We start from the raw sequence: 144179 nt of genomic DNA on the forward strand, positions 1-144179 counted from the left end.
ATTTGGGGTGCGGGTCAGTTGCTAACACTGGCTCTCGACATGTGATAGAATGTAGGAGGGCAAAATTAGTAGTTCTAGGGCTATATGGCTGCTAACCACGCCTTCGGCGAGCATTATAGGACGTAAGAAGACAAGCTGCCACACCCTTGGGCCTTGGGGCAAGGGAATTGCTGATCTCGGGTTCATCGATTGGAGCAGTTAGTAAGCGAACAAGACCAACCACGGTTCTGGGACGAGAAAATTGCTGACCACTGGCTTGTTGGGTATGGAAGTTGGTAGGTGAACAGGATCAACCATGTGTCTCGGAGGACAAAGTTTCTGACCTCTAGCTCGCCGAGTGTTGTAGCCAGTAAGTGAAGGGGATCAACCACAGTTCTCGGACGAAGAGATCGCTGACCTCTGGCGTGTTAACTATTATAGGTTGTAAGTCAACAAGATTAACCACGGTTGTGGGGCGGGGGAATTGCTGACCTCTGGTTGCGGAGTGTTGTAGAGAGTAAGTGAACAAGATCAACCAAGGTTCTCGGTCGGAGAGATCGCTGACCTCTGGCTTGTTGAGTGTCATAGGGTGTAAGTGAACAGTATCAACCACGGCTCTGGAAGAGAAAAATTGCTAACCTCCGGCTCGCTGAGTCTTGTAGACGGTAAGTAAACAGGATTAATCACAATTGCGAAGCGAGAAAATTGTTGATTTCTGGCTTGCTGGGTATTATAGATAGTACGTGGACATGATCAACCGCAACTCGCGGACGGGGATACTGCTTACCTCTCGCTCTCTGAATGTTGTAGGGAGTAAGCGAACCGGGCCAACTACTGTTCTGAGTCAAGGAGATTACTGACCTCTGGCCTCTGGTTTGCTGGGTGCCGTAGCCGGTAGGTGACCATGGCCAGCCACGGTCCTGTGATGAGAAAATTGCTGACCTCTAACTTGCCGAGTATTATAGTCGGTTAGTGGACAGGATCAACCATAGCTCTGGCACGAGAAAATTGCTGACCTCCGGTTCGTTGAGTGTTGTAGGATGTAAGTGGACAGAACCAACCACAGTTCTCGGACGAGGAAATTCCTAACCTCTAGCACCCTGAGTGTTGTAGAGTGTAAGTGAACAAGATCGATCACAACTCTCAGACGAGAAAGTTCCTTACCTTTGGTTCTCTGGGTTTTGTAGGATGTAAGGGAACTAGATCAACAACAGTTCTAGCACTGGGGAATTGCTAATACCTACCACCTTGCTTCATTCAGATGGTAAGTCGACCTGCACCCTCTCCGCCATTTTGGGTTTCTCCTAAATTAATCAATCTCTTCCGACTGTATAGATTGTATTCAATCCACCATTCCTCAGGTTCTCGTTCCCTCCGTTGATCTCAGACTAATCCCGCCCTTGCTTTCCTCAATAGCGTGTAAACATTCCCACTCTCATCACAGTACCTGTTCAGAAAGCTGACCAATCACTGTTTGGCCGCTTTAGTTCGTATGCAAACCTCTATCCCTCCCCTGCGAGATTTCGCTGATACGTACCCGCTATTGCGCTATAGCTTGTTAGTTAATCTCTTGCTCCCACTTTCCCTCCTCCCAGAAAAGTTGAGCATGTCTTACAATCATTTCGTCAACATAGGAAGTGAGTAATATGATTTTACAACTACCACCTCTCTTGGCACGTATTATCTACTGACCTTTCTTGTAGCCCGTGAGCCATTCCAGTTTGCTATTCTCACCTTTGTTGCGGATTGCCATTGACCCCGCGGTAGTTTTGTATCCCGGACATGCCAGAACCGCACACCTGGTCCAGCCAGTGCATGACCTTCTTGTCGTGAAGGGCTAGTCTCGCCAATGGTGAGTATTTTGCTCTGTTTTTCCTCCTCTAATAGATACCTAAATTACTTACTTACTGTTTAACGGTATGGAAATCGCTAGTGCGTTATTTGCTGGAGGCCCGTTATTTATTCAATTTGTTTGCAAGCTCGATGCCGGCGTCGTTTTTCGCTCACCATATTCTGCGCTTGGTCTAAAGGTTTGGCTGAGCGAGGGGTATGATAGCTGTCTCAGGATGTAGGAATTTGTGGGGGATAACTGTTTGTTCTTTTTGTTACTCTTGCACTGTACTCGCGTCTTCACAACCTTATTGCTCCGCAACTTTATAAACCCCAACAACCAGAAAATCATGACCGAGATATGACCCGTAAAGTAGACAATTGGGTGGGAAAATGTCATCATTAAGAGAACATGCTATAGTGAGACGACGATACCAATCATGATGTAACCAGTTGACCAAGATTGCCCACTCCAATCATCCGTTAACTTCAATCATATAACAGTATTACTAATCAAATGTCGGGTTATTTGGGAGGGGTTGATGAGGGGTTTACTGGGAAATTGAGAAGCGAAGAGAGGGGGACAAAACTGGATGAGGAGACATCCGGGGACGCACCGAGAGCGTAGGACTGACCGGACACCGTCGCTTATCTTGTATCATAATTATTTGTTCCCCGGGAACTTCCATAAGTAGGATCACAGCCCCCCCTTTCGTGGTGGCAGGATTTCTAATCCAGAGCGATTCATATTTCCCGGTATATTGAAGGTTTCCAGATGACCCTCCTAACGAGATGTAAGTGGTGTTTGTTGGTGGTGGTCGCGGGAAGGTTTGCGAGGACGGCCTTGACCTGTTCCACTTCGTAATGTCATTAGTCCCTACTCTTTGGTGACCGAGGTGCTGGCGCGATATTTTCGCGGGTGGCGTTATCACTCGGTGAGATTGGGCCGGGGTGTGGTGATAATAGCTTTGGAGAAATTCTCACACAGAGTTTCATATCATATTCCGGCAATCTCGAAAGAAGGCTCGTGGCGATGAGGGGAATCCGTTGCGGGAGAGTAAAGCTTTCCGGGAAGCCATTACCCCTAGAGATCTCGAACGCCGCGCTCCGCTGCGGGCTCCTGTTCTGGTCCGGATTCGGGTGACCTTTTCTTTCTTGGGAAGATGCTGGTAAATATTTGCTCCCTAGTTGTCGGATTTACATTCGGGTTTTATTCGGGTTCCACTTTCGCTCGTGTTCTCACAATCTGAAAAGCAGAGTGACACGGAAGGACTATCTCGGCCCAGCGTAATCGTGCAAGAAAATGTCTTTCGCAATGGGTATGTGCTAGGCGATGAATTGAACACATGAGGTCGTGATACCCAGTGATATTCTGCAATCGGACTTTACCCCCCCCCCCACCCGGCCCGCCTGCTTGACATGTTACAGCGAGGAGGTTGGCCAAACAAAGTGAGGGATGGAGGAACATCTGTGCCCATCAATTGAGGTGCTTGGTTCGTGCTTTCCTTCCTTTTTCTTGTTGTAGGTCGGTTTTTGAGTCAAGAAGCTGTGGGATGCTGAATTATGTAATGAGCCTCTGTATGTGTGCCGAGTGGAGTGTGCTTTGTACTATATTACCTTGCCCAAGCTGATTGCTGGGGATTGAATGGGGCTTTGTGGGCCGACCGATTAAGAAGGGGAAACAGAAAAATAAATTACAGTAAATTGTATCCTCTTAAGTGCCCGGAGAACAGGTAGCGTAAACATTTTAAATTTAATCCAGTGTGGGGTACAGTTCCCGCGACACAGCAGAAGACCAGGTCCAAATTTATAACCAAATTCCCAAGCCACCACATAACAATAGCAGGGTATCACTCTAAAGTGGCGTCAGTCCTTCACCATTTCCTCTTTTATTTTTATCGATCGATCCTACTCCATTGGACCAAGATTAACCTCGCACCCCTTGGCATTTGATGTGGTGCTTACCTAATGCGAGCACAAACATACTGGATGACAGGATGACAGACTACTGCGTGAGTATGTTTAACCTGTACACTCACGTATAAACAGAGGCTGCTGAAGCATGAGCTTGTGTTTCATTCAATCCCTACCAATATATGCACACGCCTGGGGAACTTCTCAAAATTTGGGCAATCACACTCGATAACTCAACTACAGGCAAATATCTGCAGTCTAGCTAGGAGGGTACCCGAAAAAGCCCAGGCCTGCTCCCCTAACCTGGCCGGACTGGCCACTTGAGAACACTGACCAAAGGGGGCAGACGCTGCTAGGACGCTGTGTCATACGCCCCCATTTGCAAAGTCCTCGCGGAGTGAGGTGCTGTGGCAATGTTTTGGTGGCAACATGGGTACAGGTATAAGGCTATACTGCATATCAGCGGTTCTAATGATGCAGTGTAATAGATACTCGTAGTGTTGGCCACGAGCAGAGCATGCTCGATTACTTCTATATATATCTGTCTTGGTAATCATGTGATATTATCATGTATTGATATAGACACCATCTACCCCGCACACTCAATACACTATCCTCCGCACAACCCTCAACCACTGATTCTTGAACCTTTATCGGTTACAGCTTTGCTATCTCAAAATGTCCTCATCGCTCGCATCATCCCCCACCCCTTGGCAAGTAACTGAAACACAATCCGACTCTCCGAGTGAAGTAAATAGCGCAAATGACTCAGGCTCTGTCACAGATTTTCGTGACACCTTGAGCGGCAAGTGGGGTAGGAATTATCAGGAACCCCAGTGTCAATATTAAACTACTGACAATTGGTCTTGTAACTGTAAATAGGAGACTTGGTTAATGATCGCACAATTAGTGGCAAGGAGGAATTGCCATTCAATAGCTACCTATACGAAAAGCGATTAATCATCCGTGAAACAATGAATGACGACTTTGGACGACATATGGTTTATTGCTGTCACTGCCACCATAGTTGGGGCCCGTATGCCCCAAAATATACCACTACCTCCGCCTTTCTAAACCACTTCCGTACGCGTCATCCAAGACTTCCATCTCGGGAAAGCGACTATAAGAGTGCAGTTAGTCGTCTAAAGGGAAAGCAGAGCACTACATTTCGAATAGGATCCGAACTTAGTCCTTTCACACTCGCTAAGCAAACTGGTGGTGCCCGAGCCCCTGGGGAGTATTTTGATATTACTCAGTATAGGAAACTACTTGCTATAATGATTGTCGAAACAAACTCCAGCTTTAGGTTAGTTGAAAGTACTGCCTTCCGCACTCTATTGACATACTGCAATGGGAGAGCTACTCCAATCTCCCGCCAAACCCTCAAACGCGATATCCAGCAAGTTCTATATAAAGAACTATTTGAGAGTTTACTCCTTCGCCTGCAAGAACATATCTCGAGCGGTGCAAAAATTAACCTCACACTCGGTGCCTGGACGTCTTCAAACAAGCTTCTATTTTTGGCCATCACAGCACACTGGATGGATATAAGGTACGAAAGATGCAATACCCTGATTGGATTTGAACAATTGCATGGCTCCTGTAACGTGTTCGCAAGGTGCTAATCACGTTATCGGTATTAGATACGATAGTTGGCAGGTGGCCTGCTCTTCCAGAGAGGAGGCGAGAGCTGAGAACTAAAGGAGGCTTCGAGGGTGTACTGGGGAACAAAGAAGTAACTGTTCAACCAAGTATGTTGAAATACTGTCTGTCGAAGTCTGCCTTTTCTATCGTAGAAACATGCGGTCTTTAAATACACAAATCTGTTCATGTCTAGCATGAACGAAACTAATCAAAGGTATCAATTGATACTCTTTGGTAAAACTCCTTAAGTATAAAAGCGATACTTAAAACAAAACATCAAACAAAACCAAGTATCAAAACGATACTTAAAACAAACCAAGTATCAAAGCGATACTTAAAACAAAACATAAAACAAAACCAAGTATCAAACGATAGTTAAAACAAACCAAGTATCAAAGCGATACTTAAAACAAAACATAAAACAAAACCAAGTATCAAACGATACTTAAAACAAACCAAGTATCAAAGCAATACTTAAAACAAAACATAAAACAAAACCTAGTATCAAACGATACTTAAAACAAACCAATAACCGAGTACCCATACCGGTTACATTCCCCAAAACAAAACAACTGTTTAAAACAAACAAAACCTAATAATCATCAAAAGCGGATTCCGAGAAACTGATGGCTTCAGTTTCTGCAAGAAATTCCTCATCATAAGTATCACACCAGGGGCAGGAAGAAACCCCAAGGAAACACTTAGACTCAAAGAAATGAAAATCACAGTAGTCACGAATACCAGATTCGCGTTGTACATCAACCCAAGCGTGATCGCAATCAGGACAGTCATCTATCAAGAGGATTTCGAAATAGTCTTCAACTTGGATAGCATCGCGGTTCAACTACAGTCCAACAATCTGTTGTCGCAGCCTCACATTGAGCTCCACATAGTTTGACATCGTTATTGTATTCGGATAGTGATTGGTGACTAGATAAAGTTGTCGAGAGCCTGCTCCATAGCTTGATTCTCCTCATCGCTGCTTTCGAACTCCGACTCAAAGTGTGGTGCCCAAAATCCATCTCTAGTTTCGAGTTCTGCGTGCCATCGCTCAGTTTCTGGCATTGTAGGTGTCCAGCACATGGTGATATAATTGATTGTTGGGGGGAGGGATTCGTTTGGCATGTTGTCTTTCCACCATCCGTTCACCATATCCATAGCGTGCTCTAGTCCTTCCAGTGGTTCCCAACTGTTTTCGCTTGTCGGATATCCTTTCCATTTGACTAGGAACTGATCATTTCCATGCCAAAGGCGGTAGTCTCTGATTTCTTCAACTTCCCATTCATCCTTCTTATCGATGATGATAGGTGCAGGCTGAGAGTGGGTTCTTCCAGGAAACTTCGAGTCGTCATTTGGATGGAATCGCTTGACAGCTGAGGTGTGGAAGACTGCAGTATTGCGGCGGTACATGCGTCCATCCATCTGGACAGTGTAGTTCTCTGTATGCTCGTCAAAGGATATGACTTTAAAGAGTCAGCGCCATCGGGGTTGCAGTTTCTTGCTGCGTCCGACATTGGTAATGAACATGTTACCATGTACTATGAGAATGTCTCCTGGTGAGATGGGGACATGTTTGCGTCGTCATTTCTGGGCAGTAGTGGTGCTTCGGAATCAGGCAGCCTTAACAGCTTGGAAGGCATCGTTCCGAATTGCTTGGTGGCAGTTTAGATGGTCATCAGAGGCAGGGACTGAGGAGTTCTTAAATAGTGTTGTAGGTAGGAGGGGGTATTGACGGCCAAATACTGCCTTGTATGGTGACATCCCCAAGGTATCTGAAAATCCGGCATTGATATATGCAGCGAGCTCAACAAGGGCTGGTTCACAGTTGGTTTGTCATTCCTTGATTATATTCCTAATTCCAGTCTTAACTTCACCAATCTTTCTTTCTGCTTGGCCATTTGTCTCATGATGTCCAGGGGCAGCCATAATGTGATTTATTCCGAGAGAGGTCAAGGTTTGCTTCCAGAATCTGGCGGTAAAGCGGGGATCAGCATCACTGACAATTGATAAGGGGTACCCATGGGGAGTAAACAGGTATCGTTGGAGGTTATTCCAGGTGTCTTTGGAGGAATCGGTAACCTTCATTGTGATGAGCCATGTATATTCAGACAATCGATCCACAGCTACCAAGATGGTATCATATCCTGCCGACTTGTTGAATGGTCCTGCGAAATCGATGGCATATGATTCGAATATTTCACATGGTAGTTGGAGGGTCTGTGCTTTTCCTTCAGGTAGTTGTGTTCGCTCCTTGTTTGCCTGGCAGAGTTCACATTGTTTGACGAAATCGCGGAAATCCTGGCGCATCTCAGGCCAGTAAACATATTCTGAAGCATATTGAAGGTTGCGGTCTGCGCTGTGGTGTCCTTTGTTGTGAATCTCGAATATGACATATTCTCTAATAGTCATTCCATTGAACATATGACCCTTTGGTATGTATAGGCTGTGTTCACCATAACGGGTGCTGGTATAGACCATTCCATTTGATATGTTGTAGGGGGCGAGGTCTCCATGCCAGGAGCTATCCATGGCTTTGAAGTAAATCGGGTCATGGCGGTATCCTGCTATCATTTGGCTTCGGAAAGAGGAGGTTAATTTTTCTGTGGTCGATCTAACATCTCGTTCATCCTTGATTAGGGATCCTCTTGTTGGTTCGATAGGGGCTTCCTCTTCCTCAAAGGTATCGTAGAGTTGACGGCGATGCTCAGGAATAGTAGGGGGTATGACCGACACAATGGTTTCGTTGTTGTATACTCGTAAGGGTCCACTATATAGTGGTCGTGAATCGATTATGGGAGGAGAGGATGGCGGGGCTGACTGTGGGGGGTGTAAATAGGATATTGCATCCACGGAGGCTGCTGCTTGTTCGAGTTCTTCAAGACCTTGGTATCGTGTTGGAGCAGGGTTAAGGATATGAGGAGATTGGGTTGACTCATTTTCATCGATCATCTCTTCTTCTCCTTCTGTGGTGTCGAAGCTGGTGTCTTTGGAATCGTCAGCAGGCATATAGTACGGTCGCTGGTATCTGTTTCCGAGCTTAATTTCAGTCTGGTGAAAAGGGCAGGTGTCATGGTAACAGTAGGACCAGTGGAGTCTGCTTTGTTCAAGTTCGTGAGGAGGTGTGCTGCGGAGCGTGCAATTGTCTTTCCATTCTTCGTCAATGTCCTTTCCGCGTTCCGTTCCGGCAGCGCTATACATGGTGTAAGAGAAGGGATTGGAGGGAGCGGCAGAGCTGGTGGTAGCCATCGATGGTTCTTGTTCATAGGAGGTGTCATCAGGGCTGTCCTCGCTTTGTCTTGTGTGGTCGTGAACAAGAGGAGGATCTGCGAGATCTTGATTCTGATATAGACGGGAGAGAGCATCAGCTAAATAGTTCGTTCTTCCAGGGGTATAGATGATTTTTGCATCGTATTTGCTGATTTCACCTATCCATCTTGTCCTTCTTCTTCCGGGTATCTTTTCTGTTTTAAGGTTAGTGAGAGGTTGGTGGTCGGTAACAATAGTGAAGGTATTGCCCATCAGGATGTGGTTGAAAGTGGCAAGAGCATCAATCACAGTAAGGGCTTCCTTGTCTGTTGTTCCATAGTTCATTTGTGGATCAGTGAACTTCCTGCTGTGTAATGCCGCCAGTCTTGCCGTTTCATGGGAGGCCCCTTGCCCAACCCATGCTCCAACTCCAACATCTGATGCATCAGTAATAGGCCATATCGGTTCTGGTTTACTATAGTCGATAAGTTGAATAACGTTGGCGTTTTTAATCAATTCCTTGATGTTGGTAAAGGCTTGGTCATGAGTGTGGGTCCAGACAAATTCTGCATTGCCGGTAAGGTCTGTAAGCGGCGTTGTCACAGTGGCATGGTGTGGGAGGAACTGGGAAATATAGTTGACTAGTCCTAGGAATCGCATGAGATCCTTTTGATTTCCGGGTGTCAACTATTCCATTAAACAGGCTATTTTTCCAGGGGCTGCATGTATTCCTTCATCATCTATAACATGTCCTAGGATATCAAGTTTATCGGCAAACAGAATTGATTTGTTTCTGCTAGCGTAGAATTTAGCTTCCCTTAGTTTGGTACAAACCAATCCTATATAGTAGGCATGTTCTATTTTGGTGTTCGAGAAGATGAGAATGTCATCAATGTAGACCCAAACAAAATGGTGGAGGTATTCGCTCAGGAGGTTTTCCATAATTCGCATAAAGGTGGCGGGCGCATTCATATCACCTTGTAACATAACTCAGCTAATGAAACTTTCGAAGGGTGTTTTGAAACTGTTGTAGCGTTCGCTTTCTGGATCAAACCTTGTTTGGAAGTAGGCATCGCTTAGTTCAATCTTACTTCAGAATCTAGCCCGTCCAACTGCATTTAGGATCGGGGTTTGGTTTGGGATAGCAGAGCTGTCCATAACCTTGTCTTCATTCCGTAGATTGAGGTCAACCAAGGGGCGGATTCTTTTGCCATCTACTTTGGGTTGAACAAACATAGGAACGGCGCCTGGGGCTTCTGCCCGGTAGATGACTCCTCTTCTTTGTTGTTGGTTGATCCAATCACAAAGTGGGCTTTTGTATGCATCAGGAATAGAGTAGGTGGGTTGGTTTTTGAGATTAGAGGGGTCTCGGAGGCGAATGTGGTGGTTCACCTCTCTCATAGGTGATAGTTCTTCGGGTATTTGATCAGGGAAAATATCAGAGTAATCATCCAATAGTTGTTGGGTAGTTGCTTCACAGACTGCAGCTCGGTACTCTCCGCTTGTTGGCTTGCATGAGACTCTAACCTTCTGCTCTGCGAAATCGATAGTTGATTCCCCACACCTGATTATAGCTTTGTGGCGATTCAGGAATGGCATGCCTATTAGGGCATCGTATTTGGCTAAATTTCCAACTAGCATTTCCTGGGGGGGTAGGACTGCAGAACCAAGTCATATGTTCGCACTGCAGGTTTTATGGCTTGTGGATCGTGATCCTTTTACTGCCATATTGACTGGTATGGGTTGGTTAAGGTCTCGAGTGGGGAGTCCGTGGACAGAGACAAAGGCATTACTGATCATATCTCTTCCGATTGCGCCAGTGTCGAATAGGACTCGAGCCCTTTTGCCATTGATCAGGATAGTACCTTCAAGAGCGGTGTGTACTTTGAATGTAGCCGGAGGTCGAACACTGTTGCATTCTATATCGATATATCCGATATGGATCTCTTCATATTCATTAGATTGGGTGTTATCGCTTTCAACATTGTTGGCCGAGGCCTCTTACTTAATTGCCTTTCCTTTTCTTTTCTTCGTAGAACAGTTCTTTGCCATATGTCCTGTTTTTCCACATTCAAAACATTCTCCTTTTTGCCGTCTCGATTCTTTGGAGGATTTTGTTTTCTTCATAAGAACCCGTGGGGTATCGTCTTCAGAGTTGCTGGAGGCTTTGTGTCGTGGCTGGCTGTTCCTACTAGACGATGTCTGTGTTTTGTAGGCCTTGGTCTCATGGAGAATGGCATCCTTTCGTTCTGCTCTTGCAATTATTACTGCAATATCATCGCCGTCTTCCTTCAGTGGTTCTACTTCTCGCCAGAGGGTAGGGTGCATGGTGTCATAGAATTGTCGCTTCAGGATGTATTTGGAGATAGTTCCTCTCTCCATCCGGTCCTTATAAATCTTTAGGTCCGTAGCTACATCGGTGATTTGCTTGACATGCATTCTGTTAACTTGCTGGAGCTGGTTGAATTTGTTGTATAGGAGGACTTTGGTTATAGAGGATTGGAATCGTCCTTTCAGGTAATTGAGAACTGTAGTTCCTCTTAATCTTACATTCCGGCCGAAATCCTTATAGCATTGGTGGTATGTGTCGGTTGCCTTTCCTTCACAGAATGATCCAATGATAAGTCCGGTTGTAGGGTCTTCCACATCTTTTCCTTGTAAGAGTAGGAAGTGTGAGAGTTCTGTTGCCCATCGGTCAAAGGCTTCAGGTTTGAGGTCTTTTCCTTCTCCTGTGAACTTCGCTGGGAGGTGGAGTTTAAACTTAGGGGGTTCAAATGCTGCGGGTACCTCCTCTTCTTCAGGCCTTACCCGAGATTTCCCTCCTCCAGAAGGCCCTCCTCCTGTGCTAGCCATATCTGATTCGCTACTGGATTCAGGGTCGTTTGGAGGTTCAAAGGAAGGCATCTTTGCTGGAGTAGAAGGGAATTCTCCTGGAGGTTGTGTATCTTCCGTGTTTGCAGGATCGCCTGGCTCTTTAGCAGAGTGCCGGGGTTGTTTCTTTCTTGTAAGATCGTGCCGTGGGATTTGCTTCCCACTCCTGGTCGTCAAAGACTCTATCTTGGGTTTGAGATGAAGCCGAATGTGCTGTGATTCTGCCGCTTCTCTCCGCTAGCATTCTGAGGTGGAGATCGATAGGTTGATCAGGCCTAAATCCGGGGACAGGTTCTTAGCCACTTGCTGAGGTTAAAAAAATGTAACCTGTTCGCAAGGTGCTAATCACGTTATCAGTATTAGATACGATAGTTGGCAGGTGGCCTGCTTTTCCCGAGAGGAGGTGAGAGCTGAGAACTAAAGGAGGCTTCGAGGGTGTACTGGGAAACAAAGAAGTAACCGTTCAACCAAGTATATTGAAAAACTGTCTGTCGAAGTCTGCCTTTTCTATCGTAGAAACAGGCGGTCTTTAAATACACAAATCTGTTCATGTCTAACATGAACGAAACTAATCAAAGGTATCAATTGATACTCTTTGGTAAAACTCCTTAAGTATCAAAGCGATACTTAAAACAAAACATCAAACAAAACCAAGTATCAAAACGATACTTAAAACAAACCAAGTATCAAAGCGATACTTAAAACAAAACATAAAACAAAACCAAGTATCAAACGATACTTAAAACAAACCAAGTATCAAAGCGATACTTAAAACAAAACATAAAACAAAACCAAGTATCAAACGATACTTAAAACAAACCAAGTATCAAAGCGATACTTAAAACAAAACATAAAACAAAACCAAGTATCAAACGATACTTAAAACAAACCAAGTATCAAAGCAATACTTAAAACAAAACATAAAACAAAACCTAGTATCAAACGATACTTAAAACAAACCAATAACCGAGTACCCATACCAGTTACAGCTCCCATACCGCAGGCAATATGTCGGATGTTACAGTTAAGGTATTAAATATGTACGGTATGCGGGAGTCAATTCACTGCATAACGGCGGATAACGCCTCTATCAATGATGGTATTTTTACAGATTTAGAGTTGGAAATGAAGAAATGGTCACAAGAGGATGGGCAAATATGGTGTTTGGTACATGTATTAAACCTATCTGCACAAACCGTGCTTCAGACATTGAAGTCAGAAGCAACGGAGGCAGAAGTGGATTTAGCGAGTGATGACCTACAAGAGCTTGGCAACAACTGTGACGTTAACCCAGCAACAACCCTACGGAACCTTCGTCAAATCCTGGCAAAAATCCGATCATCAAACATTCTCTGGGAGACACTTCAGGATGATGTACGGCGAAAGGGGCTAAATTGGCTGGTTCCAGTCCTTGATGTTTGTGTACAATGGAATTCAACACATAAGATGATTCAGCACGCGTTATACCTCCAGCCAGCCCTTGAACGTCTCCTCGCTATTGACAATACACGCAAGTTCAGCAAAGGCCGAAATTCCCTTACACTTACACTGAATGATTGGTCTACCTTAACGCGGTTGGAGAAAATACTTGGTATTTTTGTTGAGGCAACTAAATTTGCAAGTGGTTCCTCATATCCAACACTAAGCTCCCAGCTTCCATACTACCAGTTTCTGCAAAATTGTTTGCATGACCTGATCGAGGATGAACGCGCTGCTTCTATCGACCTTGATCCCGACTCCTCCGGTTATAAGATTTGGGCTGCAGCAGATAATGCATACCGAAAGCTGAACAAGTACTGGGTAAAAACAGATTCACATACGGAGCAGGTTATTGCCACAATTCTTGACCCACGTATGAAGCTCCAACTCTTTCAGCATTTAGATTGGGAACAGGACTGGATCCAGAACGCGAAAGAACAGTTTATACGCGTTTTCAATCAACGCCATGCTCAACTCCTAACCCGAACCCCAGCAAGTAGGTTTACTGAATCTGCGCGGTGGAGAGAAACACCACAAACTAGACCCAATACCCATGATCCTATCCAAATCAGCACTCTGTATGAAGACTTAATTTTTGGTACCGATAACAATGAACTAGATGATGATCTGGTGGAATCGCAAGTGGAAATTTACTTACGCGAGCCAAGGGTTGACCAGAATATCGATATTATTCAATAGTGGAAGCTTCATGAACAGCGGCTACCAAATCTTGCCTTGATAGCACGCGATTACCTCTCCGTTCCTGCAACAAGGTATGTTCATATAAACCTTCTCTAATAGCCTCAGCCTTTGCACTAAAAGTTTGTGTAGTGTCCCATCTGAGCAAGCGTTTTCCATGGCTGGTGATATTGTTACAAAAAAACGGAATCGGTTGGAGGCTAATTCAGTCAGACTCCTCATGCTTACGAAGGCATGGTTGGGTATTGTTGACTATGAGAAGGAGGAGCTAGAGGAGGAATTGCTGGGAGAGGAGGCAGATTATGAGGCCGATGATGATGAGAGTGTTGCAGATATCGAAGAGACGGAAGATTCACAGATCTTGTCATAGTTGTTAGAAATGCTGCTCAGCATGCTACTGTTTCTTTTTTTTCTTTTGTTTTATGAAAGCACAGAGTTTATGAAAGATGTTTTATTGATGCACGGATATGAGGATGGAAAGCATAGATGCTACGGGAATGAAAGAAGTCTTTGTGGACCATTTCTTTTGTTTGGAAATAACACAGAATGTTTACTTTTTTTGTTTCTTTGATTGGTAGACAAGATGATGGAAAGACATGTGTCGATTATCGACTAGACTCGAGCATAATCGACTAGGATCGATCATGCTCGAGCATTCGAGCATAGGGGTCCCTCGAGCATACTCGTGGCCATCACTAGATACTCGTATACCTATCATTCTTCAATATTCAAGTAGTGCCTTCACATATCTCAGCTCCTATGAGTGCGGCCAATAGATACATCCCTCACGTGGGTCTGATAAAAACTATCTGGTGAGAAAGCCTCGCCAAAAATCTCCTACCAGACCCACGCGAGGGATATATCTATCGGCCGCACTCGTAGCATGTGATACGAACGACGACATTTTCTTACTGTATTGTCCTATCTTGGGAAGAGCTATCTACTCTAAGATTCGGGCTGTTGATAGAGAGTAAATTCTTGCACCAGTACCTTCGTTGCCACCAAGACATTGCCACAGTACCTCCCTTTCCGCGATGGCCCCGCAAAGCGGAGTATACTGGCCGATGGGCCGGTGGGTATCGGTGCTCAAGCGGGGGTTTGTGCAGATCCCGCTAAAGAGAGTGGATCTAGGCTGGACGGGAAGTTTGGGAGGGGGGGAAATGTAAGGCGAAGTTTTGGTGTAACCTCTTCGCAATACCAGACTCCCTAATTTGCTGGTTGGTCAAAAAGCAATCAGAGAAGGTTCGCCTCACGTACCCTCAACCCCTGGGTACATGATTGACAATACTGGTTGAGACTGGGAGAGGATTGGCAAAGGATATTTGTCATCAGTACTAAAATTTTGTTTATAAACATGAAGGACAAAACAGCAAACGCGATTCAAGCAGGAACACAACCCCGTTCACAAATCCAGACAGCAGCACTAGCACCAAGCCGAACAAGATCGAGAGGAATTTCGGTATCGGAGTTTATCCCCGGTGGGAAATCCCCCGCATACAATTCGTCAAAGGAAATTGTGGGATTTTTGTGTGGAATCGGGGGCGGCGAAAAGATTTCCTTCAATGAAGATCAACGACTTAATCAACTTACTAGGGGTCAGTAGGCTGTATATTGAAACTTACGTAGTGATTATGGAGGCTGGGATAGTGATGGCCTAGATCATGCCTAGATAATGATCGAGCAGATCATTGGGGTTCTGCTCGATCATGATCTGATCGGGGCGACCTCATGATCGAATGATCGATCAAATTGGTAGACCCTAATCGAGCATGCCCACTGATCGAGTATAGTCGATCATGCTCGAGTCTAGCCTGCCACGGTCAACTTTTCTTCACCATGGGGGTATGCTAATAGCACGCGGAAAATCCTTACTCTTAACCAATTTAAAACTTGAGTTGGTTTCGACAATCATTACAACTATCAATATTCTGTATTCCTTTATACCGAAGAACCGGCTAGGTGTCTGGGGACCCCCCCGCTTCCTCTATGAGTATGAATGGACTTGGTTCGGGTCACTTCCGTATTGCGGGTCAGCTGTTTGCCTTTAGTTAACCGACAGGATCCTTATGGTCGCACTCCGGAGGCGATAGCCTTCCACCACGCGTTCGGAGACGGGCAAGAAGTGTAGATGTTATCAGATATTTTGAAGCATACGGACACCATCTAGGACGCCCGTCATGTCGTAGGAGACTATGAGAGCGAGGACATTTTAGGAAAGAGAAGTGAGAGGTAAAGCGTGTTAAAGAATCAATAGTAGAGTTTGGTGTCGAGGATATGTAATCGAGTGTGCGGTCTAGAGAATTTTTATATAAATAGGTAATATCACATGATTACCAAGATGGATATAGGCATAACATATATAGATAGAGTGATAAAGCAGTACCCCTGATCGAGCATGATCTGCTCGAGCGAAACTCGATCATGATCTGATCGTGGACATCACTAGGCTGGGACGCCCATCGGGGTGACAACGAGAAATTGTAAAAAACAAAACGAATTCGGTTGTTCTGGTCTTTCGGGTAGAATTTGGCAAGTAGCACCCAGTGATCCCAAGCGGCAAGTCCGTCCGGCTTTTGGTATGGCCGGACTGACCCACCACCTTTTAGGGGATGGCCTGACCGGACTGTGGGAAAGCGGCTTTCCAGAAAAAAAACCTGGCCTGGCCTGGGCATTTGACGGCTTTGCCTGGGCACATGACTGCTTTATCTGGGCATCTGGCGGCTTTGCCTAGGCATTTGACAGCTTTACCTAGGCATTTGATGGCATTGCCTGGGCATCTGGCGGCATTACCTAGAAATTTGATGGCTTTGCCTGGGCATTTGACGGCTTGGCCTGGGCATATGACTGCTTTATCTGGGCATCTGGCGGCATTACCTAGAAATTTGATGGCTTTGCCTGGGCATTTGACGGCTTGGCCTGGGAATTTGACGGCTTGGCCTGGGAATCTGGCAGCTTGGAGCCTGCAATGAAAGCCATCCAAACCATCGGGGAATTAGTGCTAGAATAGTACCATACGTTACCGTATTGTGAACAACTGGTACTATACTGTAATTTATAGCTGCAAAGCATGACCGGAAAAAGTGTATCTCTACTCCAAATTTTAATCCGAGGGAAATGTGTCCCTCGCCATAGGGGTTTATATTGCACAAAGTTCTGCTGAATTAACCCCGCCTCCCCCTCCCCCAAAGCAGCTGACTCTGCAGGCCAATGGGCTGATATTGGAGGATGTAGGAAAAAGGCTTAACGATGAAGCCTTGGTAACATATCAGGACGATTGAGCACACTAGAGCGCTGCGGACGAGGGGTCAAGGTGGATACACGATATTGTGATCCGCAATGCCGGGGCTACTTGTGTATTTAAGCCTGAATTGGGGGGGGGGGGTTGCCTCCAGTGTAAGTAATGTGTAACTACCGAAGGCCTCTTGCGTCTTCACCGAGATCTAAATTGTTTTTTTTTTCACTTTGGTACAGCTAACAGCGTTCGGCATGTTTACGGTTAGCTATCGTACTGGACTATGTTGTGTTGTATGCATCGACTACCTCTGCATTGCTAATAGCCCCCCCACTACATCTACCGAGCCCTCACCTTGCGAGCTGTAGTCCCCTACAGTACACTAACAGTTCAAGCCATCAACGCAAACGAGTGACAATTTATGAAGTCACAATAAAACAACTAGGGATAGAGTGGTAATATTGTAGCAGCGTGTATGAACAGACCGACCGAGAATTAAGTTTTTTCCCCTCCTTGTACGTACGGGACTAATTTAATTGCCAATGGTCCCAGGCTTGGACAGCGGGCAAATATGGACTAAATGGGAATCACCTGTTCGAACAAGAGAATCATGATAGCCATGGTTGCTTATAACTCCGCTGTCTTTAACATATCCATAGAAGGCAAGAGTAATTATACAGAAAGATGAGAGGTTCCGAAAGAATCTCCAGTTCGCTACAGGACCTTCTACTTTCCCATAACATTCAAACCAATAACAAGGGAACGAACATATTCTCAGACCCCCTTTAACAAAAAAAGAAAGGCTCTCAGTCCTCGTAGCTTTCCAACAATAACACTATCACCCTCCGGTAATGTCTACTATCACCTCCCCAGACCTAATGTTGCTTATTCCACCCTTCAGCATTCATGCAAGCATATATTGCCTTCAAGCACCAACACTAATAATAGTAGTCGAGTTTATGTTTTGGCACGGATACCAAATTGTCGTCCCTTTGGTAATCCCTCTCCGAGCTCTTCAGCGGGGACCACCCTCCTGCCTCGGGTATGGTGAGGGCCGCATCTCTAGCGCTTAGAAATGTACCCTAAGAACTCTAATAAACGATCCTTGTGCTAGGTAGTCCAAAATTTCCTCCTCTGGAAAAGGGGCAAAAAACACACCAAAAGACCCCTCTCCGAGACAAATGAAAATGAAAAAAACACCAGACTTTACCCATAGAGGCAAGTCCAACGTCCTAGCACAAGGATCGTTTACTCGAGTTCCACGGTAGTGGCTTATATAATCAGGGCTAGGGGTATTTTTATAACACCCTTGAATCTTAGAGGTCTGAAATTTAAGTTCTATCATGGGCCCGGCACTCGGGCGCCTTTGCCGAGAATACCTGCGCTAGCAGATGGCCCTGCCGTTCCGAGGTCCAGCCCGTGTCGTCGAGTAAAAACCCTTTCAATACCATGCGCTCAGCAAGAAACCCCCCGGGTATCACATGAAATTTCTACATCCACAACCAGAATGGGAGTTGGACCCGCAAACCTTCCTGTTAGTATTACTTATGACCAGCCCTTTAGTCACTAGACTACCAAGCCCGATTAATAACATGATGTTTTTTTTTTTTTTTTTCCGAAATTTCACAATGTTGTGACCAACGGATGGAATCTGTTCACGGGTACCTTGGTTTACTTAGTTCAGGTCTCGCAAAGGTCTTTAGATTTCCCTGGAATTTGCACTAAAACCGAGGGGTGGGGGAGATATTCCGGGATACATTGATGCCATGATAGTTAAGCATCTATTTGAAGACGCAACAGTCCTTTGTACTCAATGTCTAATAGATCACCGTGTGGGGAGGGTCCACCAGCGGCCACTTGCGATAGCGCTCTGACATCTCGCACACGAAAATCATCAGTCACAAAGAAATATATGTCCTGTAACTCCCTCTACTGTAACTTATGCTGCTTCCTGTCCCTTCCATCTCGTACCCTTACTTAGGCAGATCTTCCAGTTATTACTTAACTCTACCCTCTACGGAGAGGGGAAAGCTCAGGCCTACGGATTCGGAAGTCGTGATGGGGGGGGGGGCATCGTAACAAATACCGTCGTTTGTTAGTGCCTAATAACGGTAACTTAAGTTGATCCATTGCCTATGATGCCTGAACTAGAAGTGACCAAGGGTGATGTGGATTTGGGGGTCCGGGGTGTATATATATGCGACCACCCGGGTGAAAAGGTTAGACTGCTAAAGGGTGTGCACTAATTCCATTCCTACCTTTTTCTGGAATGTATAAAATATGAACTTGATTGTTGCGGCGGTGGCCTGTTTTCTTGTCTTCAGGTCTGATACGAAATCTCTCCTACCATCTTCTTTTATGGACAAATTTGCAAGGTATCATAGATTTTGGCTGATTTACCAAAGGTAGCCGGGTAAAACCGTGTACTACCGTGCTGGATTGAGGTCAAATAGCCTCTGTCGAAGCTCAAGGGTTAAATGATAAATGGCGCAGTGATAAAGTGAGAGGAATAATTTGTGGCCTTGCTTTAGGTAGCAGCGGTAGGAACGGTAGAGCCATAAGCCCACCCCCACTTGATTCTCAACTAAACTAATGGTAAAGGTACTGTAGGAGTATATTGTGTAAACAAAATAAATAACTTTGATCCTTCCATGGACCACCACAGGTATAATACCCCTACACTTCTACACATGTTCTCATCCCTCTACGTGCTCCGGCGATAAGGGAGGAAAGACATGGCTGGAAAGGTTTCCTCGTAAGCCACGATATTCTCAAAATAATCCACCGCACCTCCGAAAAATCCTCGCACTGGCCTCCTCTCTCAGCTCAAACGGACATGGGGGTATTGTTAATCCCCGGGTGTGGCGATAGGATATCTATACCATTCAGGCAATATGCTGTATCAATAGAAGTATTTATAAACATTAACAGCGCCTAAACTGGCGTAACCTACACGCAAGCGTGAAAGAAATTTCTGCAACAAATCTCATACAAATATATGATACCTCCTTTTGGTAAATACACCAAGGCAAGAGGGAGCAAAGGCGCTCTAAAAGACTATTTGCAAAAATACCAAAAAAAAACTCAGCCGACCCCACCCCCCCTCACTGGGAGCTATTACCGTTTGTTCATTATATTGACTCACCGTTTTACTTCCCCTTTTCTTACTAATCCCATATTTAACTCCTCCTCTACTGTGCAAAGCCTAGATGCGCGCCTCGCACATGCACCCTCATGTTATCCACCAGAGCCATTTCCAGTTCCACACGAAGTAGTTGAATCTCTGTACAAATCTATGTTTTGAAACCTCGCATTCGCCCTAACACTTACGTGTAGTGAAGGCCGGACATACATCGCATCCTAGGAATCGGCATCACAGATGCTTCTTGTAGATGGCGTCATTGGCGGTGTGGTGGTGGCAGTGGTTTGACAGGATAATGAGAGGGGTCCATGAGGGGGGAATCAAGTGATGCTGGTATAGCCGTGGGTGATGTCCTCCAGTTGGCGGGGGCGGGGTTGAGAGGTTGGCGTTGGGGGGAAGGGGCGAGAAGGTGGGTGGGAAGGCTGAAGCTGAGGATGCGGAGTGTGGTAGCGATGACGGCGAGGTCGAGAAGATTGGTCGTGTGAATAGCAGGTCTAGGAAAACTCCCATCGGACCTTTTCAGACCAGTAGTTGTGGTGTGGATGTCTGTAAAGAGGCCGTCAAAGGATTGTCTCACGGCTGGCAGCGAGAGTGATCGAAGGTGACGCCGGCAACAAAACGCCCCCGTCCTATGCCATGGGGTCAAGGGCCATATTCTTGTAGATGATCAGACACGCTACAGTCTCACCGAGGGAGAGGCTACCAAATAAAGCTATTGCAAGCAGGTCGGGCGGATCTTTGGCGATGTGGACGGCTGGGTGAGAGACATTGATGGTGGAGCACTAATAGCGCGAGAGCCAGGAATGCTTGGAATAGGGCAGAGATTTAAAACCGCACTTGATACACTTGACAAGATTCCATGCCCTGATCCCGGATCGTTGTTGCTGTTGTTTCTGCTGCTGTCCCCCGTTGCTGCCACTGCCGCTGTCGCGACGGGGTCTGTGGTGACCGAAATAGACTGTGTGGTTAGTGAATCGACTCGTCCGGGCCGCGGGTTGGGGGACGCAGCGGCGTTGCTTAGGGCAGCGCTTGGATATTGCTTCGGGGGTGAAACCAATCTGAGGGTCGGAGGTGTCACTACCGAGATATGCGACTAGGAGTGGGTAATCTCCGAATATTCGGGCAAGCGACCGGACGGCGGGTGGGGTTTGGTCTATAGCGGTTCGAGTGGCGGGTGCTCGGGAAGCCGCTAGCTTCACCGTAAAATTTAATTAATCCAGCACCGTTGGGCGGGTCCTTCGTGTTCACAGTAGCTCGATGCGAGGAAATATTGCAGTCGAATCTATGGAACGATACGGAATTGGGGTATTCTCTTCGCCAACCTAGTAGCCCGTAGCCTCACAGCCGGTCACGCAAGATGATCATTTCGACATCTCGGTTCGCTGAAGAGGCTCTCTCAAGCTAGAACGCCTCCCAACATGTCGGGTGGACCGGCAGGGATCGACTCGTCACCAAGACGATAGGCCGATACTTACCTATCCTATGGGGAAGGCTGGCTTCCGGCAACTTCATATTCATGTAATGTACTCGTTCACCAGAGCAGCTCCCCTCGATTCAAGTCTAGACAGAGCAAAAGTGCAATAACCGAAGAGGGTACACGCAGGGGGCGAAGCTGGTCGATTCCTTTCCGCAAATCTCAGGAAGTATTCACATGCCGAGGTATTTGGATTAATTGGTGAGTTCCAGAGTGTTCGAGAGTTTCGGGAAGCACCGTAAGGGCAGGCGTTCGAGCAGAGAACGCAGCAGTGCAGAACGGACGGACAGATCGCGGGGAATATCCTATATGCTGGCGCCGAAGCAGAGCATTTTGATAGAATTGTTTAACAGTTGATGTGTCTGCGAATCTCGGGAACAAGGTTGGGTAGGGTTTTGAAGCAAGTGTGAGTGTCTTCAGTGTGGAGAAAAGGGAGCGTCGGCCTACAAAAAGAATTTTATCGGGAGCCCATGGGTTTAAAAGGGTGTACAGTACAGTACGAGTACAGTACAGTACAGTACTTGGCTTTAATTATGCCTCAAAGGATGTGTCACGTTGCACCCAGAATAGGGGGATTGTTTTGAGTGGGCATCAACCAGGATGTAGTGTTGCCAAGCCCACACCGCATGGGGAATCGGCCTTGCTGGGTGGTTACACGAGTATGTGTCAAGCTCTGGTAGGGTTTTATTTTTTTTCGAGGGGAGGGCACCGCAGCCTTCTACCTCCATGACGACCTCATGTTGCAAGCACCGAGGGTGTAAGAGACCGCAACTAGTGTTCGCCACGAGCACCCTGCTTGTACTGTACAGTACGGCAATATTTCTGGGGGTGGGTGTATTTGGCGGTGCTGGCATTTTGCGGTGCGGTGGTGGTCTTCTCAGAAATATCATACCCCCGTATTTGTGGCATGCCGAGCAGGGCCTCATCCTAGAGGTCTCCTGCCTCGCCAGGCAGCTTACCCGTTGGCCTCGAGAATCGACTCCTCGTACCCAACACCAACCGCAATCATACAACGGGTTGGTGAACTTCTAAACCTTCTGTATTACCGATAGTTTGCGACGAGTATACTTGTGAGCCCCTAACCATTCGGGGAATAATTGGCGAATGGATTTGTGACTGAAGAGCTCTCGCAGCTCATAGCGGTTGCGTTCGCAGCTCGGGGCATACCGGGTACTTCACATCGCGTTCCCCCGAATAGTTACCGAGAGAGGCCTGCATTCGAGTATCGTACGCTACTGGTTACACGCTACAGCGCTATTGGTGCTGGGATGCCGTTATCTCTTCAGCGGTGAAAGCCTGCGCCTCCCCTACCACAAATCCGCCGACAAATGTTAGCGGAGAAGCAATAATCATGCCTTGCGAATTGTAGAGCATATCGTGAGAGCTCCGGTGATCCACTATCTCAGTCACACTATCATCCCAAGGCGGGTTCGGTTTGACTGGTTAACAAAATTGCGGGTAGCTTACCAGTTAACGAGATCCAACGCATCTAGTTGGCGATCTTATACTACACTAGGAAAAGGCTTGTTGTTCTCACGTGGGTCTTATCTCGAAATCCGGAGATCCCTGGGATGACGGACATATCTTAGAAACTTGAACAGCCGGTCCATGTGCTGTGTAGTCAGAATTCCCCCGCTCTGGAAATGCGAACTTCCCAGGCCTTCTGACAGACATAAAAAACAAAGTGTATCAAACCATACGAGAGGAGGCGAACCCAAGGACATACTGAGGCATTTGGTCTAATTGCTCGAGTTTATGCGAGGGTGGATCTCATAAACCTTTACACTATAGTACGAACTCAAGGGTTGGAACTCGCGCCAAAAGGTCCAAAATTCGCACTCTTGGATGAGGAATCAAAAATATCATACCACGAAACCCGTGAACCTCAGCCCCGCAAAAACAAAAAGCGTCCGACCTTGCTATCATAGTAAAGGCAATTCCAACGTCCTAGCGCGAAAGTGCCAATTATCTGAGTTCCTATGATATGTAGCGCGGAGATTCCCCCGAGGTGAATCATGACGGTAGACAGCCCATGATGTGATCCTGGAATGGAAGAAGAGCAAAAGAAAACTTGAATTCCCAAGGTTTTAGAGGCCAAGAGGCCTAAAACGAAAAGAAAAAAAACCAGGTTTGAGTTCTTGAATCGATCATTCAACCGGCCGCAGTAATGCTGTCAAAGTGTAGAAGTCTGATATTAGAGTATGGCATCGCACTAGTTAAAGTGCAAGTGCCGAGGGTCGCCGGTATTAGACTAAAAGTTAACATTTGCAAGCGGCACTGTAGGGTACCGCTCTACCATATGACGCAAATTAACTCCAGACACCCATATCAAAAGACAGTACTCGGGCACTGTAAGAACTCTAATAATTGGGCTGCGCGCTAGGACGTTGGAGTTGCCTTTGCTGGTATGATAAGGTGAGGCGCATTTTTGCTTTTCTGGTGAGGCTGAGGTCACGGGTCTCGCATCATGATATTTTTGATGCCCTATCGAAGAGAGCGAATTTCGGATGTCTTAGCGCGGAGTCCAATTATATTTGAGTTCTTACTATACACTTTTCCCGGTTTCCGCCTAAGGATCCTACACCACCACCCAACTAGATTTATCTACATCTTGCTAAAAGTGCACTACCGGGCTGTCGTGCGACCCTAGGGCACCATGTCCAAAAGACGAGCGAGCAGAAAACCACTCACTAGGAGGACACTAACTCCCCGATATAGGACGCTTCGGGGGTTTGACTTTCTATAATGCTACGTCACCTTCGTGCGGGGTCAACCGAGCTGCTACCGGTACCGGTACCGGTACTCGAGTAGTTCGCATGACACAAATTGTTTCCGTGGCTGTTCTTAATCCCACCAGAATCCTTGTTGTCCCTCTGGCACCACAAGGCGCACGTGGAGCAGAAACCTCGCTTCTGTTCCCCCACAGATTCTTCGGGGATCCGCGGAAATGGCCTCTCGACCCCTACCATGGGTACCAGTACGGTACTCGGATACCGGTAATGCGCATTAAATTAGAAATGTGCTAGTCTAATCGGACCTTGTAATTGCAGCTCCCGGTGCTTTTAACGCGAGGTGGATCTTTTCTTTGTCCCCGCCTCAAGCTTGCGCTGATCCAACCCCACCCCCGAGGCGGATTCACGGCGAAGCTGGGATAGTGACGAAATGGGTATTCCCGGAGCCAAAGAGAATCGTGAAAGTAGGGTAACAAAAAATTACATGTTGTTAATCCCTGCTCATCGCGCATGGGTACGGTACTCGGGTGCTGTTACCGCTGCAAGAGCAGACCCTGGCGCCACTTGGTGTTTACCTATTTGCATTTTTCCCATTAATTGATCGATTAGGCGCATGGCCTCTAATTTAATATTCGAGTACCTCTATCAAAGAAGAAAAAAAAAACCACTCCCCAAGTTCTTATTGAGCAATGGGTGACTTGTATTTTCGGGCGGGCTGGTTACGGCGTACTACCTACTTTGGCCAAAATCGACATCATCGCCCTTACTCTATAGAACATCTTCCTCTCCCCAGCATCGGCCTCATAGCAGTATGGAAATTAAATTGTGTGATCTACAGTAGGAAGCATCACCACGCGCGAAGGTGAATCCCCCTGAACCGCAGTATGATACTGTACGAGTACACATCCTAGATCTGAACCGGCGGGTTAGTGTCCTCGGTTGGGTCGAGGGGACAGGCTGAATCACACGAAAGATTGGGGCTTTTACGCCAATAGAATTCGCCTAGTGTTAATTAATGCTTTCGCTGAGAGCCGAGGATACCTGCCAAGACAGGAGCTTTTTGTAAGCAAAAGACGAATTTGTTAACGGCCCATATAACTCTAAATGCCTACCACATCATCTACCCTGGGGGTCGAAACTGGAGAAAGTCGTATTATATATTCCCAATGATTGTATATTTTTAAACCATAATATTATCAAAGCACATTTTTTGGAATCCGCAGAATAGCAGTAGCTTGAGAACTCATTCCCTGGCGTCACCTGGCTTCTGTTCCGTAACACGACAGCGAGTACCATTATTACCATTACTTGTTTTTCCTTCACCAATGCCCTGCGTCTACACCACCAAGATTGATTCAAACATCGTTGGTTGTGGGCCGGTTGGAGCAGTATTGTGCGAAGCATTTTGAGCCTGTATGAGCCAAGCGCGTTGCATGGTATGATGCCACTATTTTATGAGGGTGTAGGGTTATGGGCGGGACCAATGATCTTCAAAGAGCCTGGATTCAATTTATGTCTGGGTCAAGAGGGAATTTAAACTATGACAATAGATATCCTGTATTGTAAATCTGATATTATACTTTGGGGGGTTGTACTGTACTTCCAAATTTCTTGAAAACGAATAAAAGTAAGAAAAAACCTTGAGTTTATCATAAGTCGAACTTGGGATCGTTAAAGGTCATTGTTCGGGCATATGACCCTGTGTCCTGGTGAAATAGGAATATTACACGATGCAAAAGGCTTGGTATGATCTGATACGGTACACGTTCATAGCACTTCGCACAATTGTTCGCTTTGCTGCACACCGTACACAAAGCCTCCATTACTATTCGCCGACTAGGGATCTGTGGCGAGGGTAGGGTCTAGGAGGCATATTACTCGGAAAAACCCGAACGTGATGTGATATCACAGCTCACATCCTATCTACGGCATCATACTTCGCACCACGCAACATTCGTTCCACGCCAAGCATTGCGCTTGGGGCTATAATAAATTATTTGTATCACCGGGCAGGCCACAATCAGCATGAGGCAAGCTTACTCTAACCGGTATCTTGCCAACACTGATAAGGCTAGTCGGGTGGTGCGATAGAGCCGCATCGCTTTTATCTACTCGTACTGTACAAGTACTATCACCCGCCTCGCTCTCTTCTTGTCTCGCTGCGGTGGCGAAACATCTTTCTCGGATTTTGTCTGGTAAATCTCAAGCCAACCAATGCTTTTTGGGATGATATTTTCTTTTGTATTTTTTGCTTTGTTGGGCGATATCCTTTTAATCCTTTGCTTTTTTGGTAAGATTTTCTCCTTTGTTTACCACCAATCAATACATTCTTCTTATGGCTTGTAATAAGGTGGCTTGGGGGGCACCTGGACTCGGAGCACCATTACTCTACTTCATGGATCTTCATCATGTTTGAAATGACGTATATTATAATCGACATAGAGGTGCAAGTGTAGTTGTGCTCTCTTCTGAACGTATGATACGAATTTCCGCTGGGCCCCGAGAAGTGGTTCCGGTGCCTATGAGTGATATCCGATGACTTGAAGGATATCGTCGTATGTCATAGGTAGATGGGCGGATAGAGCAGCTATATATCTCTCCTCCCGCTCCGCCATTACTCCTCCTCCCCCCCCCGCCACCTTCGGCCTTGGGTACCCCGCGGGAATATTCACGTTAAGCAACTTTCACCTCACTTGCAAGTCAACACTTTTCACCCCACCCGCACTGCTTTACGCACTATCGGGTAGTATAGGACTTGTAGTCTAGTCGAAACCCTCCCACTAATTCTTCTATCTACCCTCCACTAGAACTGACATACCGAGTTCTATTCCAATCCCACCTCCATCTCCACACAAAGAGAACAAATAGTCCCCACCGTAAGCAACCGGTTCACAAACCCTACGACCATGTCTCACAATCCCCGTGAAGGCGTGTCCGGACGCTACGTGCCCATCGCCGCTACTTCATCCTTCTCCTTCAAGGATGGAAAGACTATCCGGCGACAACACAATTCCTCTCTTTACCCCCCTCACACCCTGCTGAACCCCACCCATGCCAAACCCGGGCCGCCTGTGCTAGCCTGTCATGTTCAGAGCTGCCCCTCTGTTTTTAAGGGGGAAATGTCCCGTAGATATCTTTGGAGGCACCTCAAGCGCCCCAGGATGTCTAGGCGTACCGGCGACGAGAAAGCTGCTTGGCTGCGTCTCCACAAGATTGAGCATGACCGCCTCTTAGCTTTAGGCGGTATACCCCCCCCCCCTTGCATAAACCTTGTGCCGGCGTCTTAATAACGAATTAATATAGTCACACCTGCACAGCGTAAGCGTGAGGCAAGGAAGGTGAGAGATCTGAAGGCATCAAGAGCTGCTGGATTTGAGTTGTGGGCTAGAAGCATGGGGATTACAGAGAAAAGGTTAATCGATCAAAAGGTGGCGATTTGGGAGGGGATGTATACTGCCAAACAGAGCGGTGACAGTATCGGAGTTAGTATTCTTTATTCCTTTCCATTTTGGAGATTGTAGTGGAATTGTTGCTGATCGAAAGGGAAATTGGCTAAAGCATGGCGCTTGGGTCCTCTTGGATTTCTCTACCAGCACGTAGGATCTCCCCCGAATTCCGTAAGTGCTCACAGGTTGTGGGTCGCGAATTTTACTAATATATCCGAGTTAGCATCTCCTTGCTTCCTCGCGAATAAGAAAACACGTTATACTGGAAAGAAATACCGATATAAAAGTTTCATGCACTCATTCTGATCGTCTTCCGACTGGCCGTTGTCCAAAACTTTACGTTTCCCGTCCTCAATTTGTGGCATCATTTATCTGGTTTTGATGTTTTGCTCGTCACCGGAGTTACCTCCATTCCATTGCCTTCCTGGTATTGGCCCGGGGGCAAATCACAGAAACCCCTGGACACCACCGGGCGATGACCGTAGTCGGGCTGCTCCTGACCGTTACCAAATTTGAAATAGGTCAGCCCTGTTGAAGATAACCGACAATCCACGCTCTCGTACTTCAGTGTACTGTAGAAGAATATTTTCATTTGTACCTTCCTATTTGTAACTCTTTTATTAGTTTGTTTCCTTTGGGCGCCAATTTTTTATTGAACGGGAATGGATACACCTTGTTGCCACGCTTGTTGTCGTGCAGGGCCGGGAATATTTGGGAACTGTGGAGGGGAATGTACTCGTGTGGGGTGGAAAAAGGCACCCGAACTCTGGTATCCCCGGAAGGATTTCTGCATGGAAGGGACTTGTGTGTAAGCTTTTTTTTATCACAACGGCAGGATGGTTGAGTTGGGGGGGGGATGATTGTATTGTCTATATAAAGCCTCTCGTTCCCGTATATTATAGATCAAAAGGGAACAAGAGGTGAAAATACAAGAATCGGGACTATGATATAAACTAGGTACAGTACCTCCTTGTCCTTATTTTTCTTTCCCGGTCTCTGGTTTCCCCCATCGGTATCTCATAACAGACCCAACATGGGTTTCGCCTGAACTTTGTTATGCTCAACTTGGCCCTCAGGTGACAGAGAGCTCAGAAGAGTGGGAGCGGTTAGAGCTAGTGCTTCGCTACGCTCAATAAGAAATTCTAAAAAATATTAAGTTCAAGTTATTTGGAATGCTGCTCATCCTTTCTTGCATTTCGCACGATACAAGAACCGACCATGGTACTGGTATTCTACAAGTATCTACTCGCAATGTATCGGTAGAAATTTTAATAGGGTTAGGGGAATACCGCCAGGGATGTTTACTCATATCCTGAGCAAGATAGAAAGCTATCTTAATGCCAATTCCCCTGATAGTATACCTCTGGTGCTCATACTTGTAAGAAAGATAAACACTTGTTTGTATGATACAAGTATATATAACGTTGCCTATAACGTGTGGAAGGCACGTGACAGTTGGCTCGAGGTTGAAACTTACCGGCAAACGCTTACTAATCAAACAGTCTGACTGGCCGCGAAGCAAACAAGGCGGCGTAAGGTATGATAGAAGGCAATTCGTAGGAGCGGTAACCTGTTACCATCCAATAATCCGAGCTCTGACGTGTTTGAAAAAACCGCGGGTATGATTCCGGTCAATCCAAATCAACCCCTCAACCAACCCCAAATATGGCCCACTTCAACCTTCTCCAGGTCAACAGCAACCCATAAGCTCGGGGGCTTCTGTAAAAGTCTTCGCTTCATGATTTTCTGGAGAATTGAAGTCTTTTAAAAAGGTATTGACTTGCTGTGGTGTTAGAGTAGTTCAAAGTTGCGGAACTATGGATGGGAGCTGCCAAATGAACACTGCTCAAGTTGACTGTAATAGGGGATATCTTAGCGGTGCCAGGCATGATGTCGCCAAGATATTCCTTATATCGCCGATCACTGTGCGATGCAAGATAGCCTAGGAAGATGATCACTCGGCTAATAAGCTATAGCGAATTAACGCAAGTTCCCAGCACTTCTCGCAATATCTTGACGTGTGCGAACACAACTGCTCTTGCATAAGCGCAAAAAATCGCTCGGAGCCTCAGGGTTTTGGTGGTGGTCTATGCTATCGGTCGCTGTCACAAACCTCAGGGCATTGCTAGTATCCCTACCGGTAGGCTGCTGGGACATACAGTCCAGTTTTAAATGTTGAGCACTAACCTGTTTAAGAAATCGAAAGTAAATCTACTCGGACTCACTTATTTCGGAAATGGCCATGCCCACCTATACGGATCCCGAGGTATTCTGAGCACTACCCCACCATATCGCCCCGTAGTTGCTCCTATCACGATTCCCTAAACACGTTTGTATTCAACATTTAAAACTGGACTAAATGTCTCGGCAGCCAAAGGGATACTGCACAAGTAGACCTCACAGCGTCGCATCTCCTCTCACCCTGACTGGGTCCTGGCGTGCCTCGTGGTTCTGGTGGGGCGGTATATTCGCATTTCTTTCGTGGCTTCCGACTGTCTCGGGTCCGGTGACTAGCTTAGGGATTCATCTAAAGGCATATGTGAGATAAATAATATAGAAGATATAGATGCTCGTAAATCGCCAACAGACCTCTGGGTATAAGGTGGTCATGGTCTCGGTAGAAATTCTCCCTTGCCCAGATTCCCCTTCATCATCGCAGCAGTATCGTACAGTTCGGAAAAAGGTATCTCGCACTGTAAAATTTGATCCTGGGTAATGCTTTATTTTACCATATTAAGCTCGTGTCGAACAGAATGCTGATGGTTTAATTTTCTTTGTAACAAGCGGATTCTCGATCGATAACTTGAAAAGATTAGAGCATGGTTAGACAAAAGACTCAACTATGAGGATTCTGGTAGCATATGAGGAGAATTATGTGTAAGAAGGCAACGGGGATGGGGGGTCAAGTTGGACCCGCGGTATTTTTCTCTACGGTTCCGGGGATTAATTCTGTATTTGAACACTTAAACTTGGCTTTCCTTTTCTGCCCTGTGTGTCATGTGTAACTCCCCCCCAGTATATCTTCATTGAGATGTAAAGTGTTTTCGTACAGAGGCCCGGATGGCAACATCAAGTGAATTTTTGAAAATTGCCATATGAAACTGTATCGTATTGTGCCGCATCATACACTTTGTAAACTTACCATTAAAGTTCCAACACGAAAGATGGACGAGTGACAGTCTATGACTCGGTTAGAGAGCAACCAACGAGGGAGTGATGGTAAATTGGGTTGCCTGCTAGGGGGTGGCTGCGGGCGTGGCAGTGTGTGGAGACAATCAAACGAGTGTTTGTGTCTCTGCGCGGTAAAGTACTGTGCTGTACTGTACTGTACGTGGGGTTTCGTACATGTGGCAATTTCTTTCAGAGTTCACCAGGGATTCACTCTTCTAGTCAGTTTAGTGGTAAATCGTTTGGATCCCGAATTATCCTGGATTCTGATGAAAGTCCATTCAGCTCCACGGGTATACCGGTGTTCAACGACACTTTGAAATACTGCTTGGGTTAGCCGTTGGACTGTATTTTGTTTCGATGAATTTACTCCGTATCGCTGGAAATATGGGGGTAGATTAAGGTAAGAGAAGCTACCGCACCGACCGTGACACCGCACTACGCTGTGCTGTCAAGTACTATAGTTGGAGGTCCCAAACTCCCAATGAATTTCAAGAAATTACAGCCTCTAGGTTTTCTGAGCCTTGTATAAGTATGGTACGTGTGGGAAGAGCCTTCTAGCGGGTGTCGACACCAAAAAGCAATGCGCTGCGATGCTTCGAGTGAGGTGGTGTGTAGTTCAGTGGATTCATTCCTTGGTACGGTACGGTACTCGGATACCCGGGTACCGCGCTTGCGTGCATTATGCCACGCTGTCTGACACTGCCGGGTGTCTCTCTTGAGAGGCGAACGCAGAAATTTGTGCTGTGTCACAAAATCGCACTTCAAAAAGTATACCAATGCGGTAGGTGCAAGCAGTGTGTTGAGACCAATTTGCGGGGAGATTGATTGGACTATCTAGCGGTATCCATGAGCCTCCACAAACACCCCGCCTTACTCTAGCCCCCAAGAATTCCAGCAGTCGGCCTGCTCCATTATTCATCATCTTCAGTATCCTAATCAGCTGGAACAGAAAATGTCACAACCATTCGGTCATAATGTCAACTTTTGGAACTCTTGGAACACAACTATTTGCGAATAACCTTAATAGTACTGATGACCGAACTGATATCCAGGCCTGGCTATCCCCACTAGATCCCAAGTTAAGGCATCAGAATATTCAAGACTACCGTGTCGAAAATATAGGGGAATGGTTCTTACAAGCGGAGGTATTTAGAAGCTGGTACACCAGTGGTGACGGACGGGAATCCAATAAATCGATATTGTTTTGCTATGGAGATCTGGGAGCGCAAGACTTCCGTTAGGTAATTAGGACTATCAGCGAGGAGTGGAAGAAGGAGGGCAAGCGCTGACAAGCCGCGATCTTAGCTCATGGATGATAGATATCTTGTGTGATCGGGCTGAAGGATAAAATGCGACGGTTGCTTGTTTTTAATTAGACTTTGCCGTCCAGAGGAAGCAGTCTCTCACGAGCGAGCTAGGCGCCTTGCTCAAACAGATAGTTGTCGGATTAGGAGAGACCCCGGAGATGTCAAGGGCGCACCAAACCAGAAAAATGCGACCGGTGAGCGGGGACCGCGACTTTCCGATATTGCGAAAATTTTGTAGACTACCTCTCCCGAACAGCCCACGTTCATAAGCGTCGACGCTTTGGACGAGTGTGCGGCGGGGTGTCGAGTCAAGCTTCTTAATGCGCTGAGCGAAATTCTCCGAAAGCCTCCCGGTACCCTAATATCCATGACTGGAAGACAGCGCATTCGACCTGAGATAGGAAGGCGTCTTGCTGGAAGAGTGAAGAGTGTACCCACAAGCCCCAAGAGAGATGACACTACTAGATATCTTCGCTCCAGGTTGGGCGAGGACACAACCCCGGATGCCATGGGGAGTAGCCTGGAGGCAGGTATCCTGAAGAGGATCTCGGATGATGTCTCAGTAATGTATGTGTGGTAGGAGAAATGTCACTACTTAAAGCTACTTACTAACCCAATAAATATCTAGATTCCCCCCCGGCTCGTTAAATATCGATGCGATCCTGCAAGAAACCACAATCAACCGTAGGCGGCAAAAGCTCCGTGCAATAACCGACGGATTGGGTTTGGGGGATGCTTATGGCGCAGCGCTGGGCCGAGTAAAGGGAAAGGGGTGGGGAGAAGGCGAGTCGCGGCATGGCGGCTTTGATGTGGATTTCCCACTCGGAGAGACCCTTGACGCCCGATGAGCTATCACGCCCTAGCAGTAGAAATATGATCTCTGAATCTCAATGGGGTCATTGTTTTTTCAGTAGGGAAATTGCTACCTGTTTTCAGGGTCTTGCTGTAGTAGACAAGGAGGCCTCTACTCCGTCTGGTTAATCCACTTCACCCTGAAGGAGTACCTCCGAGCCCAACCCGAGCTTTTGGGTGTAGGCAATGCGACAATGGCAGAAACCTACTTAAGTTATCTAAATTCATGGAAGGTCAAGGCCCCTTCGGCCGGTCCCTCTTTTGATATCCAAGGGACACCCTCTTTTCGATATTCTTCACTATATTTGGAATGTAGGCACAATGTGACCTTTCCGATTGAGCGAAATTGGCTGCTCTGCGGCTATTTGACGACTACAAAAATTATGGTGCGCGCCATTCAAAAATGGAGGGTTGGAACAACCCATTGCCAATTGGGCAAAGCACATTAGAGCCCACGCAGGGGTAGGAACCTCGACCCGGTTTCTAGCGGAAAAAGGTATTCCCGGTTGCTGGTCCAGGGCGGGGTCATAGCCCTGAGACCGCAATCCACAGACCCCCAATACATACTCTAGCTCCCAGCTTCCTGACCACCCGATCACCACGCTTCCTACAACCCGCTTCCAACACCTCGCGTTCTTTATTATCTCCTTCCCGATATACCACAAAACCGGTCCTCAACTCCTTGTTTTAACCCCTCACACCCTATAATCAATCCCAACCACGGATATAATGGCACCCAGGAGATTAGCAGCACGTGGAGGACACGCTACACATGCCAATACGCAAAGGGCTCAGGGAGGCATTTGAAAGAATATGTGTAGCCAGCAACAGCCTAACCGCTATGGCCAGGACCAGGCAACCCCTCTCATTGGCCTCCAGAGCGAGATCACCAATGATGCTGGAAGTGATAGTAATGAAGGTGAACCAAGTACCCCCGAGTATTTAGTCTCCTCCTGGGACAACACAGGAACCCGGAGTCAAACTCTGAGGTTCCTCAGTAGCACCACACTTGCAGAACCAGAAACTGTCGCGACCACACTACATATGAGAGACAATGAGCCTCACCCAGTCTCAACACCGGAGCAATCTATTAACCTCCATACCATGAGAGAACTACTTCGCTCTCATTAACAGGATATCGTCGATCAAGTTCTTGACTAACTGAACTCCCGGAACCACAGCATACCCAGCCCAGCTCCATCTACACTGCACTACCATCCCCCAGGCACACAGCCATCCCCTGCAAACCCCACCCTTGCAAAAATAGCCCAATTAGAAGCACAGCTAGCCCAACTGCGAGCACAGAACAGCCAACAGCCAATACCTACTGAGGCAAGAACCAATGGTATGTTGAACCCCGCTCATCAAATGACACTAGTTGAAGGTGAGAGCACATCTGGGATTGCCGAGTCGGTTGAGACCTTGTTCCCCGGGGTGGAACGGAGCACTCTGGTCCAAATTATAGACAACTGATTCGAACCTACCATGATATATTGCCTGCTGGCTAGCGAGAAGGATAGAGCTGAAACCAATCGAATGATTAATATCGGAGGAATCGAGTTTGAACAGACTGAAAGAGATGGAAGAGAGAGTGATTACCGCATGAGCAATTTTTTCAAAGCATGGGCAGCCTATACTGGAATCCTAATCAAGTTAGCACACTATTGTCTCCAGTGTGAGCTGGCCACCTCCCTATGCATCTATACTATGAACCTCTACGACCTATTGGAGAAATACACCTGGGATGGAGTGAAAGCATACCACTTTCAGTTCCACAGGAAGAGGATTTCTAGCGGAAAGAGCATCTATCAACCAGCAGAATGGCGACAGCATGATAGCCAACTGATCGCGTCAAAATGCTTCGCATACCCACTACCCCAGCCTGCCTGGAACCAAACTCAGAAGCCAATGATGATCCCATTGCGAAGAGTATTCGAGCTACCTATCAGAGAAAGTCTTCCCCCATGGCTGGAGCACCGGACCAGCTATCCCCCCTCTGCCCAAAATCATCCAAATACAACCGCTTCCAGCATGGAACCGGGAGCTACCACAGTGCAACCCTGTCGGAACTGGAACTACAGAGAGTGTAGCTTACCACAATGCCGCTTTCAACATGCTTGCATCAACTGCGGCAGCAGCTACAGCATACACCAATGTTGTAACCAGTACAGGTACTCAGTTATTAGTTTTGTTTTATGTTTTGTTTTAAGTATCGCTTTGATACTTGGTTAGTTTTAAGTATCGTTTGATACTTGGTTTTGTTTTATGTTTTGTTTTAAGTATCGCTTTGATACTTGGTTAGTTTTAAGTATCGTTTGATACTTGGTTTTGTTTTATGTTTTGTTTTAAGTATCGCTTTGATACTTGGTTAGTTTTAAGTATCGTTTGATACTTGGTTTTGTTTTATGTTTTGTTTTAAGTATCGCGTTGATACTTGGTTTTGTTTATGTTTTGTTTTAAGTATCGTTTTGATACTTAAGGAGTTTTACCAAAGAGTATCAATTGATACCATTGACTAGTTTCGTTCATGCTAGACATGAACATATTTGTGTATTTAAAGACCGCCTGTTTCTACGATAGAAAAGGCAGACTTCGACAGACAGTATTTCAATATACTTGGTTGAACGGTTACTTTTTTGTTCCTCAGTACACCCTCGAAGCCTCCTTTAGTTCTCAGCTCTCGCCTCCTCTCTGGAAGAGCAGGTCACCTGCCAACTATCGTATCAATTACCGATAACGTGATTAGCACCTTGCGAACACGTTACATTTTTTTAACCTCAGCAAGTAGCTAAGAATCTGTCCCTGGATTTAGGCTTGATCAACCTATCGATATCCACCTCAGAACGCTAGCGGAGAGAAGCGGCAGAATCACAGCACATTCGGCTTCATCTCAAAACCAAGACAGAGTCTTTGACGACCAGGAGTGGGAAGCAAATCCCACGGTAAGATCTTACAAGAAAGAAACAACCCCGGCACTCTGCTAAAGAGCCGGCCGATCCTGCAAACACGGAAGATATACAACCTGCAGGAGAATTCCCTTCTACTCCAGCAAAGACGCCTTCCTTTAAACCTCCAATCGACCCCGAATCCAGCAGCGAATCAGATATGGCTAGCACAGGAGGAGGGCCTTCTAGAGGAGGAAAATCTAGGGCTAGGCCTGAAGTAGAGGAGGTACCCACAGCATTTGAACCCCCCAAGTTTAAACTCCACCTCCCAGGGAAATTCACAGGAGAAGGAAAAGACCTCAAACCTGAAGCTTTTGACCGATGGGCGACGGAACTCTCACACTTCATACTCTTACAAGGAAAAGATGTGGAAGACCCTACAACCGGACTTATCATTGGATCATTTTGCGAAGGAAAGGCAATCGACGCATACCACTAATGCTATAAGGATTTCGGCGGGAATGTAAGATTAAGAGGAACTACAGTTCTCGATTACATGAAAGGACGATTCCAATCCTCTATAACCAAAGACCTCCTATACAACAAATTCAACCAGCTCCAGCAAGTTAACAGAACGCATGTCAAACGAATCACCGATGTGGCTACCGACCTAATGATGTATAAGGACCGAATTGAGAGAGGAAGAATCTCCAAATACATCCTGAAGCGACGATTCTATGATACCATGCACCCTGTCCTCCGGCGAGAAGTAGAACCACTCGAGGAAGAAGGTGATGATATTGCAGTAATAATTGCAAGAGCAGAACGAAAGGACGCCATTCTCCATGAGACCAAGGCCTACAAAACACAGACATCCTCTAGTAGGAACAGCGAGCCATGGCACAAAGCCTCCAGCAACTCTGAAGACAATACTCCATGGGTTTTCAAGAAGAAAACAAAATCCTCCAAAGAATCGAGACGGCAAAAAGGAGAATGTTTTGAATGTGGAAAAACAGGACACATGGCAAGGAACTGTCCTACGAAGAAAGGGAAAGGAAAGGCAATTAAGCAAGAGGCATCAGCCAACAATATTGAAAGCAATAATACCCAATCCAGGGAATATGCAGTGATCCATATCGGATATATCGATGTGGAATACAACAGTGTTTGACCTCCGGCTAGATTCAAAGCACACCGCTTTGGAAGGTACTATCCTGATCAATGGCAAAAAGGCCCGAGTCCTATTCGACACTGGTGCAATTGGAAGAGATATGATCAGTAATGCCTTTGTCTCTGTCCATAGACTCCCAACTCGAGACCTTAACCAACCCATCCCACTCAATATGGCAGTAAAGGGATCACGATCTACAAGTCATAAAACCTGTAGTGCGACTATTCGACTTAGTTCTGCAGTCCTACCCTCTCAGGAAATGCTGGTTGGAAATTTAGCCAAATACGATGCCCTAATAGGTATGCCATTCCTGAACCGCCACAAGGCTATAATCAGGTGTGAGGAATCAACCATCGATTTCCCAGATCAGAAGGTCAGAGTCTCATGCAAGCCAACAAGCGGAGAGTACCGAGCCGCAGTCTGTGAAACAACTGCCAAACGACTATTGGATGAATACTCTGATGTTTTCCCTGATCAAATACCCGAAGAACTACCCCCTATGAGAGAGGTGAACCACCACATTCGGCTCCGAGACCCCTCTAATCTCAAGAACCAACCCACCTAATCTATTCCTGACGCATACAAAAGCCCACTTTGTGATTGGATCAACCAACAACAAAGAAGAGGAGTCATCTACCGGGCAGAAGCCCCAGGTGCCGCTCCTATGTTTGTTCAACCCAAAGTAGATGGCAAAAGAATCCGCCCCTTGGTTGACCTCAAGCTACGGAACGAAAACACGGTTATGGACAGCTCCGCTATCCCAAACCAAACCCAGATCCTAAATGCAGTTGGACGGGCTAGATTCCGAAGTAAGATTGACTTAAGCGATGCCTACTTCAAAACAAGGTTAGATCTAGAAAGCGAACACTACAACACTTTCAAAACATCCTTCGGAAGTTTCATTAGCCGAGTTATGTTACAAGGTGATATGAATGCGCCCGCCACCTTTATGCGAATTATGGAAAACCTCCTGAGCGAATACCTCCACCGTTTTGTTTGGGTCTAAATTGATGATATTCTCATCTTCTCGAACACCGAAATAGAACACGCCTACCATATAGGTTTGGTTTGTACCAGATTAAGGGAAGGTAAATTCTATGCTAGCAGAAACAAATCAATCCTGTTTTCCGATAAACAAGATATACTAGGACATGTTATAGATGATGAAGGAATTCATGCAGCCCCTGGAAAAATAGCCTGTTTAACGGAATGGTCGACACCCCAGAATCAAAAGGAACTCATGCGATTCCTAGGACTAGTCAACTATATTTCCCAGTTTCTCCCACGCCACGCCACTGTGATAGCGCCGCTTACAGACCTTACCGGCAATGCAGAATTTGTCTGGACCCACACTCATGACCAAGCCTTTACCAACATCAAGGAGTTGATTAAAAATGCCAACGTTATTCAACCTATCGACTATAGTAAACCAGAACCGATATGGCTTATTACTGATGCATCGGATGTTGGAGTTGGAGCATGGGTTGGGCAAGGGGCCTCCCATGAAATGGCAAGACTGGCGGCATTACACAGCAGGAAGTTTACTAACTCACAGAAGAACTATGGAACAACAGACAAGGAAGGCCTTGCTGTGGTTGATACTCTCGCCGCTTTCAACCACATCCTGATCGGCAATACCTTCACTATTGTTACCGACCACCAACCTCTCACTAATCTTGAAACAGAAAGAATACCTGGAAGAAGAAGAACAAGATGGATAGGTGAAATCAGCAAATACGATGTAAAAATCATGTCTACCCCTGGAAGAACGAACTATTTCTGATGCTCTCTCGCGCCTATATGAGAATCAAGACCTCGCAGACCCCCTTCTTGTTCACGACCACACAAGACAAAGCGAGGACAGCCCTGACGACACCTCCTATGAACAAGAACCATCGATGGCTACCGCCAGCTCTGCTGCTCCCTCCAATCCTTTCTCTTACACCATGTACAGTGCTGCCAGAGCAGAACGAGGAAAGGACATTGACGAAGAATGGAAAGACAATTGCACGCTCCGCAGTACACCTCCTCACGAACTTGAACAAAGTAGACTCCACTTGTCCCACTGTTACTATGACACCTGCCCTTTTCATCAGACTGAGATCAAGTTCGGTAACAAATACCAGCGACCGTACTATATGCCTGCTGATGATTCCAAAAGTACCAGCCTCGACACCGCAGAAGGGGCAGAAGAGATGATCGATGAAGATGAATTGACCCAACCTCCTCATACCCTTAATCCTGTTCCAACACGATACCAAGGTCTTGAAGAACTCGAACAAGCAGCAGCCTACGTGGATGCGATATCCTATTTACACCCCCCACAGTCAGCCCCGCCATCCTCTCCTCCCATAACCGATTCACAACCATTATATGGTGGACCCTTATGAGTTTACAACAAGGAAACCATTGTTTCGGTCATACCCCCTACTATTCTCGAGCATCGTCGACAACTCTATGAAGCCTTGGATGAAGAGGAAGCCCCAATCGAACCAACAAGGGGATCTCTCATTAAGGATGAATGAGATGGTAGATCAACTACAGAAGAATTAACCTCCTCTTTTCGAAGCCAAATAATCGCAGGATACTACCATGATCCGATTTACTTCAAAGCCATGGATAGCTCCAGGCATGGAGATCTTGCACCCTAGAACATATCCAGCGGAATGGTCTATACCAGCACCTGTTATGGTGAACATTGTCTATACATTCCGAAAGGCCACATGTTCAACGGGTTGACTATTAGGGAATATGTCATCTCCGAAATCCACAACAAAGGACACCATAGTGTGGACCGCAACCTCCAATATGCCTCAGAATATGTTTACTGGCCTGAAATGCGAAAGGACTTCCACGATTTTGTCAAGCAATGTGAACTCTGCCAGGCAAACAAGGAGTGAACACAACTACCTGAAGGAAAAGCACAGACCCTCCAACTACCATGTGAAATACTCGAATCATATGCCATCGATTTCGCAGGACCATTTAATAAATCCGCTGGATATGACACCATCTTGGTAGCTGTGGATCGATTCTCGGGATACACATGGCTCATACCAATAAAGGTTACCGATTCCTCCAAAGACACCTGGAATAACCTCCAACGATACCTGTTTACCCCCCATGGGTACCCCTTATCTATTGTCAGTGATGCTGATCCCCGCATTACCGCCAGATTCTGGAAGCAAACCTTGACCTCTCTCAGAATAAACCACATTATGGCTGCCCCTGGACACCATGAAACTAATGGCCAAGCAGAACAAAAAATCCGCGAAGTTAAGACCGGAATTAGGAACATGATCAATGAACGACAAACCAACTGGAAACCAGCCCTTGTTGAACTGGCCGCATACATCAATGCCGGATTTTCAGATACCTTGGGAATGTCACCAGATGTTATGAACGTGGCTTAGCGAGGAAAGGGTTTTTCACGTGACACATGGTAATGAGTCACAGGTATGTTATTGTTTCATGCATATGACCTATTCGGGTTATATGATTAGTTATGTGTGGGATTTGTGATGCTTTCGCACATGGCTCAAGTATGAGTCATGGGACATGCGCCTGACGAGTATGCCTTACGAGTGTGCCTTACAGGCAAGCCTTGCTCATATGATTTATGTTTCGCACATGACCTCATTATGATGTCATGGGTTTCGTGCATATGACTCAGTCGAGTCATATGACTTGTTTATTGCGTTATGATTGGTTTATGAGTTTAGCATATAACCTCGATAGGAGGTCATGGGTTTTGAGCATGTGATCACTTTGGTCACATGACTAGTTTGTTGTGATTTAGTTTCGCACATGTGACCACTTTAGGTCACATGACTAAAGGAGGGAAGACCACTATATAAGGAGGCCGATGCGGCCGAGGAAGATAGGTTCTTCACGCTTTGTTCTAAGTACTTTTCCTCGTCTTTGCCGTCGCTTCGCCCCGCGCGTTTCTTTTGCATCAGGATGGGCCTTGATGCCTTTGATTCTGGGGGAGATATCTGAGTTCGCTCAGTAGTTCCTGGGGTCTTTGGTATTGAGGTCTGTTAGGCGTTGCGTGGCGGATAACTTGTTTGCGTCTCGTTTCGTTGGACTGGTTATCTCACGATACTGGCACTTCGAGCACTCATCACGGTCGCATACGAGCCCCTTTCGGTAAAATGTTTACGGCTTCCTGTATATCTTCTACTCGCAGGTTTCGCGTTCGATTGGGGGGATTGAACATTGTGTTTGGGGGGATCACCCGTGTCGTTCTTTGGGCCAGCTCATGTCTTTTGTTGGGTTTTAACGGAGTCCTTAGTTCTCGCGATACAAAACGCCCTTGGGTTAGACTGATGACCTTCCCAAGTATCAACTCGTCATACCGGCCGCATCATTTCCTTAAGGGAGGGGGCCTCACCGGCCCCTCCCTGCCTCGTTACTTTATGTTTCTACGGTCGGAATCCTACGATGTTGTTTATCACCGTTCCCTTGGAAGTTTTGTCCTTGCGGCATATACGGTGGTTCAGTCAGGTGTCACCTCCTAGCTATGGTGGGGATGGCTTTGACCCTGAAAAACCTTACCCCCTGGAGTGGTTTTTCTTTGCTGCCTGGGGTGGTGTGGGACGATTGGCTGCCAGGCACTCGCGTTGTCTGTGCGTCTGGGTGGTTCAGTTGTGGTCTGTGGTTGGCGGCTTCACCCATTGCAAGTGGGGCCTACCTTCCGTTTGTCTGCTTCAGTTCGATTCGCCCTTCCCCTCTTGTCGCGTCAGTTGGGGATGCCTCTTGCCTGTTGTTCGGTCCGTGCCTGTTGCCGGACCTGTTGGGCTGGCTTTGGCTGGCTCTGCTTACTCTTTCCCGACTCGGTTGGATTTCGGTTCGGCTGGGTTGGATGGTGTGGCTAGTGCCGCCACCTTCGGGTGTTGGTGCTGCCTCCTTTGTGGCTCCCGGCTGTGGCTGGTGGGCTCCCCTCGGCTATATGGTGCTGGGGGTTGGGGCTCTGTTCGTGTGGCCAAGATCAATGGCTGCCTGGCGGGGCTGGGTATAAGCTGTCCTATGACCGTCGGATGGTTAATCTGTCTGAGGGGCTGGGGGGGCTGGATGGGCTCTGTGGCGTCTGGTGTGTGGGGCTTGGGGGGGGCTGATTGGGGGGGGAGAGGCACCTACGAGCACCGGTCGGGCATGCGTCAGGTTGGGCAATGTCTAATTAAGTGTTTCCGGACCGGTTTGGGCTGCTGGGCGAAGCTGCTGAGTGCTGTAAAGCTCCTCGGCAGACCGCTGGACTGATGGCCACCTGTGCGGATAGTGGGTTGCGACCACCTGGTTGGACTTGTTTGGGTTCTGCGTGCTGGGTGTTGTGGAAGTTTGTTTGGTTTCTTTGGTTTGGCAATGGGCACGGCTGGCAGGGGCAAGGCACCACGGGTGGGAAATAGGCCCCACTGACTTTTTCGGTCTGTCACCACCTCTATGTATTTCCTTTGTTTATTAGTTTGTTTTGGGGGGCAGGCAGCGGGTACAGGTCCTCCTCACCATTACGCTCCTCGGAGGCACTTGGCAAAGTGGGTTTATAGGGTCGACGGCCTGGCATGCGGATGCGAGAGGCGGACATGTTGGTCACCTCCTCTCTGCCATTGTGTCGCCTGTAGTTTATATTTTGGTTTGTTGTTGGTTTTCTACTGTGGTGGAGGTGTTGCGGGACGGTATTTAGACCGGGTGGTAGTGGTTTTAATTTTGTTAGACGAGGAACCTGGTTGGGTCGGTCTCTTGCTCGGCTTCGGCTACGCTTGGTGCTGGTTGGCTTCATACCAGAGGGGCTACGGACTTGGACCGGGAAGGGCGCTGGGTTGTTTGATGGTCTTGTAATTAGTTTCCGTGCGGGCATGACTCGGGGATGACAAGTGCGGGACCGTAGACTTAGTTAGCCTAGGATTAGTGGTATGCCGGTTAGCGGTATCCCTGTGCTGGCGGGGGCTCGTCATATGCCAGTGTTGGCGGTATGAGTTTAAATAAAATTAGATTGACTTCTAAGTACTTTTCCTACTTATTACTTTGATGAATACCAAACATCTTTACGATTTTTATCTTTAGTGCAACAATATCATTACGACAAGAAGCGCTCGTCACGAAGACGAGTTAGAGAAAGCTTACGATAGGCGTTTCCGATAGAAGACAAAGGTCTTGTACTATCGGTAATGTAGGCAGAGGCCTAGTGCTACCATAAAGACAAAAAGGAAAAGAAAGACAGGAAGAGAAGTATCATTCCCCGTCGCCAAGCACTAACTATCTAAAGAGGGATCGTTACATCATACAAGGCAGTCTTTGGCCGTCAATACCCCCTCCTACCTACAACACTATTTAAGAACTCCTCAGTCCCTGCCTCTGATGACTATCTAAACCGCCATCAAGCAATTCGGAATGATGCCTTCCAAGCTGTTAAAGCTGCCCAATTCCGAAGCACCACTACTACTCAGAAACGACGACCCAAACATGTCCCTATCCCACCAGGTGATATGCTCATGGTACATGGAAACATGTTGATTACCAATGTTGGACGCAGCAAGAAATTGCAACCCGGGTGGCGAGGACCGTTCAAAGTCTTATCTTTCGACGAGCAAACAGAAAACTACACTGTCCAGATGGATGGGCGCATGTACCGCCGCAATACCTCAGTTTTTCATACCTCTGCTGTCAAACGATTCCACCCAAATGACGACTCCAGGTTCCCTGGTAGAACCCACTCGCGACCTGCACCTATCATCATTGATAAGAAAGATGAATGGGAAGTTGAAGAAATCCGAGACCACCGCCTTTGGCATGGACATGATCAGTTCCTAGTCAAATGGAAAGGATATCCGACAAGCGAGAATAGCTGGGAACCACTAGAAGGACTAGAGCACGCCATGGAAATGGTAAACGAATGGTGGAAAACCAACATGCCAAACGAATCCCTCCCCCCAACAATCAATTATATCACCATGTGATGGAGATCTAAAATGTCAGAAACTGAGCGATGGCATGCAGAACTCGAAGCTAGAGATGGGTTTTGGGCACCATACTTTGAGTCGGAATTTGAAAGCAGTGATGAGGAGAATCAAGCTATGGAACAGGCTCTTGACAACTCGATCTAGTCACCAATCACCATCTGAATACCATAACGATGTCAAACTATGTGGAGCTCAATGTGAGGCTGCGACAACGGATTGTTGGACTGTTGTTGAACCGCGATGCTATCCAACTTGAAGACTACTTCGAAATCCTCTGGATAGACTACTGTCCTGATTGTGATCACGCTTAGGTTGATGTACAGAACGAATCTGGTATTCGTGACTACTGTGATTTACACTTCTTTGAGTCTAAGTGTTTCCTTAGGGTTTCTTCCTTCCCCTAGTGTGATACTTATGATGAAGAATTTCTCGCAGAAACTGAAGCCATGAGTTTCTCGGAATCCGCTTTTGATGATTATTAGGTTTTGTTGATTTAAAGCGTTGTTTTGTTTTGGGGAATGTAACCGGTACGGGTACTCGGTTATTACTTTTGTTTTATGTTTTGTTTTAAGTATCGCTTTGATACTTGGTTAGTTTTAATTATCGCTTGATACTTGGTTTTGTTTTATGTTTTGTTTTAAGTATCGCGTTGATACTTGGCTTTGTTTATGTTTTGTTTTAAGTATCGTTTTGATACTTAAGGAGTTTTACCAAAGAGTATCAATTGATACCTTTGACTAGTTTCGTTCATGCTAGACATGAACATATTTGTGTATTTAAAGACCGCCTGTTTCTACAATAGAAAAGGCAGACTTCGACAGACAGTATTTCAATATACTTGGTTGAATGGTTACTTCTTTGTTCCTCAGTACACCCTCGAAGCCTCCTTTAGTTCTCAGCTCTCACCTCCTCTCTGGAAGAGCAGGCCACCTGCCAACTATCGTATCAATTACCGATAACGTGATTAGCACCTCGCGAACACATTACAAATGTCCTCAAAGCAATGCCACCCCCTCCTCTCTTCCCCGCAATAGCCACTACAGACGTTAGCATTCCTTACCCCCCTGACCCTGCCTCCCCCTGCGCCCCCCCTGCCACACAACTATTATGCCCCTCCCAGCATATTCTATCCGCAACACTTCCTCCTGCTTTAACTCCTGTAATCTTAATACTAAACCCACTCCTACCAAAGAAATTTCTCCCATCATCATAAAACCCTACATTGCCCCTACTACAAGTTACCATCCCTCCGGCTGCCCTGTTAGCAAACAACCAGCCTGCCCAAATGCCTCTATCTATTATACACTCTTTACCTGACACAACATCCCAATGCCTCCTGGCCAACTAAAACTGACAGGATGGTGGCAACTTACCAGCACATTCCCCGAGCAGGCTATAATCTCTGCCATTATAGGCATATACGAATTCGGGGCAAGAATCAGCCATGAGGAGCCCCGCCAGCCAATGACAATTCATCCAAACCTCAAATCTGCAACAATAGAGGCCGCACTTGTATGCTCTGATATTAAAAAGAGCTGAGCAAAAACCGCTTATAGGTATTCTTGGATATCACTTCCCTGCTCCCGCAGTACATCAGTAACGTGTTCGCAAGGTGCTAATCAGGTTATCGGTAAAGGATACGATAGTTGGCAGGTGGCCTGCTCTTCCAGAGAGGAGGCGAGAGCAGAGAACTAAAGGAGGCTTCGAGGGTGTACTGAGAAACAAAGAAGTAACCGTTCAATCAAGTATATTGAAATACTGTCTGTCGAAGTCTGCCCTTTCTATCATAGAAACAGGCGGTCTTTAAATACACAAATCTGTTCATGTCTTAACATGAACGAAACTAATCAAAGGTATCAATCGATACACTTTGGTAAAACTTCTTAAGTATCAAAGCGATACTTAAAACAGAACATAAAACAAAACCAAGTATCAAACGATACTTAAAACTAACCAAGTATCAAAGCGATACTTAAAACAAAACATAAAACAAAACCAAGTATCAAACGATACTTAAAACTAACCAAGTATCAAAGCGATACTTAAAACAAAACATAAAACAAAACCAAGTATCAAACGATACTTAAAACTAACCAAGTATCAAAGTGATACTTAAAACAAAACATAAAACAAAACCAATAACCAAGTACCCGTACCGGTTACATTCCCCAAAACAAAACAACTGTTTACACAAACAAAACCTAATAATCATCAAAAGCGGAGTCTGAGAAACTAAAAGCTTCAGTTTCCGCTAAAAACTCTTCATCGTAAGTGTCATACCAGGGACAAGAGGAAACTCTAAGGAAACACTTAGACTCGAAGAAATCTAAATCACAGTAGTCACGAATACCAGAATCGTGCTGTACATCAACCCAAGCATGATCGCAATCAGGACAGTAGTCAATCTAGAGGATTTCGAAATAGTCTTCAAGTTGGATAACATCGCGGTTCAACATCAGTCCAACAATCTGTTGTCGCTGCCTCACATTGAGCTCTACATAGTTTGACATCGTTATGGTATTCGGATGGTGATTGGTGACTAGATAAAGTTGTCGAGCGCCTGCTCCCTAGCTTGATTCTCCTCATCGCTGCTTTCGAACTCCGACTCAAAGTATGGTGCCCAAAATCCATCTCTAGCTTCGAGTTCTGCCTGCCATCGCTCAGTTTCTAGCATTGTAGGTGTCCAGCACATGGTGATATAATTGATTGTTGGGGGGAGGGATTCGTTTGGCATGTTGTCTTTCCACCAACCGTTCACCATATCCATAGTGTGCTCTAGTCCTTCCAGTAGTTCCCAACTGTTTTCATTCGTCGGATATCCTTTCCACTTAACTAGGAACTGATCATTTCCATGCCAAATGCGGTGGTCTCGGATTTCTTCAACTTCCCATTCATCCATCTTATCGATGATGATAGGTGCAGGCCGAGAGTGGGTTCTTCCAGGAAACTTGGAGTCGTCATTTGGATGGAATCGCTTGACAGCTGAGGCGTGAAAGACTGCAGTATTGCGGCGGTACATGCATCCATCCATCTGGACAGTGTAGTTCTCTGTATGCTCGTCAAAGGATATGACTTTGAAGGGTCTGCGCCATCAGGGTTGCAGTTTCTTGCTGCGTCCGACATTGGTAATGAACATGTTACCGTGTACCATGAGCATGTCTCCTGGTGCGATGGGGACATGTTTGCGTCGTCGTTTCTTGGCAGTAGTGGTGCTTCGGAATCGGGCAGCCTTAACAGCTTGGAAGGCATCGTTCCGAATTGCTTGGTGGCGGTTTACATGGTCATCAGAGGCAGGGCTGAGGAGTTCTTAAATAGTGTTGTAGGTAGGAGGGGGTATTGACGGCCAAAGACTGCCTTGTATGGTGACATCCCCAAGGTATCTGAAAATCCGGCGTTGATATATGCAGCGAGCTCAACAAGGGCTGGTTCCCAATAGGTTTGTCGTTCATTGATCATATTCCTAATTCCGGTCTTAACCTCGCGGATTTTTCGTTCTGCTTGGCCATTAGTCTCATGGTGTCCTGGGGCAGCCATAATGTGGTTTATTCTGAGGGAGGTCAAGGTTTGCTTCCAGAATCTGGCGGTAAAGCGGGGATCAGCATCACTGACAATAGATAAGGGGTACCCGTGGGGGGTAAACAGGTATCGTTGTAGGTTATTCCAAGTGTCTTTGGAGGAGTCGGTAACCTTCATTGGTATTAACCAGGTGTATCCAGAGAATTGATCCACAGCTACCAAGATGGTGTCATATCCGGCGGACTTGTTGAATGGTCCTGCGAAATGGATGGCATAGGATTCAAATATTTCACATGGTAGTTGGAGGGTCTGAGCTTTCTCTTCAGGAAGTTGTGTTCACTCCTTATTTGCCCGACAGAGTGCGCATTGCCTGACAAAATCGCCGAAGTCCTTTCGCATTTCAGGCTAGTAAACATATTCTGAGGCATATTGGAGGTTGCGATCCGCACTATGGTGTTCTTCGTTGTGGATTTCAGTAATAACATATTCTCTAATAGTCATTCCATTGAACATATGGCCTTTTGGTATGTATAAGCAGTGTTCACCATAACGGGTACTGGTATAGACCATTCCATTTGATATGTTGTAGGGGGCGAGGTCTCCATGCCTGGAGCTATCCATGGCTTTGAAGTAAATCGGGTCATGGCGGTATCCTGCTATCATTTGGCTTCGGAAAGAGGAGGTCAATTCTTCTGTGGTCGATCTAACATCTTGTTCATCCTCGATTAGGGATCCTCTTGTTGGTTCGATAGGGGCTTTCTCTTCCTTAAAGGTTTCATAGAGTTGACGCCGATGCTCGGGAATAGTAGGGGGTATGACCGAGACAATGGTTTCATTGTTATATACTCGTAAGGGTCCACCATATAGTGGTCGTGAATCGATTATGGGAGGAGAGGATGGCGGGGCTGACTGTGGGGGGTGTAAATAAGATATTGCACCCACGTAGGCTGCTGCTTGTTCGAGTGCTTCAAGATCTTGGTATCACGTTGGAACAGGATTAAGAGTATCAGGAGGTTGGGTCGATTCATCTTCATTGATCATCTCTTTTGCTCCTTCTACGGTGTCGAAGCTGGTGTCTTTGGAATCGTCAGCAGGCATATAGTACGGTCGTTGGTATCTGTTGCCGAACTTGATCTCAGTCTGGTGAAAAGGGCAGGTGTCGTGATAACAGTGGGACCAGTGGAGTCTACTTTGTTCAAGTTCGTGAGCAGGTGTGCTGCGGAGCATGCAATTGTCTTTCCATTCTTCATCAATGTCCTTTCCTCATTCTGTTCTGGCAGCACTGTACATGGTGTAAGAGAAAGGATTGGAGGGAGTGGCAGAGCTGGCGGCAGCCATCGATGGTTCTTGTTCATAGGAGGTGTTGTCAGGGCTGTCCTCGCTTTGTCTTGTGTGGTCATGAACAAGGGGAGGGTTTGCGAGGTCTTGATTCTCATACAGGTGGGAGAGAGCATCAGCTAAATAGTTCGTTCTTCCAGGGGTGTAGATAATTTTTGCATCGTATTTGCTGATTTCCCCTATCCATCTGGTTCTTCTTCTTCCAGGTATCCTTTCTGTTTTAAGATTAGTGAGAGGTTGGTGGTCGGTAACAATAGTGAAGGTATTGCCCATCATGATGTGGTTGAAAGCAGCGAGAGCATCAATCACAGCAAGGGCTTCCTTGTCTGTTGTTCCATAGTTCATCTGTGAGTTAGTGAACTTCCTGCTGTGTAATGCCGCCGGCCTTGCCGTTTCATGGAAGGCCCCTTGCCCAACCGCATGCTTCAACTCCAACATCTGATGCATCAGTAATCAGCCATATCGGTTCTGGTTTACTATAGTCGATGGGTTGAATACCATTGGCGTTTTTAATCAATTCCTTGATGTTGGTAAAAGCTTGGTCATGAGTGTGGGTCCAGACAAATTCTGCATTGCCGGTAAGGTCCGTGAGCGGCACTGTCACATTGGCATGGTGTGGGAGGAACTGGGAAATATAGTTGACTAGTCCTAGGAATCGCATGAGTTCCTTTTGATTCTCGGGTGTCGACCAATCCGTTAAATAAGTTATTTTTCCAGGGGCTGCATGTATTCCTTCATCATCTATAATATGTCCTAGTATATCGAGTTTGTCGGCAAACAGGATTGATTTGTTTCTGCTAGCATAGAATTTAACTTGCCTTAGTTTGGTACAAACAAATCCTATATGGTAGGCATGTTCTATTTCCGTGTTCGAGAAGATGAGAATATCATCAATGTAGACCCAAACAAAATGGTGGAGGTATTCGCTTAGGAGGTTTTCCATAATTCGCATAAAGGTGGCGGGCGCATTCATATCACCTTGTAACATAACTCGGCTAATGCAACTTCCGAAGTGTGTTTTGAAACTGTTGTAGCGTTCGCTTTCTGGGTCTAACCTTGTTTGGAAGTAGGCATCGCTTAGGTCAATCTTACTTCAGTATCTAGCCCGTCCAACTGCATTTAGAGATCTGGGTTTGGTTAGGGATAGCTGAGCTGTCCATAACCGTGTTTTCGTTCCGTAGCTTGAGATCAACCAAGGGGCGGATTCTTTTGCCATCTGCTTTAGGTTGAACAAACATAGGAGCGGCACCTGGGGCTTCTGCCCGGTAGATGACTCCTCTTCTTTGTTGTTGGTTGATCCAATCACAAAGTGGGCTTTCATATGCGTCAGGAATAGAGTAGGTGGGTTGGTTCTTGAGATTGGAGGGGTCTCGGAGGCGGATGAGGTGGTTCACCTCTCTCATAGGCGGTAGTTCTTCTGGTATTTGATCAGGGAAAACATCAGAGTATTCATCCAATAGTTTTTGGGTAGTTGCTTCACATACTGCGGCTCGGTACTCTCCGCTTGTTGGCTTGCATGAGACTCTGACATTCTGATCTGGGAAATCGATGGTTGATTCCCCACATCTGATTATAACTTTGTGGCGGTTCAGGAATGGCATGCCTATTAGGGCATCGTATTTGGCTAGGTTTCCAATCAGCATTTCCTGGGGGGGAAGTATAGCAGAACCAAGTCGAATAGTCGCAGAACAGGTTTTATGGCTTTTGGATCGTGATCCCTTTACTGCCATATTGACTGGTATGGGTTGGTTAAGGTCTCGGGTTGGGCGTCCATGGACAGAGACAAAGGCATTACTGATCATATCTCTTCCGATTGCGCCAGTGTTGAATAGGACTCGAGCCCTTTTGCCATTGATCAGGATAGTACCTTCCAGAGCGGTGTGCTTTGAATCTAGCCAGACGTCAAACACTGTTGCATTCCATATCGATATATCCGATATGGATCTCTTCATATTCACTGGATGGGCGTTATCACTTTCAACATTGTTGGCCGACGCCTCTTGCTTAATTGCCTTTCCTTTTCCTGTCTTCGTAGGACAGTTCTTTGCCATGTGTCCTGTTTTTCCACATTCAAAACATTCTCCTTTTTGCTGTCTCGATTCTTTGGAAGATTTTGTTTTCTTCTTGAAAACCCGTGGGGTATCATCTTCAGAGTTGCTGGAGGCTTTGTGTCGTGGCTGGCTATTCCTACTAGAGGATGTCTGTGTTTTGTAGGCCTTGGTCTCATGGAGAATGGCGTCCTTTCGTTCTGCTCTTGCAATTATTACTGCAATATCATCGCCGTCTTCCTCGAGTGGTTCTACTTCTCGCCGGAGGGTGGGGTGCATGGTGTCGTAGAATCGTCGCTTCAGGATGTATTTGGAGATACTTGCTCTCTCCATCCGGTCCCTATACATCATTAGGTCTGTGGCCACATCGGTGATTCGCTTGACATGCGTTCCGTTAACTTGCTGGAGCTGGTTGAATTTGTTATATAGGAGGTCGTTGGTTATAGAGGATTGGAATCGTCCTTTCAGGTAATCGAGAACTGTAGTTCCTCTTAATCTTACATTCCCGCCGAAATCCTTATAGCATTGGTAGTATGCGTCGGTTGCCTTTCCTTCACAGAATGATCCAATGATAAGTCTGGTTGTATGGTCTTCCACATCTTTTCCTTGTAAGAGTAGGAAGTGTGAGAGTTCTGTTGCCCATCGGTCAAAGGCTTCAGGTTTGAGGTCTTTTCCTTCTCCTGTGAACTTCGCTGGGAGGTGGAGTTTTAACTTAGGGGGTTCAAATGCTGTGGGTACCTCCTCTTCTTCAGGCCTTGCCCGAGATTTCCCTCCTCCAGAAGGCCCTCCTCCTGTGCTAGCCATATCTGATTCGCTACTAGATTCGGGGTCGTTTGGAGGTTCAAAGGAAGGCTTCTTTTCTGGGGTAGAAGGGAATTCTCCTGGAGGTTGTGTGTCTTCCGTGTTTGCAGGATCGCCCGGCTCTTTAGCAGAGCGCCGGGGTAGTTTCTTTCTTGTAAGATCTTGCTGTGGGATTTGCTTCCCACTCCTAGTCGTCAAAGACTCTATCTTGGTTTTGAGATGAAGCCGAATGTGCTGTGATTCTGCCGCTTCTCTCCACTAGCGTTCTGAGGTGGATATCGATAGGTTAATCAGGCCTAAATCCGGGGACAGGTTCTTAACCACTTGCTGAGGTTAAAACAATGTAACGTGTTCGCAAGGTGCTAATCACGTTATCGGTAAAGGATACGATAGTTGGCCGATGGCCTGCTCTTCCGGAGAGGAGGCGAGAGCTGAGAACTAAAGGAGGCTTCGAGGGTGTACTGAGAAACAAAGAGGTAACCGTTCAACCAAGTATATTGAAATACTGTCTGTCGAAGTCTGCCCTTTCTATCATTGAGACAGGCGGTTTTTAAATACACAAATCTGTTCATGTCTTAACATGAACGAAACTAATCAAAGGTATCAATTGATACTCTTTGGTAAAACTCCTTAAGTATCAAAGCGATACTTAAAACAAAACATAAAACAAAACCAAGTATCAAACGATACTTAAAACTAACCAAGTATCAAAGCGATTCTTAAAACAAAACATAAAACAAAACCAAGTATCAAACGATACTTAAAACTAACTAAGTATCAAAGCGATACTTAAAACAAAACATAAAACAAAACCAAGTGTAACGTGTTCGCAAGGTTCTAATCACGTTATCGATAATAGATACGATAGTTGGCAGGTGGCCTGCTCTTCCAGAGAGGAGGCGAGAGCTGAGAACTAAAGGAGGCTTCGAGGGCGTACTGAGGAACAAACAAGTAACCGTTCAACCAAGTATATTGAAATACTGTCTGTCGAAGTCTGCCTTTTCTATCGTAGAAACAGGTGGTCTTTAAATACACAAATCTGTTCATGTCTAGCATGAACGAAACTAATCAAGGGTATCAATTGATACTCTTTGGTAAAACTCTTTAAGTATCAAAGTGATACTTAAAACAAAACATAAAACAAAACCAAGTATCAAACGATACTTAAAACAAACCAAGTATCAAAGCGATACTTAAAACAAAACATAAAACAAAACCAAGTATCAAACGATACTTAAAACAAAACATAAAACAAAACCAAGTATCAAACGATACTTAAAACAAACCAAGTATCAAAGCGATACTTAAAACAAAACATAAAACAAAACCAATAACCAAGTACCCGTACCGGTTACATTCCCAAAAACAAAACAACTGTTTAAACAAACAAAACCTAATAATCATCAAAGGCGGATTCCGAGAAACTCATGGCTTCAGTTTCCGCCAAAAACTCTTCATCATAGGTATCACACCAAGGACAAGAGGAAACTCTAAGGAAACACTTAGACTCAAAGAAATCTAAATCACAGTAGTCACGAATACCAGATTCGTGCTGTACATTAACCCAAGCATGATCACAATCCGGACAGTAGTCAATCCAGAGGATTTCGAAGTAGTCCTCAAGTTGGATAACATCGCGGTTCAACAACAGCCCAACAACCTGTTGTCGCTGCCTCACATTGAGCTCCACATAGTTTGACATCGTTATGGTATTCGGATGGTGATTGGTGACTAGATAAAGTTGTCGAGAGCCTGCTCCATAGCTTGATTCTCCTCATCGCTACTATCGAACTCTGACTCAAAGTGTGGTGCCCAAAATCCATCTCTAGTTTCGAGTTCTGCGTGCCATCGCTCAGTTTCTGGCATTGTAGGTGTCCAGCACATGGTGATATAATTGATTGTTGGGGGGAGGGATTCGTTTGGCATGTTGTCTTTCCACCATCCGTTCACCATATCCATAGCGTGCTCAAGTCCTTCCAGTGGTTCCCAACTGTTTTCGCTCGTCGGATATCCTTTCCATTTGACTAGGAATTGATCATTTCCATGCCAAATGTGGTGGTCTCTGATTTCTTCAACTTCCCATTCATCCTTCTTATCGATGATGATAGGTGCAGGCCGAGAGTGGGTCCTTCCAGGAAACTTGGAGTTGTCATTGGGATGGAATCCTTTGACAGCTGAGGCGTGGAAGACGGCAGTATTGCGGCGGTACATGCGTCCATCCATCTGGACAGTGTAATTCTCTGTATGCTCGTCAAAGGATATGACTTTGAAGGGTCCTCGCCATCGGGGTTGTAGTTTCTTGCTGCGTCCGACATTGGTAATAAACATGTTACCGTGTACCATGAGCATGTCTCCTGGTGAGATGGGAACATGTTTGGGAGGTCGTTTCTGGGCAGTAGTGGTGCTTCGGAATCGGGCAGCCTTAACAGCTTGGAAGGCATCGTTCCGAATTGCTGGGTGGCGGTTTAGATGGTCATCGGAGGCAGGGACTGAGGAGTTCTTGAATAGAGTTGTAGGTAAGAGAGGGTATTGGCGGCCAAAGACTGCCTTCTATGGTGACATTCCCAGGGTATCTGAAAATCCGGCATTGATATATGTGGCTAGTTCAACTAGGGCTGGTTCCCAGTTGGTTTGTCATTCATTGATCATGTTCCTAATCCCGGTCTTGACCTCCCGGATTTTTCGTTCTGCTTGGCCATTAGTCTCATGGTGTCCTGGGGCAGCCATAATGTGGTTTATTCCGAGAGAGGTTAAGGTTTGCTTCCAGAATCTGGCGGTAAAGCGGGGATCAGCATCACTGACAATAGATAAGGGGAACCCGTGGGGGGTAAATAAGTGTCGTTGTAGGTTATTCCAGGTGTCTTTGGAGGAGTCGGTAACCTTCATTGGTATTAACCAGGTGTATCCAGAGAATCGATCCACAGTTACCAATATGGCGTCATATCCGGCGGACTTGTTGAATGGTCCTGCGAAATGGATGGCATAGGATTCAAATATTTCACATGGTAGTTGGAGGGTCTGAGCTTTCCCTTCAGGAAGTTGTGTTCGCTCCTTATTTGCCTGGCAGAGTTCGCATTGGCTGACAAAATCGCTGAAGTCCTTTCGCATTTCAGGCCAGTAGACATATTCTGAGGCATATTGGAGGTTGCGATCTGCACTATGGTGTCCTTTGTTGTGAATCTTGGATATGACATATTCTCTAATCGTCATTCCGTTGAACATATGGCCTTTTGGTACGTATAGGCAATGTTCTCCATAACGGGTGCTGCTAAAGACCATTCCCTTGGATATGTTGTAGGGGGCGAGGTCTCCATGCCTGGAGGCATCCATGGCTTTGAAGTAAATCGGGTCATGGCGGTATCCTGCTATCATTTGGCTTCGGAAAGAGGAGGTTAATTCTTCTGTAGTTGATCTAACATCTCGTTCATCCTCGATTAGGAATCCTCTTGTTGGTTCGATAGGGGCTTCCTCTTCCTCAATGGTTTCGTAGAGTTGACGCTGATGCTCGGGAATAGTAGGGGGTATGACCGAGACAATGGTTTCATTGTTATATACTCGTAAGGGTCCACCATATAGTGGTCGTGAATTGATTATGGGAGGAGAGGATGGCGGGGCTGACTGTGGGGGGTGTAAATAGGATATTGCATCCACATAGGCTGCTGCTTGTTCGAGTTCTTCAAGACCTTGGTATCGTGTTGGAATAGGATTAAGGGTATAAGGAGGTTGGGTTGATTCATCTTCATTGATCACTTCTTCTGCTCCTTCAACGGTGTCGAAACTGGTGTTTTTGGAATCATCAGCAGGCATATAGTACGGTCGTTGGTATCTGTTGCCGAACTTGATCTCAGTTTGGTGAAAAGGGCAGGTGTCGTGATAGCAATGGGACCAGTGGAGTCTACTTTGTTCAAGTTCGTGAGGAGGTGTGCTGCGGAGCGTGCAATTGTCTTTCCATTCTTCATCAATGTCCTTTCCTCGTTCTGTTCCGGCAGCACTGTACATGGTGTAAGAGAAAGGATTGGAGGGAGTAGTAAAGCTGTCCGCAGCCGTCGATGTTTCTTGTTCATAGGAGGTGTCGTCAGGGCTGTCCTCGCTTTGTCTTGTGTGGTCGTGAATAAGGGGAGGGGTTGCGAGGTCTTGATTCTCATATAGGCGGGAAAGAGCATCAGCTAAATAGTTCGTTCTTCCAGGGGTGTAGATAATTTTTGCATCGTATTTGCTGATTTCGCCTATCCATCTTGTTCTTCTTCTTCCTGGTATCCTTTCTGTTTTAAGATTAGTGAGAGGTTGGTGGTCGGTAACAATGGTGAAGGTATTGCCCATCAGGATGTGGTTGAAAGCGGCGAGAGCATCAATCACAGCAAGGGCTTCCTTGTCTGTTGTTCCATAGTTCATCTGTGAGTTAGTGAACTTCCTGCTGTGTAATGCCACCGGCCTTGCCGTTTCATGGGAGGCCCCTTGCCCAACCCATGCTCCAACTCCAACATCCGATGCGTCAGTAATCAACCATATCGGTTCTGGTTTACTATAGTCGATAGGTTGGATAACATTGGCGTTTTTAATCAATTCCTTGATGTTGGTAAAGGCTTGGTCATGAGTGTGGGTCCAGACAAATTCTGCATTACCGGTAAGGTCTGTGAGCGGCGCTGTTACAGTGGCATGGTGTGGAAGGAACTGGGAAATATAGTTGACTAGTCCTAGGAATCGCATGAGTTCCTTTTGATTCCGGGGTGTTGACCATTCTGTTAAACAGGCTATTTTTCTTGGGGCTGCATGTATTCCTTCATCATCTATAACATGTCCTAGAATATCGAGTTTGTCGGCAAACAGGATTGATTTGTTTCTGCTAGCGTAGAATTTAGCTTCCCTAAGTTTGGTACAAACCAAACCTATATGGTAGGCGTGTTCTGTTGCGGTGTTCCAGAAGATGAGAATATCATCAATGTAGACCCAAACAAAATGGTGGAGGTATTCGCTTAGGAGGTTTTCCATAATTCGTATAAAGGTGGCGGGCGCATTCATATCACCTTGTAACATAACTCGGCTAATCAAACTTGCGAAGGGTGTTTTGAAACTGTTATAGCGTTCGCTTTCTGGGTCTAACCTAGTTTGGAAGTAGGCATCGCTTAGGTCAATCTTACTTCAGAATCTAGCCCGTCCAACTGCATTTAGGATCTGTGTTTGGTTTGGGATAGCGGAGCTGTCCATAACCTTGTTTTCATTGCGTAGTTTGAGATCAACCAAGGGACGGATCCTCTTGCCATCTGCTTTAGGTTGAACAAACATAGGAGCGGCACCTGGGGCTTCTGCCCGGTAGATGACTCCTCTTCTTTTTTGTTGGTTGATCCAATCGCAAAGTGGGCTTTTGTATGCGTCATGAATGGAGTAGGTCGGTTGGTTCTTGAGATTGGAGGGGTCTCGGAGGCGGATGTGGTGGTTGACCTCTCTCATAGGTAGCAGTTCTTCGGGTATTTGATCAGGGAAAACATCAGAGTATTCATCCAATAGTTTTTGGGTAGTTGCTTCACAGACTGCGGCTCGGTACTCTCCGCTTGTTGGCTTGCATGAGAATCTGACCTTCTGATCTGGGAAATCGATGGTTGATTCCCCGCACCTGATTATAGCTTTGTGGCGGTTCAGGAATGGCATGCCTATTAGGGCATCGTATTTGGCTAAGTTTCCAATCAGCATTTCCTGGGGGGGTAGGACTGCTGAACCAACCCGAATGGTTGCACTACAGGTTTTATGGCTTGTGGATCGTGATCCTTTTACAGCCATATTGACTGGTATGGGTTGGTTAAGGTCTCGAGTGGGGAGTCCGTGGACAGAGACAAAGGCATTACTGATCATATCTCTTCCGATTGCGCCAGTGTCGAATAGGACGCGAGCCTTTTTACCCTTGATTAGGATTGTTCCTTCCAGAGCGGTGTGTGCCTTGAATGTAGCCGGAGGTCGAACACTGTTGCATTCCACATCGATATATCCGATATGGATTTCTTCATATTCACTAGATTGGGTGTTATCGCTTTCAACATTGTTGGCCGATGCCTCTTGCTTAATTGCCTTTCCTTTTCCTCTCTTCGAAGGGCAGTTCTTTGCCATGTGTCCTGTTTTTCCACATTCAAAACATTCTCCTTTTTCCTGTCTCGATTCTTTGGAGGATTTTGTTTTCTTCTTGAAAACCCGTGGAATGTCATCTCCAGAGTTGCTGGAGGCTTTGTGTCTTGGCTGGCTGTTTCTACTAGAGGAAGTCTGTGTTTTGTAGGCCTTGGTCTCATGGAGAATGGCGTCCTTTCGTTCTGCTCTTGCAATAATTACTGCAATATACTCGCCATCTTCCTCGAGTGCTTCTACTTCTCGCCAGAGGGTAGGGTGCATGGTGTCTTAGAATCGTCGCTTCAGGATGTATTTGGAGATGCTTCCTCTCTCCATTCGGTCCTTATACATTATCAAGTCCGTAGCCACATCGGTGATTCGCTTGACATGCGTTCCGTTAACTTGCTGGAGCTGGTTGAATTTGTTGTATAGGAGGTCGTTGGTTATAGAGGATTGGAATCGTCCTTTCAGGTAATCGAGAACTGTAGATCCTCTTAATCTTACATTCCCGCCGAAGTCCTTATAGCATTGGTGGTATGCGTCGGTTGCCTTTCCTTCACAGAATGATCCAATGATAAGTCCGGTTGTAGGGTCTTCCACATCTTTTCCTTGTAAGAGTAGGAAGTGTGAGAGTTCTGTGGCCCATCGTTCAAAGGCTTCAGGTTTGAGGTCTTTCCCTTCGCCTGTGAACTTCGCTGGGAGGTGAAGTTTAAACTTAGGGGGTTCAAATGCTGCGGGTACCTCCTCTTCTTCAGGCCTTGCCCGAGATTTCCCTCCTCCAGAAGGCCCTCCTCCTGTGCTAGCCATATCTGATTCGCTACTAGATTCTGGGTCGTTGGGAGGTTCAAAGGAAGGCTTCTTTGCTGGAGTAGAAGGGAATTCTCCTGGGGGTTGTGTGTCTTCAGTGTTTGCAGGATCGCCCGGCTCTTTGGCAGAGCTCCGGGTTTGTTTCTTTCTTGTAAGATCTTGCCGTGGGATTTGCTTCCCGCTCCTGGTCGTCAAAGACTCTATCTTGGGTTTGAGATGAAGCCGAATGTGCTGTGATTCTCCCGCTTCTCTCTGCTAGCGTTCTGAGGTGGATATCGATAGGTTGATCAGGCCTAAATCCGGGGACAGGTTCTTAACCACTTACAGAGGTTAAAAAAATGTAACGTGTTCGCAAGGTGCTAATCACGTTATCGATAATAGATACGATAGTTGGCAGGTGGCCTGCTCTTCCAGAGAGGAGGCAAGAGCTGAGAACTAAAGGAGGCTTCGAGGGCGTACTGAGGAACAAAGAAGTAACCGTTCAACCAAGTATATTGAAATACTGTCTGTCAAAGTCTGCCTTTTCTATCGTAGAAACAGGCGGTCTTTAAATACACAAATCTGTTCATGTCTAGCATGAACGAAACTAATCAAGGGTATCAATTGATACTCTTTGGTAAAACTCTTTAAGTATCAAAGCGATACTTAAAACAAAACATAAAACAAAACCAAGTATCAAACGATACTTAAAACAAACCAAGTATCAAAGTGATACTTAAAACAAAACATAAAACAAAACCAAGTATCAAACGATACTTAAAACAAAACATAAAACAAAACCAAGTATCAAACGATACTTAAAACAAACCAAGTATCAAAGCGATACTTAAAACAAAACATAAAACAAAACCAATAACCAAGTACCCGTACCGGTTACACCAAGTATCAAACGATACTTAAAACTAACCAAGTATCAAAGCGATACTTAAAACAAAACATAAAACAAAACCAAGTATCAAACGATACTTAAAACTAACCAAGTATCAAAGCGATACTTAAAACAAAACATAAAACAAAACCAAGTATCAAACGATACTTAAAACTAACCAAGTATCAAAGCGATACTTAAAACAAAACATAAAACAAAACCAATAACCAAGTACCCGTACCGGTTACAACATCGCCTCACCTCTAGGCTTGACCGACAAGGCAGATGGTAGCAAGAGACGCATACACCACCTCTCCTATACCGCATCAGGCTCCACCTCAATAAATAGTGCAATCCCTGAAAATTACAGGACTATAGCATATTCTTGTATAACAGACGCAGTAGCAGCTGTGCAGCAATGGGGAAAAAATTGTATCCTGGTAAAACAAGACTTTGAGTCAGCCTTTCGCCATATACCAGCCTCCCCCCTGGACTCCCCACTCCTAGGCTTCCATGGGCAGAATGTATACTATACTGAGCTTTTCCTCCCCTTCAGACTGCGGACAGCCCCATATCTTTTTAACTTATTTGCCAAAGTCTTCCATTGGCTATTGGAAGATCAGCTCAAGCGACTAAACCTACCGGTTTCCATAATTCACTACCTAAATGACTTTTCCTTAGTCCTACCACCAGGGTCACAGCCAGAACCCTACACAGGACTATTTGCCAGCTTATGTGTTGAGGTTGGACTCAGTATTAAAGATTCCAAGAGCGAGGAGGGAAGTAGAGCCTGCTTCGCTGGGATCGAAGTTGACACAGGATTAATGGTCATCTAGCTTCCCTCTAATAAACTCCTCAAGGGACGCGACATAGTCCAAACAGCACTAGCAAAGCGGTCCGTTTCTCTACTCGACTTACAACACATTACCAGATACCTTCACTTCGCCTCAATCATGGTACCACTCGGCCGCACCTTCCTCCGGAGACTATATAACATGGAGCTGTATTTTCCCCCTGGAAATGGATACCAGCGGCGGCGGATATCGGGTGAAGGAAGGAAGGACTTGGATTGGTAGGTGGAGGTACTTTCTGGGACACCGGAATGGTCTATCGCTATACAGGCAAGAGAGACAATTTTGGTCTGGACAGATGCAGCCAGCTCTAAAGGCTTAGGGGCCTTCTATACAAGCCAAGCCCAAACCACTGCCCAACCAGACTCCGCATTCTCAATAGTACTACCAACCTCTCATACCCACGGCAGAGAACACATCAATACCCTAGAGATACGCGTTGTTGAACAGGCTATCCTGTACTGGGGGAAGATTTGGCAGAGTAAAAAAGTGGTTATCCACATTGACAACCGGGCTGTAGCCCAAAGGATTAGCTAATGGTACCAGACGTGGTGCATCAATGCAGGTCTTGCGAAGATGTTGTCTGCTGGCAGCCGAGTACGACCTTGAGCTAGAGACACAATGGATTTCAACTAAAGAGAACGCTTTAGCAGATGCGCTCTCATGTTTAGATACTCAGAGAATCGCTGACATGGCACCACAGTTGATATACCCAACATGCAACCTCCAGAAATGTGGATTGCTAACATTCAACAATCGGGACTCTCCGCCACTGCGGCCTACTACCTCTGGCGTGGTCTTGCACCTACAACACGGCGCAACTACGATACTCCCAGGGCCCGCTTTGCCCTCTTTTGTACCCTTTCCAATTTCCAGCACCAGGGCGGCGGTTGCTTCCCAGTACGGCCCACATGGCTGATTGAATAGCTCTGCACCTTAGCCGGAACTGTGAAGGCAAAAACTATGAAGCTGTATCTCGCAGGAATAAAATCATACCAACTCGATCTTGGTATCGACTGCACAGCCTTCGGAGACCCCATATTAGAGAGAACAATTCAGGGAATTAAAAGGGACCATAATAAACCAGAGCACCGACTACGAAGCCCACTCACCCGTCCCCACCTCCTGAATATCCTCCGCCACCTACGAGGATCAGAATATGACCACATTGTACTTCGGACTGCGTTTACCCTAGCCTTTGCCACATTTCTCCGTGTAGGAGAATTCACATACCGCGAGATCGATAAGGAACCCGGCCATTCCTTTTCCCGTTGGTTCTTAACAAAGCAGAGTATCAAAGTCGCCCGCGATGAGACATACCTAGAACTGACTATCCCTGCATCAAAAACAGATCCCTTCCGCAAAGGCATTACCCTCACTATTGCAGCAACAAAAGATGAGGGGTGCCCAGTACATGCCATGATGCAATTCCAGGCTAGCGATACACACCGACCCCACCACGCCCCGCTTTTTTGTATTGGAAAACACGAACAGCATGCCTTCACACGCCAATACATAGTCCAACAACTACAACATCTAGCAACCATGGCAGGCTTGGGTCAGGGTAAGTGGAACGGGCATAGCTTCCGTAGAGGGGCGGCAACGTGGGCCGCACAGGTTGGACTCGCGGACACCGAGATCCAGACACTAGGCAGGTGGCAATCCGATGCCTACAAGGCGTATATCGAATATACGCAAGAAGAACGAGTCACATTGTCCCGTCGCTTTCAGCATAACCATACCGCCCAGTAGCCACACCGACGAGCCTGCCTCGATTTTGGAGGGAGAGGTTACCCCCAGCACGGCAGGCTAGTCCTCCTGCCTCACCCTGGGATACATCGGCAGTAACCATCTCCCATGGCAAGGGCAGCGGCTACCTTCCCAAAAGCCTCCGGCAGTGGAACAGCTCGAATGCGGAGCAAGAAGATAGTAACAGATTTTTCCTTAGATTTCTTTTGGCGTTATTTATTCGGGACTTAAGTTGTGCTTTCTTTCCTTTCTCGCTTAGCTATCTTCAATATACTGGTTCGGCTTTGGAAAATTGGCGTGCATCAGGTTTTTGTAGGGCTTCAAATTGGCAAGGCGATTTTCTTATGCAGTCGAGTTCCAAGCTTCTGCTTAAAACCCAGAGTTTGGACTTGGTCCGGTGCCGTTTCGATTGCGTTGAGATCTGCCCGGGTAGCTTCAAATTTCCGTTATAATATATTATTTACCTTTTTCTGTTGCTCGCTGGTTCCAAACCCTGTTTTCTCGTTTGGTTTTTTTATTTTGCCTCCAGCTCTCCCCCCTTCCCTCCGCTACCGTGTAGAATTGAGGGTTGTTTAGATATGGAGGGAAAAAAATTAAATGCAAGCATCTCTGACATCCGCGGGACATAGCATAAAAGTTAACTGTTAGCTAAGGTATGGTGGTGACATGTTTCCAATATGGACATGGTTTAGCGAAGATCGAGCTTGTACCGCATAGCTTTATGGTGAAGATGGGGGGCCTAGTGCCCGTATCTTTTAGTCCTCATGGAGGGAAATCAATATGGTGAGGATCCTTTGGGGTGTAAAATTAACTCTCTTTCCACGAGTAGCGTATAACCGGAAGAGCCCGCCTTGCAGCCAGCACCCTTCACGAATGGTTTTAGACGTAGGCCATGTACTACTATACGATACGCCGTGAGCCATTCCGGTGGGTAGTGGTTAGGTTACGATGATATGTCTTCTCCACTCTGCCCACACTCAGCTTGGTCTCATTATCCTGCCAAGCCGGCTCCTCCGAAAGGGTTTCAACAACTATTGCTGTGGGTTCCATCTCACCCAGCAACCAGCGTATGGCTCAAATGCCCGATATCAACACCCGAAGTTCCTAGGTTCATCGAGGGTTATTCGGGTTTATGCGGAATCCCACCCCCACTTGCCATGGGCGACCGGATCGCCGACAGCCATATGCGGTGCCGACTTACCACCGAGCTGGGAGGGATGCCCCACCCCCATAGTCTCCTTTTTCAAACCACAACTTTTTGCTCAGGTAAGATATTATGAACCCTGAAAGGGGGGGGCATGCCATCTCCTGTCTGGGACATTAGAGTTAGAGCGATGAGGCACCTTCCCCTGTTGCGGGCAACTTATGCCTTGTGGAAATTCCAGACGCAATGTTCGATTCCCCAAGCCTGTATCTCGCACCGTAAGATTTGATGACTAGTAGGGAGATCCTTTTCCTAGGGGTTGACGTTACGAAAATCACGAATAAACCAAGTTTCCTTATAACCAGCGGATTCTAAATCGCAAGCTTGCAGAGGTTAGAAGATGGTTAGAGAGGGTAAAAATAAGAATTGGGTAGTATATGAAGGATCGTGTGCGGTAGGACTCTACTGGTCGAGATTCAAGCGGAACCCAGGAGATTCTGATGAGCAATACCCTGGGTTAATCGAGTGTTTAAAACCAAAATTCTGGTTTCTTTCCTCCACCCGAACGCCATGGTTAACCTCCCCTTCTTATATCTTTATTGGGATTCAGAGTGGCTTTATTATTGTGCCCTTTGCAAATTTGCCATTTGTTGAAAATGACAGTTAAATACCCGTGGCTTGAAACTACGGTGGTGCGCGTATCTCTCATATGTGGATACGTAAGCAGTGAAAAGTTTTCACCTTTATTTTCCCTTCTCTCTTTCTCTGAAATCAATCATCTCCACTCCTCACTTCTCTTCTCTCTATCTACACATACAATACAAAGTTCTCTCATCCTCACCAAAGCCATCTCCATCAGCTGTGTAAAACCCCCTTTTCAATCATTACCTCTGCAACAACCACCTGTTTTATCTCCTCCATCCACTTCAACTTCCAACACCACTTGAGTCCTGTTGAACGAGTGATGACAGGTGATTGTGGCCTCGCCGCTCATGACTTACAGTTTGCTTTCTCGAATATAGATCACATTTTCCAACAGTGTGTATCCTTTGCACATCCCTCTATCATATGCACCAGCCATTGTGACATCGGGTTATACTGCCCCGGCCTTGTGGTGGGGTGTCTGGTTCTGGGTTCGCGATGAGTAAATTACGTTAGGGCATACATACCCGTCTCCACGCGATGTACTGCGGATGGAATTTCCCCAGAGCTGTTGAGTTACCAGGGGGACTAGCATTGAGTTACCGGGTATGGCAGTATTCGTGGTATGGCGGAATATCAACCACGTAGAGCATCTTATAAGTTCTGCTATATCTGTGTTAGGGACGTAAGCGTGGGTGTTGGTGATAGAAACTAGCAGAAATATTGTGAGCTATTGCTCGGTAGAAGGTTGTTTTTCCTGTTCTTGGAGATGTCGTGGATCCTCGCGAAGAAGGAGATGGCTGTTCTCTGTACCCGAGCATTGTAAAAGGATGCAGTTTTGTCCCGTGAACCCAAGAGGCCAGCCCTTCCGTTTTTGGGTACGGCCGGACAGAACGATCCTATTTCAGGGACGTCCTGGTCGAACTACTGGAGAGTGGTTTTTCAAAACCGAAGCCCAGCCAGGCCTGGACATCTGAAGACTTTATATGGGCATCTAGCGGCTTTACTCGACATCTAGTGGGTTTGGCTTGGGTTGCTACAATATTCGATTGGGTGGTTGCCTGGTGACGGCTCGGTTTTTACGGCTATGATCTGCAGGTGGCTTTGATTTGTCTTAAGCGAAATCTATAGCCCCAGGGACAGGTTGTTTTTATTCTTCTCAGAGTAATTAAGAACAGAGACTACAGACTCCTCGCTGATATCTTCAACTTACTTGTGCATCTGGCAACTTTGGCTTGTGTTGCTGCAAGATTCGACCAGGCGGTTGCGTGAGCACCGCGGGGTTTGTCGGCTGTGGGTAATTTCGACCGGACTGAGTCCTAGTGTTGTGCACGAGTCGAGTCCTTCGAGCCCGGGGGTGCCTCGAGTCTCTTGGCGGAGGTGGAGATGTGGGAAGAGGTAGAGGAAACCCGTGGTGAAGATGGTTCTGAATTATAAGGGCAGTGTGTAGAGGTATCGTGGCGACTTTACTAGTACACTCGAGCTGGCTCGTGAACAACACTAGGACTGACACAGGCTTTTCAAAACAATAACCGGACTGCTGACCGATAGTCCGGACCGAGATCTGGACCGGCGGCTTGGGATCACTGGAGCTGTTCTCCTCAGTTTTGGAGAACAATCGGGGGCAACCTGGGGCACAGATCAAACTGGAGCGTGAGCAAGAGAATTCATGGGGTTAGGGAGCAATCTAGGGTCAGGGTTTTATTTACTGCTTGCAATTGGTCTTCTTCCTTGCTTTACTTTGGTACTTTCTATCCACTGAGATTCCCTGTTCCATCGGGCGCCTCATAAGATGATCCCCTTCCTGCTCACCCGATAGTGCAGTGGTCGCGAGAGCTTCATGGACAAAAAGCCCACCACCCTAGGGACGCCACGACAACCCCTCCTACCAGGGGGAGGCAAAACACTCGGCAATGTGGTTCTGGTGTTCGTAAAGTGCCTCCGCGAAAGCCTTGGTGAAACGAGCCTTTCACACTAAAAGCAGGCAACTTTAACTGCTCACAGCTTGGGGGGTATATTGAATTATTCCAACCCGAATTCTGAGATCTGGTTACTTTATCCTTCTCCTATGATACCTCTGCACCGTTTTGAATCAATCTGGTCAAAACCTGGAAAAGTTATGTAGTCTCAAAATTGTCCGAGTACCGAAAGGTGCCATTTTACATACAAAATTGAGCAACCCGTAGTGTCGACCTTGAAGATTGATAACTCAACGCCATGACAGAAATTAACTTCACAAGTGGTGGTTTGTAAAAGGTATAATTGATTTGAAGAGAATTCATCACTTTGTACGCATTTTTTAAAGAAATTCCAGGTGTGAGGGTGATTAAAAATGTCGGTGTTTGGTGTAACCTTATGATATTCTGCAGGTGTAAATCATCGTGCACTTGGCTCTCCACCAGTTCTCAGTTTGATATTTATTTGTCTCCCCTGGGTAGTACTTGTAACAGCAGGATCTACCATCCTAGGAAATCCAACTTAATTCTCATATACAAAAAACGCCAAGAAGCACATCTGCCTGTATGAAAAAATCCCGTTCCTATGTATGGGTGTCACCTGACTAAACGTACCTCTCGAGTCCGTGATTACTTTTTCCACCCGGGTGCTAGTTGGTGCTAGGGGGTGCTAAAGTTAGGTTGTTTAAGGGGCAGCCAGGATACGGTGTGATGGAACTCCAGGGAGATAACGGTGGTACAACCTAGGGCATTAGTGGAATGCTCCTGCGAGCGGAAGTGTTTGCTAAGTGTTGCTTTCATGGTGTTGAATTGAGGAGAAAGTTGTCTGAATTACTTTCGTCTTATTTTGGAATTTGGTGGAATGTAAGGGACATCTTTGGCGGACGAGAGATGGTGTTTTGGATCGATTGCGATGCCCCTGTCTTTTCGGCACATCTTTTAGAAGTTAGCAACCTCAGTTTGTTTTCGCCAGTCCACAAAGTCCACAGAGCCCACAGCGCACCATTGAACATTAAAGGTACCCCCGCATTTTTTCCTAACTCTTGCTTTGCCGGCATGATTTGGCACCTGATTCATCGTAGCAGATGGTACAAGTTCTTTTCCGGTGTTGTAATACCAGTCTTTTATCAGTAGTGTGCAGGGAGCGCAGGTACTAATGTGTTTGTGGAACACTTGCCAGATCGAGATCCCAGAAAAGCTTGCTGCTTATGTTTACGGGTTGGGGGATCTCTAATTTTCAACGGGGCAATTAAAGACCCCCACACTACTGGTATACTAGTTAACGGGTAAGAAATTGTGCCACCAGCTACAAGCAATACGGAGGCAAAGCTTACCGGAGAAGCACGAGCAATAGCTGGCGAATCAGATACGGTATGCACTCGGAGGGTCCCCGATGTCGGTGGTGGTGGGGGGGCGGGTTGTCATGTGGGTTTAGATAGGGAAAGAGGAAAAAGAAATATCGCCAATTATTATACAAATACAAGGGTAGAGGGGGTCTGCAACAAAAAGTTTTTAATGAAATGTTCCAACCAGTTATCGGCCCGCGGCTGCAGTGCCGTCAGAGCACGAATGGCAGATTTAACGTTGGGATAACGTCCCACTTGTACCTTTTGCCCAGATATTCCCTTCTGTTTTATTTAATCTGGTTGAGAACTAATAGAATTATTGCTATTGTTGTAACTTGGTTCCCCTGTCTCCCTTCCCAGTGATGCCCCGCTTCACCTCCAGATACGTTAAAGTATTCACTGGTTCATCCCGGTGGATCCAAGACCATCTTCTGGCACCATAACGTGAACCATGGACCAGAACCTTGCTTCTGTCCCCGCATACCAAACTAACCTATCATCTCAATACAGGCACTTGCCACGGGAAAAACCCCCGTTCTGCAGTCTCACCCGAGTACGAACCCCGCTTCCCCTTCCCAGCATCAGACCCCCATCCTACTGAAAAGATCAAACCAACGAAATTACATCGTAACCCAAGAAGCCTCACCACGTACAGTACCACGGTGAACCCATTTGAACCGTAGTACACATCCTAGACTCGAAATGGGGTGACGAGGCTATCAAATCAATACCGGAATGTGCCGGTGTCTCTGCCTCGGTTAGATTAAGCGAACAAGACTGAGTCGTGGCACCAAGGTTAAGAACCAGTGTGCTTTCTTAAGGTGACCTAGGAATGCACGAAAAGAACTCTTTGCATGCATGAATCTCTTTGTTAACCTGTGGGTTGGCCATTTTTATTGTCATTTTGGGCTCGAGTTGCTTGTCCAAAACAAGCACAAGTTATTTATGACCAACAGTGATTTTGTCGTTTGGATGTCACGCAAGAACGCACCCTGGTGCGTAACCCCGATACTCAAGATTTGGAATTCTGTTACAGAACTCAAGGGGCGTTCATGAAAATATTATATCATAATTATCACAAAATTGATAAAAGATTAAAAAAATATTGGCCCTGCGCCCAAGGGGGTTTGTGGTTTTTTTCGGGTTATTTCGCTCACTCACCTGGCCCCAATGTCCGTTCTCTCCGACAGCCAGGTTGCGTGGTATCGCTGGGGTATCTGTATGCAAAAGGCACCTTAACCATGCCAGACGCCTACCACTTGGCTCATACTGGGAGTAGAAATTGGATAAAGTCGTATCATATATCATATTTCAGGCACATACTTTTAATATTTATTCCAAGGTTTGTTTTGGGAGAATCCGGGAAACTGGTAGCTAAAAACCCTTATCTGTGATGTGGTTTGGTTCCTGTCCCATGACCCAACGAGGGTAGGGTACTGGTATTACGGTCGCTGTCTTGCCTTGAAAAGGCATGAGAAGCTGCTTCCGCATTATTACAAGAGTGATTAGCTGATGTTTTATGGTCCCAAATTTTCCTTTCTGGAACAGGGGCAGTAAAAACAAACATCCCCTTCCGTGACAATAATTTTTCCACCCTATTTGCACTAAAGGAGGAAGGTCCAACGACACAGAACACTGCTCTATTATCCGTATCTCCACGGTATACTAAAACTTGTGGAACTGAATTGGTAGTGGGTTGGCTTTGGTGGCATACCGGATTTTACATGCAACCAGATTTTCTCGCTAAATCTACCATCGGGAACGGGGGCTTGGCTCTCCTGGCGGGGGGATGTGCAATTGGAGTTACAGAAGCTCCGACAAGAAGTTATGGAGCAGTTACTTGAGGTTACCCAGCCAAATAACCCCTGTCCCCCCCCGACCAATGAGCCCCAATCCTTGTACACTCTAAGCCGCAAGACGCTTAACTGAGTGCGTTGGCAGAATTGCGAATACCAGTTAATGAGATCTGCTAAATTCAGCCATCTCAGTCTGTGCTGCGACCGGAATACTATTCCTTCTTGGGGTGCTCGGTCCCCGAGAGCTGGGTTAACTATGGTACTTGTACGATATGGTGGTTTCACCACGAACAAGGATGATGATAAGATTGACCCCACTACTCGAGTATGCACACTGCCACCTACAAATTACCCCACAAATGCTCTTGGGGCTAGGGTTATCGGGATAACCTTGATCTGGTTGGTAACTATCATACAGTAAAAACAAAAACTCGAATAGTAGACACATGTGCTAGGACGCTGTTATCTCCTCTGTGCTTTGTTGTATTGTATATCCTTTGTTTCCTCTCAACTGAGAGATGGTATTGCGCGGTTTTCTTAGGCCCTATTATACCATAAACCAGCTAAACTTATTATGTAGCCAAGACTGTCATGGATGTGGTATCACAAGTGCGATGATACTTTCTTCCACAGAGCGTCCCACCACAGCGCGGGCTCTAGACCACATAGTGAGGGTTGTTTCTTAGAACGAGGCTGAACGATTTTCGTCCTCCCATATACCGCTACTACAAGCATGGGGTCCTTGGCTACACAGCGAGTTTCACGGGTTGATCAACAATTACCTGGAAAAAGCTGATTAAGGAAGACAAACGTGAAATGCTGATGGATAATCAGGCTGGCGGCAAGAGCCTCAATGTTGATATCCTAGCTACCGCCCACCTTGAAGATTGTGATGTTGTCCCATCCCTCTCGCGAATCGCTTTCCTCGAATTTTGCCGGTAAAGCTCGAGTGTAGCATGATTTTGGGGATAGTACCGTCGCTCCTTTGCCTCTTCCAATCAAACGCTCGCCTCCATGCCATTGCTGTCGGATGGGCCCAGGGGCAACTCAACTCCGTATATCATAATCCTGCTTCATCGAATCCGATCTTGTTAGAAATTGGGTATATTCAAATGTTCACACAGGAACAGGTACAGGGATCCTGTCAGTTGGTCCCATGGGTTGATGTGTGGTGTCAGCGGCCGTGAGAACTGAAAGATGGTATTTCATAAACCCGAACTCACGAGTGATATCATATGACTAATATAATTGCTGGTCTATGATAAGTAGGTTGAGACCGAGCAACTATATAGCCACCCCTACTCCTTCAATGGCTCCCTTGCCACCTCCCTCCTGAGTACCCGACAGGGATATTTACAAGTAGCTACCACCACCGACCTCCCCATCAAGATAGGTTAGCATTTCCTCCCACCATATTGTTACATGTGCCAACCGGTGTCTGGGGCCAGTAGTTTGCCAAAGCTCCACCGCGAAGTTTCCTCCGCTCTCTTCTACAGCAGCCGGCACACCGAATTCTGTTCCAACTCCACCATCATCTCCACACAAAGCGAACAGATATCCCTCGTCACACGCATCTAGATTTCGAACCATGATGATGTCTCACCATTCTCATTGAGGCATGTCCGGAATTTATGTGCCTACCACTACCACCCCTTTCCCCTTCCCCTCCTCTTCTGAGAATAAAACAACTATTCACAGAAACCTCACTTCCTCCTCCAACCTCTCAAAATCCCTACCAAACTCCACCCCTGCCAATTCCGGGCCACCTGCACTCGCTTGCCCCGTACCGAGTTGCCCCTTGGTTTTCAAAGGAAAGATGTCCCAGGGGTATCTCTGGAGACATCTCAAGCGCCCCGGGATTTACAGGCGCACTGGTGATGAGAAGGCCGCTTGGCTGCATCTTCACAAGACCGAGTACGACCAGCTGATAGCTACAGGAAGTATTACCCTCTCCCATTCCATGAACCCACCTCCAAGGTAGTATGTAATAACGAATTAATAGTCACACCGGCACAGCGCAAGCGTGAGGCGAACAGGGTGAGAGCGCGGAAGGTGTCCAGGGCTGCTATGTTCGAGCGGCGTGCTAAGAACCTGGGGGTTACGGAGGAGAGGTTAGTTGCCCAGAAGGTAGCGATTTGGGAGGGAATGTATGCTGCTAAACAGAGCGGTGACAGTATTGGGGTTAGTATTATTTATTCCCTTCATTTTTGGGAGACTGTGGTGGAGCTGTCGCTGATGAAAAGAAAAATTCGTTAAAGTACGACGCTTGGGTTCTCTTGGATTTCTGTACTCCCTCTTAAGACATCTCCCCAAGATCCCGTGGGTGCTCACGGATTTTATTCTATAAGCTATACTAATAGATTCAATCAAGTCCGTTTGTATTTCCTTGCCTGCTCAAGACTTGAGATCGCATTATGTTGGGAGGGGTGGAATGTTGATTCGAAAGGTTAATACACTCATTCTGGTTGCTGTGTGTTCGGCAGTTGCCCAAAGCTATATAAAGTTACTTGCCATTCTAAAACTGTTGCCTTATCTACCTGTGTCTCGTTCCAGTGTTTCTCTGTCGCCCGGGTTATGACTATCTTAGTTCTGTTGAACGTTCTAGATCGATGCTGGTTGATTGAGATAGATTGTGGAGGTTGCGGGAGTCTGGCGGAGAGTTCAAAGGTTCAGCGGACTGGTGTGGAGATTCAGAGATTGACAGGAGATTCTCCAGACATGTCTTTTCTTTGTTATCACGGGAGTGTATGGAGGAAAGGGTAGCATGCCCGGAGAGATACGGATAGGTGCAGCGATCCATTGAATGGTCAGGATACATTGTTTTATGTTTTACTTATACATCTGGCTTTATCGTTAGTTTAGAGAAGCGATGAACGAAGTTGTTTTTCCTTACCTTACGCTCTTGTCTACGTCCTACCACACTTCCCACATAGCCCTTTAGTTTTCTCTATCGCTGCGCCAGTCAATCATCGACTGCTATACCCATCCATAAGAAGTTCCAACTTGGCGCTGGCCCAGGAGTAAATCAGCGGAAATATCCGAATGATAGCGGGAGATGAGAGTTGGGCTACTCCCGGTCACTACGTAAGCTGAAATGGGTCAACCCAAAATGAGTTCGACTGTGCTCAGTTTTGCAGCGCAGAGGACGACTGTATGATATTACCCATAATTTTGATATTTGAGATCCCCCCACCTCCCGTCTGATAACCAGAGCTCTGCCGCGTTCAAAATAGACGCGAGGAATTAAGTCCATTGCTGTAGGGTAACGCTGATCATTCTTGCCCGCATTCTGTGCGATACTGCGGCGTCACATCCTGTCTCCTCCCTGCTGAGTCTTGGAGTATCCTGGAGTGTCTCAGGGGTTCTAGTGAGGTCGCCTGTATTCGCCCCGGTAGTGAATGCACAAGTGAGGTAAAGATACGGAACATGGATGCTCATAAATCACCTAGAGAAGATATAGGAAATTTTAGTTTCTAGTGTTCTGGATATAAGCTGGTTCTCATCTGAATAAAAGTTCTCCCCCACCCTGATTATTAGCCCCCCCCCCCACCTCACCCATTGCAGTAGTAACAGGTAATACTGGGAAATTATATCTCGTCTTTAAAATTTACCGCTGGCTTATATTTTATTTACCATATGAGCTCATGTCGCGGAATGTACTGGTAATTTTACTTCTAATAGTATTAATTTCTGCTAACCCCTCTTTAGTAAGACGATCCTTAGATTTTATTAATTCGGCTACTTTCACAAAATTTAAGAAATCTTGTTGTTTAGAACCTAGTAAAGGATATTTAATGTTCCTTGTAGGACGCAGATCTCAGGCCGCCAAACTAGATCCACGGTATTCATTTCTACAATTCCGGGAGTTAACCGTGCATTTGAAGGTCCAAATTTGGTCTTATTTTCCTGCTCCGTGCGTCCTTGCTACATCTTCATTGATATGGTAAAGTATTTTTCATGGTGGCCCTGGGAACAGCATCTAGTAAATTTATCGTAAATTACCGCGTAATACTACTGTCGAACTGTGTCGTATCGTACGCTTCGCAAACATACCATTCAAGCCCTTGGATCTGTTGAACCCAGTGCTTATCCTTCGTACAGAGCTAGCCTCATTCCTATGTAACATGATCCTTGCACTACTTTCATTTCTCGTCTCATTTCTCGTCTCATTTCTCATTTGTCTCTATTTGTCACCCCATTCTCATTTTATTCTCAACATTCCATAGTTGAGTATGTCTCCCTTTTATGTCCTATTTATTTCTTTATTCCTTTTGCCTTTCCTTTGCCTCTCAGATCATGTTGACAATTTTTGCCTCTTGTTTTGTTTTCCTCATTATGTTTTCTTTCTTCATGTCGGGTTGGGACAACCCATTGCCAATTGGGTAAAGTGCAGAAAGTATCGCTCGGGGTAGTGGGGGAAAAGGGTATAGCCAGTCGCGTCCTTACCCGGAGGTCTTAGCTTTCTGTCCATGGGCCCGGGAGCCACCTGCTTATATAGGAGGCTCCCCCCCTGGGATTGGGAGACCTCGAAGCTCGCCTCAGCTCACCTTCTCGTCTCCAAGCTCGCTACAGTTCGCGTTCTTTGCTTTTCCCACCCACCTCCCCGGATTTCATCTTGCGCCCTCATTGTCACCTTGGGAGATATCGGTGCCAATGATCTCACCAGACAAGGGCAGCGACACCCCCCAGCGCCCCCGACAGTGGATCTTCTCGGGAAGCGCAATTGATGGAATGAAGGAATGGCTAGGATGTTGTTTGGTTTCAGGATTTCTATTATGTACTCTCTTGTCTTCTCATCATTTCTCATACCAGTTATTATTATTATCTCAATGTATTGGTGGCTTGACAAAATTGGCTCCTGGATTGAGGATATAAGCCCATGAGAGTCCATGTAGTTAAAAATCAAGCCTCACTCCGTTTTCTCTCTCTAACCCTTTAATAGGATTTACGAGTGACGGTATATGACTCTTGGATAATACAACAACCGACGAAAGAGTGGTGATACTGTGACTAAGTCACCGGCTGGGAGATAACAACGCTCAACCGCAGCAATGCGTATGGACAGACTAAAGTAGAATGAATTTTAATTTTTTTCTGAATGCGCTGCACCGATCCTAGTAATTTCGTTTATTCTTTGGCGCAGTATGCGTAGTGTCATGGGTAATTTCCTCACCAGAGATCTACCCCCCCCCACGACTCGGCCAGTCGGCCAGACGGTAAATCTTGGATTCTAAATTATTCAAAGCACTAATAGAGGTTCTTTCATCGCCATATCCAACGACTCTTCAAATTAGTACTTAGGTTAGTTGTGGAATTGATTTTACTTTGAAAAACTTACCCCTCGGGCATTCCAAATATGGGGTTGATTTGGTAAGCGAGCAACCTGCTGTGGCACCCCACTGTGCTAGGCTGTCGAATGCTATACTGTACTCTGCGGTCTCAACGGAAACCAAGAAGCAAGGCTCCTATTTCATAGAACCTGATATTAGGATATTGGGAGAGCGTTCCGGCCTGCATCGACTGTTAGAATATTCGCGAAGGTTCCCTATCCCGTACTCTTACCACTACCACTACCACGACCACGGATTACCTACTACGACAATAAATGTTTGGCCTAAGAGAGATATGTTTTGGAATGTGTTGCGAAAGATGTTAGTTGAGGCGATGGTTGTTTGCACTAAGAGGTTAGTTGCAGCGGAGATGTTTGGAAGGTTTGAGGAATCGCACTAGGGGGTGTTGGATGTTTGGGACTAAGAGATGGAACCGGCGAGTGTCACAATGAGTTGATAGTGAGACCGACGAAGGTATCAGGATGGAAGGAACTAGGAAATCTCTACAAGTAGACGAAACTGAAAGAAGGGATTAAGTTTCAGTGTGGTGTGGAAGGAAAAGGAGAACGAAGGAAAGAGACGAAAAAGACTTTGGCGAAGACGAAGAATGTTTTTCTTTTGTGGTTTGAATACGTGTATATATAGGATGCTGCTGGCAGCACAGAAAGAACGAGAATCCCAAGGTACTCTCGACTGATCATAGCCCAAATAATTTGATCGACAACGCGAACTATGGTGCATTAGATTCATTCATCAGACATGGTATGATATACCTGTATATATACACCCAGGACGAGGATCCCACAGCAGGGGCTCTAGGGTATTTGCTTATCACCGAGCAAGAATTTTGCTGTAAAATATCACCGGACAACGCTTGAATAGGGGTGGCATCTCCTCCTCTGGGAACACGAAGGGTGCTATCGGCAGAATCTCGGGGAATATCTATCTGCCAGTTTCAAGGCATTCACGAGTAACCTAGAGCCCAGTGCGAGGGGTGGCTATCATTTTGTATTGAGATAAGTTGGTCTGACTTGAAATTTTCATAACGTTCGCCTTTGCTGTTTTCTGGTTGTAATTCCACTTCACACATCTGCTGTTCACTAAGCTTTATGCAATTCCCCCTCTCCCCTCACTCTCCTCTGAAGTGTAAGTGCGAGGGTTTTTAGGTATAGTGAAAAAAACAAGAGAAGAAAACCTGGCTGCTGCCGAAGGCAACCGTGAAAGCTAACCTGACGGAGACAGGTTTCCACCATGGAAACGGTATAATAAAGACCATCTTTATTTACCACAGCCTTCCACGTGTGGGGCTGGACCTGGGGTTGGGATTCCACCCACACTTCTGAGTCTTTCCTGTCAAGGATAATTAATACAGGTAGGGATCTCCTAACTGTGAAATTAAATTCCGTTCCATGAGTATTGTATACCTCTAGCGCCCTGCGATGCAACAAGACCCTGCGTGCATGGTTTTAGAGGCATATCACATGGGACTCAGTGAGATATGATACATCGTGCGCCGTTCCGGAGAGTAGTTCTCAGGTTACATTAGTATGTTTTCCACTCTGCCCACGCTCAGATTGGCCCTCATTATCCTGAAAAGCAAGTCCCTCTGAGCGGGACTCAACAACCGTTACTGTGACCCCCCCCCTCGGCAACCAACGCTTGACTCAAATGCCTGATATCCACACCCACATTCCCTCGGTTCGAGAGTTTTTCTTGTTTATGTGGTATCCCACCCCCCCCCCCTTGCCAAAAGAGACCGAACGGCCAACAGCTCTGTGAAATATCGACTCACCAGCGAGTTGGGAGAGATCACCCTCCTCAGCATTGCCCCCTTTGTGCACCACATTTTTTTGTTCCCTCCAGGGTATTCCGTCCGGTGCTCAGGTTAGGCGTCACAAACCTAGAAAGGAGGAGCCCTGTCAAGTCCCGGGAAATAAAAATCAGAAAGATATCCTAAAAAATCATACCTTCCCCCATTTCAAGTTACTTATACCAATGGAAATTTCCAGCTTCCCAGTTCAAACTTTGTTGCCCTCGAACTCGATAATGTGGATACCTTGCCATTCAATGTGAGAAGTGGCGATGAATTCGAAGAAAAAAGAAATTACAGCAAAATTTGATATGTGGTTCCTAATCACTCACTATTTGTCGTGGGCGGATCTTTTTGATCTTAGTTGTCCAGCGAGGTGCCACTAGATTGTTTGACGCACCCAAAATGCCCCTCCCGTACGATACATTTCCTATCTACTTCCCAGGGTGCTGTTCGACACAACGACTAATTTTTGAAATCCTCATAGCTTGTCAAGATAAAGTTATAGTTGGCTGACATTGAAATACCGCATTATTTGGCGACAACCGGCAGGCGCTAGTACATTCAAATAAGATTTTTATCCTGGGTTTGTCTCGAAATCGCGATAAAACGCCATAGGCTAACTCTTTACGGTCGAGACTAAACCTTTCTGAGCTCTGATCTCCACGCAACTGCAAGTTTCAGCTCAACCGTTCTTTATTTCAACATGCTGGCGCCTGCCTGTCGCCGCCAAATAATGAGACATCCATTAGTTTTCCAGTGGTAAATAGCAAGAGTCTTTAGAGCAGCGGTGCTACATCTGGGTATGATATTACTTGCCTCGGGTCAACCCCTCTCTCATCCGGATAATGTTCGGTACACAAAAAATCCTGTCTTGCGGCCTGCCCATACCAGAGCGGAGACATGCGAACCACAGGAGGAGCGAACGCGCAGAACCTTAAATACGGCACCCTGAAACGAAGTATTCATAGCATCACATAGATTGTAACTGAGCCTTTACTGTTTGATCCAATGCCGAGGGAAAAACATACTAACTACCGCAGCGTGCCAATCTGCCAATTTACAGGGAAAAGGGTGGGAATGGGGAAATGCAATGAATGTGGATCCTTGTCAACTGCTCACCGCATATTCCTTCCTGCCTTACCAGAAACCTTACACCAACCCTGACCCTAACATGCAGCTGCGCGTTTCCCCCACTCTTGGCGGTGCCAACCCTGCCTTACCTCTGCGCTTGTTCCCGAATTTCGCCGCTTTTTCGTGTGTCAGCGATGAAGGTGGTGTTTGGAGCGCAGGTGATTCGATCCCAAATCGTTATCTGTGGGTCGTGATTTAGAGCCTACCAATTACCAAGATTTTAGGTTTTGCCCATTGTGATTGGTCGCTTCCAGGTCATGTTTTGCGAACTAAACCATGTGGCTGCCAGGCACCCCAGAGGACATGACACCTAGGCTACAAGTACCATGCTGGTAACGAAGAATAGGTTACGGAAGGCCAGGGAAAAGCCGGAATACCCAATGACACAAATCTCATACAGGTATTGGTGGGGAGTTTCGGCTCTGGCTTCCAGCCTTCGTTTCTGGGTGGGACGCCGCCACTCTACTCGAGTATTGTTAATTAGACTGGTGGGTGCTTGAGTCTACTAGAGTATAGATACAGTACCAGTGATCTCGTATATCCCCTCTTTCTTGGGAGTAAGACTGGTTTAGTGCCGCACTAATCCAGGCCGTGGGCTTTAGTTTGAACAACGAAATCAACGAAGGGATATTTAATACCAGTCAGCCAAGTACAGTGCATTGTCGGACGCATGAAACCGGTCCTTGTTCCCTTGAGGTAACAAGAAATGAGAAATATGAATGGCGAAAATGCTAGATCAATGTAATAAAGAAAATAAGAACATAGAAATGGTGAGGAAGTGAGTGAGAAGAAAAATGTGAATGTATTATATTGTTAATTAAGTTCGATGGGAACGCGGGCAGTAATTGGGAGGTATGATAGTCAAGTTTTTTGTATGATATGCGAGGGAAAAAAGATGAACAGCCAAGAAATTATGTTGTGAGAGTATTGAATGGAACAATGATATGGCGAAGTGAATGATTGCTTGAGAGACTTGAATGCTTGACTATCTCAACAGGAAGAGCAAAAGACCTTGACTATCTACTGCTGAGAGCGAGACACAAAAGGTCGAGTGAACAATAACAGAGGAAAGAAAAAGGAGAAAGAAGCAAGGGGGTATTATTAGGGGTAGACCAGTGATAGAGTTTGATGTAAAGGAAAAGCAGTATCAGAAGCATGTTTCAACAAATTAGCCAGATAGATAATCGAGTGATTACCCAAGACGGGCGCCAAGACTTCTGCCAAGGAAAACCCAACAGATATCCCTTTTATTGCAGAAAACCCCCCGTTCAGTTCCACCAAAAGTGAACAAGAGGGTTGGCTTTGGGTGTCAGGCACTGTTGCGCTCTTACCTAGTATCCTGTGCGGGTATCTGGGAACTTTACAAAAGGCAAGATGTCTGATGTCTTGCAGCGGTTCAATGTTTATAAAATTCCCGTTTTGTGGAGACCCATTTGGTCTCAGGTAGTGGCCATTTTCGAGGGAAGGGTTTTTTTTTTTAGGAGATTTCCATTTGCTCATACCGGCGCTCGTAGTGGTGGGTGACCGGTGGATTGGATGGATGGGTGGGGCAGAAGGAGAAGGAATTTGGATAAATGGGAGGAATGAACGTTGGCTTCCTGTGGGTTGCTGATATAGTTTCTTCCCCCCCAGTCGTCTTTGTCGAAGAAAAATCGACTGTCTTGTCCTTATGGATCCTCATTGAGTTTTGACCCCATCTTAACGAAACGGTTAATAGGCTCTGGGCTTGCCAAGCTGCTGTTCGATTTTGGAATTTTTCGGAGCGGAAGGCCAACGCCACTTGTGCACGGCAATTGAATCGAACCGCTGGATCTGGACAGACTTTGATCAATCCTATTAAGGCAGACCCTGGTGCGACCATATTCGCAGGAATCTAGACCAACTACTCGAGTATTATAACATCAATTGCCAACGACACATCTTATTGAAGTACTTGGAGTGGCAGATCTTTTTTTTCTTTTTCTTTTCTTTCCTTTCTTCCGTCTACAGGTATAAGCTCTCAGACCAGGGGCATGCAGGAGTTAGCCCCATTCCTAGTATTTTCTCAGAGACAGCCCATCATGATGATCTTTTAAGCGATTTTACGATGAATGATGCAGTAGTGATTAGTCAGCATGCACAACCCTCCACCAGTCTCCTTCTGCTCTTCGCTCATCTTTCTAGACCAGCCGTCCGCTTATTTCGGCCAAGGTCCGCCCCTCTCAACGAAATCCTATGGATACTCCCTACTAGTGGTTCCCATACTCCCCACTCCACTATCCAGACTACGCCAAATTCCACCCCGCATAACCGCAACTCCAAGGCTGAATGCCTCCAATGCAAGCAGCAAAAATCACGGGGCGAAAAGAACCTAGTGAGAAAAGTCTACAAGGAATTTGAAGAAGGTGAGCGCTTCGAGGTTGTTTCCCTACACCATGATGCCCGAATTCTCACCGTTCCTGTGGACCAATGTTTGGCGATGCATGAACAGATGGCTTACAAGGGATCTAACTCTCCCTAGACGTGCCGATGGCATCGACCTCTTTACCAATTCCAGCACACTGGGCAGGACGGGAATTGCGTAGAACTCTAGAAAGTATCTATTGCAGGCTCTCGTGACACGCGACTCCAGAACACAACCGCTTGGCTGATAAAATACTAGTATATACGATACCTGAGAATGGACCTAGAAGCTGTTCTTTATGCCGAGCGAGCAACTAAATACAGACTGCCGAGACTTAGTTGGTATAACATCATAATATGTTTATGGATCGTTTCATCGCCGACCGTACTCATAAGCTGTCACTCGCAGCACTCCAATTCCTCAGACTCGAATCTTTGCAGACACCAAAAAATACTCTTTGATTATCAGTCATATTTCCTAACCTATGATAGTTCGGCCTGCATATGCAATTACGAAGTACCCAAATACACGACCTAGACAAGTGCACAGTCTCACCTGTTGGCTTGTACAAGGGTCAATAATCGTTAGGATTCGACCGACATTTATCGGACCCAATGTTTTTGAAAAAAAAAAAAAAAAGTCCTTCACGCATCTTATTCGCAGACAGTGGGGATGACCAGTCTGCTCGCCAGAGCCGCAATGTTCGTATCGGCCTCGTCCCCCGCCCTGAAGTTGGCATCGTCCTTAAGTCAAGCCACACGAACGAAAGACCTGTCTCAATTTTTAGCGGATCAAGCTCAAACTAGGCCATACCACTCCACGATAAACCTCCACTCCCTTGCTGTCTCCAATCAAACACCTTACTCCCGTGCATCAAATTTAGGTGGTTTTAACTCCAAACATCATTACCTTGCTTAATGGTTTTCGATTCCGCTAGGAACAAGGCATGTTAAAGCCGCCACAGGAGCAGGTCCAGAGATCTGTTGTGTTGTGTTCGACTATGAGTGGGTGATGGGAATTTCCCTTCGAGCCTGCTGGAGTTGGGGCGAGTAATATATCATGACGGTTTATGCTGGTGTCAAGGGAAAATGGAGATGGTCCAGCTATATAGCTCCCTCCCAACCTCCTCTTCAACCCTGGGTGTCGGGTGGAAATACCCAAAGGCAACAGTCGCCACCACCGCTCTTACTCTCAAGGTAAGTCAACACTTCTACCCATTTTCTCTGCTTTTGGGTGAACGGGTGAGACTCGGAGCTCAGCCGAAACGCTCTCACAGAATTCCTCCACTATCCTCCACCGTAACCAAAACAGCGGCCCCATTCAATCTCCACTTCTAATCCACACAAATATAACTCCACAAGCAAGCAACGAGATTTTCAGCTCTATAGTCATGTCTCACAATCCCCATGAAGGTGTGTCTCGACTTTCCAAGCCTACCACCATCCCCCTCCTGCGGGAATGAAAAGACTATCCCAAATAACACCAACCCCCCCTCTAACCTCTCAAAAACCCTACCAGTGTTCAATCCTGCCAATCCCGGGCCACCTGCACTTATGTGTCCGGTCCCAGGTTGCACCTTGGTTTTCAAGGGAAGATCGCCCTACGGATATCTCTAGAGACACCTCAAGCGCCCCGGGATTCAGAGGCGCACTGGCGACGAGAAAGCTGCTTGGATTCAACTGCACAAGATCGAGCATGACCGACTCGTAGCTAGAGGAAGTATAACCTCCTCGCCCCATTTTTTATAAAACCACCCCCGAAGTTGAAATAACGAATGAATATAGTCATGCCAGCACACCGCAAACGTGAAGCGAACAGGGTGAGAGCGCGGAATGTAAGGGCTGCTAGATCCGCGCTGCATGCTAGGAACATGGGGATTACGGAGGAGAAGTTGGTTGCTCAGAAGGTCACAATTTGGGAAGGGATGTATGCTGCCAAACAGAGCGGTGACATTATCGGAGTTAGTATTCCTTATTCCATTTCTCATTGGAGATTGTAGTGGAGCTGTTGCTAATTGTACAGGGGATCAACTAAAGCACGATGCTTGGGTTCTCCTGGATTTCTTTACCACCCCATAAGACCTCCCCCAAATTCTGTGGGTATTCAGAGGTTGTGGATTTTGCTACATATCCGAGTTAGCATCTCCTCGCCTACTGGAGAGACCGAAGGATACACTATGCTGAAAGAAATACCGATTAGAGGGTTAATACACCCACTATGGTCGTTGTTTGATGGGCCGTTGTCCAAAAGATTCTACTTCCTGTTCTATAATAGCTGCATTATTTACTAGTGTATGTTAGAAATCATGGGTGCTGCTCTGCATGCTCATGGAATTGTCCATTTATCGGCCATCCGTCAATTGGCCGTCCGTTCCCAGAGTGGTTTGTTTGTTTGTTCCCGCCTGTTCACTTGTCCGTTCCTGCCTGTTCGCTCCCTCGGTTGCTCGTTTGTTCTAGCTCGTTAGTTCCAATGTTCGCGGCGCAAATATTGCCAAGGGTGCGCTTTGGAAATGCACATTCGTCCGATGGCAAGAGTAGTGCGGGCGGGAAGAAGGCGGTAGAGTTATAGACCGCCGCGAGTTATAGACCGCTGGGAGTCGTCACTCTTTTATTTCTTTTGTTAGCATGGGAGCGCGGAAGGCAATTGGAGAGTCTTTGTGGAGTCTATCATTTGTTCTTTCTTTTGTTAACAAGGAAACTTGCAGAGGAAGGGAAGGTTTAGCTGAACGAGTGTGGAGGATGTTGGGGATATGCGGTGATTGTAGGAAGGATAGGATAGGTGGTTGTTGTTTATTTACACTCCTGTCCTTTCCTGTCAGTTCAGTTATTTATTTGTGGAGAGCGAGCGAGCAGAGAGAGAGTGCTGAAATGGAGTAAGTTGTGGAGCGAGACTGTGAACTTCCCCGCTTTTGGTTGTGAAGATTTTTCATTACGCCTTTAGTCATCGTCGTTTCGTTTCGTTTCGTTTCGTTTCGCCGTTTCGTTTCAGCCCTGCCTGCGGTTAGCCATTATTTGAGATGTTTCCACCACTGTCCACCATCCGACAACCCCAGCTCCTCACTGAGGTGTAAGGTGTTTTTTTTTCGTACCAGTCCAGTTAGCTTCTAGGAAATTGTAAATTACCGCATGATACTTATTATCGTACTATATCGCATCTCAGGCATTCCATGACCCATGTCGCACAAAGCTTGCACGAGGCGTTACCATTTTATAATAATTACACGCTTCCATAACGCTAAGATATTGATTCAAAAGAGCATCTAGACTATGAGGATACAAGGATGATAATGTAGAGGTGCTTTTTTAAGACGACAGGAGGTCTTAATACCGAGTGAGAAAGTCGCAGCCTAGTGCAGGTTTTGGATGGCACGAATCATAAACCACTGTTATTGCACCCCACCGCACCGCACACTCCGTAAACACACCAGCCGAGCCAGTAGAATCGTTGAGCACTATTTGAGTTGATTTTTACTTCCTTCCTTCCAAGTGTGCTCAGCGGGTAGGGTAGAACGTTACTACCCGTAATATTCTGACGTTTGTGAACACGACTGCTATTGCATACCACCAAAATCTTGGGGCTCCGGCCGATATTTTGCCCATATGCAACAGCAGTTGTGCTCACAAACGTCAGAAAATTACGAGTACCCCCACTAGATCATTTCCGGCAATCTCCTTACAGATTGCGATTGCTCTTAATTCCCATTTTCTCCTATCCCTCCCTGTACTCCAGTTCTCGTACAGGGATAAAATAGTGGTATGGGGCTGGGGGTGTTGATGTTGATTCTGGTCAAAATTCTTGGTGTGCCGCATCCAGCTCGTCTACAGTTCGTCTGAAAACGCAAGCTATCCATTGCTCAACAAAAGCCTAGCCAGGGCTACTTTTACTTCTTCAATATACAAGTAGATGTATCGACCCAGCTAGCCGATAGGTTCCTGATCCACAACTCACATTTGTTCAAGTTGACTCAGAGAAGAGGAAAACAGAGATCCACTTACCAGCCTGTGGTGTATAATCTATATTTTCCGCTTTTGGATTTTGCCTTCAATTCTTCTGCCCCTCGTCTGTACAACCTCATTCGAACATTTTATTCAATGACATATAACTTTATCCTTTTGTATTCTTTTCTGAGCCACCCTCTGGAATTCTGTATTATTAGAATGTATTATATAGGAGATGGCAGCTTTTTGATGACATAACTATTAGAATCTCTTGCTTAATATTCAAGAGTCTTACCTACTGTGCCTCTCTTTCACGACTCCCATAGACAAACCAGCAATGTGCGTTCCTATTCCAGTCGTCTATACCCACGATGCGTGGTGAGACACCCACTTGGAAAACGCACGTACAGTACACCCCCGAGGGACCCCGATGCCCCATAACTCAGGTATGCGTCTCAGAACTCACTACGTTCATTCAACTTGCTTTCTAACAGCTTCCATGCACCCCTGCCAGCCGAAATGTCCCTAGAGTAAATACATAGAACAAATGTCAGATGAATAGAAACGGTCCCCATAGTGACGGAGAGCAGGTTAGTTATTGGCCTCCCTCCTGCTTTTTTGTCGATATCGTACAGGGGCTGTACTGTACGGACCAGGTGGGGCCGACGCACTTCCAGAGAGAGACTCGCATCGGATTGCGATTGCGCGTGAGTTACCGTATATGCCCCATTCCCTTCCACTTTGCCCACCTTCCTCCTATTTCAAATATCTTCTTGCTTGCACTAGTGGAGAATTGGCCGCTTCGCAGCCCCCTTCCTCTCCCTCTTACTCCCTGTCCAGAAACCCGCGGGGCCGGGAAGTGGCCCAGTAAACCTGAGCAGATCTACCAGTAGTGAACCGCTCAGCGCTGCATGCTCTACTACCTAATTTTTGATTCTCGCTATTCTTACCCAGGGAAATCATTGTATGCATCTCTCAACTTGCTCTCACACTTACGATCCTACCCATAATTTCCGCGTTGGACTCAAGGGATAGGTTCCCTGCTCGGAACACCCTGCACAAGTATTTAGCGCAAGCATCTGGCTCCATATAATGGCGCATGCCCGCCCATACAAATCTCCCCACAGATGTTCACTCTTTTGCCGCTACAGTAGAAGATACATATGCGTTATCACCGATTAGCTGAAATTCGTCTATTGCCGGGTGGGCCCACAGTAGCTATTATAGCGGGGGATATCGAAGAGTTCGGGTAGCCCACCGAATGCGTAAATAGATGAAGGCCGAAGGATGTGTGTTGCCGTGCGGATTAGGTCTTATGTTAGGGTTCCTTGGTCATGTGGTTTTCCCAAGAGGTTTCCGCTCTCTCTCGGCTAGTATTGAAAGAAAACCACTTTTGCATAGCTGGATGAACGAAGTTCCCGTAAGCATTCATCTTTCTGGGATTGTGGAGGTATGATATCCAGGACAGGTTGGACATAGGTGGAGAGTTATTACTTAGTGGCCCTACTGTACTAGTTGTCAAGGTGGAGCAAGATTTTCACGCTTTCGGGGGGGAGGCACTTCTTTCCTTGGACCTCAGAGGAAAAGATTACCCCCGCCTTGGAGCCAAGCAATCAATCCCCGTTAAATGGCTGTGACTCTCGTGTCTCCACTTCTTCCCTCGTGTCCCATGGCAGCTGAGGTTACTTCCGTCTTCCTCCTTGCGACCTAAACACCTATTTTCACTTCCTCCGTCTCACTCCCCTGAAACTTCGCGCAAACACCGGATTCCCGACTTACCATCTCCACTTATCCAAACAAGCGGTGATGAAGCAGCCGTTCGCCATGACTACCTTGAGTGAGAGGATAGAATCTCCGCGGTGGCACCATATATCCAAACGCCTTGCAAAAAATATAAATATTTCTTTGCCGCACTCCTCTGCTGACCTTGGAAGTGAGGCTCTGTATAACCATCCCAAGTAAACTCATCGATGAACCCTATCTCATTCGGCCCGCGTATTTGGACACTTAATGTCCCCCCCTTAGTGGGCTTTCCACCAAAGCCGAGGCCCCTGCTCCTAGCAGCCGAATGTTTGCTGTGGTTTCTAAGGAAGGTTTCTGTTGGAATATTGTCCCTAGGTTTCGATTTCATACTTACTATTGGTTTCCTATATGATCTTCACGAACTTTCAGTTATACCTTACTTGATGTCTGAAACTGTTATCACCCTGTTGTCTCCGTACTGTTTCCTCTCTATCTCCTTGCAGTGAAAATTTCTCTCTTGTTTCTTTTCTGTTTCCTTGTTGTTTCAAAGGGACAAGACTTTAGTCCCCTTACCGGAGATGAAAATTTTCATCCACACAGGCACCGGACAAGATGTAGATCATCTTGGGATAAAAGGGCCTTGCTATCTACTTAGAAATGATATGCGAATTCTGACCTTTCAATTAAGTGCCTAAGAAAATCTCCTGCTGGTTTTTATCCATCATTCCTCCGTCTATACTTTTCTCTCCTCACGTTACCCAACGACTTATTTTACTTCAGTATTTCTCCAGTATGAACCTGGACATGTTTGGTCAAGCATCGATAGCTTAGAGACTATCTCATTCTGGCTGCTTCCACTGAGGTTTTTGGGCGGCACTGCCAATGTGGTGCTCTCCTGATTCTCTATGATGGTTCCTATCCTGTCGGCTAGAGAGTCCTCATCCTGTAAGACAGCTTTCCTTTGGGTCTACATGCTTGGGTTGTTAGATGTTTCTTTTGTTTTAGGAGGGGAGTGGGTGCCTGACGGCTGGCAGACATGTCCCGGGATCATTGAGTAGGGGCATTCGTGGGGGTTTCTATTGTGGAGGTGGTTATCGCGGGGTCACATTCAGGTGGCAGTAGTTGATTTTTTGTATTTTGTATCAGTAACTTGGCTGGCATGTAGGCTCTGCTGAGGAAGATTTTCTTTACCATTAATGATTTTGTATTTAGTATTCGTATTAGGTCATGGTGTGGGCTTGTTTGTGGTATGGAGTTGGTAGTTTAGTTAGTTAGTAGTTAGTGGTATCCGGGTTGTGCTAACCTCGGGGCAGAGCCCCAGGGCTTGTCATATAGCAGTGTTGGTAGTGCAAGTTTAAATAAAATTAGATTGAATTCTAAGTACTTCCCTACTTATTACTTTAATAAATATAAAATACCTTTACGCTCTTTATCATTATCATAATCTTTATTATTACGCCGAGAAAGCTCTTGATGAAGAAGAGTTAGATAAAGCTTACGATAGGCATTCCTAATGGATAGCAAAGGTCTTGTACTATTAGTGATGTAGGCAGAGGCCTAGTGCTATCATAAGACGAGAAAAAGAAAGACAGAAGAAAAGAAGTATCGTTCCCTGTCGCCAAGAACTAACCATCTGCAGGGGAATCGTTACACTGTTGACCATACCAGGTTGGAGCTTGTCGAGTATGTAGATTCTTCCATATTCCCCCTTGTACTCTATGCCTGGTGGCTGATGTAGAGGTCTCACTATGTGTGGAAGCTCTTCTGGGGGCTATTGGATTTGGCTTTTCGTATGTATTCCTTTGTGAAGCTGGGTAGAGAGATATCAAAAGTACTTGTTGAGATGCAAAAACAAGAGCAGATAATAAAGAATGCGAACAGTGAGAAAGATGAGGGTGTCGAAGTCTAGCAGCGTTGTAGCCGCTGTTCTAGTCTGGGTTCACGGACACGGTCTCCTGGGTCTATGACCCTGCATTGGCCCAGCAACCGGGAATATGTTTTGCCGATCATCTCCGAGACACTATTCTCTTCATCCGAACCGACTCCTGTGTGCCTTGCCCAATTGGCAATAGGTTGTACCAATCTACTATTTAAACCGGCACCTACTTTATATTTCCAAGTACCAGCGGTTGGTGAATCTTTCCAAGTGATGTGGTATTTATTTGGATACTTTCGCATAATGTTCCTCTTACAGTAGAAGCTCGAATAATTGGACTGTGTGCATTGTCGTTGGGCTTTCATCTCTCGATAATGTCGGGGAACTTTGGTTTTTTGTGTCCTGCAAGGGATACGATGGCTGTGCTTTTGCAGAGATTTTTGCCTCCATTCTAGAGAAGGGAATCTCGGACTACATAGCATAGTGTCCAATTATTCGAGATTTTACTCTATTTGAGCACAAGTACTCATTCGTGGTATAATAGCATCATACAAATATTATTAGCTGCATGCCCCGTTGGTCCAGAGCATATATTAGGGTTAACAACCTCTCCAACTCCTACCAGCCTTACCCCATCCACCTAGCTTTCCACCCATCCACCTCTCTCGGCCATCTTTGGTATACCGCCTGAACCATTAATAACTTCACTCTCCAATTCTATAGTATGTATAGTTACTAGAAACCTGGTACAGTACACAAACTCCCTCCCCAAGTCTTCGTACTAATCTGTACGCACATTGTGGGGTGCATCGTTCATGTATATATCGAATAGTAGATTGGTCGGGGGTGCTGGACCCGACCGCTGCTCTACTCGGTGTGTTTGGAAAGTTGAGTGAAGGTACTCCTGAAGGTGGGGGGACGAGACCGTTTGGACGAGGGCTTGCTGTACGCGGAGTTTGGGATACCGTGTAAATCTATGTTGATATGGTATTTGATACTCCACACCGATGTTGCGAATGTTATGTCAAGCAAGGATGCATCCTGGTGATGGAGGATAACCCTTTGATCGGTTATGAGGGAGAAGATGTATTGGGGGTTCAAACAGCCATGACCTTTGGGGTTTCTTACTATCTTATCCCCTCTCGCGACCTTTTAAGGGAAGTTCGTTCTACTCCTTCTCAATTGATCTTTTTCGCCGGGTTTCATAAAATCTCGTGAGTGCCGGTTTGAGTATTTGTCAGGATACCGAAAGAATCAGGATACCGAAAGAACCGGAATGATTGAACCTGAACCTCCCAATATGACGTTGTGGTTGGTTTTGCCGGTAAGATGCGGCGCCCTTTTGCTATTTTAGGTCTCGGGTTGAGGCTGAGGGGTTAGTCGGCACAGAGTGTTTTCCCACTATCCAATCGAGGGAATCCCGGACGTGTTGTGATAGCGATTCTCCTTGGCAGGCACCCAGCCACTCCTCTCTGCTTATATAATCCTTATCAGATCCACCCCGCAGCAGACCGTGACCCGACCTTCGGGTTTAGGTCTGACGTCTGAAGAACCTTAAATCAACCTACACTCTTGGCACTCTGACAGCCACTGTTACCGTCACCTCCCCAATCTCCTGCGGAGCTATGGTACCTTTACCACTACCACAGCGGAACTCGCATCCGGGGGCCGAAACAAGGTGACCTTCACTTGATCACCCAGTCGACAGATGGGTTTCATTAATAAAAATGGTTGTCCTTTCCGTTCCGCAACTGTCGCTTTGTACGGGGGAACGGAACGGAACCGTTGTATCCAAACAGGGCCTAAGGATTCACAGCCAAATATTTGGTGCCGGCAACCACAGTGATATGCACGATGATTTCAACCGTTTCCGTTTATGCAACAAACTACTTCACCCACCGCGAGGCCCACCGGGTCTGTAGAATGGCTGAGCTCTGGGCAGAAATATGGACGGAGGTGACAGGAGACTAGGTTGTGTTGAGGAGGATCCTGTGTGGAAGCTCCGCCATACCCGGTTCGATCTCATGGAGCAGGTTTCCAAGGTGGACTTCGGTTGCACCTCTCTATAATGGACCTCTTTGTATGGGAAATCTCCCTATGACGAATGAGCCCTCCGTTAATTCACACCCTCGCTCCCATCTACTCCAATATGGGTGGTCCTCGCCGCAATGAATTCCTTCCAAAACCTGGCGATAATGAATGAAAAATCCGTAACTCATGACGTTCGTTATCATGAGGTGCGACCTTATGGTATATGGCTACGGATGCCCTGTTCACTCAGCGCCCGGAGTAGATACCCGACGCCGCCAGGCTGAAGTCTCGCGCATTTCCCACTTGAGGTAAGGAGATACACTGCGTGTGGCCTCTGCTAATTGTGGACGCTAATCTAAATTTCATGGACTCGCTACCAGGTGGTAACCCTAACCCTCTCACGGGCCCCCTGAGAATCCCAATATTTCCTACTCTATTCGTGTCACACCTATCATCCTCAAAGAAACATTTTCCCCCAATGACCTCCAGTAGAAGCAACCCCCATCACACGGCCCCCTTTGGTTCAAATTAGGAACCCTGTCTGTACCACAGAAATACTCTATTTTGATATAAAATCAACGAGGTTCTCTTCCACAAACCAACCATGGTCCGGGGGCAACGAGTTGGTTAGTTTGACGAGGGGTGGATTTGGGCGTGAAGCAATAGGAAGAAAGCAGGATTTCTAAAGAACTTAGTGGGTAGAAGGAGGTTTATTGTATATCCGCTGTCACCTATTGAGTTTCAGGAAGTGCATAAACGAGTGATGACTGAAGACTACTAAGATTTTAAAGGATAAGCATCTCGCGTAAAATATCGTAATTTATAAACCGCTTCCCGGCGCCGGTTTTTTGATTGGCTGTTGGCGTTTCTTGGATTCTACGGTGGGGACCAAAGGCGCGCTCACGAGGTCCGTCCTGATGTTTCTGAATGTCAGCTGTGATGGGTGCGCAGCAGAAGGAGCGCGGAGATGAGATACATTGATTGCTGTCTGTACTACTAGAGTAATTTGTTATACTAAGTTAAGATGAATCGGCACACGAAGGGGAAAAAAATAGGAATTTCGTTTTTTATTAAGTTATTCATAGAGTCAATTATAAGGTCGGTAAAGGTCTCCAATACCATCAAATTTTAAGCTTTATCCCTCCCATACTACCCATCCCTCCCATGCCTACTGTAACATATAATCCCAAGATTATCTTAAAATCTTATTTTATTTTAATATTTGAAGTGGGTGTAGCAATAGCTATTTTTTATAATATTATTTTTGAAAAACAGCATATTTCCCGATATCTAAAACCAGTGGAGGCATGAAAGAGGACCAATTCTCCAAAGCAGAGTGAATACATTGAGATATCTAGATTAAACAGGAAAAGAAACTAAAAGAACCCAAGAAGAACGTCAAAGGAAATCACGACCCATTGATATGCTGCTTATCGGTCTGTTGTTCCACTGTCGGAGGTACTCGGAAAGTGGCCGCTGCCCTTACCATGGGAGATCGTTGCCGCGGACATGTCCCAATACAAGGCAGGCGGTGTGAGTAGCGCCAGGGTTGGCCTGCCGTACGGTGGCTAACGTCTTCCCATACCGAGGCAGGCTGGTGTGTAGGAGTAGTTGCCTTCACTTTCATTACCCTGAAACTTCTTTGAGAGTGTGATGCGCTCCTTCTTGGAGTATTCAATGTACGCCTTATAGGCGTCTGACTTTCATCATCCTAACGTCTGGATCTCATGTTCCGGGATTCCGGGCTGGGCTGCACAAGTGGCAGCGCCCCTACAGAAACTATGCCCATTCCATCGGCCCTCTTCCAACCCAGTAGTGGTTGCTAGCCCCTGTAGCCTCTGGACAACATATTCTGGTATGAAGGCGAGTTGCTCCACTCTTCCAATACAAAATAGTGGTGTGTATGGGGGACGGTGAGTATCGATGGCTTGGAGTCGCTTCATGGCCGTAACAGGACATTCTTTGTCGCGGGTTGCGGCGATTAAAAGTTTAATACCCTTACGAAATCGGTTAGTCTTCCAGGACGGTAGGGTAAGTTCCATGTAGGTCCCATCGTGTGATATCTGGATACTAGCTTTCGTCCGGAACCATTTTTGGAATGCTGGCCCTAGCTCTTCATCTATCTCCTCATATGTAAACTCTCCAACTCTTAAGAAACCTGCAAAGGCTAACGTAAAGGTGGTATGGATTACTGTGTGGTCATAGGTGTTTAATAGCAAAGATGCTAGGATTCTAAGAAGGTATGGTCGGGATAAAGGTGTTCTCGTTCGCAGAGCTGGTTCACTGTGGTCGAGCTTTATACCGTAAATAGTTCCTTGGAGCCAAGGTCCAAAAATGCATTGCAGTTGATTCCGAGATCGCGCTGGTACGACTTGATACCAGGAGGTACAGCTGCATGGTTGTGACTTTGATAGTTCCCGCCACCGAGCATACACATTCAATTAGCCATGATGCCTTAGCTGGGAAGCATCCCCCATTATGGTGCCAATAGTCGGAAAGAGCGCAGAAAGTTGTAAAGCGAGATCTTGGAGTGTCGTAGTTGCGCCTTGTACTGGGAGCTAGCCCCCACCACGAGTAGTGTGCAGCTATTGCCGACAGGCCTGACTGCTGGATATTAGAAATGCATGAGGGTGGAGGTTGCAGGTGGGGACATCAACTGCGGTGCGAGGTTAGCTATTCAGGGGTAATCAAGGTGGGAGAGTGCATCCGCTATGGCATTATCATGTGTTGGAACCCATTATGCATCCAGGTCAAGGTCGTAATCTCCTGCAAGGAGTATGCATCACCGTAGTACAGTCATAGAGGTACCATGAATCTTCGGTTAGCTAGTCCGTGTGCTACGGCGAGGTTGTCGACATGCATTACTAACATCTTTCCTCTCCATTGGTTCCCATAGTTTAGAAGGACTTGTTCCACCGCAAGCATTTCTTGAGTATTGATATGTTCATTTGCTTTGGACAAATACGATGGGAGTGCAATTGAGAAGGCGGAACCTGCATCGGGGGAAAATTGGGTTGGGTTGAGGTAAAAAGCTCCAAGACCCTGCCTGCTCGCTGCGTCTGATCAGGTCATGATTACTTCCCTCTTTCTTGTAGCGGTTGGTCGTTGAGGTGTGTTTGCAGTAATTGGGAACACCAAACAGGATCCTTCTTGACTTCTTCAGATAGCGTGCGCTTCCCATTCCGGGCACCTGGAGGGAAGTATAGTTCTATGTTGTAAAGGCATCTAAGGAAGGTACGGCCAAGGGGCACAACAGGTGTGAGATAGTTAAGTTATCCGCTTATATCTTGTAACTCTAGGAGGGAACCTGAGTTTGCTCTGAGCAGAGTCGGGCAAACATGCTGGTACATCTATCAAGATTGCTCATCTGTGGTAGTACGATCGGGGGGTTGTCGCGGTGGTGGACAATATTCGCGTCGGGTTTTTGCTGTTTCAGCTGATTGTCTAAGATCTAGTGAAATACCTCCGCAAATATGTTAAACAGATATGGTGCTGTCCGTAAACTGAATGGGAGAAAGCGTTCAGCATAATATTTTTTGTCCCATTGGAACCCAAGGAGCGGAGTGTTGACTGGCGATACCGGAATATATCGAAAGGCGGTCACGAAGTCGCATTTCACAAGCAAGCACCCGCTACCAAACTCCTATATTGCACTAGTGGTATCGCCTATGCTGCAATACGCGATAGCACCGTAACCTTTGGGGATCCCAATGTTGATGGCACTAGTGTCTTCCTGTGGGTATGAGAGATGGTGTATGCGGCGTTTACTGCCATCTTACTGGTCTGTCAAGCCTAATGGAGAGGCGGTATACTGCTTGGGTAGGGCATACAAGATTGAATACGATTCAAGGTGACCCTTCTTCAGTTCAGTGATAATATCTGCGGTAATGAGATTTGAGTCTACTTCGGCTGGTGCAAGATTTGGGTGTATTGTGACTGAGCTTCGGTATCCTTCGTGCTGATCCTTACTCCATAACGGCATATCCCTAAGATGGCAGTAATAACATTGCGGTTGGGGAATTATAGTGGAAGCTTCTTCCATACTTCTGGGTTTAGGATGCCTGCTGGCATTGGTATGTAGTGCGGAGTAAATATTGGGTAGCGGATGGTGGTATTAGGGCGGGCTAGTAGTACTGTTGCCGTTAAGCTTAACCGGCGTGTGTTGGGTTGGGCTGCTACCTCATGTAAACTAGTATTTGCAGTACAGAGTGCTGATATTGCGGTGAGTATAGGGTATGGCTGTGGATTATCGAGTCGGAGGAGACATAGAAAGCGTGCCAGAAAACGGTGTGGAGGGAGTGACTATGTGGGGAAGCTAACGTCCAAAGAAGGTATCACGTGGGATCTGCCCCTGTCCGTTATTCCCTGTAGTGCAAAAAGAAACTTTGTGGTCGCTACCACAGCTTATGCAGGTGTGCAGATAGCTGCATTGGGTGGAGCGGCATTCGCGGAGGTTCCAGTTGCGACACTCCTGTCCCGCTTGTGAAGGTGCCACTGTGCGGGCTTGGGTTGGGTGGACTGAAGCTAGAGATTGGTGGCTCATGTTTATGCGACGCTCAAGAGAGGGGATTGGTGGTGCTGTGGATGATGCTGCATTTTGGTAGGCTGAACCCGTAGTGTTCTCGCGGGTCGATAGCTCATGTGTTCAGCGGCCCAGTAACGAGGGTCCCTTTTGACACTGTGCCCATGAAGGTTGGGAAGCAGGGAAAGCAAAGCATTTCCACGCTATAAGCTCACGGTCGAGTTGCTCCCATTCCGCTGGGTGGTATATACTTTTACCACTTGCTACCCTCTTCCTATAAAACTGGAAAAGCTAGGCCTTGAGTCCCTCCCATGAGTACTTTTCAAGTAACTCGTATAGGTTCATCGTGTAAATTGAGAGAGAAGTGGTCAGGTCCCCTTGCCGCATATGTAGGGCTAACTTAACAATGATTCCACCGTACGCAGCCCAGGCTTTAAAGAAACTACTCATCCTATATTCACTTTCTTTACCATCTCTTTCTGACTGCTCAAACTCCACTCCTCCGATGCTGATAGTGCATTGGGTCTCTCGGCACACTCCTTCCCAGTTGCGACCTCTGCTCACTACATCCTACTTGCTGTACCTCCATTGTCCCTCTTATTTGAGCCAGCTGGCTTTCGAGATCCACGATTCGTGCGAGGTTTGGGTTAGGGTGGGATGGCAGCGTATTGGGCGGGGCCTGTTGAACCGACCGGAGGGTGGTAGAGGGTAGCGTGGGTTGGATTTGGGTCTGAGCACTGAGCTGGTAGATAACTCAGTCGACAATTCCTTGTTCGTGTTATTGCAGGAGCTCCTGCATCATGTTCAGATTAATAGGAATATCATCTGAAAGGTTCAGTGGAGAATCGGGATCGACCACGCTAGTGGTTATTGGTGTTCTGGCACTAGGAGTGCTCGCAGTATTTGGGGATATGGCCGGGTTATCTGGGCTGGAGTTGTGTAGGCGGCAGTGGCTGTACCATGGGGTGCTGGGTTGGGCTTCTCCGCTGGTACTTGAATTTGCAATTGTTGCTTCGCTGGTGAGCGACTAGCTGGCTGATTCTCCCTGGCAATAACGGTTTGAGAGTTTATTAAACAACAGGCTGGGCTCACGCAGTGGAGGCAATATCAGAATGCCTTATAACGCAGAACTTTTATTGATACGAATAAAGAGACGAAAGAGGAGATGTAACTAGACGAAAGATATCAAAAGAAAGAATGCGAGAACAATCTGATAATAGAGTATAGAGAGGAAAACGAATGTGCGATCAAATAGTTGGATAGCAAAATAAACAAGCAGACGAACAAGCTGCCTTATATCCTGCCTTAGAGAAAACCTTCCATCTAGCATGCTTCCTGCGCATGTCAAATCTCATATGAGATTCATCCACTATACTGCCATTCCTCCGGTTATGCCGATTGCTTCCGAGGTGAGTATTGGATTCCCGAGGTTGTAGTCGAGTAAGTAACCGAGGATATGATTGTTGTTCGGCATAAGAGATGTTCATGTTTCATTGTAGGTGAACCAGTGTTTTGTGGTTGTCGCACTACATATGCGGGGTGAGTTTTTGATCGAGTATGAAGCTAACATTGGTGAAACCGGTAGTGAGAATCAATGTGTAGCAGATAGGTGCCTCCGTTTCGTGTGGTTGTGCGAATAGGAAAACATGTATGTCGTGAGCAGTCCAGAAATATTCCAACAGAGTTGACAGTTACACGTGTTTCTCCGAATTCCTCCTCTAGATCCCGTGCCTGCTGGCTGGGGTTGAGATCTCGGTGCGTGTGGGAGCTCATCTGGGGGCCGTGGGATCACGGTTGGGGTTGGCTGACGTTACTGAGCGGGTGTGAGAACCACGATTTGTTCAATTTGTGCGTGATAAGAGCAATTTAGCAAAACAGAACGCGAGCAGTAGGAAGTATAGGAACGCGAGGTGTAGGAAGTATGGTGATCGCGAGACGGAAGGAGAATGAGGTGCGGTATATGTGAATAGGGGGTCCACGGACCCATCCCACAGGAGCTATGACCCCGCACTGACCTGGAAACTGGGCATACCTTTCTCCGCCATTTTCCGAGACCCCAAGGTGCCCCCTAGATGCAGTCCCATACGCTTTGCCTAATTGGCAATGGGTTTCAACAACCCCCTATTTTATATAACTATTATGATATTATAGTAGGTATTTTTTTATATACTCTCTTAAAAATGGGAAATATGAGATGGAGTCCTTAATATGAAGAAATGAGGAAAGTTATAGTATTTTAAAATGTGTCTTCTCTGATCTCACCATTTTTTCATAACCATATTGTCTCTCTTACCCCTCAACATATGGACCATATACTGATATTTTTCTTTGGTAGAATTAGTAGAACTGCATCTGTTATAGAGTTACTAGATTATCTTTTTCCTTAAAGTAAGCTTGTTCCAAATATTAGGAAATTAATTGTTTTTTAAAATTTAATATAATTATACAAAATATGTGCATATTAAACTAATTATAAGTTTCAATATAAAATATAATTAACAAATAACCTTAAGATTATAAATTAAAATAGTGGTATGGGAGAGATGGGTGGTATGGGGGATAAAACTTAAAAATGGCTGATATAGAAGACCATTCCTGTTATAAGAAATTGCATTACTCTTATCCCTAACTCATATAATGATAGTGGTGAGAGCAAAGGCAATGCTTTCCGGGCGCACCGAGGCCCGGAGCGAGCTATCAAGCCTGCCAATACCCACAATTCTCTTCATAGTATACTCCTGCCACCCATACTTAGATAGGAGGGACAAGAAACAAACGGATATTGTATCTAAGCTATTACCTCCTCGTCTTTATTTCCCCATTCCGGCCCCCATTTCCCCATCAGGAGCTCACAACAGCATATCGCTGCTCATATGGAGCCGGTGTATTAACTCTTCTAGAAGCCTGCTTGAACACGATACTTTTTATGGCTCCCAGTGGGCTGTACTTGGCTCGGGAGAACGGGCAGCGGTGGTCCAGTGGTGAACAAGGAAGCCTATTCTCTACCCATCAGTCCTGGGCCCTCCTGTAGAATGCCGACAATGCCATTTCATCCCTCCAAAGACAAAACCATTTCGCCCGCAGCCAATACTTCAATTTCTAAGCGAGAACAAACAAAAAGAAAAAAATATTAAAAGGTAATTATTTGTTTTACAAATAACCAAGAAAGTGCTAAAAATTTTAAAAATTTTTCAAACAGCGGAGGGCAATTATCCCAAGGGCCTACGTCGCTTAAAATTAGTGATAAATTTCCCATTTAGGAAAATGCCGGGGCAGGTGTCCTGCCTTGGGGGGGGAATGGGGCGCAACTGAAGTGTATTGGGGACTGGCAGTAACTTTAGATAGCCTACAAATAAATGCGGTGAAAGAAGGAAGAAACAATAGGCCAAATAAAGCAGCATACTGTATATAAATACGGAGGTATCAGGTAGGCTTTCCAGCTTAGATGCCCGGTAAATGTACCACTATATATCTGACTATATATCTGACCTGGCATCCTTATGTAAGGAGGATCGCATTTACGCACTCAGCCGGACTACTGTGAAAATTTCTGCTGACCTTGAAAATATTCGCGTTCAACTGTTCCACCTGCTCACCCCCTGAATAGTGGCAAATATATTTGTATGAACTCCTGGCTCAAGAACAGTCATCCAGATTTTGTAATCCCTTTGGTAGCCGAAATCATGGTGCTGGGAGGTAGGAGCGAAGAGTTGGGGGATTCTAAGCGCTTAGGACTATGTGTAGATTGCTATCCGCAATGCTCTGCAGTTTTTTTACGCTTGCTACTCCTAGGTTGTCAAGAGATGCACTGCAAGCACAGTACGGTAAGTTATTCTCTGAATGTTTCTCCATTTTCACACACAATCACTCGCCAATCTGGCTTCCTCCTTTTTTGTAATTCTTGTTTGAAGTTGTACTTCTTGCTCAATTGATGCTCTACCGCGGGGCCATAGGGCCCTATTTATGCTACAGGAGAGCGCGCTACAATCACCCATAACATGCGCTTCGCGCAGGAGAAAAGAAAAAATAAACGACAATGATACTACATAATGTAGTAGTAAGGAGAAAGGAAACGCGAGCGAGGAAAATAAACTAGTACCACAATAGAGCTGCCGAGTAATCTCTGCTCTAGTCAACCGCGTAATGAGCTCAATCGCTTAATGAACCCATATCAAAATATTATGTCGTAGTCAATGACAAACCTATGCATATTCGGACGCCATATTACAACATCCTTGTTCCCTCCTGAATCATCAGGATATAGTGGAACTTACCTTACCACCTGCATATACTGCCATATTCCAGCAGCAAAGTGGCCTAATTTTCCAATAGGAGGGTAACTTGCTGGTCATGTAGATCCACTTGTTGATTTTTATTTTGATAGACGTATTTGCTGGTGTATAGCGAGTTAGTGAGAATCGTCAAACTGTTCGAAGAAGGAACGGTTGACATGGAAGCGAAACCAGGTTTCTGGCTGCAAAATCCTCTTAGAACAATATTTTGTGGATTTATCATAAATCCTTATTTGCCATAGGATAGGGGAAACAAATTTAATTTGGTCGCACAGTATACTGTGGTAAGGCCTTCATTTTCATTCATTCTCATCCTTACCGGGATTTTGAACCGACAACATTGGACTCCTTTCCCAAAATTGTCAACGGGCGTACCCCCCAAGCTTGGGCGGCCGTCCCCGTAAATCACTTTCAACGGTAGTCTATCGGCTATCGTGGTCCCCTTAGGATGTAGGATTCCATCAATTAATCACACTTACTTATTATACTAACAAATAAATCGAAATCAACATAGTCTATTATGTCAGCGTGCCCTTTAGCAGTCACGATTTCCAACCCCGTACTCGTGCGCACACTGACCATTACTAGTGCGATGTTAGTATGTGGGTAATATTGCCATAATATTTGTAAAAACCGTGTTTTCCACGGCTGCTTCTCCGAGAGTTCGGATGACTTTTCTCCTTCCCCAAAAATTAGTACAGCCTCATACCCGCGGTTTTGGTGAACTTGACCAGAGTTCGTCAGACTTTTGCGTACACTCTGAGTCCCAGCGCAAGTCATGATGTAACACTGTGGGCGATTTCGGTATTTCAACCTGACTTGGTCCCATGCTGTCAGGCAAATAGCCGAACCACGGGAAACGAATATCATTACCCTGATATACCTGGTATGTACAAGACGAGGAGCAATGTGTTGTTCGTTTGAGAAATCCTGTAGTCTTTACTGATCCGGTTTACTGACTGCACTATTTTTTAACTTTGTCTGTGCAACAGGCTTCCTGGGTTGGAAGGACCATCATACCAGCAAAGCAAAACCTACACAGATTGAACGCCAAGGCACCCGGTTGGAGGATACCCGCAACGCACATCTTATAGAGAATGGACAGCTTTTTGCTGGGCGAGACGGAGCGCTTTCACAGAATGGATACCCAGTCATCGAGTTAGGCCTCGCCCGTAATGCCGAACCTACACAAAACAGGCGTCCGCATCATGGTTCGACCGTGGCTATAACACAGAGCCAACACAGGATTGACCCTAAACAGGGCGCTGTCGCCGCTGCCGCTCCTGCAGTTGCTTCTACTTCCTGGGCTGCTGTTGCTACTTCCTAGGCTGCTTCTCCTGTTGTGGCTCCTGCTGTTATGGGGGGTATATTAGCGGAGGCCGGGGCAGGAGGGTTAATGTCCCAGGGGAGTCAAAAAGACTTCCTGGTGCCTGGGAAGGAGGGCAATTGGCCGGGGGTGAGGGTCTGTGACATGTCTAAAATAGCCTCTCTTGAACAATAATAATTTTTTCGTGATTGCATTTCCACAATAGATATTGACGAGTTTGGATGTCGGAGTACTGTTACACTGGAGTGTTTCTTCGGCAGATTTTTGCAAAGCCGGAAGAGAACAGAACAATGGTACCTGTGATACCTTAGAACCTGCTTAGGAACAACAGAGGAAGGTCAGCCGTTCCGTTGTGGGGCGGTTTGATCTGTGGAAACGGTTGTTTCCAATTTCACACCCTTTCTCAACGATCGACCGTTTGTTGCTATGAGGAAAACTGTTCGTTGCTAGGAAGAGAAGTTTGCACTGCAAGCAAGAAAACGCTTCCTCCGTCCATGAACCTTTCCTCCACTAGCATCATTCATCATCGAAATAGTGTTGTTGGTTTACATTGAATAGTTGTAGACATAAAATAGTATTTACACAATTTTAGCTACGGTTACTAAAAGGAATTCATCTATTGATAATGATTTTCACTCTACTTTTACAAAGGGTTTCATGAGATATTTCCACAAGGCAGCCATTTGGTGATGGGTGTTTGTGAACGGAAAGGTAACTATTCCATAATGGCTGTTTTGGGAACGGAAAAGTTTTGCCAAACGGCAGTTCCATTTACAATTTTTGGAACGGAAGGGAAACGGTCTTTTGTATGGGGGAACGGAACGGAACCGTTGTTCTCAAACAGGCTCTTAGAGGTATAGTGCCAATAAATGCTAATCAACAAATAATTTTCATGACTTTAGCCCCATAACTCAACAACAACAAGCCTAAGCTCAAAGACTTCAGTAGAAGAGCTCCCTTTACGATATCATTGAAGATCGGAAGGGGTTTACACTTTCCGTAATACTAGGTCGATTCAAAGTATTGTTATATTTGTAGACAGTAGTCAAATTAACATCGCCTGGACTAAGAGCCTGTTTAGTTCATGGATTTTCTCCATCGATTTTGGGAACTCTAATCCATGGATACCGAAAAGTAGGCGCGTTTGGTTGTGGAATCCATGGATTTTTTTTATCCTGGCAATCATTGAAGAATAGTCAACACTAGAATTAATTTTCACATGGACAGTACTCAGGTGTCTCTACAATAATCGAAAAAGTGATGGTCAAGATTTGATGTGGCAATGACAAGATGACAGCAAAAATTGGCCGACGCGCTTATCAACAGGGTCAAGACGGTGGGGAATCCAACCATGGTATTGGACAACAAGGGCCTAATAATAATAACAAGCAGGGGGTCAAAACAAGATTCTCAAATAGTCATGCCATAGTGATCTGCTGCACTTTTAAAAGATACTTACAAACGTTTCAATCCTATACAAAAATATAGATACAGCGGGTCAGGAAGACATCTAGTGCAAAATGACTCAAACGAGGGAAGGGTGGCGAGACCACAGGAAAGCACTCAGAGCGGGTAACCGAGTCTGATGGAAATATTTGGACATTTAGAAGACGGGCACTGGCTTAAAGTTTTGATCTGCAGTTGGCTCTTGTCTGGTGTGCAGCGATAAGTGCAATCGAGCCAAGAAAACAGGTGACCACCAGTAATAGGGAAATTGAAAATTACTTCACAGATAGCATCAATATAGCACAGCTCTTGTATTCTAGAGAGTATGTTAGAAATAACAAATCCTCTATACTCAAGTCTGCGATTACCATAAATCTAATATTTCACCTAATTTTTCAAACAATAAAGGATATGGTAGGTAGAGAGTGTCTGCGATTCTTGTCCTTTTATGCTGCCGGAGGTGCCCTATATATGCACAAACTGTTCCTTTGCAAATATCTTCCTTGCCCGTCAACATTGTAGAGTTCAATATCCCATTTTCATTCTGATGCCACACAATTCATTTTTCACAACCCCTTCAAACTTCCTTTCAAACGATTCCCTTTAACTATAGCTGCCGGACAGTCCTAATACCCTCGCGTCTCTTCTCCAGTTTCCTAACTCTTTTAGTGTGACACCCGATTGTCTCAAGAGCTCGGGAACATAACCCGTGATCTCTGGTATCTCTAGTGCTAACTCCCAAAACTTCTCAAACTCTTCTGCTTGAACTAACTTCTAGTTTACACACACCCTTGCTCATATACTTGCCCTTTCCCTAGCTTGTTCCACCACTACGTTTCCAAACCATCACTAAACAAACTTTGCCTCATCCTCCAACATCCTACTCTCTTGCCAACAGCATACCACGGGGGCTTCGTGATTTTCAACAATTATGGGACATGAAACAGGACATGATATTAGGCTGTCTAATCAGCACACTGTAAACTAAGGTTGTAAAATGGGTCGACGGGATAGAGAATAACAGATTAACAATGTATGTAAAAATTAGGAATTAGGAATGTAAGAAAGAATGAATGAAAGAATGCAAATTGAATCAAGCATTAGTACCAATAATAGTATTAATTCAAAGTTATACTGCCAATCTCGCAAAGAAAACAATGGTACTCTCATTTATCGGAAGGCTTGATTGCTCAGAAGGTCGCGATTTAGGAAGGAACGCATGCTGCCGAGCAGAGCGGTGATAGTATAGGAGTTAGTATTCTTTATTCCCTTCCTTTTGGAGATTGTAGTAGGACTGTCTCTGATTGAACAGGAAATTAATTAAAGTACGATGCCCGGGTTCCCCCGGATTCCTATACTACCGCTTAATCATATGGGTGGGTATAGCAGTCAGTAGTTGACTCACGCAGTGATAGAGGAGAGCTAGAGGACTATGTGGGAGCTGTCACAGGATGTGGAAAAGAGCGTAAGGTGAGGAAAAGCAACTTGGTTCATCTCATTTTCTAAACTAACGGTAAAGACAGGTGTATAAGCAAAACGTAAACAATGTCATGACTGACCATTCCGTGAGTCACCACACCTATCAGTATCTCTCCAATCATGCTACCCTTTCCTCCATACACTCCCGTGATAACAAAGGAAAGACATGTCTGGAGAATCTCCTGTCAATCTCTGAACCTCCATACCAATCCATTGAACCTTAAACTCTCCGCCGGACTCCCAAAACATCCACAACCAATCAACATCGACGTAGAACCTTCAACACTTCAGACCTTCCCAAATTCAGCCAATTCTCACGGATTCTGTGTCGTGAATCCCACTGGTGCGCTCGAGTTAGTATCCGTTCGTCTGCTTAAGACCAAAGAGCGCATTCTATCGAATATAAATCCCGATTTGAAATTTAATTTTAATGCACTTATTTTTGTCAACGCGTAGTAGATAGTTGTTCAAAGATTATTTCCGTTCTAGAATCGTTGCCTTATTTACCGGTATATAGTCATTCTCTGTGCCCCCAACTATGTCTATCTCACTTGGGGCTGGTATGGAAGTAAAACCGCAGGAATATCCACATGCTAGGGAGTGGGTTAGATGGCGTGAGGTGACTAGAACCTGTATGATACCAGTAGTGTTGCTCCTGGCCATTACATAAGGTAAAATAGATCAGCCCAAGTGAGCGTGACTAAGCTCAGCTTTGTAGCGGGGTAGAAGGTAGCCCGTAGGAGGAGAAACCTTCAACTCTACATCAGCGGACCAACGATGACTAAGATCCGAGAGTTATTCCTGGACCACCGAGGGATTTGTGCCGAAACGAGGAGCTTGGAATTTGAGTGATACCAAAAGAATGAGCTCTCGTATCTAAAGTTGTTGCATCGCCTACGAGATTGCACCCCTTGTGAGATTCTTTCCCTTAAAGGAAAATTTCTAGTGATCAGCAGTTTATTAGTAAGGAATTTCGCGAAGGGTGTTTCGCGTCCGGCACAAAATGTCATTACCCCCCCTCAAAGTTACCCCCCTGTATTTGCTTAGCGTTCCTACTCCCTATGCTTTTCTATTAATTCTTGTCTTGCTCTTCCCTTCCTTCTCCCAAGCACAATCAATTGACAACTTCTAACCTACTTGCTCATACCCAGTGATAATCCTGACACTACCTTACTCGAGCAGAATTCTTACATCTACATTCTTCAATGGGCGAAGGCGATCAAGTAATATCGTGATTGTTTGCGAAACTACCCTCCCGCCCCAGTTGAACCTGCACACCCGAAACTACGAGTGATCCCCATGACTCCAGGCACTAGTATAATCCTAGTATAGATACCGGGTTTGGAGAACCCATTGCCAATTGGGCAAAGCTCATGGAACATACCATCCAGATACATTCACCTGCTCGGAGGTTCGTCGGGAAAAGGTATAGCCGGATATTTCCTTAGCGTGGGGTCATAGCTGCCCCTTGAGAGGCCCGTGACATACCACGACTATATACCACCCCCGAATCCCCTAAACACGAGATCTCCAAGCTCGCGACAGCTCGCTACATCTCGTGTTTTTTCGTTGTTTTCCACAGCTCAACTCTAACCAAAATACTCTCCGATAACCCCACTCGCACCCACACCCCATTTCATACCGTACTTCATCACACAAAACACCATGCCCAACAGAAGAGTATCCCATCGCGGAAGATGTAGAGCAACCAGCAGCAGGGGAGGAAACTCTGGAGAAATAAGAAGACACACACACAGTCGCCAGCCCCCGCGACGATATGGCCAATGATGGTGTAATAATCCCATCAGTAGTCAGTTGTTTGTATTCACAGAGTGAGAGAAGATGATTGTCTGTAGTAGCGTTAGGGCTACTGGTTGGGAGTTGTCCCATAGTATTAGTATGGTGTGTAACTAGGCACACCCACAAACTTGTATATATAGAGGTAGATCTCCACTCACAAATGTTATGCTTTTCTGGGATTAAGCCACCTCTACATACACCCCTGAATACGATTCCACATCATCCTCGCGACTCACCACTCAGCTCACCTCACGGATCTGTTGTGAAACTGTGTGATCCTCATTTCTCACCATCAGCCAATACCAAGAACCGGAACCCAACGAACCCGGTAGTGGAGAGACACACATCTCTGAGAGTGACGAGGATGAAGCAGAACCTAGCTCGTACGGCAACTCACCCCCGAACAACATTCTACCAAACTCTCCCATCAATGCCAATCGAAGCAGCATGTCCGAACAGTCTGCCACCGGTCAACCTGCCAGCCAACGCGATAGCAGCCTACCGGCCCCCAACGCAGGGAATGACCCCATTAGCCTAGATGATATGCGGGAGCTATTTCGATCACACGAAGAAGAATTTATTGACCGGGTTGTCCTCCGATTGCGTCCCCAGGCCCGAGAGCAAAGCGCAGCCTTTAACCCGAGACACGGACCAGTACTTAACCGAAATTTCGAACGAATTACAGACCTAGAGAACTAGCTAGCCTAGCTGAGAGTGGAAAGGGAACAAGTAGAGGCCACTAGCCAGGAACTAAGAGAACTTGCGAGTATGTATAACCCTTCTCAGGCCCCGGTTTCGTTCGCTAGGGATGGTGCATCTGCAATTGCAGAATCTGTGGAAACACTCTTCCCCGGCATGGAACGGAGTACATTAACACAAATCATCAAAAACCATTTTAAGCCAACCAATATCTACCGGCTATTGGGAACGGAGAAAAAGCGGGCCGAAACACAAAGGACCATTAGTATTGGTGGGATCAAATTCGAACAGACAGAACGCGATGGAAAGGAGAGGGAGTATCGCATGAGCAGCTTCTTCAAAGCTTGGGCTGCATATAGCGGCATCCTTGTAAAGCTGGCCCCAGACACCCTTCAAGGGGAACTCGCAACATTACTGTTCATTTATACTATAAGCCTGTATAACCTGTGAGAAAAGTACACCTGGGATGGGGTAAAAGGGTACCATTTTCAATTCCACCGAAAGTGAGTAGCGAGTGGGAAAAGCATTTACTTCCCCCAGGAATCGCGGCAACTCGACAGCGAACTGATCGCCTCCAGGTGTTTCGCACACCCCATCATCCGAGCAACCTGGATTCAAGGCACTAACCGCTCCTCCTCCTTCCCCAGCCGAATAACCGAATTGCCACTTCGCGAGAATCCATCCACACACAGCCACAGTAGCTACCGACCAAATACCTTTACCAGCCACTCACATAGAATAACAGAGCGCCGGTTAACCCACAACTCATCATTCTTACTGGGTGGGAACGGTATGGGAGCATTCAGTCCTCCGGTGGCGGCCCCCCAGGTGTGCCGAAATTGGAATTACCGGGAATGTCAAACTATTGGCTGTCGCCATCAGCACATCTGTATCGGGTGTGGCAACAACCACAAGGCTGTACAATGCCAGCAGGCAGGCAGTACCTCACAAGTGGTAGCCTACACAGGCAGACATCAAGGACGTTAGCTCCCTCAAAAACCCTACAAATACTTGCTTCCCTATCTTTGCATTACAATCGTACCCCAAAGAGCCCCCCTGTCATATAGCATTAATTGTATTACAATACTTACCCCTACCCAAGGGACGCACACTGCATACTCGAATGATATTGTAGCTTCTGTCGAGACCGATACCTACCCCTTTACCAACACTGTTAGCACACTGCTGCTCCGACCAAATACATATATTCACTACCCACTTTTTGCTGAACACAACACCCCTATGCTAGCAGGCCAATTAAAACTCGCAGGATGGAGAGCACTCACTGCCAACTATCCCGATAGACTCCTAATAACGACTATACTAGGCATATGCCAATTTGGAGCGAGGATTGGCTATGAAGGTAAACGCGGCCCAATACGGATACACCAAAATCTCAGTGCTGCTGAGGAGTAGCCCGAGATCATTGCGGGAGATATTGCAGCCGAGCTCAAAAGAAACCGCCTAAAATCCTACCCTGCCTATAACTCCCTGCCATACCATTATACAGCTTCCCCTTTGGGGCTGACCGATAAGTCTGATGGCACAAAAAGGCGAATCCATCACTTGTCCTACCCGACAAATCTCGACTGCTCAATCAACGGGGGAATTCCGGAACAGTATGGGAATATAACTTATAGTAGCATTGAGGATCTGAAAAATGGGCTAAAGCTGTCTTCTAATCAAGCGAGATTTCGAAAACGCTTTCCGACAGATCCCAATCTCTCCTGACGACTCGCCGTTACTCGGATTTCACTAGGAGAACAAATATTATTCTGAGCAATTCCTCCCCTTCGGCCTCTGGACAGCCCCCTATATTTTTAATCTCTATGCTGAAATGTTCCACTGGATCTTGGCCGATGATCTTAATGCGCGGGGGTACCCAGTCGAGATTGTTCACTATCTCGACGACTTTCTTCTCATAATTCCACCCGATCAGAACACAAAAGCCTACAGCCAGTGATTTACGGAACTCTGTGAGGCAGTAGGATTAGCAATCAAGGTGTTAAAGAATGAGGAGGGAAGAGTCGCTAGCTTCGGAGGTATAGAACTAGACACGGAGAAGATAGTAGTCCGACTCCCACCAAACAAACTCGAAAAAACCCTGAACGTTGTCCAGAATGCAATAAAAGCAAGCTCCTTTTCGCTAGTTGATCTTCAGAAAGTGACAGGTTACCTGACCTTCGTGGCGACCGTTGTTCCCCTGAGGCCAACTTTCCCTCCCAGGCTTTATAACATGGAGTTAAATTTTCGGACACCAAGTCGGCATCGCCGGAGACGGATAACGAGCGAGGCGATTAAGGACCTCACTTGGCGGCTTCGGGTACTAAAGCTGGATCCCGAGAGATCCACCCTAATGCGGAGTAGACCGATATTCACTATGTGGTCTGATGCCTCTGGCAGTAAGGGACTTGGGGCATACTACACCATGGAAACCGATAATGATTGCGGGGAAACACCTCTACTACTCTGTCCAAATTACCCCCTGACCCGAAGCCTGGCATGGTGTTTTCCATATAACTTCCGCGCTATATCACAAAAACAAGCGACCACATAAACACCAAAGAAATGAGAGCGGTTGAGCAAGCGCTTCTGTATTGGGGACCGAAGTGGGGGGGAAGGAAAGTGATCATCAATACAGATAACAGAGCCGTAGCCCATGGAATAGAAAACTGAACCATTCGAGGAGGATCAATGACTGTATTGCGGCGATGTCTACTCATTGCTGTGGAACACGACATTGAAGTCGAAACCAAATGGATCCCCTCAGCCAAGAACGCTCTAGCAGATGCACTGTCTCGGTTCAATTTTGAAAAGATTGCTGACCTCACAACTTAGTTATTACAACCTACCACTAGCCTCCGGGATCTTGGATTCTTGACGTACAGCGGACAGGCCTCTCGGTCGTAGCAGCGTATTACTTGTGGAGGGGACTGGCACCCTCTACAAGAATGAACCACAAAACCCCACAAGTACGATTCACACTATTTTGTAGCCTATCCAACTATCGACATAAAAACGGAGCATGCTTTCCTGCACGTGTCACCTGGTTAATTGAATGGCTCTCTTCGTTGGCGAGAACCATAAAGATTAAAACCATGAAACTCTATCTTTGTGGAATTAAATCATACCAGTTGGATTTAGGCGTAGAATCTACAGCCTTCACAGACCCCCGACTCGAGCGAACACTACAAGGGATTAAGCGTGACAACAACGAACCTGAAAGGCGCGATCGAACACCATTAACGTGCCCCCACCTCCTCCGGATCTTCCGGCAGCTGGACTCTAGCAGATATGAGGACGTAGTTATCCGGGCAGCATTCACTCTTGCATTCTCGGCCTTTCTTCGGGTGGGAGAATTCACTTATCGTGAAGCACATACTACAATGGGAGTTCTATTCCCGAACTGGTTTTTGACAAAAAAACAGTATACGAATAAAATAACACGAAGGTGAACCTTACCTAGAGCTCACACTCCCTGCCTCGAAAACCGACCCTTTCAGACATGGAATTCAACACATAGTAGCCGCGAGTAATGACCAGGCATGCCCTGTGAACGCCATGAAATGCCTCTTACAAATAGACCGACACCGCCAACAATCTTCCCCTCTCTTCTGCATTGGCCAACTCGAACAACGCCCATTTACCAGAGAATATGTGGTACAGAAGCTCCGAGAGCTGGCAATCCACTCTTGCCTTGGGGCTAGCGCCTGGAATGGGCACAGCTTTCGTAGAGGCGCTGCCACATGGGCAGCCCAAGTGGGAATAACCGAGACTTAAATACAAACACTAGGGAGGTGGCGATCAGATGCTTATAAAGCATATATTGAGTATTCAAGGGAGGAGCGAATCTCCCTCTCAACACTTCCAGAAAGCCTAGGGCCACCTGGGGGCCAAGATGTGAACCTACCTGCCTTGTGATGGAGTGACGATGTTGGACACCGTAACGGCAGGCACGCCCTCGCCAGCCATTTATGACCTGCCTCGGACTGGGATATATTGGTGCCAACAGTCCCCATAGACAAGGGCAGCAGCGCATCCGGCAATGCCTCCCACAGTGGAATCACAGCAACGGCGAGAAGGCGGGAGACAAGGTTGTAGCTATTAATGTGTCTGTTACTCTCCTTTGTTATTCTGGGTTTTTTTCCTTCTTCTCTTCTTCCTATGCAAGTTATACAATGTACACGCTACTATCTTTGAAAAATTGGGTGAAGTAATAAATCCAGTATGCCGGGAACTGGAATATTACTTGTATATGAGTCTTTTACAATATTTCTCCACTGCTAAATCCATCAACTGTCTATTCCAGAATGTATTAGCGACATGTTGCAGGGGATGCCGGTGGATCAAGCGCCCAATTTTCCTACCCCTGCTTGTGATTCGGCAGGCGGCCTGGGGTGCGATGGGGCGCAATCGGCCCAGTTATATAATACCAGCTCCTGGATTTTGATAGTGAATTCTTCGAGCTTACTCCAGGGCAGTTACAAATGTATGTTCTCCGGGAGTTTGAATCATTAATCGATTTAAGAAATTTTTTTGATATTGCTCAAACTTAAGAAGTTAAATTTTGCAGATTCCCAGTGCGATACGTCCCGCTTGCATGTGCAGGGCGTTGAGAGCTGGGGAATTCGCGGGAAAGTCTGCTCTAAGCGCTATGCACCTCGCCAATGGACCAGCAATGTTTAGTACCGACGGTAGCGCATCAAAAGTAACTGATCGCGTCTTGGTATTTTCTCAATAAGAGCCTGTACCCAATCCATCACTATCTGTCCTGTGTCTCTGGAAAATAAGGAATTTCATGGGGTCGCAGCTAAACTGAATTAAGCTCACTCACTATTCACAAATGCCGAGGAATTTTTCCCCTTTGCTGCCTGTGACCGTTCGGTAATCTTGGGTAGGTATGGTAAAAACCGTAGAAAATATCCCAAGTCCCATAGGAATTCAAACCTAGAACCATCGTTGTTCCATCGGACTGAATGCCAAGCGGTCCCCCATCGCAGGTGCCTTGGTACTGTGTCCACATGGCACGAAAAAAATTTATGATATAACGGAAACCAAGGTTTTCGCTTTCTCAGCCAGCTAGATAGCCCAACTGTCTTTTATCAAGGCTATCTACTGCTATTTCTCTAGTGAAGGACGGAGTGGGGTTCGCTATTGTGGAGCACAGTTACTCGACCTTTATGTTTTGCGGTGAGCTGGAAATTCTCCTTGAGCTGTAAGTCTTATGATACCTGTATTAACTCGAGAACTGTGCCTTTAACACGCCGTACCTACCTCCGCATAGTCTCCTTTTGCACACCACAATTGCATTTCCTCCTCGTGGTATTCTATTCGAGTAATCCGACTCCTAGGCCAGGAGCCGCAGCCCGCACAATCTAGCAAGGAATGGAAAACCGCCTTACGTCCGGGGTGATTGTAATTCTAGTAATACGGTGCCTTCCCGCACTGTAAACGACTCATGCCGAACTACAACTTCTGCAAGTTACAGTTGCAAGGTTCAATACTAGAAAACGGCATCTCGCGCTGCCAAAACTGACACCTGGTAATGGTGTTTTTTGCCATTGGATCTCAGGTTGCAAAGCTTGCTGGAGAAAAACCAGATTTTCTTCCACCTACCGGATTTTACATCGCCAGACTACAGATATTAGATAGAGTTAGAATATTCGCGAAGGTTCCCTATCCCTTTACCGTTACCACGACCACTACCACGACCACGGATTACCAACTGTGACAATAAATGTTTGGCCTACGGAAGATATGTTTTGGAAAGTGTTGCGGAAGATGTTAGTTGAGGCGATGGTTGTTTGCACTAAGAGGTTAGTTGCAGCGGAGATGTTTGGAAGGTTTGAGGAATCGCACTAGGGGGTGTTGGATGTTTGGGACTAAGAGATGGAACCAGGGAGTGTCACAATGAGTTGATAGTGAGACGGACGAAGGTATCAGGATGGAAGGAACTAGGAAATCTCGGTACGTAGACGAAACTGAAAGAAGGGATTAAGGGACGATAAGTTTTTGGAAGAAGTTTCAGTGAGGTGTGGAAGGAAAAGGAGAACGAAGGAAAGAGACGAAAAAGACTTTGGCGAAGGTGAAGAATATTTTCTTCTGTTGTTAGGACTTTTGTATATATTGTTCTCTGCTGGCAGCACTGAAAGAACAAGAATCCCAAGGTACTCTCGACTCATCACAGCCCAAATAATTTGAGATAGGACATGGGCGAGGCTCGGGCAGTGGGAACCACCATGTTCTAACCAGCAATGCCCCCAGTTAATTATGTATTCAAACACCCAAACTGGGTTCTCAATTCCTCTCCCTCATGTTATCCATAACTCCCACTCACCATCCGTAACCCCCTCCCTTCTTTGCCAAGAATACTTCTCGATGCCTAGTATTTGGCGAGGGCCCTGCCGGATATTGGTTCGAGGAGGTATTCTTGGCGAAGACGCGTGAGTGCGCTCCGTAAATTTGTTGCCCGAACCCGAGGATGAAACGAGTGATTATGAGTGATTCTCTCGCGGCAGTTATCATACGAGACAGGTTATGTTGTCTCATCTTAGTGAGACTATCATGCGCGCGGGGGTAAACGGTGAACTTCAATGATATTGATCTGAGGAAAAATGACGCCTTACTCTACTCTCACTACATCGGTGGAAAAGATAAATCTAAATAGAAAGCATAAAGGAAATTCTCCTAATCACCACATGAGCCTCTTCTTTTCCGAAACTTTCCTCCAAAACCAAGGATGAAACTATTCTCTGCAATCCCCCATAAGGAAACAACCAGCCAACCGTCTCCATCAACCAGAAACCTCTATCCTATGCTTCCTGCATTCCATCCATTTCATGCTTCCTTACTACTGTCGCTCCTTCTCTTCGAATAACTTCTATCAAGGTCTCCGGTGGTCTTCCATCACATGCATAGTCCCTTTTCCACCCGTCTGAATTCCCGCATCAAAATCTCGAAGATACTTTAACCGTTCAACTGTTCCGGGAGTGTGTATGCCATTGCATACACCGCTACTGGGCGCGCCAATTATTGTGACATCGAATTACACCTTCCTAATTGAACTAGGTTATATGGCAAGGCTCAGTGATCAGCAGGATTAATGACCGCATTGGATATAGTATTGTCTAGATATTACTAGATACAGTTAGCTCGTTCTGTGTTAATTGGCCAGCTCAGATGCAAAAATCACAAACTTTGAACCACTCCGGCACCGTATGAGTCAATAATTCTTTAAATCTTTTTGTAATTCTCCATAGAATCATTGAGCTTATGGACTGCGGTCAACCCAGAGGAGTTTGAACTTGGTGGTATTTGGAAACGGTTGAGGAGTTGATTGGCATTGACCGTGTCTACAAAGTCTTTGCACTGCTGCATAGCAACAGAGGCCACCTAACACCTCAATCTTCAGCTTTTTTCTAATAAGTCAAAAAGTATCTAAATAAAATGATAAAATTTACTTTTAGATTATCAACTATCTTAAGTAGAGTTACATGTAATAATAAAATTAAAATGAGATTGGTTTGTATCACTCTTCATTGACACTAATCCGTAAATTTTTGTACAAAATTCTACTAAAAGCTATGAGTTCTATACCTTGTACTTAAAAATATAAAAAAGGAATGAGGAGACATAAAGAAGGTATTAATACTTGAGGTATTAGAGGCTATTTTAAGCTGAACAAGGTATAGTATAAATGTCATAGTGATTCTTAACATTTGAATTTATCTATATTTATTAAGGCATTTAAAAAGAACTATGAATTATTATTTATAATACATCTTAACAATTACACCAATTGAAATCAATACTCTACAAATATTACATGAAACCTTTTTGAGATTATTTAACGCTCTTATGCACTTCAAGGTTATAATTAAAAACTTTCCATACCATTGTCAGAAACAGTTAAGAGAGTTTTCTTTACATACTACAATAACAAGATAAAATATCAAAAAAATATGTTACCAATATGTGATAGAACTGATTTGCGGTAAAAGGGTAATTACCACAATAGAATAAAAATATATTAAAAAACTTAAAACATAGCAGTATTTCAATCTAAGAAAGATATATCAATATTCCCTGTTCTGGTATCAATTTTGACTACCAGGAACTGTGAATGCTCTGAATCCTTATAAGACCTTTACCTAAAATTCTTCTATATTTTTCCACTTAATAATTAAATTTTAATTACATCCCTATATATATATATTGGATTCTGATTCACAGTTACCTATATATTACAATAATATTATTTGATAACAAATTGTCCCCCTATGCCATAATATTATGGATAAACGATATTCTGTAGGACATATTGTTTATGACTACCTTTTGGTCATTACCCAATCATACTGGTCTGTAAGATGTATGTGAGGACCGAACTTTGCAATAATTCCTAGAGATACTCTCTACAGCTTATTTTTTACCAAGTATTTAAATAGAATTTATTAATTTATTTATTTGCGGACATTTAGTTCATTAATGTTCAAATGTTTATTGGGTCGAATCGGCCAGGGGTGGAGAGGCTTTCCGGGCACGACTCTACCGTACCGTTGGAGGGAACGGCTGAAGCTTATTAATTCCCTATCCAAACGGACCGCTTAGTGATTAAGGCGGTCACAGGTTGGACAGTCCTATTGCCACAGGGATTGCGCTAGCCTGTCCCCGGGTGCAATAGTGCTCTGTTGCTCGGTTTTACACAGTCTTGGAAACTGGTCGCCTCTTAAAAAAAGATAGCCATCTCTAGGTTGTTTATTGATTTGTAGATATGAAAAAAACAATATGTTTTCTTGCCCTTTTCTCTTTGCTTCATCCAAATGTCAATACGACATCCAGGGGATCTCCATTCCGGGAGCCGCAGGAATTCTAAGCTGTAGGTGAACTTCCAGTGAACTCGCGCAACTGATATAGCAAGTCCGTAAAGGGGTTTTTATCGCTCTTCTTGAAAATAGTCGTACCTATTGGATATCCCTTATGTAGGCTGCAAGGGGGATGAAAACATAAGGGATCTTTTGTCAAAGGGATTTTTCCCTAGATAGAGCGGCTGGAAAGGAGGACGCTGACCAGATATACGGAGCCTCAGCATTGTTCAAGATGCGACCGTTAAATAATAGCAAAACGAGGTGGAGAAAACGGTAGTTGCGGCACTGAACTTTCCCAAGAGAAAAGCTTAGTTCACAACAACACTAATATGTGACCGGGTAGTAAAATGACGTGGAAATGGGCGGCAGTTGCCACACTAAACCTTACCATAATAGAGACTTATCATAGTCCAAGCACCTCTCGCTTTTGATTGGACAGCAAATCGACGGGAGAGGGGCAGTCGCAGCTGCACCGCACCATTGCCAAGATATAAGCCTCGTCCACACTACTCCTAAACAAGAAATGGACCTCATTCAAGAAAAAACGTGCAGATACCACGCTAAGAGATGCATCCAATGATTCCAGTCAAAACATGCAGAGCCCCAATATTGCACTTCTTTGCCCCACCTTGAGAATTGCATTTTGATCCTCCCGGGGCCCAAGGCGCTATCTCCAGTTTCTCACTGACTTACAACTCCAGACAACAATACCCTACTTCATAGCTTGCAATCGTGCTAGGGATGAGGGAATTAAAGCCGTCACAGGAGGGGTTTGTTTAGCTGTGTTCTTCTATGACTGGCTGGTGCGAGTTTTCGTTGGAGCAGGTGGTGGCACCTGTGAGTGAGATCTCATAACCTGCCCAAGCCTTTTCAAGGAAATGGGGATGGAGAAACTACTGTATATAGCTCTCTTTCCACTCCTCCAATGGCCTCTTCACCCTCTTCTCAACTCTGAATACCAAGTAGGGATATTCAAAGGTAACAACTACCACCACTGGCCTCACTCTCAAGGTAAGTCAATACTCCCTTCTCCTTACTCTCTCTGCTTTACATACGGAACGGGGTATGTTGACTCTTGTGGTTTAGTCAAAACCCTCTCACAGAATTTTCTCCACTATCCTCCACCGTAACCTACCGACTTTCATTCCAACTCCACCTCCATCTCCACCCAAAGGCAGCCAATACTTCCCGTCACAAGTACCTAGATTTTCAACCCCTAATGATGTCTCTCAATTCTCATCAAGACACCTCCGGACGTTATGTGGTTACCACCACCACCTCCACCTCCTCCTCGAATGAAAATACTATCCCCCAAAACCCAACTTCCTCCTCCGGCCTCTCACAAGCCTTTCTAGACTCAACTCCTGCCGATGGCATGCGATCCGTAGTCACCTGCCCCGTCCCAAGCTGCCCCCTGGTCTTCAAGGGAGAAATGCCCCATGGATACCTCTGGAGACACCTCAAGCGCCCCGAGATCCACGGGCGCACCGGTGATGAGAAAGATACTTGGCTGCAACTTCACAAGATCGAGCACGACCGACTCGTAGCTAGAGGAAGTATAACCCCCTCACCCCCTTGGAATAAATCCACCTCAAGGTTGTAATAGCCAATCAATAGTCACACCAGCGCAACGCAAGCGTGAGGCGAACAGGATGAGAGCGCAAAAGGTGTCGAGGGCTGCTAGATTCCAACAGCGTGCTAGAAACATGGGGATTATGGAGGAAAGCTTGGTTGCCCAGAAGATCGCGATTTGGGAGGGGATGTATGTTGCTGAGCAGAGTGGTGATAGTATCGGAGTTAGTATTCTTTATTCCCTCCCGTTTTGGGGACAATAGTGGAGCTGCTGCTGGTTGAATGAGAAATTGACTAAAGTACGATGCTTGGGTTCTCCTGGATCTCTCTACCACCCCGTATGACCTCCCTGTCCTCTCAGGGACCGTGTCGTCAACCTTACTAATACATCTAAGTCAGTATCACCCTGTCTGCTCAAGGTTAAAAGAGTACACCTTACCGGAAATAAATTCTAAAGGGAAAATTTAATGCACTCATTCGGGCCATCGTGTTGTTGGCCGTTATCCCAAACCATACACTTCCTGTCCCAAAGCCGTGACATTATTTATATAATCCTAGCGCTCTCCTTGTTACCCCAGCTACGTCTATCCCGCTCCCTGCTCGGAGTTGCCCCTGGGGTAAGCCACACAAACATCAGAGTGCTCGCCGGTGATGATTGTAGCCTAAGCTGTAATACTAGAGGCCAACTACACTCAACTTTGGGCGGGAATGGGGGGTGACTAGCAGGGACTACTTACCACCGATAATTTCAATATCAAAGACTCTTTCATTTCCCAGCAACCATTCAACTTTATATTTGAGCTCTATAGCTCAAAATAGCCGTGACGAATTAATGCAGTACCTGTGCTTTGCACCGCTGTGCTTACTCGTATTTCACACAACAGCAGGCAAATATTAGTAACAAATTTACCCAGTCTATGTAGACTCTAGTTCAATCATTTTGCAAGTACACGTATCTATGGCAATCCTACATTCCCTCCATGACCGAATGTTTCAGAGCGGAACTTATTGAAAACCACAATTCATTGCAAAGCCAAGGCTAACTAATGCTCTGGCCTAGACCCCTTTGCTTATATGTATTATAAAAGGGGATAAGTGAATTTGAGACATAACGCCGCCCGATGTTTGGCATCAGCATCGCATTTCCTCTCTCGCTAACCATTTTCCCATTTACCGGTAGTGGCTAGTTGTCATACTTCGACTACCAAGGGTAGTATGACTTGGGTAATCCCGGTTATAAGTTAAAAAGCAAAGCGGGAGGCGCAAGCCAGGAGACCTCCCAGGTACCGAGATAGCGGGGGCAGAGCGAGTTCGCCCCGGGATGAATAAAATGTCTTGTGCCTGTACGACCCAATGCGCCTATACCTTCCCCCGGCTGTGTAAATACCCCGACCGTAGATTCGCGGAATCTACTTAAATAAGAGGCCGATAGGTACAAATCTATGCTAGAGGATGTATCGGTTAGTAGTCTTGGCTGGAGCGGTGCTTCTAGATTAGCTCTGAAACCTTGGAGTATCCAACCCCACAAAAGCCTCCCTCGATGGTACAGTACCGTAAAAACTTTACGATTCGCCACCGCCCCCACCCTGCTAATCTAGTGACTCAATGACGGAAGCTCTTAAGAAGGATTAGTGCCTTGCTAGCACAGTATAGCTTGAGTGCCTTGGGTGCGTTGGATCTCATTAACTGGATTTCGCAATTCTGTTAACTTGCTGAACTAAACCTAACGTGGGCTAATCTACGATTTACAGGGGCCTCCTGAGACGGCGAATCGTAAATATTTTACGGTAAGTTACGCTTTCATTTCATGAGGTCGGTTGAGCTTTCACGCCAAAACAATAGGTGTCATTTTTGCAACCATGAGACAACGCCAGGTCCTTCCCAAGTGATTACATATCTGTGCTGAGTATTAGCCTGTGGTACGGGCCCCACAATGTCTAAATTTCGAGCGAATCAGATGTTTCTTGCACTAGCAAGTGAAAATGTGAATTTTCAAAACAAATATCATACCTCTCCCAGTGAGCATCTTCTCAAGTGCTCGCGTACTATACAATACAATACAAAAACTCTACGGCTTGGCATAAATATTTCGTCACCTTAAGTTTCTCTTACTTGTGCTGGTGCTAATTCACAATTAATTGCAGCTAAAGAGAAATTAGTAAATCACCAAGCTCCTGGCTACCCACAGCTGCATTCCCATAATAAGTGGAATGGGCCATCTTGAACTGCTATAGATCTAGCTTAGGTTAGATTTCGCGCTACTTTACCCGACCGACGCTAGAATTCTCACATCTACATGCTTTAATAGGCGAAGGTGATCGATTAATATCCTAATTACTTGCAGAATTACCCGCGAGGCCGAGTTGATGTCGCACACCTAAAACTAGTAGTTATCGCGGTAGCGCCAGGGTTGGTACTAGTATGGTGCTAGTCTAGATGTGCCGGATCCAGGATGTTGGGTAATCAAAACATCGTATCCATATAAGGCTTTCACAATACTTCTCAGCTACTAAACCCATCGGTCGCCTATTCCAAAATATATTAGTAACATATCACAAGGGATACAAGTGCCATACCCGGATCTATCAAGCGCCCAGAGTGACTAAGCAAAATTATTCGTAATCGGGAAACATTCACGCCAAGAGTCGTCGTTCTGGAGGGTTTTCAACTAGGCTCACACAATGAACTCATGTGAAATACCTCAAAAAATAAAAACACCCAAGTAGTTATCTATACGTGTAAATATTATCCTCTAGATGTTTATAGAGCTCACACACTTCCTCTTTGTGTTACAACTCTTCAAAGGTGGGAACATTGCTGGAGGGGTGGCTTTTAGGGCAATTAGCTTAGAAAATCGGCGATTATGATGACTCTTAATCGATGGTAGAGGTTTACAAACCTCCAGAACCTTCAGTTGGTAATAAGCTTACTTCAAATTAGTCATGGGATATCTCACAGATAAAATCACTTTAAATCAGGAATCTAGGAAAAAGTGTAATCCAATTTTCGATAAATACCGACAATTGAGAGTCTGGGCCACCGCCCATCTCTAATAAAAAAGCAGCGATTATGATATCATACCAAGACTTTTGCTTAGTCATTTAGTTTTCCCACCACGGCCCGTGATTCATCAAGTGATCGAAGACACGGTGAAGGCAACTGGCCAAGTTACCAGCTTCTGAACTTTTCCAATGAATTCATCGAGCTCATTCCCTAGCAGATATCGACGCATTTTCTCTGGGGGTTCTAATCTTCAATTCATTTTACTTGAAATTGATTAAATTCAGCTTGAACTTAAAGAGTTGGTTGGGTCTCGCAGGTTCCTGGTGTTTTATGCACACTTGCGGTGCACAAGGCATTGAAACCTAGGCCATATTATATAGAAAGGTTTACCCTAGGTACGGCGCACCTTGCCAATGGGCCAGGGGTATTTTAACTGGCGACGACTTTTGAGCGCCGACAGGCAAAAACCGCACTAAAACCGAATAAAACAAAACAGCGCTTAGAAAGCCAGGACACCTACTGTATGAAAACTTTGATCCCCAGTGTAGAACTGAAGAACTAAGAAAGGTATGTTTATTCTCTCATTCACAACTCTCTCTCGCAACGCTCAACAGAACTAACTAGCACATTCGGAAAAGACAGGAGTGTATATAAGCCGCAAAAGCATCCTCCTGTCCTTCTTCCACCTTTCACAAATGTCTCTGTTCCATGTACGTCCCCGCAAGCCTCCCATTCCCTAGGCGTGCCACCATGCTAACAAAAAAACAGGCTTTACAAAGGCTCCTCAGGTTCGCCTCCGCACTGCATGATTCTCCAGCCATACCGGTTTCTCCCACACATGCGATACGGAGAACGGACCCCCGTGGGCAAAGAAACAAAGGCAAACAATTTCTGGATGACAACCGGATAAAAGAACAAACGAATGAGCTGTGAACGAGCAATGGCGCCAACAATTGGGCGCAGGAAGCTGTATGAGCAAAGGCGTTACACTCGGGAGTGCGAAAAAAAAACACAAGAACTAAAAGACGAACGGACAACATATGAGAAATGACGCGCGGGCCAATGGCCGATGACGAACAACGAAATGCAATATCGCGGGCATGCCGCGCATGTTCGGCGGATGTCCTGCATTTTTGGATCACGTCGAGCAGCTTCCATGATTTCCAGCAGGTTAAACGTTCCGTTCAATCCTTATTCTGGAGCGAGTGATTATCTGTGATTGCATCTCGTCTCTTAAGATATAGTGTATCCAGTCTCGAAGAAAGCATAAATTCTCCAGGAGCGTGTGCGCCTTCATATATTCCTGTACCGTGCACCCCAGTTATTGTGACATCGAATTATACAGCTCGCGCCCCCAGAGCGGGGAGTCTGGTCTGGGTTTGTGCTGGCGGGCAATCTATATTATAGTAAATGCACCTATTTCCTGGCGATGCATTGCGGACGACAATTTCACAGAACTATTGCATTTCTCGGGGAGTGGGGTCGTGCACCTGGTGCGCCGGTTTCCCCTGTACGACGGAACGTCAGCTACGCCTTGTTGCGTGCAACTGCGAAACCTGTTTCCCCAGTCATTCTCACTGTATTATTGTTTTGATTGTTTTTTTTTTTTCATTTTAAATTATTTGATTATTTATATATGGGTGCTTTTATGCGAAAATTGGCCAGACACCTTAAACCTGGTTTTGAGTTATTAGCCTTAGAAGTTTGCATAGCAACCACTTCACTCTCGAGAAGTTCCATAAGTAATTTTATTGAAACATTTTCTAATACAAATCCATTAATGTGAGAATCTAATCTTTGATTAATATAGATAGCATTAAAATTGCTTTCTCTACATAGCTATGATAAAAAAATTTCAAAAAGGAATGTTTTAATTTTGTCAATTATACTATTATAGGAGTAAAATATGACTGAGCTCATACTGGCCAGTGGTAAGCTTAACAATACAGAATCATGACTTTCTTCTTTTATTTTTAGCACCAGGGGGACATCCACGCCCTCTGCATTTAACTGGTGAAGTACTAACCTCTTGGAATGTACCATCTTCATTTTCACCAGCTGTCTCATTTGTCTCATGAATACTCTCATCCAGTCCAGCTTTGGCCTTTCACGCATTCTGAGCTCATAGGCTTTTCTTTTCTCTAACAGCAGTGATTAGTTCATCTTGAGGTTCAGAATACAACTGCTGCTTTTGATACTCCAATGGAGCATAAGAGGAATACTTGTACCAAAGATCATAACACTTTTCTGGGTTAAGACCAGTATCTGGTATTGGTGATAGAGAAATCTGAAAAAAGGACTCAAGATTGAATCCTTGTTTACAAAGATTAAACTTTATCCATGGTTGATCTGGTAGTCTCTTGGCTTCAACAATACCAGGAGACATAGAACTAAACTGAAAAAACTAAAAACTTTGAATACCCTTTAGCAACTTCAAATATACTGACAGTGCCTTTTTCCAATCTTGAAAAACAGTACCTGAAGGATCATCAAAGAGGCGAATGGCCTTAATCTTCTGATTCTTATCTGCTGAGTCAACAAGTGCTGCATACTACTCAGGAACCCATACTGGACTTCTATTTGCTCTTTACTTTACAGTTCCAAATTCACGATCAACACTATTACATGTATGACCTTTGATCTGGAATCCTAAAGTAATTGAACTTATGTTCTGTGTGACAACAAACCAACAAAGATACCATAACATGGTTTTGTTTTTGTTTTGCCCCCCACTGTTGTCAGCCCATAAATGTATATCAGGTTTCTGCTTGTTAATAGATGTTAGAAAAAGATATAGTAGAGATACAACCTGATTTGCCCTTTTGCCTTGCTGTGCTTCTGTATGCATAGTATAATAATGTTGCTCAATCCTATCATCAACAATTCCAAGCACATAGAGCTTAAAGGGTAACCAATAGTACCACTCAGAAGGCTGCTGTGGTATTTTAGGAATTTCTACTACCTGTTAAAAATCAAATGAATAGCAACTAGGTTGACTATTAGCTTCTCTAGACTGCTTAATATCCTGTTCATAGGCTTTATGACAGGCACGGTATTCATTTTAGTACACCTCTAATGCAGCCGAATTCATCCTTGAAGCTCTACTCTCAATAATTTCTCCTTCAGAATCTACAATATCAGTGCTTTCTTCTTCCTCTCTCAACATGAAATCATGTTGAGATTGGTTCCTCAAAATGGTATACTTGTAACCAGTACAGGTACTCGGTTATTGGTTTTGTTTTATGTTTTGTTTTAAGTATCGCTTTGATACATGGTTTGTTTTAAGTATCGTTTGATACTTAGTTTTGTTTTATGTTTTGTTTTAAGTATTGCTTTGATACATGGTTTGTTTTAAGTATCGTTTGAGACTTAGTTTTGTTTTATGTTTTTTTTTAAATATCGCTTTGATACTTAATTAGTTTTACCAAAGTGTATCAATTGATACCTTTGATTAGTTTCGTTCATGCTAGATATGAACAGATTTGTGCATTTAAAGACCGACTGTTTCTATGATAGAAAAGGCAGACTTCGACAGACAGTATTTCAATATACTTGGTTGAACGGTTACTTCTTTGTTCCTCAGTACACCCTCGAAGCCTCCTTTAGTTCTCATGTAACCGGTACCGGTACTTGGTTATTGGTTTTGCTTTAAGTATCGCTTTGATACTTGGTTTGTTTTAAGTATTGTTTGATACTTGGTTTTGTTTTATGTTTTGTTTTAAGTATTGCTTTGATAGTTGGTTTGTTTTAAGTATTGTTTGATACTTTGTTTTGTTTTATGTTTTGTTTTAAGTATTGCTTTGATAGTTGGTTTGTTTTAAGCATCGTTTGATACTTTGTTTTGTTTTATGTTTTGTTTTAAGTATCGCTTTAATACTTGGTTTGTTTTAAGTATCGTTTGATACTTGGTTTTGTTTTATGTTTTGTTTTAAGTATCGCTTTGATACTTAAGAAGTTTCACCAAAGTGTATCGATTGATACCTTTGATTAGTTTCGTTCATGCTAGATATGAACAGATTTGTGTATTTAAAGACCCCCTGTTTCTACAATAAAAAAGACCGACTTCGACAGACAGTATTTCAATATACTTGGTTGAACAGTTACTTCTTTGTTCCTCACTACACCCTCGAAGCCTCCTTTAGTTCTCAGCTCTCGCCTCCTCTCTGGAAGAGCAGGCCACCTGCCAACTATCGTACCCATTTCCGATAACGTGATTAGCACCTTGCGAACACATTACATCTCAGCTCTCGCCTTCTCTCTGGAAGAGCAGGCTACCTGCTAACTATCGTATCTATTACCAATAACGTGATTAGCACCTTGGGAACACGTTACAACACTCATCACAAATATTTTTGGATGGCTTATGAATCTTCATAAACTTAAAAGTATCATGACTTTTCCAATACTTATAAATGTATTAGAAAGATGCATAACTGGCTTGATCATTAGCATGTTTAGCCTGTGAGACATATCTTTGATATACTATCCAATAAGAAAGATGAGAAGGGAGAAATGTGATATGCTCCAATTCCATATACTTAACAGTTCTTCTATCCTTAAGACTTCGCTTAAATGTTCTTGTTGCAATAGACTCACCCTCTTCCTCTTTTACTGCTGTAAGGAATTTGTCAATACCAGTTCTAACTAACTCTGGGAGTTTATTGTGATCTACTTTCTGACGATTGCCCTGAGACTTTGGTACAGGCATCCTAGTATCTCTGATATGTTTGATGATACTATTAATTGTTTTTCTGTCCATTTTCCAGAAACTGTAAAAGGCTCCTCGGCAGACATTACCTATAAAAGGCAAATAGTATCTTACCTCTACTTGCTTACCATTTTTTAACTAAAGTCATTAGCTTTGATCTATTCTAATACCTTTGTTACTTAAATTTACAACTAACCTGTAACTGTGAAGATAGAAGGTATATAATCAAAATCTTCTTTTGCTTTCATTCAATCCTATCATGATAGCCAAGCTATTTTTTCTATTCATCATCTCCTGCTTTACATGTGCACTTCTCAGAACAGGTACAAGAGGCTAAAAATTTTGTAAGTTGTGGTTGAGAATCTGAAAACTCACTATCACTCCCTAAATAAGAAGTTAATTCCTGTATCCCTAGTGATTAACAAAATACATTATATAGTATACTTATAAAAAGTGAAACCTCACTACGAGTATCAGAGTTTGAGGAATATCCTGCAATGCTTTCTTCAGATAATTTACCAAAGGTTCTATCAGTCTTATCATTGTAAAAAGAAGAGTGAATTTGCAATTCATTAAGAGTAAAGTTTGAATTTGAGGAAGTCATAATTTAAGAATTTAAGAAATGATAATAGGAGAAAAATGATAATTCAGTTACTGGACTTACAAAGACTATTTAAGCTATCAAATCTATCATGAACCAATAGTATACTAGCATCTACGATCTCATAACTATCATATTACTATTACGCTAAAGATTTACTTCACCAATTATCACTCAACCCATTTTACTGATAAGACGTGTTGCATCAGATACCATTAATCTGGATTTAAGGATTCTGGTGCCAGAGTGAGAATTTTCCAAAAATCACAAAATCTATTATAACAGTTAATTCTAATAGTACAGCTGCCTTATAAATATATTTCAGGTAGATTGAGAGATGAACTATTCAACTATGTATTAAAAAAAAAAACAGATAATTTAAGATTTTAAATTTAAAAGCTAACAAAGGGTTCAATTTTCATGATAAATATATTTTGAGGCCTTCAGATCATACTCTATAAGGTCAAGAAGTATCATATGCATCAAGGCTAATTTGTTGCATTGGGAGAGCGGACCAATTTTCGCATATCAGCACCCATATATATAAAAATAGAATATTAATAAAATACTTAGCTATAATTACTCTACCGATACTAGGATTAATTAGTTCCCCAGGGTTCCTTTTGAGACCCTGGGGATGCTTCCGGTCTTCTTGGTAGAAAGATTCGGAGCCACTATAGTTGACAATTATTTTCTAAATCATACCTAATAATTTTCTTATTGTTTATATAACTGAATAATTTCTAATACAACAATAAACTAAAATGTCATTAATTATCCACTATAACGGATTTATATGTTCCCACACTCATTAAATATTACATTTAACTACACACATAAAACGTATCCATGGAAATACATAAATTTAAGCTACTTTGGTAATTTTAAAGCTGGCAATAAAATAGGGAAAACAAGATTGTTAATATTTTTTTCTTCTAAATTTTTCCCTATCTTTATTTAACATTAAAGCTAATTCGGTTATAGACATTCCCCTATATTTAGCAGCTGATTCAAGTTCTCTAGTGAAGAGATACTTACCAAGATAATAAGTACCTTTTTCCAAGTGTTTCTCAAATGTGACATAATGAATGTTAAGACTGTTAATAAAATATTTTTGATTAGTTGCATAATGGTACAAAATAGTCTTATCTCGATTATACATATATACAGATTTATTCTCTGCTGTATCAATCGTTGGGGTGGGGCAAAGAGGCAAAGAAGAAGAACATCGCCACCGGAGTTGAACTCTGAGGCTATGAAGAGCAGTAAGGTTTCTGACGAGTGCTTTCTGGCTCCCCGAGCAAAGTCGAAATTCCGGCATACCCGCCACTAATCTTTCTGCGCCGTTGAGACGTTAAAATAAGGTGCGAGTGTTAGAATGTGGACCCGATCTTGCTTTTCTCTAGAACACTTCTGTGTTGGACTAGGAGGTTGATGTGAAGGTTCTACTTCAATTCTCAGGAGAGAGCCAGTTGCTAACTAAATAGACAAACTAACATGTGTGCGCATCCATGGGTTTGCCCTCAACACCATCATACAATCTCACCAACATAACTAGGGTGGTTTCCCGTACCCTACAACACTCAACATTCTGTGCCACCTTAAGCAATCCTACATCCCAATGATTTCTCTGTTTGCCTCCCAGTACTACACGTCATATTTTTCTCTCCCTCTCCCATCCTGTTTCTCTCCTCCTTTCCTTTCTTCTCCCCCAAGGAACAACTGAGTAAAATCTAATCTGCAGTTTGTTCAACCATTTTTCGAAAAGTAACCCTCCTCGGTTAGTTGCTTCCATAAAGCAAATAACGAGAGTCTCGAAAACGACGCCCTGTGGTGGGTGTTCATAACTATCCCACCACTACTGTAAAGGTTATTCTCTACGCAACCCAGCTGCTCGTCTACTGCGCCATACTTCTTTTGATCGCTTTGTGTGAGAACATGTTTCACCCGATGCCCAGGTCTGCCTGATGCTACCAGAACGCGATTAGTCAGCGTATACTTTGCTCTCCACAAGCTCTCCTTTTCCCTTTTGCTTTCCTCGGGTTACTTTAAGCTCCGACTTATCATCGCCAGAGCCCACCTCTCAACGAAATTCCCAATGAAATTCTAGTTAGTGTACGATAGCTTTCTTGCTTGTTACTCTACTATTTCCGTTTATTTTACTTCTTCTTTCCAGGCGCACGCAGCGGGTGAACGTCGTCACCACTTTTCATTGATTGCGATGGCGCCTGATTGCAATTTCAACCTTCCATTTTTCACCCCACGGGTTCTTCTCCGCTACGACCTGGCACTGAATCTGCGCCCCCAAAGAATGCTGTAACTCAAAGGGTGTTTATTAAAATATGATATCACAATATCACGCGCAAGTCAAAGATAAAAAAAGGTGGTCGTGCCTGTTGAAGATAGCTGCTCGCCATGCCTACGAATACCACCCAACATGCTCAGAACCTGTCATACATGTTTTCAACATGTGCGACATATTCCGAGCACGCTCGGCATGCCGTTTACACCCCTACCTATCATCCGTCCACCGGTCCTTTTATTCGTTTGTTTATATGTTCGCCTGTTTGTTCTCCGCTGCCATATCCATTCGCCAGCACCACTTCCTGTCCGTTTATCTGTCCGCTCGTCCGTCAATTCGTTTATTCGTTTATTCGTTCATCGGTTCTTTTGTTGCCTGTTCATTCGCCTCTCCGCGTATTCGACGTACATTCCCGGGGCCGGCCGTTTGTCCGTTTCCGCCTGTTTGTTCCCCTCCCGCCACTTTCTTTGTTGTGGCGGACACTCTCATTGTGCGCTTTGGAAAAGCGCTTCTGGCGGAGAAGAATATGAACGTCAGGGAGTTATTGGCCGTCGGGAGTCCGTGTTCCTGTATCTCCTTTGTTAGCGTGGGAAGCAGGATGAGTGGGGCAGGCCAAGGGAGCGCGGAAGGCAGTGGGAGCGTGGAAGGATATTAGAGAGCCTTTGGGGAGTCTATTTTTTGTTTGTTTTTCTTTTGTTAGCATGAGGAGTGGGCAGAAGAGATGGGAGATGGGTGTGAGAGATATCGGTATGAGGCAAAAGGGAAAGGGAGGAGAGGAAGGATAGCTGATCTTTGTCGTTTATTTATACTCCTGTCTTTTCCTGTTTAGTTAGAGCTGAAGAGTCATGGATCAGGGATAATCGAGCAAGCGAGTTGTTGAGAGAGCGAGTTGTTAGAGAGAGAATCGAAGAGAAAATTTTTCATACCTCTCTTTTGACTGCCACCTGAAAGCCTTGGCGTTTTGTTTCGGCCGAGTGATAGTCTGTGACGGCGGACCCTACCCCCCCCCACGGTAACGGTTATTGTTGATTTACCACTCCAGACAGTTATCATTTTTTATTAGTGCCCAGGTTTCTACCAATGGCGGTATTGTGCGACATGAGACCCGTCCCGGAATAACTATCGCCGCCTGCTTGACCATTCCATATTGGACCATTAAGTTGAAAATGAGCAGAGCAGTGGATTCTTAGTACGATTACAGGGGTACCAGAACAAACAGGGATATTTTGGCCCCTTAACCTCAAATAACAGTTCCATAACCCCTCCCCTGACTTGTACCACCCTCCCCACCCAGCCGCTGTCAAAGGTTTTCCTTGGAATTCTGGGGCTATTCCGGAAGTTACCTTACTGCACTGCACGAGTACTCGAGCACATGGCAGGTGGCTCCAAAGAATCCAAATGCCTACCACTTTATCTATGAAAACCGGGGGTAAAGGTTAGCAAGAATCTTGTTATATAATTTTTCAGACACCCGACTCTTTTTTTAAATCTACCCCAAAACCCATTTTGACAGAATCCGCTGAAAAATCGTAACTCGAAAACCCGTACTTTCGGTGTTATTTGGCTCACGACTCGAAGCCCAACAGGGGATGCTGGTATTAGGGTCGCTGTCTCCCTCCCCGTAGAGACACAATAGCCCCGCACTCCCACCAAAACCGGTGCGAACCGCGTTGGTTCCGACACGCCGGGCCCCCAACAAACAGAGAGAAAAAAAACCACAACACTAAAACCGCGCAACTCATTGGGCGAAGCCCGATGATCATTGTGTGCCTAGCACTTCACGTTGCTTTTTTTTAGGTTTCTTGGCTTGGGGTTACTGTACGGTATACCCTCCCCCCGCTACCCCGCATACTACGATAGAATCTGTCCAGTACCCCGAGTGATGTGGGACAACGGGGTCGGGTTTGGTGTAAACAAATTTAGAACTCGCAGAGATTCATAGGGTACAGCGAGATTATAGGTATCCGGGATAGCGGGGTACGAATGTAATGGTGGAGGGTGGCCAAAAAACAAAGCAAAATCTGCGGACATCGACTATCACTCACATTACCGTAAAATCCTCGAAATTCGCTTATCCCCACCGTGTTACGATACTGCATGAACACCCCCTCAAATCGCAACATAAGCGCAAGATAGGCTTAGCTTAGCTAGTTCCAGAAATCGCAGAAGCCAGTTAATTAGATCCAACACAGCCTATGAATCAGGCTATCCTGTGTTTGGAAGGCACTAATCCCTCTTAAGGACCGTTTTCTCCGAATCCTTGGATTGGAGACCTAACGGAAATAGCGAATTTTACGAGTTTTTGCTGATTCCTCTAGATTTGCTTAGCTTTTGTTTTTTTGAAAAAATTTACCTTGTAGTTTCACTACACAGTATTGCTTCTGAAGTACTCTATTTTGTTTTCTCACACCTATTAGGAAATATTTCTTTCTATTCTAAAACCGCATCTGACCTAATAGTTGACTCCCCATACACTCCCCTCGCGTAACTATGGCGTTTTGTCAGCCTTTGCGAAATTTCTTGCGGGATGGTAGGGAGGCGTGTGCGCCCAGTTCTAGGGCGGGGTAAGCTTGGGCTGTTGGGTTACTTGGAATAATGCAAGGAATGCACTCGTCAGTACAGGTACTCATACTGGTATCATAATATTATTATCATAAACAATGCAGCCCAGCACTAAAGCCCAGCACTAAGGACCGAAGTTTTGTTTTTTTTAAAACAAAAGTGCAGCAATAATGCCAAGGTGCAGGCAGTGAACCCTAGCAGAGCCTCTATGTCCCCCAGATTCTGTCCCACCTTGATGATTGCTATAATAATGTTATCATTATCATTATTATCCTTCTGTCTCGCTAGGCGAATAAAACCCCTCTCCCAAATTTTAGCTAGTAAAGCGGAATCCTCGAACGAAATTATTTAGAATAACATGTGGATTCTTTCTTCTTCTCTAATCAAATACCCCTGCCCACTGGGCGCTGCTGCGAGGACCGCTTACTGCTTCACAGCTCCAAACAACAATACCCTGCTTCATAGCTTGGGTCAGTGAGGAATATTAAAACTGTCCCGAGAGCAAGCACAGGGCTTGTTCAGTTGTGTTCGACTATGAGTAGTGGATGTGAATTTTTGTTGAAGCCAAAGGGAGTTACAATACGATACAGTGAGTGAGGTGGTCTCACGCAAAGAGAAATTTCGAGTGACCCATCTTGACCCTTCCTATGACAAAGCTATCAGCAGGAGACCGCTCAGCTATATAGTTCTCATCCCACTCCTTCAATGGCTTCTTCGCCACCTCCCCTCCTCCCAACCCTGAGTATCCAGCAGGAATATTCAAAAACAGCAATCACCTCCACCGGCCTCGCTCTTAAGGTAAGTCAACACTTACTTCTCCCCACTCTCTCCCCGCTTTATATACTAATGGGTGTGTGTAACAGTTGTAGTTTAGTCAAAACCCTCTCACAGAACCTCCTCCCCTCCCCTCTACTGCAGCTGAAAATACCGACTTTCATTCCAACTCCACCTCCATCTCCACCCAAAGTTAGCAAATACTTCCTGTCACAAGTACCTAGATTTCCAACCCCTAATGATGTCTCTCAATTCCCATCACGACACCTCCGGACGTTATGTGGTTACTACCACCACCGCCTCCGCCTCCTCCTCTAACGAAAATACTATCCCCCAAAACCAAAGTTCCTCCTCTAGCCTCTCACAAGCCTTTCTAGACTCAACTCCTGCCGATGGCATGCGATCCGTAGTCACCTGCCCCGTCCCAAGCTGCCCCCTGGTCTTCAGGGGAGAACGGTCCCATGGATACCTCTGGAGACACCTCAAGCGCCCCGGGATCCACGGGCGCACCGGTGATGAAAAAGATACTTGGCTGCAACTTCACAAGATCGAGCACGACCGACTCGTAGCTACAGGAAGTATAACCTCCTGACCTCTTTTCCATAAAGCCACCTCCAATGTTTTAATAACGAATCAATGTAGCCACACCGGCGCAGCGCAAGCGTGAGGCAAATAGGGTGAGGGCCCGGAAGGCGTTGAGGGCTGCCAGATTCGAATTGCGTGCTAGAAACATGGGTATTAGGGAGGGCAGCTTGATTGCGCAGAAGATCGCGATTTGGGAGGGGATGTATGTTGCCGAACAGAGCGGTGATAGTACAGGAATCAGTCTTCTCTATTCTATTCCCCTCAAGAGATTGTAGTGGAACTGTGGCTGATTGAGCGGGAAATCGATTAAAGTACGATGCTTGGGTTCTGTTGGGTTTCTCTACCACTCCGTAAGACCTCCAAAAATTCCGCAAGTGCTCACGGATCCGCTGTCGTGAATCCCACTAACACACCCGAGCCGATATCTCCTTGTCTGCTAAAGAGTAAAGAGGACATTCTACCGAATAAAATTTCTGTTCTGAAAGTTTAATGCACTCATTCTGGCCACTGTGCGGTCCAATACATGTCGGGTTGGTACAACCCATTGCCAATTGGGAAAGCACGTATCACATAACCTTTGCGAGCTGCGCTCCGGCAGTTAGCTGAATAAGGTATTGCCGGCTGCCCGGCCATAGCGGGGTCATAGCTCACCATGAGGGGTCCGTGGACCCCCGATACATATACTCCCCCGAGCCCTCCTTTTCCTCCGGAGAGAACCACAAGATCACCTGACCTCCTGTTTCCTACCGCTTGCGTTCTTTATTTCCCACCCACCTCTCCTCGACGAACTCCTAGCGCCCTCATTGCCACTGTGGGGCACATCGGTGGCTACCATCCCCAACGGCAAGGGCAGCGAAAACACCACCAACGCCCCCGCCAGTGGAACTCAGCTTTCAGCAAACAGATGGACGGAATTACTGGGCATGTCTTTCCTTCCTTTATCTTTCCTTATCGCCTTTCTCTGTATCATTCTCTTGTTTCTCCCTGCTTGTCAGTATAGTAATAGACTTCATTGGCTTTGGGAAATTGGTCTACCCCTCTTGTTCTCAAGCCGTTACGCTATTTATATTATTCTAGTGTTTCCCTTGTCACCCAACTACATCCACATCGCTCCCTAATACCCGCTTTTTGGATGACCCGAGGTAAAATCAGAGAAATATCCTGGTGCTAGACGATGATGGCCATGGGGCAGCCCCCGACAACTGCCCACGCCGGTGTGCCGCTGCGGGCCGGCCGTGCTCGAATCTGCACAAAAGTTGGAGACAACCCGTACGAACTGTACCTGTTAGACTGCGATACCATCTGAGACGCGCCCACTCTCTAACCACCCATCATTCAAGAGCCTGAGCTTTGCCGAGTTCCAAATAGCCACGAAGAATTAGCTGTAGTGCCAGTGCCAAATTCCGTTCCATGTGGATAGAAATTTAAGCGAAGCGAATATTGAGGGAAGCAGTCTCCGGGGGAGTAATCCCGATAGCATGCCATTGGGAGACACACACCGTATCTACTGGCTGGTGCAGTTGCTCCGCCGGTGAGCTGTCGTACTAAACCTTTCACAGGGTGATGTTTGAAAGCCTCGGGCGGAATTTGAGCGGCCAATTCAGGAGCTTCTAGCCCACCACTCTACCGGTCATAAGTTAACACACAGATAGCTATCTGATGCTACAGTAGCTTTCACACTAGACACCCACTCCCTCATACCCAGCGCCAGGTAGTCACAACTCCAAGCATCAAAACTCAGTGAACCGCCAATAACCACCCCACCTTGCACTCCAGTTACTCAGCCCTCCCCCCCCCTTTGCACAGAAATCAGTTTCACTGTGGACCGGAACCCTAAATTGGTGTGGCGGACCCCGCCCTCACCGACATCGACACCAACCAGTAGCAACCACCGAAAACTATACAGGTATCTTTTTGAGTAACCATAGAATTTCAGATAATTGGGCGTTGTGCTGGGTACCGGTAGTCCAAAATTTCGTTCTTCGGAACAGGGGCGAAAAAAAGCAATACGTGCGCTCCTGTGGCCCGAGAGGCAAGGGACAAAAAAAAACACCAGACCTTGCCAGAGGAGGCAGCTCGAATGACATGATACCACACGGTCCGGTAATTGGAGGTTTACGGTATCCCTCGAACTGTGCGGGTACAGTACAAGAGGTATTACACAGTGACTGCCGCAAAAAAAAAAACTGGTTAAACCCACCCCAGACTCCGCGTTCGGGGACAAACTCCCCGGGAGGGAGCAGTTTTTCTCCAGGCGTGGTGTAGCTGGGAGGAGTCGAGTTCTCTGGATCCCATTGGCGAGATTCTGCCGGGAGTGGGGGTTCCAGGGATTCGGCTAGGGTGAATGGTGGTTGTGGATATTTTTTGAAGGGGGTGTTGCTAAACAATTATCTTAGAAAATCAGTGAGAATGAAGTGATGGTAGAGCTTTACGAGCCTGCAGGACCGTCAGTTGGTAATAAGTATACTTCAAATTAATAACGAGATATCGCACAGATAACGTGACTTTAAATCAGGAATTTAGGAAAAAGGAGATCCAATTTTCGATGAAATGCCAACAATTGACAACTGAGGTTTTGCCCATCCTTATTAAACAAGAAGCGACTATGATGACATCATACCAAGACCTTTTCTTAGTCATCTTAGTTATCCTACAGTTCGTGATCCGTCACGTGATCTAAGACTCGATCGGGACAATTGCCCCAGTTACCAGCTCCTGAATTTCGCCAATAAATTCTCCGAGTTTGTTCCGGGGCAGATATCGGCGCATATTCTCTAAAGGTTCGGATCTTCAATACATTTAACTTAAAATTGATCAAATACGACTTGAACTTAACAAGTTAGATCTCGCAGGTTCCCGGTGAGTTATGTCCCACTTGCGATGCACAAGGCCTTGAAACCTAGGCCATATATAGGAAACTCTGCTCTAGGTACGGTACACCTGGCCAATGGGTCAGCGGTGTTTGGTACAGTGGGTCAAACGTGTTGTTCGAACCTTATTATTAAGCGAGTGATTACCTGTGATTACGACCAGTCTCCCATGATATACTGTATACCATCTCGAAGACAGCTTAGATTTTCCAGGAGCGTGTGTGCCTTTGTATATTCCAATACCGTGCGCGCCAGCTATCGCAACATTGAATTATACCGTTCGTGAACCTAAGGCAGGGAGTCCTGTCTGGGTTTGTGCTGGCGGGTGACCCATGTTATGGTCGATGTAATGGTGGGTTGTGGAAACCCGTTGCCAATTGGGCAAAGCACAAGGGATCGTGCCCGGAAGGGATAGTAGTCCCCCGGAGGACAGTGGAAAAGGGTATACCCAGTTGCAGGGCCATCGCGGGGTCATAGCTCCAGCATGCGGGGTCCGTGAACCCCCGGCTCACATAGCACAGGCAACCTCCAGCTCCCCTTCACTCGAAGACTATCACGCTCCTACAGCTCGCGTTCTACAGCTCGCGTTCTTGATTGCTCGCCCGCCTCCCATGCTGGACCCCTACGCGCCCTCATTGCCACATTGGGACATATCGGCGGTAACATTCTCCCAGGCAAGGGCAGCGGCAACTCCACCAATGCCTCCGTCGGTGGAACTACAAAGCAGGCTTGCGGAAGGCAGGCGGATTGTTGGGTTTCTTTCCGCGTTGTTCTCTTTTAGTTCACTTTGTTTCCCATCTCTTGTACTCTTTGGTTACTTTCTATACTGTCCCATAGCTTTGGAAAATTGGCTTTACTTATTTACCCGCGATTCGTTGCGGACGTCATTTTCACAGAGCTATCGAATTTTTCCTAGGGATTGGGTGGCTCTTCCTGGTATGACAGTTTCCCCAGTATGACGGAATGTCAGCTACGCCTAGTAGCGCAACTACAGAGTCTCTTTCTCCAGAATTCCCACTGCGAGTGGAGTTAAACTCTCTGAGGCTAAGAAGAGCAACAAGGTTTCTGCCTCGTTTCTGTCTCCCCGGTTGCGGCCAACGTTCCGCCATACCCGGCACTGATCTTCCTATACCTTAAGACGTCAAAATAGGATTTTCCACCAAGTAACCCTCCCCGGTTAGTTACTTTCACTAAAAAAATGGAGGGGGGTCCCGAAAGACGATGCCCTGTAAATATTTTTAAAGACCCTACCCCCAAAAGGCTACTCTCTGCGCGAACGGGCACATATGTTACACCCCACTTTCTTTTGGGAGATAAGTATGAAAACGAGTTTTTCCCTGCTTACACGGGAGTGATGCTAGAGTGATTAGTCAGCGTACGCTTTTCTCTCCACCGGCTTTCTCTTTCCCCTTTTGTTGTCCTCGGCTAACTCCAACCGACAGCTTTTTTATCCCCAGAGTCCACCCTCAGTGAAATTCCACTTTGTGTAGCTCCCGCGCTTCTTACTCTGCTATTTACATTGGTTTTGCCCTCCTCTTTCCAGCGCGCGCAGCGGGTAGAACATCGTCATTACTCTTACCGGGTAGTGTTAGTTTTCTTTTTGTTGGTTGTAGTTGCACTTAATTGCACTTTCAATCATCCCCATCTTCATGGGCACTTGAGATCCCGATCCAACGCGTATTCAGTAAAATATGATATCACAATAATATGTGAAAGGCAGTAATAAAAAAAAGTAGCTTATTCTCATCTTCCGGTTCAAATCGTTTACCGTAACACAAGGCACACCAAGCAATCCTGAACGCGCTCTGTCGACATTTGACAAGTCAGTGAAAGATGAGGAGTGCATAGCGTATTGCGCCAAACCCTCTAATGAATTCTACTGATGCCGCCCCTCCCACAAGGTTCCGTTAAACGCTTTTCCTCCGAACTTTATAGGCCACCCCCAGAAGATAAGGTACAAGTACTGTAACCTACAGAACATCGTATGGTGACACCAAGAAATTCATATGCCACCCGCCTCATCTGTCGGTATCGGGGGTAAAAAAAACTGGTAAAAATTGGCTCGTGTATTTCAGACACTTGGCTATTTTTTAAATCTATTTCAAAATCCGTTTCGACGGAATCCGCTGAGAAGTAGCGTCTGGAAGCACTTACCGCCGGTGTTATTTTGCTCACGTCACATAGACCAGGAGAGGGCACTGGGATTAGGATCGCTATTTATTTATTTTTCTTTGCGAAGGGGCAAAAGCTCAGCACCTACTGTGCTTGTACTCTACACTGCTCAAAGTGGCGCAAACTGTTAGTTCTAAGCTACGCCTGTTTGGGTGGCATAGGTTATTAGGTTCGCTACGGTAGATATTTAACCAGAGCACTCCACTGCGGGCCGGCCCCCACCCATATCGCTGTACTCGAGTGGGGAAGCGTTTGCGAGTGATTAGCAAAATGATCCTTGTAAAAAGTGCGTCATGAACGAAATGCGAGCAAAAGGGTGATTGGCAAAGGGTGTGCAAAGTGGGTAATTGGCGAAGGTTGGATTCTGGTTACTTTAATAGTGCAAAAGAAGGGTACCAAGCCCAACAAAAAGTGCAATAGTAATATAGTAATCCATACCATTAAGCTGTGTATCCTTGAGCCGCAGTCTCTGTGATCCTCTTCCTCCACCATCTCCTTCTCCGCACCCAAAAACACGTACAAATTTTAGCCAATAATGCTCAAGCTAGACCACGCTTCTCCAGAACAACATCTCCGTTTTTCCTTCTCCAATCAAATACTTCGTTTTAGTGCGTTGCCATTAGGTGACTCGAAACACCTTGTCGTCATTCACCCTCCCTTCACAGCTTTGGAGGAATATCAAAACCATCACAGGAGCCATAAGTTACAGGGATTTGCTCAGTTGTGTTCTGCTTTGACTGGTTGATGCGAATTTTCGCTGGAGCCAGAGGCAGTTACTATGAGTGAGATTTCATGACTTGTGCGAGGCACAGCAACAAGGAGATGGAGCAGCTATAACTTATAACTCTCCTGCCGCTCTCTCAATGCCTTCCTCGACGTCACCTCCCTCCTGCTCCTTAACCTTGAGTACCCAGCAGGAATATTCAGAAGCAGCAACCAAAACCCTCTCATAAAACCTCTCCCGCTCACCTCTACCATACTAAAAACACCGACCTCCATTCCAACTCCACCCCCACCCAAAATTAACAAATACTCCTGGCCACGAATATCCAAATTTTCAACCCATAATCATGTCTCCTAATTCCCATCAAGGCACCTCCGGACGCTACGTGTTTACGACCACCAACACTATCTCCTCCTCATCCTTCGAGAATGATAATATTAGCTACCAAAACCCAATTTCCTCCCCCAGCCTCTCAAAGATCCTCCCAGACTCCGGCTCCGCCAATGCCGGGCCACCTCCACTCACCTGTCCCGTCCTGGGATGCCCCCTGGTCTTCAAGGGAGAAATGTCCCATGGGTATCTCTGGAGACACCTCAAGCGCCCCGGGATCCAAGGGCGCACTGGCGATGAGAAGGATGCTTGGCTGCAACTTCACAAGATCGAGCACGACCGGCTCGTAGCTACAGGAAGTATAGCCCCTTGACCCCCTTTCCGGAGAGCCACCTCTAAGGTTGTAATAACGAATCAATGTAGTCACACCGGCGCAGCGCAAGCGTGAGGCGAATAGGATGAGAGCGCAGAAGGCGTTGAGGTCTGCCAGATTCGAGTTGCGTGCTAAGAACATGGAGATTACGGAGGAGGGCTTGGTTTCCCAGAAGATCGCGATTTGGGAGGGGATGTACACTGCCGAGCAGAGCGGTGATAGTATATCAGTTAGTGTTCTTTATTCCCTTACTGGAGTCTGAGGTGGGACTATCGCTAACTAAATGGGAAATCACCTAAAGTACGATGCCTGGGTTCTCTTGGATTTCTCTACCACTCCGTAAGACCTCCGAAAACCCTGCAAGCACTCGCAGATTCCGTGTCATGAATTCTGCTCTTAGGCTCGAGTCAACGTCTCCTTGTCTAGACTAAAGAGCACATTCTATTGAATAAAAATTTTATTTTGAAAGTTTAACGCACTCATTCTAGCAATTGTGCCATCCAAAGCTTTACACTACCTGTTCTCAAGCCGTGCTGTTATTTTCACCATTCTGTGTCCCTTATGACCCCAGTTATGACCATATTCCTATTTACTCCATGCCTAAGTTTACATAGAAGTAGAAGACAACTCGTAGAAGCCGTGTCCTGCTGCCGGTATTTTCGACATTTGAGATACCCCCACTCCCCAACCGAACACCATTCAATAACCTGAGCTTTGCCGAGTTCAAATAGCCGTGAAGTATCAGCTGTAGTGCCAGTACCATCACTGCCCATGCTTGCTTGCTACCAAAATCTGGTACCAAATGCACACGTTCCGTGTAGATAGAAATTTAAGTGAAGCGAACACTGAGGGAGACAGTTTCCGGGGGAGTAATCCTGATAGTATGCCACTGGGGAACATATCGACTGGTTAGTACTAGGGTGGTTGCGCTAGCGGTTCAGGAGTTTTTTGTTTCGCGGCGCATTTACGGGTTGTGCCATAGAGTCACCGTGTTGGATCCCTTCACCTACCCTACACGTTTTTCCATCCTTGGCGCTAGGCCGATCTTCGCGTGCGCTATCGATTACTCGATCCCCTGTCCCACCACCAACCCTCTCCCCGCCCTACCGGAAACAGCCTATAATACAGTAAGGTATCATATTGAGTGGTCGAATTCGGCCCGCCGCTAGCAAGAACCCGCACCCAATAATCTTAGATCCTCCATCCACTACTCATAGTATCAAGATAATGCTCTTCCAGTGCCCATCGCCACACTTGCACTTTGTCACTGCACTTTGCCTGTCATAACAAACCTCTCGCAGAGTAGTATTTAAGGACTGAGGGCCAGATTTGAACAGCCAATGCGGGCGCTACCAGCCCACAGCTCTGCCAGTCATGACCTACAGGTAGTTGCCCGAGCGCTACAGTAGCTTTCACTCCAGACACCCACTCCCTCACACCCAGATAGTCCCAACTCCAAGTACCGTACCAACCAACACCCAGTGAACCAGTGAACCAATGAATCCCCCATCTTGAACTCCGGTTCTGGGAAGCAGTTTCGCTGTGGACTGGAATCCTAGATTGGTGTGGTGGAAGCCGTCGCTAATCGGATTCTGCCCTTACCGACATCCACACCAACCACAGACAGCTGTACAAGAATCTTTTAGGGGTACCATAGAATCTCGAACAATTGGACCTATTGCTAGGTAGGTACCGGTAGTCCAAAATTTCGTTCTTTGGAATAAAGGAGAAAAAAACACCAAAAGGCGTGCCCCTCTGGCTCGAGATCCAAAAAACAACAAAAAAAAACACTTGACCTTGCCAGAGGGGGCTCGAACGGCATACAATAGCATACGGTCCAATTATTGGAGATTTACGGTATCCCTCGAACTGTGCGGGTACAGTACAAGAGGTATCACACAGTGACTGCCGCAAAAAGAAACTGGTTAAACCCACCTCAGACTCAGCGTTCGGGGACAAACTCCCCGGGAGGGAACAGTGTTCTCCAGACACCGCGTAGCTGGGACGAGTCGAGCTTTCTTGATCCCATTGGCGAGATTCTGCTGGGAGTGGGGGGGTTCCAGGGATTCGGTTCCGGTGAATACCGGCAGCGGTTGTGGAATTTTTCTAGGGGTTGCCGGGGCAACTATCCCAGAAAACCGGTGACAATAACGACACCCAAGAGATGGTAGAGATTTACAAGCCTGCAGGACCCCCAGTTGGTGATAAGTATACTTCAAATTAATAATGAGGTATCGCACAGATAAAGAGACTTCAAATCAGGAATTTAGGAAAAAGGAGGTCCAGTTTTCGATGTGATACCAACAATTGAGAACCGAGGTTTTTGCCCATATCTAATAAAGCAGCGCTTATGATTTTTCGTATCATACTAAGATCTTTGCTTAGTCACTAGTTCTTCCTTCCAAGGTCAGGCAACAAGTTAGGGAACAGTTATTTGAGGTTAACCAGCCAAATCCATCCTTGTCTATTCCGGTTAATGGGTTCCTACCCTTGTAATTAACCGTGCCAAGGTTCCTACTAATTGTGGGACAGCGCGCAGTTCCGAACTGTGGCGACTCTTCTTCTCGGCAACTGAATCTCGCGTTGAGCTGTCAAGCACCCGGGTGTTGCGGTAGGAACTGCACGCTAGTCCACAATCAGCAGGAACCTTGGGCCTGTCGTGCCTAAGCTCCAATCGCCCACAGACTCCCTGCCCAATAACCACAACTACGTTCCTGAGTACAAGGGCAGGAACCAATTAACCGGAAAAGGCAAGGATGTATTTTGCTAGTAACGTCTAATGACTGTTCAATAACTTCTTGCCGGACCCTGTACTCTGCTACCGCATCCTTGTGAGCCCAACCTTGTGGTGGTCCGTGCGCTCACCCCTCGACCCTTCACAGCAACCTGGTTGCCACGTCAACTACGCATTACCCCCCATTAACGGGCATCCGGTGGGGGGAGAAAGAAAAAAGTCCGACGTTCGTTTATCAGCGTTTTACTTGACCCCTGTGGTGCCTTTGACAAGTCTCGCGCAGATCCTGCGCTGCATATATCATAACTTCGCCCATTTGACCCAAAATCACCGCAGCTGCTGTCAAGGGCTTTCCTTGGGAACCTGTGGCTACCCCAAAATATACTGTACCCTGCATAGCCACCGACCCCGGAGAATCCAAATGCCTACCACCCCACCCATGGAAACTAGGGGAAAAAATTGGTAAAATCCTATTATATATTTTAAACAACCTGGTCGTTTTTTAAATCTATTTCAAACCCTATTTTGAGGGAATCTGCTAAAAAATGGTAACGTGAAAACCCGTACATTGTGTATTATTTGGCTCAGGTCGCGTAGCCTAACAAGGAGCACTGTTACTGGTGTTAAGATGGTTGTCTTTCTCCCCGAGATACGAAAACCCTGCGCCTACACCACTAAAATTGGCGCCAACACCCTTGGCTGTAGTGTGTTTGGTCGACCTAGTAACCATAGAGTGACAACAAACAGGAGGGATACAGCGATCAGCATCCCCAAAAATTATGTCAGCCATCAGATGTTTGGTGCATAGTCGGCTGTGCTCCTATGCTCTTTGCCTTGCCTCCCTCTTAGGTTACCTTAAGCTTTAGCTCATGGTTGGTTTGTTCGGGTAACACGACAGATGGATAATCCCGGTTCCGAAGCAACCCAATGGGGGAAAAAAAGCTCCTGCAACGACTTGCTTAATATTGTTCCAGATTCCTCCCAACTTTCTTCACCCTTGCCCTATCAAAAGAAATTTCCTAAATCTTAGCCAGTAAGGCTCAAGCTGTGCCACCCTTATCTAAAATAATATGCCCGCTTTTGGTTCCAGGTCAAATACTTCCTTCACCTACATTGCAATTGTATGACTTCTGATGCCCCGATGTCGTCACCTTAGTTCATAGTTTTCGATCGTGAGGAAGATTGATTGAAACCCTCACAGGAGTAGGCACAGGGATTTGCTCGGTTGTGCTCTACTATGAGTGGTTGATGCTAATTTTTGTCGGAGGCATCCTCTGCGTGAGAGCTCGCGACCAACAGAAGTCGTGGCTAGCAGATGGAGATTGGGAAGTTATATATAATATATAGCTTTCCTCCCGCTACTTCAATGGCTCCTTCACCACCACTCCCTCTTCTCAATCCTAAGTACCCTGCAGAGATATCAAAAGGCAGCAACCACCACCCCCGGCCTCATTCTCAAGTCAACACTTCTCCACATTCTATACGAACGGGTGTGTGTAACACTTGCAATTTAGTCTGAACCAACCTCTCGCAGAACCTCCTCCGCTATCCTCCACCATAACTGAAAATACCGACTTCCATTCCAACTCCACTTCCACCTGCGCCCAAAGTTGGCAAATACTTATCACAGATATCCAGATTTCTATCTCATAATTATGTCCTTCAATCCCAATGGAGGCACCTCCGGGCGTCACGTGGTTACCACCACCACCCCCTCCTCCTTCTCCCCCTCTTCCTTCACCTCGAATGAAAATACAATCCCCCACAACCAAACATCATCCTCCAGCCTCTCAGAAGCCCTGCCAAACTCCACTCCTGCCGATGGCACACTATCTGTAGTCACCTGTCCCGTCCCAAGCTGTCCCCTGGTCTTCAAGGGAGAAATGTCCCATGGATACCTCTGGAGGCACCTCGGGAACCCCGCGACTCACGGGCACACTGGTGTTGAGAAATATACTTGGCTACAACTTCACAGGATCGAGCGCGACCGACTCGTTGCTGCAGGAAGTATAGTTCCATCACCCCTTTTTATGAAACGACCTCCAAAGTTGTAATAACCAATCAACATAGTCACACCCGAACATCGCAGGCGTGAGGCAAATAGGAAGAGAGCGCGGAAGGTTGGATTTAAGTCGCGTGCTGAGAACATGGGGATTACGGAGGAGCGCTTGGTTGCCCAGAAGATCGCGATTTGGGAGGGGATGTACACTGCCGAGCAGAGCGGTGATAGTATATCAGTTAGTGTTCTTTATTCCCTTACTAGAGATTGAAGTGGAACAGTCGCTAATTGAATGGGAAATCAACTAAAGTACGATGCCTGGGTTCTCTTGGATTTCTCTACCACTCCGTAAGACCTCGGAAAATTCTGATTGTGCTCGCAGATTCCGTGTCTTGAATTCTGCTATTGGGCTCGAGTCAGTGTCTCCTTGTCTACTCAAGACTAAAGAGCACATTCTACTAAATAAAAATCCTATTTCGAAAGTTTAATGCGCTCATTCTGGCGACTGTGCCATCCAAAGCTTTACACTTCCTGTTCTGCTTTACACTTCCTGTTCTCAAGCCGTGACATTATTTACAACATCCTAGTGTCTCTCTCATGGCCCCAGTTATGCCCATATTCCTATTTACTCCATGCTCAGGTTTGCACAGAAGTAGAAGACAACTCGTAGGAGCCATAACCTATTGCCGGTATTTTCAATATTTGAGATACCCCCACTCTCCAACCGACCACCGTTCAAGAACCTGAGCTTTGCCAAGCTCAAAATAGCCGTGAAGTATTAGCTGTAGTGCCAGCACTATGCGCAGTCCATGCTTGCTCGCTACCAAAGTCCGGTGATAAATGCGCCCGTTCCGTGCAGATAGAAATTTAAGTGAAGCGAACACTGAGGGAAGCAGTTTCGAGCCTAGTAATCTCCGATAGCATGTCTCTGGGAGACATATCCACTGGTTAGCACTGCAGTGTTTGTTCCAGCGGATCGGGAGCTCTCTCACTCCGCGGCGCACTCACCAGCAGCGAAGTGTTTGCGCTTGAACCCTTCACCTGCCTTGCACGTTTTTCTATCCTTGGCGCTAGGCGTGATCTTCGCGTGCGCTATCGATTACTCGATCCGCTGACACAGCACCAGCCCCTCCACCGCCCTTCCGATAAAACCGGCATTTACCGATCTAATTCGGCCCACCGCTAACAAGCACTTGCGTCTAATGACCTTTGCTACTCGACTGTCCTTTTTCCCTTTCATACTACTGGAGTAGACACAGGGTGCGTTTGGGGGTTACAGGCAGAATTTGAGCAGCTGATGCAGGAGCTACTAGCCCACCACCCTGCCGCTCATAACCTAACCTACAGGTAGCTACCCGAACGCTACAGTAGCTTTCACGCCAGACACCCACTCCCTCATACCCAGAGCCAGATAGTGACACCTCCAAGTATCAACACTCAGTGGCCAACAAACACCGGACCAACCACAGACAGCTATACGAATATCTTTTTTGCAAAAAAGAGAACAGAAAAAAAAACCCCAGACCTTGCCAGAGGAGGCAACTCGAACGGTATATAATAGCGGTCCAATTATTGGAGATTTTACGGTATTCGTTGAACTGTACAGTACAAGTGCTATCACACAGTGACTACAGTGAAAACTGGTCAAATACACCATCTACCGAGGCCCCCCCATCTCCCACAATTGGGGGCAAAAACTGCCCTGGGGGGAACAGGGATTCGGCCGGGGTAAGAAGCTGTTGTGGATACCCTCTTAGGGGCTCTCGAGGCAATTATCTTGGAAAATCGGTGATAATGATGAGTCTTAAGCGACAGCAGAAAGTTGCAAGCTTGCAGGACCTTCAACTGGTAGTAAGTTTACTTCAAATTAATCATGAGATATCGCACAGATAAAGCGACATTAAATCAGGAATTTAGGAAAAAGGAGATCCGGTTTTCGATAAAATACCAACAATTGATAACTGAGGTTTTTTTGCTCATTTCTCAGTGATTATGATACCAAGACCTTTGCTTAGTCACTTTAGCTTTTCCTACCACGGCTTCTGATTCGTCACGTGATCTAAGACTCGATGGAGACAATTGATCCGGTTACAAGCTCCTGAATTTTTCCAATGAATTCTTCCAGTCTGTTCCCCGCTAGATATCGGTGCATGTGCTCTAAGGGCTTGGATCTTCAGCCCATTTAACTTGAAATCGATCAAATACGGCTTATCGCGCAGGTTCCTGATGTGTTATGCCCCGTTTGCGATGCACAAGGCCTTGAAACCTGGGTCACGTATAGGAAAGTCTGCTCTAGGTACGGTACACCTTACCATTTGGCCAGCGGTGTTTGGTACAGCGGGTTAAAAGTGTTGTTCAAACATTATTATGGAGCGAGTGATTATCTGTGATTTTGTCCGGTCTCCAACGATATACTGTATGCTATCTCTAAGACAGCTTAGATTTTTAGGTGTAATTTGCCTTTATATATCTGTGCCGTGTGCGCCAGTTATTGCGATACCGAATTACTCAAGTATCCGGATTAATTTACGTTTCCTTTAGAGGTAAATGCATCTTAGCGTTGTGTGTGATGAGGTTGCTTTGTAAGCAGAATTCAAATTACCAAATACAAGTTCCATGAAGTATAATAAAGATATCTATGGGCATGTGAGATGAACCAGATGCATGAAAAAGAGCTAAAGCAGCGGTTATCCCTTATTTCCATATCTACTAGTGTCAAATATGCTATATGTAAGCCACCCATGTCAATAGAGCACTAAAACCGCTTCTTGCATCAGAAGTGGATTTTTTGGGGTGAGGTACTCCAGCATGACTTCTCTGTATCCTTTGTTCAGTAGTGTTGTGTAGAGATGGCATTTATCGTCAATTTGGCATGCTTTTGGTGTTGTCTGGATAGGTGTCAGTTAATAAACAGAATAATAATATTGTTCTCCGAAGGTACAGTTTTATCGAACACCAATATCCTGGACTTGGAATTTTGCTTACAAAAAAACTCGCAATACTACGCCAAGCTGCATTATACCCCCAAAGGAAACGCGACTTTAATCTGGCGACTTGGGTATACCGGAGGCGCGGGCGGTCTGGTCTGGGTTTGTGCTGGCTGGTAACCTATGTTATGGTCGATGCACTTATTTCCTGATGTTGCGTAGCTGACAAAATTTTCACAGAGCTATCTCGTTTCTAGGGGAGTGGGGTCGCGCTTCCTGCTA

This window comes from Tuber melanosporum (genome assembly GCF_000151645.1).
Source record: "Tuber melanosporum whole genome shotgun sequence assembly, scaffold_110, strain Mel28".
NCBI classification, from domain to species: Eukaryota; Fungi; Ascomycota; class Pezizomycetes; order Pezizales; family Tuberaceae; genus Tuber; species Tuber melanosporum.